Source organism: Phasianus colchicus, chromosome 14, assembly GCF_987193195.1.
Source record: "Phasianus colchicus chromosome 14, bPhaCol1.hap1.1, whole genome shotgun sequence".
NCBI lineage: Eukaryota > Metazoa > Chordata > Aves > Galliformes > Phasianidae > Phasianus > Phasianus colchicus.
In genome coordinates this window covers 16562271-16682723 of record NC_143449.1, presented here as the reverse complement: position 1 = coordinate 16682723, position 120453 = coordinate 16562271, and the positions used below count along the sequence as shown (strand labels likewise).

At 46.9% G+C, this 120453-nt stretch overlaps 1 protein-coding gene across 1 annotated transcript; it reads right to left on the bottom strand.

The window, feature by feature from the left end:
• Window positions 1–2313: 2313 nt before the first annotated feature.
• HS6ST2 (heparan sulfate 6-O-sulfotransferase 2) lies at window positions 2314–104765 on the bottom strand. Its single transcript, XM_031594224.2, has 2 exons — window positions 104157–104765; window positions 2314–4964 (listed from the first exon to the last, which is right to left on the bottom strand). Exons 1-2 carry the CDS (start codon window positions 104666–104668, stop codon window positions 4265–4267), a joined length of 1212 nt encoding a protein of 403 aa, XP_031450084.1. The 5' UTR covers window positions 104669–104765; the 3' UTR covers window positions 2314–4264.
• Between the last annotated feature and the right edge of the window lie 15688 nt (window positions 104766–120453).

Below are 120453 nucleotides of genomic sequence, written 5' to 3'. Positions count from 1 at the left end.
GGAAAAGGCAAAAAAAAACACCGATGATGTAGGTCTGTACCTGCCCCATTATGGGATGTGACCTGGTGGTTGCATAGCAGGCAGGGCACACAGTGTAGTGCTCAGCACTGCGGGGTTGTTGCCTCCTCCTGCAGCAGAGCAACCCCTGCTGCCATGATGTGTGCTGGCACAGCCCTGCGACAGCAAAGCTGTGTTGACTTTGTGTTTGTACAAGAGGATGGCTATGCAGGAGGTCGGGATGAGCTGAGATGAGCCTGGAGCCCCATGCTGAGCCTCAGCACAACACATGCATAGCACAACACATAGCTGCACCTCCCCAGGGTGCAGGATCTGGCCTCCACTCTGTCCCGCTTCAAAGAGGTTTGGCTTCAGAGGGCACAAGGAGCTGAGGGTGCTGCGGCCATTCTGGCTGCTTTATCCATTAGTAATTAGGCAGGCATTGTCTGGCTTTGAGATTAATCCCACTTTTAATTATTTTGAAACTGTGTGAGATTTCCCAGGCATTAAAGATTATGTACACGCTTGCTGATTCCACAGCAATTATTCTAATGTAATGATGTCTATTAATACGCTTCCCAGCTTGCCATGCCCAGAGGGGAAATTCCCAGTTTTTCCCTACAGAGCACACATCTCCTGCATGGTTTAGGACCATCCACCTACCTGTTCAGAGGTCCTGGATGCTGGACTCCAAGGTCCCAATTCAGATATTCTATGTTGCTTTCTGTGCAAATAACAGCACAGGGGTGCAGCTATGGCACAGCACCACATTACAGGATGGAGAGCAAAAGGAAATGAAAAGCTGTTCTGAAATCTCACCTTTTCTTTGCTCTAAACATCCCTTGAACTCTTCCTTACAGCAGCTCTCATCAATCTAAACTTCAGTACCAGAAATCTTGTTACTCACTGACAGAATGGATCTTGTGCCGCTGGTCCCCAAATCTGTGCTGTGGGGTTCATCATCAGAGTCCTCTGCTCACAGACATCTTCACAAGACCTTATTTGCAGTCCTATGAGGGAAATGGGAGTTCAGAGAGCCGAGCTTTTATACTTTGAAAGTGAGCACTCAGCTCTCACCATACATGCTTTGCTTTGCAGCATTTCATTGCTCATTGTACGCACAGGGATCAAACTTCACCTGTCCGTCCCACCGCACCGTGCAGAGCTGTGCTGCAGATGAAGCTCCTGGGCAGAGCCCACAGGTCAAAGCTCTCAAAGCTTTGAGCCAAATTTGATTTCAGAACTCATCACTCGGATCCCTGGAGATGGCTGAGCAGTGGTGTTAGCATTGTGGCAATGCGGTTGATTCTGAACTCAAGAACTGCATTAAAAGAGATGATGCTCTCTCCTGATGAAGCTGCTGGAATGGGGGGAGCTCTTCAGGAAACACAGAGTTGAGTTCCACAGGGCAGTTTGGGTGCTGTGCCATAAGGGAGAAGTGAGGAGCTCACAGCTCAGCAGAGAAGGGGCACTGACTGCAAGGAGGAGGTTGAAGTCCATCATCCACTTGGAAGTGGTCCTTGGGGGTTTGGGTCCATGCATGGCTGAGCCAGGCTCCTGCAGTTCCTGGAGTTGGAGGGATGTATTGCTTTTCTTCTCATTTTCTTGGTGATTTTGTGATATGCTGCACTGCATCCTTCAGCTCCTGTTCACGTCCCATCAGTTTTGGTAACCTGTTTATTTCAGAGGTTACATGAAATAGGAAACCAGTTCACTTTTACTCAAAAAAGACTGGAATCAAGTACATGTCATGCTGTGCTAAAATATATGATGTCATATGAAAAGACTGCAAAGTTCACTGACATACATCAGCAGAGCAGTTCCCTTCCAACAACCCCTGTGTTGAATCACAGAGTCATTAAGGTTGGAGAAGACCTCTAAGATCATCCAGTCCAACCCCAGCCCACCCCACCATGCCCATAACCACGTCCCTCAGGGCCACATGCCCACGGCTTTGGAACACCTGAAGGGACAGTGCACCCACCACTCCCTGTGCAGCTGTGCCAGTGCAGCACCACTTTTCTGCACAGATCATTGGCAGAAGTCTTTAAATCAGCAGAAACCACCGCTTGCTCTCCTGAGAAGCTCAGAAAAGCAGTAAAAACTGCACCAATCACTGATGCAGAGAGAGCTTAGAGCAGCTCTGCCCTCAGAGGCTGCAGTTCAGACACACTTCAGAAAAGCCATGATTATAAATTCACGTATTTGCCTGTCAACAGCTATTGCATTTGTGTCAAAATCAGCATTCACTGTGAACCACACCGTTCCCAGCACATCTTCAGATAAGGAAATAATCACAGGGAAATCAGAAGACTGCAGTTAAGTTTTATTTATCAGTTCTATTGTTAAATTACACAATCAAAGTCAGTGGATTGTAAATCTACACGGTAAGACAGCATCTACAGTGGGAATCAGCAGAATTTGATATGATTATGACAAAACGGTATCCTTATATTGGTACATCCTCTATATACAATTGACAGTATACACAAAGGAAATGCAACTAGTCGCTGTAAACCATGCACACCACAGCAGGATAACAAAATGCACCTTCTGCAATGGGCCCTCAGCTCACCCCCAGTTCAGCCCTGTTTACAGCAGCGCCTTTCATTTTAAAGAGCGACTTATTTCCCCCCTGCCAAAACCAAAATCCAGCCGAGACTTCATATTGGCAACTGTGGTTCTCATCAAAATAATAAGAATTAAAAATCAAACACAAAGAACTGCTGTACGTGACGCGATGCTCTTTTCCCCGCTGCTGCTGCAGGGTTGGGTTGTGCCCAGGTTGTGGCGCGGCACGGAGCACAGAGCTGGGCCACATTCCTACAGCCTCTGTCCTCACTCTGTGCCCCTCTTTGCTTACCTACTGTTACAGGAGATAGTGCAAGAGAGCCGAGAAGCACCGCGCACACCGGCACTGAGATGGTGCGAAGCTCGAGAGCGCTGCAGCCCACGCGCAGAGCCTGCGACCGCGCTGACTCGAGAACCAAAGTCTTACAGAGGTGGGTTTCTTTTTTTGTTTTGTTGGCTTGTTTTTTTTGCATAGAGATTACAGGAGCCCCTCACCTCCTGCTCCAGCAGCGCCCGCGTCCCGCCTCGCCATCCCGTGCAGCTATGGCTATGGAATACTTCTCCCCATTGTTCCAGTCATCGCTAACCTGTCGGCACTAAGAAGGGCTCGAGAGCGTAGAAAAAAAAGCCCTATTTTTACACTGTGTAGCAAAGATTTACTGGAAGTAAATCCTAATTCAAGTTTAAATCTACTTCTTCAGTCGAGCGATTCTCTTTATAATATTGCTGGGATTAGAGAGCTTTATGACTTCTTATAGACGCCATACAAAGAGCCGCAATACGACCTCATCTAGTTTATATCACCAATTATTAAAGAATGATAAGCTCAGCATTATGTACTCTAATGGGTAAGAAGGACTTACAGTCAGATACTGTCACAAGATTGTAATTTGGAAAAGGCTTTATGAAACACGAGGATGTAACTCCTCCGGAATGGCTAAAATCACAGCGCCCTGCAGGCTCTGGAAGCTGTGTTTTCAATGTTGGCATTGAGCTCAGAACAGCGTGTTTTGTGTTTTAAGTATGAGACAGACAGAGCTGAAAACTCTGAACAGTGGCAGGTAGAAAAAGTTTAAAATTTTTAATATTTATATAATGAGAGAAATTACTTCTATACCTTTTTGAAAGCCAATATTGTACATAAAACCGGTTGGTGTTTTTTCCCAGACCTTTAATGTTCCCTTCGTTGTCCATTCATTAACTCAGTAAATACCATGATCAGTCGGTGCCCTTCGAAAGCCCATTATTAAATAAAATTAAGATAAAATCAAAAGGAAAAGGTTTTGCTCGTATACTGCATTGTGAGAGTATGCAAAATGCTCACCGTTAGGAAATGAGATTGCTTCCCAGATGGATTTCAGCAGAGCATCATAAACATATGCCAGCATCCCGTTTTGTATTCATAACTAATTTAAGGATTTTTTTTTTGTTTTAAATGAACGTCCAAGCAACCATTTCCGATGAGCTTACTTGGCTCCCGTATCCCATAAATAATCCAACAAACCTAAAAAGGACAATTTAATTACACACTAGGATTAAGTGTTCCACGTACAGTACGACATTTACTGCAAAGGCAACTGCAAAGGCAACATTTTAACCTCTTTTTGCTTCCAGAAGCATCTTCCATCTGAACCACTGCCGGCTCCCACGTGGGCGCTGGGTTCCGCTTTGCTTTCGGTGTCCTGAGAGCGTTCCCCTACCGCCACCGCTCCACGTTCCCCAGATAGTCAGTGCTGGAGCTGTTCTCTCCCTGCTCCCGCAGGTGCGCCTGCTTTGCCCGCAGGATCTTGCGCTGCTCCTGGCGTTTCCGCCGCGCCTCCTGGTGCTCCTTCTGCCTCATGTACTGATAGCGCTGCAAAAACAGGTCTTTTGCATAATCGTACAATTCCATGTCTAAAAAATTGAGGGCCTCGATGCGCTGCTGAGTCTGCTCGTCTATCTCCACGCTGGAGGCCCTTGTGCTATTGTACTGCGTGAACGGCGAGATGAAGTTCATGTTAAAAGTCTTCTCAAAGAGATACTGAGTCTTCCTTTGAAATTCGGTAAGGCCGAAGAAGGCCATGCGTTTCAGGTTCTCCTTGGCACTGTCCAGCAGAACCTTGTTTCTCTGCTCCTCCGGCATGACCGACAGGTTGTAGCATCCCACCAGGCTGAGGTCGGACAGCATGCGGACCTGGCGGTTGTTGGCGAGGTTATAGGGGCAATCCATGAACTCCTGCAGGGAGCAGCCCGACCAGTCGTCCCCCGTGTAGCAGCTGGGCAGCTCCTCGGTGGTGGGCGAGCGCCCGTCACAGACGTGCAGGGATGCCTTCCACGTGGCTCCTCGCTGCACGTGCCGCCATTCGCTCAGGTACCGCGAGACGGGGTCACGCAGGATGGTGATGTAGTAGAAATTCCTGCAGAGGAGAGAGAGGCAGAGCGGTGAGTTCTGTGCTTCTCGAGCACGAGGCACACGAACACCCAAAATCAACAGAAACTTGGGGCAATCTGCCCAGGGGAGTCACTGTTCCTGGAGGTGGTCAAGAACAGTGGAAATGTGGCACTGAGGGATGTGGTTACGGGGATGGTCAGGGTGGGGTTGGACTTGGGGATCTTGGAGGATCTTTTCCAACCTTACCACTACAGAGATAAAAGGAACCCCAGATTTCCCCCTGTGGAGCTGCCCACGTGGCAACAAGCCCATGTTGGGTGCTTCAGGAGATGACCTCTTGATAGGAGAAGGGGAAATGGTTTCAAACTAAAAGTTAGGAGATTTAGACTGGATATAAGGAAGAAGTTTTTTACAATACGGGAGATGAGGCAGTGGCACAGGTTGCCCAGAGAACTGGTGGGAGCCCCGTCCCTGTAGACACCCAAGTCCAGGTTGGATGGGCTCTGAGCACTGATGGAGCTGTGTGTGTCCCTGCTCAGTGCAGGGAGTTGGATCAGACGGCCTTTAAGGGTGCCTTCAAACAATTCTATGATACAACGACCTCAGAAGCACTGCCAATATAGCTCCTGTGGTGGAAGCCTCAGCCCATGCAGGGCACTGGTTCTGGTTGTTCCATGGCCACTCCACACCACTCACATCTCCAGGAGAGCAAGTTCAGGCTGCTCCCCACTTACATGGGAGCTTCACGTGACAACAAGGTGTCATTTCAAGAACAATTTGTATTGTCTGCAAAATGATGCTTGTTTGATGTTTGTGCTGAGCAGCTGCACAAGCCAGTGCCAGCAAGGAGGGCATTTCCTACAGGACATTTCTTCTCAAGCCAGATAAAAGATGTGTCTGCAGATGCCCCAACCTCCTCACACTGACATGCAGAAAAACCCAGGCAAATCCCATTGCACCCACCTGCTTTCATCTGATACAGAGACAAGAGAGGAGAGATAAGTGAATAACAGGAAATTAAACATGTTGCAGCATTTTGTAACAGAAATGCCCAAGGGAAGTGGTGGCTTTTGTTTGGTGCACGGGGGCACATGGGGAACTTGTATGCATTGCTGTGACATGGCAGCCAGGAGATATGGGACACCTCACCAAGATAAAAGCAATTTGCTTAATTAAACTGAATTAAAGTGGCTCAAAAAGCAACCGCCCTGCTCGGGAAGCCCACTCCTCCAGGACAGGGATGCCATACACAGTGTCCTCGGTGCTGCGGAAACATGAAATGGGATGTTGGTTTGCTCTCCGAGTGACATCACAAGCAGCCACCCTGCAGCTCAGCCTCTGATCCGCGTTTCCTTCAGCATAAAAGCCACTAGATGTCAATGTTTTACAGAAAATTGTCTCTGGATGGACTCGAAAGTGAATCACAGGCGTATCCAATAGCACGAGGGAGAAAGAAAAGCAGAGAGTCACCGTTCCTCTTCTCATCTAGGGCACTTGAGCTTATAAATAAAGGAGGAAGCACAATAAACTCACCAAACCAAATAAAGCTGAGGAGCCCAGGAAGGCATCAGCAGCTGGACATGGTGGCACCTGCTGTCTGGAGGGCGAGGACACAGCCATCAGCACAGCCATGTGCCTGTGGGCTCACCTGGCTCCCAGAGCTTTGACTGGGGATGTAAACACACCAGCTGAGTCAAAGCCTCAGCCCATGGCCCAGAGGAAAGGTACTTTTGGCCCAAAAGTGTCATTGCAAAGTGTGGGAACACAGGAGCAAGGCAAACCCCTTCTTCAACACCTGCCAGGACTTCTCACCCTTGGACCCACTTTTTTGGACCTCACACTAAAATAATGACTTGATTTTTAAGCAAGGATAAATTGGTGCCATAGCTGAGGCATGCCCTTTGTGTAACACACAGCAACAAACTGCAAATGACTGGAGAGGCCACAGCAAAGCTCTGCTCACTTCTCTGTACAAAGATCATGCTTCTGGATGGGGCCATGGGGTGCTGCTGGCAGAGTGAGGTGGCCACAAACCCATGCTCTGAGGTCATCACAGCAATCAATGGGGGGTTCACACACGAAGGGATACAAATCCTGAGCCAAGATTGATGTACTGAGCATCTTATCATAGCTCCTATTTCTCAGCTTCTCTCCTTTTGTGCGCTTTGGTCACAGGCAGTGACAAAGTGCCCCACTTGGCTGCTGTTGTAAAAATAAGATGTGTATGTTGGTGGAAAAAACCATGCTGTAATGGAGCACCGTCACTGCGGGGGGCTGATGGCCTCAGCCAGGCAAGTCTCTCCATTAGGAGCTGTCAGAGAAGTCAAAGGAGAGCAGCTGAAGGTGGCTGCACAGTGCTGCTCACTTGGCTCTGCAGAGAGGTGCAGTGGCTGGGCTCCCTGCAACACCATTTGCTTATGGATTGCCCCACATAGGGCTCGTGCTTTGCCTGGCCTGAGCACAGCATCCTCAATAAGCTCAGGGCTGTACTTGTGCCAGGCTGCACGTCCCCAGCTGAATCCCACTTTCGAGACACGGGGTCAATCTCAGATGTTTTGAGCATTTGTACTCTTCTTCAGTTTTGCTGTTAAAGTTCTACTGGAAAAGGCACCATCCCTTTTGCGAACTCCAGTTTTTGGGTCAGCCCCAAGCTACGCTCATCCAAGTTTGAAATCACAGCAGATCTCAAAAGAAACCACACCACTGTGAGTTTATCTGAACTGAGCTTCAAAAAGTCCTGAAAGCTTTAATGTGTCACCAAGCCAGGGCTGGATTCGGCCATCAGCACCCAGAGCATCCTCCTGCTGCAGCTGGGAGGCAGATTCAAAGCCTGGCAATTATTTTTAGCTCTGTGCGTAACGGCTTGTTCCCTCTGCCGCCTTAACGAGGGGGTGTGGAGTTCCTGCCCATTCCTTGAAGCTCTTGCTTCAGAGCCTGAGACAGCATGTCTGCAGGTAGAGCTCAGCCTTCGCTGCGCATCGCTCCTCTGCCTTACAGAGTTGTGCTCATTGCAAGTACAGCTTTCTAACAGAGTTGAGCTGGGTGCCCACACAGCACAGAACAAAAGCTTGCAGGCAACTCAGAAAGCAGGCTGGCCATGAGGAATCCGAGGTGTGCGATAGCCCTTTGCTCCTGGTACCTCCCTGCACACAGCTGTTTCCCAGCCCCACGGCTCCCTGTGCATTCAGCTGTCTGTTCCCTCGGGAAGATGGCTTTGTGCTCACAACAGTGCATCTGTGCCACCCCTCCCACACCTCTGCTCAGCACAGGGGCTGAATAACAATTTTTTTTTCCCCCCAGTCTAATGATTTTTTAAAAAAAGCTTCTTAAAACAACATAAAAAACAAAACAACAACAACAAACTGAAGCCAAACAGAGGAGGTGTGACAGCCTAGGGGGATGATGGCACTGACAAAGCCAGAGATCCTGGGGAACTCACAGCTCCCTCGTTGCTGCATTGCTGTGCCACAAAAGCCCTGGCAAACCCACCAGGGGCTGAGCACAGCAGGTCTACCTATTATACTTGTTCTTGGAAAAAGGAAAAGGATGACTTAACTCCAACAGAAAAGCTTGATCCCAGCAGACAGCACTTTTACAAGGACTACACCAGCTTCAGCTCCGCTGGTGCCAAGCAGAGGGGTATTGATCCCCACTGGAGGACTGAGGCTGTTTAATTGCTGGTGGAGGCAGAGGAAGAGTGGAGGTCAGTGCTGGCAGCTGCCATGTCTTCAGCCTGGAAACCTGAGCCTGGCCCGATAGAGCTCTGAGCTGGGGGACTTGCAATGCAAGCTGAAAGCCAAGCACTCACTCAACATTACATCCATTAGCAGATGGGTCACGGGGGGAGGGACTGAGCAACCTTTTCCCATTTCCCTTAAGAAATGAGGCTGAAGCAAAAGGGGCTACAGAGAGGGAGAAACCTGCAGCCTACGCACAGGGAGCCCACAACCTGGGGACACCCCAATCTCCTGCTGTGGTGGAAGATTTTGGCACAAAGCTGAGAACAGAGCTGTGACTTCCAGGGGACATGCCGGGACAACCCCCACTCTCCCAACAAATCTAAGGCTACCCTAGAAATTTGCTCAAGCACATCAGTTTGCATCTAGGTCAGGCTCGGCCAGGTGGCAAGGGCAGCTGGACACACAGATGGGCTTGTGCAATGAACGGGAGGCAATTGCACACGGGTGACTCCAACACGTTGGCTGGAGATGGGGGAGGAGGGGAAACTTGAGAACATTCCTCTTCTGGAAGATTACTTCCCCAAAGGGGCCCATGTGGGGACTCTGGTCTAACAGCAGAGTGTGCAACCCATTTACACTGCAGGTGAGGATGGACACTGTGAAAGACATTCAGACGTGGCACTGAGGGACGTGGTTATTGGGCAGGGATGGGCTGATGGTCGGACTCGGTGATCTCAGTGGTGTTTTCCAACCTTAACGACTCTATCGAAGTTCCCTTTGAATTGGGCAGGGGGACAGATGAGATTTGCATTGTGTCCAGTGAGAAAGCAAATTAAATGAAAATTAAACCCTGCAGCAGGAATGCTGCATATGGTACTAACAGTTAAGGACTGAGATATTCAAAAAGGAGAAGCACTCGCGTAGTTGGTGACCCGGCCCCAGAAGCACACAATCAGAAGTGACCAACAGCACATAGATGGCCAGCGTCCTCCCCACCCTTCCCATATGCTGCTCATACTCTTCAATTAAAGAACAGAGCTCATTGATCAGAGCATGTTATTTTTGTCTTTTGAAGCAGAAGACTTTGGGTTTCTTTTTCCTCTCCTGCAGCACACGGGATGAGAGGCATACAGCTCCCTTCCTCTGCACAGCTTCACAGCAGCTCCAAAGCCACCTGACCCCTGCATCGGTGGGTTTTAATTTGCAGTAGATGGGGCACGAGGCCGGCGTGGGTCTCCCTCACCCATCCATCATCCCCAGCACGTCTCCCAGAGAAGACAAAGTCAATTACACCAGGCCGGGTGCCCAGTGCTCCCGGCTCCTGCTAGTTGAGGTTAATTCCCATAAAGAGCTGCCCACAGAGAATTTGATTTGCTAATACCTCAAACTGTTCCTCAAAGAGAAGGACTGCTAATTTGAGAGAGGCAGGCATCTGTTCAGAGGTCGCCCAGAGAGAAGCAAAACGTTGATATATAACACTGCAAGTCGCACAGAGGCTTTATCACCTATGGACACAACTGCAAGGTAGGGGGAGAGCTGCAGCTGAGTGTGCTTGGGAAGCCCCACCATTGGTAAGCTGCCAAAGGGAGCAGCTCTTCAGGCTGGGAGGTGCCCAGGCAGGATGCTCTGCAGCAGTGAGCCCAAAATATTTGCTAAGCTCACTCTCAATGCACTGGAAACAGCGTCAGCTCCAGACTGGCCCCAGATGCTTCACATCAGCAAGCTGGATAACAGCAGTAACCAAAAAGCATCCCACGGTGCTTCCCTTTGCTCTCAGAGAAGAGAGGGAAGGAGGAACAAACCCCACTTCTCCCTGCAGCAGCAAACCTGTACACACTGGGATTTCTATCCCTTTGCTCTGGTGTCAGCATGGTGTTGGAGAATCATAGCATGCATTAGCTCAGAACAAGGGCCTATGAGGAAAAGAGTTAAGTATTTCAGAGCCGTGAATTAAAGCCTTTAGCAAATGTAAATTTACATTTCCTCTAAGTAATCATTATGTTTTCACTTCTATCAGCACCCAATGACTCACAGAGATGTTTTGTCTAGAAACACTAATGGTGGGGGTAGGAAGCCAGCAGCCTGCCCACGGTAACTGCCGCAGGAGGAAAGTGCCAAAGGAACCCATAAAAACGAGCTGGAAATTGCAAGAGTGGCAATTACACCAGCTCACCCATCGCCTGTGAAATTATCAAATGGGAAAGGCTCGCAGCATTCATCAAATGGGGAAGATTTGCAGCATTTTAGAGGCAGAGGAAGGCTGCGTCTTAATATTTTTCAGCTGAAGATGCCTGTTCATGTATGTGCGGGCATGGGACCTGAATGCTAATGTGCTGAAAATCAGGTTTTAAATAAGTGAGAAATATGCAGCCTCACACAGGCCCATGCCCCCAGGCACCCTCACGCACCAACCCAACGCCCGCAGCACCGCCTGCGCAGGGGAGAGCTGCCCTGCAGATCTGCCAGAGTGCTATTAATTTCCTAATTGCCTATATTATTAAGATCTCTGCAGGACACCCGTGCACGCAACTGATTCAGCAAGAACAGCAGCCCTCCTGTTTATGTTTATAGATATATATTTTAGTGGTTGTTTTTAGACTTGGCCAACAGAAGGGTGACTTGGTGGTGTGCTGGCCCCAAACCCACTGCTCCACCCCATAGAAAAGGGGATGATGTGCCCACGGAAACACCCACCTCCCACCACAACCAGCACTCCCTGTTCTCTCTTTGGGCTTGTCGCTGCAAAGCATGGCAGCCCTCCCAAAAGGAGCTGGTGAACAACCACAGTATTTACTATACTACTCACCCTGTCTAAATGCTGTTGCAGGAATTGGTTTCTGCTTGTAACTGATATTCCTGTGGCGTGGCAGGCAGAGGTTTGCAAAGCCGACACTCCATAAGCGGTGGTTTACAGAGATGGAATAGTGGCAGTTTTTCATTTTCCAGAGTCCACTCACCCTTCCAAAAATCTTAATGCCTCATTGATTCATAATGCAGTACATAAAGATTTCATTTTTTCCTGCACACAGTGATATATTATGGAGGCAATCTATTTTGCTACTGAAAAGTTTGCTTAGCAGAAAAATTTGGAGTTTTGACATTCAGGAAATTACAGCCATCTGTAAAGCACGACTGATGTGCCAAGGCCAACATTTTCATTGCACCTACGGAGCCAGGATAATGATGCTAAATATTTATCGTATTCTAAAAAAAAAAGTTTAATCCAGATTCTTGCTTATAAAAAGCGTGCACTTTGTATTAATGAAAAAGGCTTTATCCTTGTATTTGTATGAATCTTTGCTACACCTTAAGCGTGCTATGCCATGTTGTGACTTCCTAATGGCATTAACACTCCTCCCAGCTCCTCCAGGTACAAATCCAGGCGCCATGGGAGCGGTGATGGGTTGCACTGTGTGAGCTCACTGTCTTTTCCAACCTCAGTGGTTCCGTCAGTCTCTGCTTTACCACACCACTCCCCCCACGCTGGAGGGATCCCAGAGCTTCTGAGATCACCCATGTTAACTTCCAGAACTGCACACATCCCACAGCAGGGAATTAACTCCAGAGAGGTTTTCATCATCTACCTAAACCAATTCTCTTCAATAATCCATACAGGAATGAGGTTTGGCTCCTGTGAGGAAACACACGGCTGCTAACCCCATTTGCAGATACCTTCCAGCTAACACAGGTTACACCAGAGTGCTTTTAACAGCTGAACCAAGGACATGCACAGCGCAGTTAAGGCACGCGGATGCAACTCACACAGTGCTTGTTGTAACTGTCAGACAGATGGAACCCAAGGAAAATCTCTCTCGGCCTTTCTAAAATATAGTCCAAGAAAGGCATCTACTGAAAATGCATCTGAAATGTAATTAACGAGCTAGCACTAATATATTCTCATTCCCGCTGCTGAAAGGGATGAGGACGGACAACGTGCCTGCAGCTGCAGCTTGCTGTGGTTTTCATTTTGGCTTTCATTGATTTCATTTGGCGCCCTGAGACCAAATAATGAAGAAATCTGTATCAATGGAAAGCACCAAGTGTGCTCCTGCCCCACCAGGGCACTCCAGCAATATCATGGAGTGGAAGGGGATTCTCCTTTAATTGAATTGGAAATGAGACACACATTAGCTAAGAAAACTTAATCAGCGCAATAATATTAAAATGGGCCACTCAGACAAACTATTCTGATTAAGTCACTTGCAAACATTTCCATACTCATCAGCGAGACTTGTGGCGTTAATGATTTAAACTCACTTTCCTACTCCAGGGAACAAAACTGTAATTTCGTAGGAGATGATTAGAACGCTTGGAGCCTTCCCTCACACATTACAGTGCAGTCTCCTGGCAAAAGCACAGAACCCAACCCTGCAAGGACACGTGCAGAGGCACAGGAAGCCTGCACGGATGCCGGCACGTCATCAGATCCTTTGATTTAAGCCAGGAGACAGCCCAGAAGGCACCTCCCTTGCTCTCTTGCTGCTGAAGCAGTCCCAGCAGCTCCTCTGCTGCCTTCATCTCTAATCTTGACTCGCTGCACCGTAAAGCTGTGAGCTCTGTGTACCTCCCAGCACACCCGGATTTTAACAATCTCACTCACCCACAGTTCACATAACTGGATTTAAAATGTTCGTGAGATAGCAGAATGCATTTCTATTAAAGCTCTGCCAATGCATTTGTTGTGCCAGAGCTCAGCTGGGAGGGGTTTTATTTCAGCTCAGCAATCAAGGCTTTGCGGGTATTACAAGAAGAGCAGAGTACCCCGTTTCCCACATCCACTCGTTGCACCACATACATTCAGGGGAAGAGCACATTACTCAGCCTGAGCACTGCCCTCAGGAAGGCACACTCCTGCCTCTCCCACAGCCCTGACCCAACACTGGGATGTGTCCATCGTGCTCACAGGAGACCAGCATGCCAAGACTGAGCTGGCAGCCCTTCATCCCAGCTTTCCTGGCAGCTAGTGAGAGCACATTCAGCACAGCTATCAGCTAAGACACACTGTGCACCTATGGATCTCAGCAGCCTCCTATATTGTTAATTAATCTATAGCATTAAGATGTTCAAAATCCTATTTCAGGACAGACAAAACCAAATCCCATTTTTGCATCTTTTCAGTGCCATGAAGCAAGCTTCAGCCAAATGTCAGCTGCTCTGAGGTCACTGCAGAGAGGAGATGCAGCCACCAAGCCAGGCAAGACCAGGAGCCCCGCTCCATTCTGTGCCAGCTGAAGGGCAACGAGCAGCATCACCATGCAAAAAGCACAGAGATGCACTGCCCACAGACAGCACTGCTTGCTTCACCTTTTGCTCAGCCTTACAAACAAACTGATCACAACTGAAGCCCAAGGTAACCTACAGGCCTGCACCTGTGTATGAAAAAGACTGGAAGCCTTCACTTGGGTGTCTCTCTCCAGGCTGCACGCACCCCTGCTGGTGCTAAAGAATGGAAAGACAGATAAAGAATGAAAAGAACAAAGCTAAGGAACTCCAGTTCTCCTCTCCGACTAGCGAACCCAAGCACTGAATGAACACACTGAAACCACAACAAACCACAAACATTCAGGGTTATTGGAGGAGATTGATGAGCTTTCAAAAGGAGCTGCCAATGGTCCCATCCCTCTGCCTCACTTCTCAAAATAAGGAACAAAAAAAGGCAAAATCCTCTCCTTAAGCAGCAGGAAATGGCTCAAAACAGCACTGCTCTACCTGTTAGCATCTTCCAAATGATTTTCATAAGACACAGCTCTACTCCTGCATGGATTATGCTGGCTAAAAATGTGTGTGACATTTTAATTATCAAGTACAAATGTTACTGCGAGCAAGCAACGAAACAGATGGTGTCCTGAATTTTACAGTACAGCCACATTTTCCAGCTCAAATTTCCAGTTCACCAATCAGTGAGCTTCAAGTCCTGCCTTTGCTGTGTTTCCCCCAAACATCTGAAGCGTTGTAACCAAAGACACTGGGAGCCCAGCTCTGGGAGCAGAAACACAACGTGAGTCATCCTCCTCCAGGCCAATACACAACGCGTTTCCAACAAGAACCAACACTGAGCACAATTCTATACACCCCAAAAACATGGGGTGTGTGAAGTGAGAGAGCATCATTGCCCTGGGAAAGAAGTACAGGGATAAAGGAATGACTGTCCTACTCAAGAGGGAAAAGAGGTGACCTCGCTACCTCCATCTCAGTGAAGGGCTTCACCTGTCTAAGTCGATGAATCCTACCTGTGTCTCTGATAGCCCCCCATACTGCCTTCTCTTCCCCTCTGTGTGTTCTGCCCGAAGGGGAAGGGATGGGAATGGATGTGTGTTCCCTTGGTTCCGGCCAATGGAGAGTCTCACAGCACCGGGGGATCAGCAGGGAGCAAAGCCAGAAGCTTTTCCAATCCTCCTTGCTGTTCTACCATCCTGCCAAAAAATGGAACCTATGAGCAAAGCTGCCCTTTCGTGTGTTTCATTCTCCCTTTGTCATAAAAAAATAAAATACAAACGGAGAAACAGAAGCCACAGAGGAGCACAGCCACGAGTGCTACGCAGCATGGGAAGGGACAAGGACCTGGAGCCCCCCCAGCTGACCACAGCTCCACAGACATGTCCAGCTGTGCCTGTGCACATAATGGACACAGCTGCAGACTATGGGAGACCCAGCTCAAGCTGGATCTGTCCCGTGGCTTGCACATGTCTTCTGCAAAGCCCCAAAGTGTTTACAGCCCCCCAGCAAACAGGAGGAGCTCGCAGTCCAGCTCAAGCACTGCACGAGGAGAGGCAGGACATGGGGAGGGAGCTGTGGTGGAAACACGAGTCACAAATAGGCTGTGTTTTTGGCTGTCATCGTGCTGTGTGGGCTATTTCCCCTGTCAGCCTGAGCTGCCCTCTCCAAAGAGGCTCTTGATTTAATAAGCTGTGGCAAAACTTAATCTCAGATAGCTTTCCTGATTCTCTGCACCATTCATCTTCACTACTGCAAGCCTAAAACGCTGAGGGGAGATGCTGTCCTGGCTTATGGCATCATTGCTGTAATTACCACAAAGAAACATCTCTGGGAAGATGTCCCAAAAAATAAACGCTGGATATTTCCTTACTTTGGAGCACAGGTGCCCTCCTGAGCACTTCTCCCCTGCAGAACAGGGAAGCCCACCTGGGTGTTTAGTTACCAGGGTGGAAGGCAAAGCACCAGCCTTACTGCAGACCCTGGGAGCAGCTCGGTTTGCAGCAGCTCGAGATGTCTGCAGCAGGATGGAGACGTGCATGGCAGCAGCATGGGTTCTGCTCTCAGCCACGCCGGCAGCTGGAGTGCTCAGATAAATAAACCTGGAAATTGACTGCTTCTGAGTGACAAAGGCCTCCCTGCTAGGTGTTCATCCCTGGAGGGGTTAATATAAAACAATCTGATTTCTTCCCCAAATTGCACAAAATCCAATAAGCGCCAGGCAGCGGTGTCTTCTCCCATTTAGAAGATTAAGAAACTCTGTTCTACCGACTTTATCGGAACAATTCATTCCCACAAAATTACGCTGGGTTTTGAACCTGAGGTTGATACACTCCATTCTAGCTGCAGGCTGAGCCATCCGCTGCGGTGCTGCATCACAGCACTGCCAAGTGCCACCTGAGCTGGGTTTGCTGCCAAAGCACCTGAGCAGGCACAAGGATGAGAGCAGTGGGGAGCAAGAGGTTCCCCCCACCCCCAGCTGCCATGATGTGGTCCAGCAGCAGCACCTTCAGCCCCATCCCAGCCATCCTGTTGTTAAACCAGCAGCAGCCACGTAACTCATTCTGACACACCGAGACGAGGCTTCTCTTTGCTTTATTTGAAACAAAACGACACTTTCTCTAGACACCGAAATGCATCCTCGTCTCATCGTATCAGCGGAGGAAGCATATTTTTCCTCTTTATGTGAAAGGTGATATTGGGTGCATCATGCATTGAAATCGTTTGCTGGCTCCCTCCCTCAACATAAATAAGGGAAAAGTAAGTCAGGGAAGATTGATTTTAAAGATGTATACATATGCATGCCGTTCTCTAACCCAGAACATTATTAAATTCTTTCATATATTCACGCCAAAGATTGTGCAAGTAGAGATGCTATCACTAGTACTTTCCCAGAGTGAGGATTAGGGAGCCTTCCTTCTACTGAAAGCGATGTGTTTAAACCACCTGTGCTCAGCCAAGCCCTCCTGAGCAGCAGTGTACCCCGACCAGAATCCCTCTAGGCTGCCCAGCAATGCCTGCAGGGAGCCACAGCAGCAACACAAGGCCTGGCTGAGCGTGAGCTCTCTTGCACCCATCAAAGCACTGACCTTTTGATGTCTACTAAAGGCCTTCTAACTTCTTCTGCCTCCCCAGTACGCTTAGCAGCAGCCCCATCCAGCAGAGCACAGCTGAACCCCACTGGGGCAGTGCTGCCCAACGGCAGACATCTGGATTGCAAGCCATGCTACATCCAGCCAAACACCTTTATTTATGAGCAGTGTGACATCCTGCTCCCCAGGCAGGCACATCTGCCACCAGCACTGCCTTCCTGCCTGCACAAACTGCAAGTCTGCAGCAACGCTGCACAATTACCTTAAAGATGTCATGTAGGTAACTCTGTGGTAATGGACACAAACACAAACCCCAGTCCTGCAGGATTTGCATAGCGGAATTTTTATCGCGCTTCTTAAAGATTAATAATTTAAGGCAAGTTGTAACTGTGCTAAGATTTAGTCTTATGTTTTCATCACGGCTTTATATTCTCATAAATATCCAACATTCCCAAGTATATAGAAACGTGAAATGGTATTCAAGAGGAAAAACTGCAACCAATATATCTCCCATTTATGGAATCGAATGTAAGATCATATTCAAAGCGCTGCATTTACTGTCTGATTTTGAATACATAAAACACATAGCCATTACAAATTCACCTTTCCTTGCAAAGCTTTGTTCTTGCACTGACATAACTTATGGTCGGATTAGAGCCCTAAGAGCAGCTCGGACATTTTTCTTCTCCTCCGCTCCCACAAACACGACTCAGGGAGACAGGTCGTGCTCTCTATCAAAGTTGCACTTGCCACACAGCAATATTGCAACACGTCCCATTATAGTTATGTCTGCAGAGACCGTGAGCACAGACTTGGCTGCAGGCACCTCCTAATGGAATTACATAATTGGAGGCATGTCATCTAAATCTGAACAAATTGGATTCTCTTGTCATGCACTATTGAATCAAAACGGAAAGAACACTCCATGCTGTTATCTACGGTAAACCAAAGGCGGCAAATCCGGCGTCACTAATATTTTGGTAATGTGATGTGTATTAAAAACAGGGCGGGGGGAGGAGAAGAGAGAGGGTTCACGTAGGGCACGCCAAAACCACGCTGTGTGCGAAAACAACTCATCCCTGTTTGGTCGGGGAGTCACATTAATGGCTCGTAACGCTGGAGAGGAGAGAAGCAGCAGCAGGACTTTGCAGGGCTGGTCTCCTGGCAGAGCTTGGGAATGGAGATGGGGACCTCAAGGCTCTTCCACCACCTCTGTTCTGGGAGAAGCGACAGTCACTAAGGCATCTCCCCAACCCTGGCCCTGCCGCTCCTTCCCCGCCCCCGTACCCAGTGCTCAAATTAACATTCACATCCCCTGTGAGTTCTCCAGCCCTCGTAATTCGTAAGCGTGCCCTGCTTTACATTTACAAGTACATCGACTTTCATTTGGAATTACTGAAGGAATCATAACTGGGGAGCGAGAGCTGGGCTTACCCAACTGTGCATTCAGGGCAGATTTTCACTGAGCACTCAGCTCGACCTCCAGCTCTGCACGTATGAGAGAACAGAAGCATTAATTACATTACCAGAATCGCTAATCAGCTCACTGCATCTTTATATTTCATCAGCGAACCGCCGGTGCAAAATCAGAGCCTTTCTTTTCCTTTAATTTGTCTCTTCAAGCCTCACCACAGTATTTCCATGCATGCACACAGAAGAAAAAGCACAAACACATGTTTAAAGAACACCGAAGCAGCACAGAAAAAGGCATTCTGATGCCATGTGGAATTCACAGCTGCCCCAGCCGGAGGAATCACACTGCTGTGCACCACTGGGGAGCCCTGAGGACAGAGCAGGGCACGGCACACGGAGAAGCACAGGGCAGCATCCCACCAGCGGCCATCCCCACGGTAAGCAGGTCACTGCTCTGACAGCAGCAGGGGGTACCTGCAGTACAGCTTGCATGCTGCAGAAAGCCAATTTTTAGAATGACATCAACACGCTGCACTTTAACTACAGAGGTATCAGCTGCTCTGCCCCCCACCTCCAGCACCGCCGCGCTGATGCAGCAGGTGTGCAAAACGCCTGTTTCTATTTGGTGTGAGGGAGAAATGCTGTCACATCAGCCAATTACCACAAGTTGTGAGATCACACAACAGGGGGGATGCGATAACTGTCCTGCCCTCTGCCTGCAGTGCACCCCCAGAGGAGCTGGCTCAGCACTCACGTCGTGCTGGCAGGGGCTCTGGCAGCACTGCAGGTTGCCACATGCAGAGTCCTGGTCTGCAGATCTAGCAGTGAGTGCAACTGCTTGCTGCTGGAAGGAGCCGCTGATCCAAGTACATCAAGGAAGCACATGAAGAGCATTATGGAACGGAAGGAGCGGTGAGGTGCTGGAACAGGCTGGTGCTGTGGTCATCAGCCCTGGAGGAGCTCCAGAACCATGGGGATGTGGCTCTGAGGGATGTGGTGTGGGAATGGTGGGATGGGTTTGGAGACCTCAGTAGTCTACTCCAACATGAATGACTCTATGAAAGCAATGCATACTGTGGAAATGGGTACTGATTTGAATGGTGGTCTCCCAGGGCAGGCAGAGGAGCAGTGACAGGAGGGCTGAGGATCCATCTGGGACTGTCCCACCACTGCTTCACAACGGCCACAGCACTGCACTCAGATTTAGTGACCTTTCTAAATCTAAGTGAGGGAGAAGGGAAAGGAACTACCCCCCACTAGCCCAGTACTAGATCAGTACCTTGTGACTGCTGCAGAATATTCCACCGACTCCTTGTTCTCTATTGCATCTTTTTCTCACTAAAACGGTTAGCCTGGATATTTGTGTGGAGCCAGGAGTTGGACTCGGTGACCTTTATACATCCCTTCCAACTCAGGATATCCTATGAGATGGTCTGATTTTGGGTGGCCCTGTATGGAGTCAGGAGTTGGACTCGATGATCCCCTCCAATCCAGGGTATTTATTCTATGTTTCTATGGTTGCTTATTCAATTCAGCTTGAACAGAGCCAGGGCAAACACACAGGTTACGAAACTCCTTCATGCACTCAGCCTCCTTAATGTTAGCAATATCCGTTCATAATTAATATATTACAACTAATTAATATCACTAATTAATGAATCAGAACAAGGGCAGGGAGATAGGAGAACATTCCTTCTGATAGCTGTGAAATGCACTAATGGGAGCCAGTCGGGAGTCAGCTCCTCTCTTTGGGGAGTTTTAAACAGTTTGATTTTCAATCAGAAAAGCTCTGGTGAATATTCTAAGAATGAATTATAAGAATGGGATGAAGAAAAGCTATCAAGCAGTTCGCATCTCTGCCTCTAAGAATAATGATGGGGGGACCTGCACCATCCTGTCCGGGTGGGCAACCCAGCAGTGAGGTCACTGCAGGGGACCACAGCCTGGGGAGGGCTATGGGCAGTGCTGGGGTATGCATCCTTAACAGCCAGAGGGAATAATAAATTAGCACCTAATTAACGGGAATGCTGGAGGCATCTGGGAAGTTGGACATGAAAGGCCAAGGTAAGCATTTGGGATGCAGAAAATACATTCAGGACAAATATTTATTGGGTCAGTAGTTGCTTGCGAGGAACAGAAGCAATAAAGTGGAGATAACAAGGAATAATGCTGCCACAATGGGAAATTGCACTAATGACTTAACAGCTCTTTGCACCTCTCTCTAAAAAGCTCCTAAGGGAAATCTCTCATTCAGCACCGAAGTAGCAGTGGTGTAAATCTGCTCGTCATTACATCTGACCCCCTGCACTCACAGCAGCTGCTGAGCCCAGCGCTGCACGGCCCTGCTGCTCACCCACTGCCCGCTGCCACCTCCCTGCCAGAGCAGGGCAGAGCAGGACAGGCATCCCTGGGATGGGGAACTGCCCAGGCAAGGCTAAGGGACCATCAGCAAAAGCTGTGCCCCCCAGCAGCCCAGCCATTGCCTGCCATGGGATCGCACACTGAAGGGCATCGCAGAGCGAGCAGCAGGCACGAGAGACTGCAAACACAATTTTAAGAAACACAGCTTAACTGTCTCGTTAATTAATATTCCAAACTACGTGTGAGCCTTTAACACACAGCAGGATTGCGGTGAAAGATTTATGAGATTGGTTCACCTTTCTCGAGCACTGCCTTGGGTCATCAAGAGAAACTTATCAGCCCGTGTACCAGCGGAGAGCGAGTGTGAGGGGAAGGGTAACATCTGCAGAAGACGATGTGACCTACTTTTACAGTAATTTGAATGCATATCTGGGAGAAAAAAAAAAGCCTCTAAAATTTTAAGGGAGAATTATAAATCAAGGCATGACAGTAAACAAGTAATTTGTGAAGTCGCACTGTCTACTCCGTGCAAACAAGGGATTCATCAAATAATAAAATACTACTTTAGAAGAAAACAAGCACAATTATTTTATAATTACAGCTGCTCTCGCCTTCTGAGGGCAGGAAACCTTCCTACCTCCATAGAATCATAATCAAGACTCATCAAAGTCCTGTAAAAGCAAATCAATATCCGCTCTTGGCAGGATGAGTTAATTAATAGCAGAGCGCTCTGCTGCTGTCGTTCTGACCGCAGTGAACACTCCATGCAAAGCACCCAATGCTGCTGCAGTGGCTCTGCTGCTCTGCCCCATCTGGGCATGCAGATCCCCCATCCCACACGGGCTGTGCACGGTTTGAAGGGCTCCATGCTCACCTGGTCACTGTCTGTGCCCAATGCAGAGCTGGGGGGAAGGTGGCTCAGGCAGCACCAGGCAGCACATCTGCTGGTAGATATACCAGCATGCATGCATGGAAATCAAAGCCACATCCTTTTCATCACTGCTGCACTGGTGGAGCTGGCTGGCTCTGTGGCACCCACACTGAGCAGAGCTCCATGCTGTCCAGCCAGCGGTGTGCACTCTGTCCCTGGGAGGGCTCACGCTGTGCAGATGCCTCTTCAAACATTGGCAATCAGAGCACAGGCTTCCATCTTCCCCAGGTGAACCCTGTGCTATTTACAGGATGCCTGCTTCATTTTATTTTCTTTTTCCCTTCTTAGGAGACCTTTAAAGCAGAGGTCTGGTCAGCCTTCTGTGATTAGCAAAAATCTCACGGCCCTTCTGAAAGAGCAGGGGCTCTTATGAGCTGGGAAATTACAGCCAAGAACATGACAGCAGTTGGATGCACAGAGCAGGGAGGAGTGAGACACACTCAGCAGACTGCTTTGAAGCAAAAACTCAGTAAAACATTATTAAACTTATTTTTAGCCTCGTTTGCTAAAGAAATCAGGCTCTCCTGAGCACCCTGTCTGTCCATCTCCCTCCCCGCCGCCAGCCTCCTCATAATTATTTAATCAGCCTCTTCATTTGAGCATCCCCTGCTCTGCTAGAGTGGGGCACAAACAGCCACAGAAGGGGCACAGGGACCCCCCTGGCAGTGAGATGCCTCTGTGCTCACATGCTGGTCGTTCCCACATGAAAGCAGAAGGGGAAAGAGTGGGGAATAACACAGCAGAAAAGGAGACAAACTGCAGAAATCCAAAGGAAAGCAGGGGTTTATGTATTGCTTTGAAATTAAACACGTGTACCCCACAGAGAGTGTCTCCAGCCATGTATTTCATCTTCCCTGCCTATGTTACATTTCTCACTCTCCACCTGATCTGCAGCTCTTGGAAAACTCTCTGCGACCCAAATCTGAGCTGTACAGCAAAACAACACAGACTTGGGGAAGTCACAGCATTGCTGGCACCCACTGTATGAAGGGTAGCAGGCAGGAGGCACGCTGCACACTTCTCAGTTGGAGGCGATCCCTCCCTCTCCCCACACTGTCTGCCCTTTGGCTGTTTACTTTAATGGAGCTGCAGTCATTTTTAGCACAGAACTGTCAGCTGCAGCTCCCACTCGATGGCTCTGCAGAGCAGCAGTGCTTACCATGTCCCAGGAGCAGCAGTGATGTTCCAGAGACCCCACAAGGACTGTGCCCTTGCCAACAGGAGCTGATGCGCTGCCTCAAACCAGGCGTAAAAATGGAACAAGACCAGGAAAAGCCATTTCTGCAGAGCAACACTATTTAACTGCATTATTGTTTAATGCCTGGCAACACAAACCAAGCAGGTTACGAGAGCAGAAGGCGAGAAAGAGGTGAGGAAAGGCCCCCAGGGTACGGTGGTGCAGAGGACAAGCACCTCCTTGTGCTCCGCTGCCCCACAACACCACCATCACACTGGAAGAATGCCCTGCTACTGTAACGAAGATGCAGGTCCTCGGTGCTCTCATACACAGACTTTGCATCCTTGCAATGCCAGGCATGTTCTGTTCCCAGCAGGCAGAATGCTCACCATGCACTCAGTGCCCCTGGACCCAACGCCCTGACCGCTGCCTGAGGCGGGCTGTGGGGATGGGAAACGCTGCAGGTATCCATCTTCTGCAGGGCTCGTCTTTCCTGGGGATTTGGCAATTACTGCAAACAACGCAGGACGAGCTCAATAGTAGGTGAGTGAAAAATTGGATCTGACAGCACTAATTGAGCCTGAAGTCCCATTTACTGAAAATGATCTGGCATAATTAAAAATTCACAACTGAAGACCAGTTGCGGCGAACACGATACATTATGGTTACTCCGAGCGACTCCAGGAAACACACCCTCCCCAGCTTTGGACTTGCAGCCAAACCAGCTGGTGCCACACCAATGGAGTCACTGGGAGGAGCGGCTCCAGATTTTGGGGAATGATGCCCTGCTCACACCAAGCACAGGTCTCCAAATACCCCTTTCCTTCCAACACTCCTCTCGATGCACTTTGTTGCCGTCCCTACACTGGAGATACCCTACTACCAGTTCAGGCAGTAACAGGACAGCTGCTGCTCTTCTGTTTTATTTCAAGTTTTTTGTTCTCCGAGTATACAGTAAAGAGAAAAACCGGCAAGCATCAAAGAGAGCTGCTCTGCATGCACAAAAGGGCTCTCAAACCTTTGCCCCATGCTAACCATGGTTAACAACAACTTCCCTGTAGCCCTAGCACAGACACACACGTACTTTTGCAATTGCTTTTTCCTTGTTAGCCTAATTGGGATTTAATTCCAGCATATAACTTGCAAGCTTCGCTTAGCCTGTGACAATTGAAGGGAATGCAACTGGAAACACCTTCACTTCTACTTTTAACAAGTCACTTTGGTAAACAGTGTCTTTGCATAAACTCATGCCAGTCTTCAGCAGGGCAGGATGCGCTCGTAGGGATATAAAGCCTCGATAAACAATGCACATTCTGCTCTGCACACAAACATACCCATCACGGCTAAATAACAGGCCTTGGATCATTTATAATAACCCATAACTTTCCATTTGTAAGTGTTTTTAAGAGCTGCCCTCAACCAGGAGATTTAGCGGGGCGCTGAAGGTATAATCAAATGCTCTGTTGCTGTGCCGCACTCAATAGGTAGGATGCTCACAGGAGAAAAGGAGTAATTACTTAATCATTAGCATTTTTGAAAGCCGACATACCCACAGTGGTTAACATTGTTATATTTTTATCTAGACAAGGCTGCTGATCCTCCCATCCAATACCTAAGGCTGAAATGGAGAGCTTGCCACATGGTCCTCCTCCTCCGATGGGTTTTGTTGTGTTTTTCCTCCCCTCTGGCCCTGTCAGTTGCTCAGAACCAGCACAGCAGCCCACAGTCTGCACCGAACCACCCGGGCAGTGACTTGTGCAGAGTCCTCACTTCAGAGGAACAGTGAGCCATCATCTCAGCAGCACTGCAGCGTTCATTAGCGATGAGATGCTGCGATCCTAAAATAGGCCATCCCAAAATAGGCCCTGCAGGTAGGAGAGGAGCAGAGCTGCACACAAAACTGGCCCTGGCTAGTGCTGCAGGGCAGCTGGATCCCCGTGTGATGCTCACCTGAGCACCGAGGTGTGAGAGGAGCAGCACTTTGCCCATCGGATGCCAGCGGACAGCAGAGCATCCCCAGGGCTGACCCTTAGGGCTCTGCCCAGCTGTGACACTCTGGGAACCCCCCCTTAAACACAGCCAACTTCCCCAAAGGTGCTGATGGATCAAATGCCTCCTGAGCAAGGAAACCCTGCGCTCTCCAAACTCATGCTCCCTGTGCAAAGGATGGTGAAGGGGAGAAACAACTGTGAGCTTTGCTGCCAAACAAATGCCCTCTCACACTTCCTCTGGGGTGTTCTGATATCACCATCTAAGGGCACCTCGTGACACACAGGCAAGGTGAAGTGATGGGAGTGGGGCTCACACCGCCCAAGGATCTGTGAAAGGATTTTGGAAAACACAATCTGTTAAGAACATGGAGTTTTCAGGTATTCTGCCCCTTCCCAGGGCTTGCTGGGGGCTCTGCAGAGACAACAGCCAGAAGCAGCTCTGCCTTCTGTAAAGGACCATTCAAGTGTGGAAATGCCTGACTTAGTACATTCCCAAACCACAGTGAGCAAGGCACACGGGAGTCCAGAAGATCCAAAAAAAAAACCAAAATCAGAGGAAAACCAACCAATCAAATTTGCTCAGCACAAAATACTCTCTCTTGGCATCTTACAACTACAGGTTTTCATTACAGTTGCTGCTGTTCCCTGGCACAACGTTCAGGACAGTGGAAGAGACTGTTCTGCACAGCTTCTGCCGTTATCACATCTGCAGTTCATAAGCTTGAGTATGGTTTATTGCTTATATTCCTTCTTCTGGACAAAATCTCCTCCTGATCGAGGTTACTGCTGCCTCAGCTAAGCTTTCATGTTGTCCTTTAAGGTATCAGCAGATGTTGACAACAGAATACCCTCCAAGAATCACACTGCCTGTCCTCATCACCTGCTGGCAAGGATGCTTCTGAGTTTGCCCAGGAAGCATCTTGCCTCAAACAAATCCATATTTATAGACTCCTGATATATTTTTCAGCTAGAGTTTATTACATCCAAGGCCAATAAAACAAGAAAATTTAGGTCTACATGCACTTTGGATCTGATGAAGAAAGCAAAATTTGCATAGCTTTGAACCATAATCTCCCACAGTAACAACTAATCTGCCAGTGATTATCTTTCTATTTGCTTATCACTGGCTGTATTGACAGGGAGATGAAACGGGACAGCTCTGCATTAGCAGAGGGAGAGCCATGCCAGAGCTCCCATAATCTGGAGTGAAGGCAGCTATCCAGGTGCTTAGTTCCAGTTAGGCTGGAAGCTATTCCATCTCCCAAATACCTGCCCTTCCCCAAGCTGCTGGATCCCAGCGTGCTTTACAGTCTTGGAAGAACCTCCAGGGTACCCGGTTGGCTGCCAAGTGATCAACTTTCTATCTATTAAACATCTGAAAACGAGCTCAAATCTGGCGGGCAGCCACCTCCCAAGCCCACAAAATAACAAGCTCATTGTAAGTCCTTTTAGCATGGATTAATTGATGCACGGTGCCGGCAATGCGAAGAGGGCAAGAAAACAACCCAGCAACTCCCCCTCGGAAAAGGCACAAAGCTCATCAGATTTCCTTTGCTCCGGATACCAGACGGGTAAAGACTTCCGTACGACACACGCAGGCACAGTCTGTCGGTGAGTCTGGCATTGGATTTGCATTGCCCTGCTTCTCCACTGCTATCTTAACATTTCCTGCCATTCCAGCAGTTGTTTGGGAGAGGAAAGAAATGAAAAAGCATCTGGAAACGCTGCAGCTACCATCGAGGTAAATAAAAGGAAAACAGCCCGAGGTGCATCCGTGAAGACAGGGAAGCAGAAAGCCAGGCTCCGGGGGTGCTGGCCAAGCCCTGAGGCTCTGTGTTCCCCATCTGATCCATGTGCTGGAAAGGTGTCAGTGAAAGTACAGTGGGGACACGGGGAAGAGTTTTATGGAGGTACCTGCACAGGGTTCTGGCTCTCACTGCCCTTTTAGGAGTCCCAATTGTGCCACGCCAAACCCAGGGGCTACCAGCTGTTCTGCAACTCACAGAAACAAACCCCAAAGCCATGCGTGCTGCCAACAGTTTCCTATGATAACACCAGCAGGACCATCATCCATTTTCAGTTAAACCCTCGATAAAACCTTGACCATCCCTTCCTCAGAGCCAGTCTGAGCTGAATACACCCACTACACCCCTCCAAGATGCTATTTTTGTGGCCTGAATATGGCCAGATGAATACCTTCAGCTCAGCAGGTCGTATCTGTTAGGAATGGCAGATCCATTCAACACACCGCCTGGGGCACAGGATTGGACCACCAGAGCAGGACCCGTTCTTTTTGGATATGCAAAAGCCCCCAGTGCGCTCACATGGGCACTGCACAACTTGATGTGCAATCCCAGTGAGCACTGGAGAGGAGAAAGCACCGTGATGAGAAACGGGGCGAACATTTTGACATCCTGAGATGCATTTTTCCTGACAGTTCACTGGGCAAAGGACAGTCAAAGGATTGTGTTGTCTAATGAATCAATACTTTTTGGGAGAATTTCATTAGCTGTGACACCTCTTCCCGATACAGGGGGAACTGGAAGTCATTCAAGTCACCAGACCCCGTGATAGTATCTGCATACTGATGGAGAGCTAATTGTATTTGGGACATTAAAAGGTCATAAATCAAACCGCCTTCCTCCTGGGAACACAATAACTTGATTCATATACGAAGGACTTTTTAAATTTAAACTCATGATCAAACAGGGAACTACATTTATTAACACTTCTTCCACACTGCTTCAACCTCTCAGTCAAGTGGCTGAATTGTCCAAATGGGCTTAAAACTACAGTTAATCAATACTGAATGTGTTATTAAGCAGCATGCGGCCAGCAAACTGCCTGCTGCTCCATGTCAGCCCATTCTTCTCCCAGAGAACAAATGATGAGAGCCGTCACTTCATTCCATGTAGACAACTGTGAAAACCCAGCACCAAACTTTAGTTGGTTTCATGCCTCCGCCTGCCTTCTCGTTCCCATCCTGAAGCCTTTGGCAGAGGTTGGCCCTGCTGTACCCCATAGGCTGGAGGGGAGAGGAGAAAGTTCTGCTCTACCAAGTTTTTAAGAGGTTTCACAGCACGCCAAGGATGCTGAAGATACAGCAGAGCCTGCCTTGGGAATAGATGGGAATTAACTCAGGAGTGTGGCAGGTGAAGTTTTAACATCAAGAACAACCCGGGTGTAAGGCAGCCCTCGAGCTTGCACATCCCCTTGCCCACGTGCTTTGGGAAGACCCTCCTGCTGTAAAGCCAGCCCCGCTAATTGGCTTCTGTGCAACACCAGCTCTGCAGCTGCTGCCTTCCCCCTGCAGGGTGCTTGCACTGTCAGCAAGCAGCGCTCACCCAGGGATGCTAGGAACAGTGAGCACACAGATACACAAGGTGCTGTGCTCTGCATGCTCCGCTGCCTGGTTTAGGGCTGAATCAGCTGTCATATGCTGTCTGTATCACAGATAAGTGCCCTCCCCCCTCTCTTGCAGTAATCTCCTTTTCACTATGCTGAGCAACAAATATGGCCCTAAACACAGCCTCATAAAGGCACCGATCCTCTTCTCTGCTCACAAACCCAAAGGAAAATTCCCACACTATAATGACAGCTCATTCAGTTCACCCTCCTGCAGACAGCTGAGCAGAGTGAATTGACTCTTCTGGGGTTACAGCTTTGCACACCCAGCATGCCCAGGGCAGCTCCAGCATCACCTTGCTTCGGGGCACAGCATGGGAGCACTCCACAGAGCAGCAGCTTCTGCCCTGCAACACTGGGCAGGATCCTTCCCTCCCATCCAATGCATCACTGCTAGCAGCCCAAGCACAGGGCAGGATGCTGGGCTTGATCCTGGAAGATCAGGGTGAAAGAGTAAGGAATTAGCCTATAGAAACGTACACTCCCTTTCTGCAAAGGAAGCCCCACTGGATAGGCTTTAAATTCCAGGCAACGTCTTGACACCTATCAGGTGATGGGGATGAGCTCCTCCCACTCACCTGAGACTGCCTGTGGAGCAGCATGTTTGTCTGAAGCGCTGCAGAGTGAACTTGCATGCAGAGACTGTGACACCTGTGCAAAGTGTGAGAGCTGAGACAGCTGCGTTCCTGCAGCACAGCCTCATTCTGCAAGCAGTGGGAGCACAAGGCGATAGATGCGGTCTGTGCTGGCAAGTCAGGTGAGGAGCTGTGTCCGGAAAGGTGAATGCCCAGAGCTGCTGAGCCCAGCAAGTCCCTGAGCCTTCCAAAGCTCTTCCGTGCACTCTCAGGGCACGCTTTCAGAGCAGAAATGTTGCGGCCACAACACAAGCAATAAAGTGCACGGAAAGCAATGCTCCAGCCCTGTCACCCGCTCACCCATCAGGGACCCCATCCCTCAGTGCAGATGGCAGTGCAGAGACAAAGCACAGCCCATGAGCTGCCCTCACTTCCCCCCTTCCCTTGGATCCACATTGCAATCACAGCACCAGTCTTGTACAGCTTCCACGAGAGGCTCTGAGAAACACTTTCTGTTAGCTGCTTTTTTGCAGACTGGGTAATTTATCTTCTCCCTCTTCATTTTTTAATTAAATCAAACTCATACAATCTAAATAACAGACTTTTTTTTTCTTTTAGGCAAACCATTGCTTCTTGATGTCAATCTATGCAATGACAACTCCCCCCCTCCAAGACAACACTATCTGGGTATTCCCAGACCATCCCTCCGTATTTTTTTTTTTTAACAGCCAGGGTAGTCAGCAGAACATGAAATTATTATTTTAATGGTTTCTAAATGGGCAGGTGCTAATTTGAAAATCACAATCAGACAGACAGCAGAGAAGCTGCAGGTGCATTTACTTCAGTGGCTCACTTCCAAGCTCACACAGCTTGGGAAACCTCATCCTGCTAAGGGCAGGGAGGAGCGAGCACAGCTCTGTGCAGCGTGCACCTTTGGTGCTGCATGCAAGCTGCAGGCTGGGTTGGTTTGCAGAGGGACTGACACACGAGGGATCACTTCCAGCGTGCTCATTTGCTGTGCACTGTGCTTACTGCTGGCAACACAGCCCGCTTATTCCACTGCCTTATTCCTCGTGTTACCCCCAAGTTCTCTAAGATCAAAGCAACATCTGACATCGATAAGCTGCAAGACTCTAAGCTCACACGATGCCTTCAGCATCTGCAGATTGATAACGTTAAAGAATAAATGGTTGGGGTTTTTTCGGGCAATCTGTGGAGAGCCCTGCAGAGATGAGAAACTGGCTTATGAGGCTCATTACGATCATACTGCAGCAGTGACCTTCAGCATGCAGCAAAGGAAAGCAGGATTTAGTGTTCATGTCAACAGCATAATGAAACAACTCTGGGGAAGGCCAGACTCAGCCACAACTTTCATCCTGCTAAAGAACTCGCAAAGCCGTGGCGGCGTGCAGGCAAAAATAAGAGGAAGCTTTCAGCCTTTTTATCCCAGGCTCCCACATTACGGAAGAAGTCATAAATAAGGCAACAAAACGTTTTGCAGGATAAAAAGGCATGAGAGGAAACGATTCACAGCTTTCTGGGGGCCTGTGCTGCCCTGCAGGGTGAGTCTGGTCCCACAGCACCTGCACTGAGCCAGTCCCAACCTCTGCCTGCCAAAGAGGAGCACTTCTATTTGGAAATTTTGTGCACAATGCCTACTTCAAAATTATCATCTGAGTATTAACACTCGTCCAAACTTACACAGCTACAAAATGCCAGCCTCCCTCTAATGCCAGTTACTGTCACCGGGCAATGAATAAGCCACCACAGGGCCAGTGACAATCCCTTCTAGGCTGTGAATTAGCATCCAAATTAATCAATCCTAACACAAGTGGTTTCGATAATTTGACAGAATAGAGTCAAATCTGCATTGCTGATTTGCTCTGGCTCTGAGAAGTGCATTGCAGAACGAGGACAGCAAGGAACCATCTGCAGAGAAGCAATGGTATCCTCTTCATTTCCTTACTCATGTGGGTCCACTAATGGCCAGATCAGTCAGAACTATGAAGGAGAACAACAGGAGACATTTGATGACAGCTTTTGTTCTTCTGTCAGTCTATGGATGAAAATAAGAAGATGGAAACTGCAAGCTTGTCATGAAGGATAGGATGAGCAGAGATACTGCCAAGTCTGGCTGCAACTGTAAGATTTCCTTTCCCTGCCAATGCTGAAGACAAGAAGCATGTTTCATCAAACGCACTCATTTTCCTTTATGTATCTTCCACCTTTGGAAACACAAATCCCAATTATCACAGGAATTTAACAGCCAGTTTCGATTTAAGACCAGCTCACTGGGGTGGATGACTGGCAGCACTGGGGACACCAAGCTGCTGCTCAGCTGCAGCTCCAAGGGAAGTGGGTCCTCTTACACACCACAGCTGAATCCCTGCGCTGGGTTTAGTGGTCAGAAACCAGCTCTGAGCGCCTGCCAAAGCAACAGTGGCAAAGCTGCAACAAAACAATGACCCAAGCAGTGTTTTTTAATTATACAGATGACACATCCAAGTCTTAAGTAGTTTTAAATGCTTGCCTTGGCCGTCTTCCCTCCTGTATAATGAGAATCTGCCATCGAAATGGCAAATCATTTATTGGGTGAGGGGGAACAAAGAACCTGCCGTGTCTGAGCGGCTGGCAACAGCTTTGCAGCCAACAGGCTGCCCAGAGAAGAGAGAGATGTGCAAAAGAAGACTAATAGGCAAAGGAATATCTTTATTATCTCATCTACGGTTCTTTATAAGCAATCCTTAGAAAAAATATCACAAAAAAACAGAGAACTTTTAACATCAGGCTGGACTGAGCTCCGAGCACCTGACGGAGCTGTAGGTGTCCCTGTTCACTGCATGGGAGTTGGAACAGATGGCCTTTCAAGGCCCTTTCCGACTCAAAACAATGCTATGATCTTTATCTCTACCTACACGGACTTCATGCCCACCAGAGCTGTTTCATAAACCCACAGTGCTAAGAGGCAACGATTCCCACTGCCACAACACCACACGAGCATCCCACAGCTCCTTCCAAGAAAACACTAGTTTCACCCACACGTTCCCATACACCATTCTCATCTTTACAGGACTGCACTTGTTTGGCAGACACAAAAATCCAGCTGATGCTCCCTTTCAATTTGATTCAGGTGCTTTAACGCAATCCAATTAACAAAGCATTGTGACTTCCAGCATCACAGCTCTCACATCCTTTCCGAACTAGGAAACATCTATGCCATATGATACGGCCATTAGAAAGAAGCTGATAGCTTTCACTCCAAATGCTCCCCAACACCTGACCCAGAGCCAGACAGGGTCACTGCAAAGACATGCACTGACTCCAGCAGTCATGGTTCAGGCATCAGAGAGGAAACCTGCATGTGCCCTTCCTCTGGGAAGTCACTGAGCATTACTGCCTCCAGTGCATCAGAGGGGAAAAATATCCTGGATAAGAGCTGCAGTGTTTACACGTGTAAATGAACGATTCCACAGCTCCATCTCAGATATAAAAAAATTTCTTGGGAATTGAAGGTGGGGGGAACAAGGACTGCAAATGACTTAGTGAGAACTACAATAAGATGGACTAGCTGAGCAGCAATAGGCCAAAGCTGCACAGGAACATTAGACAAGGAGCACTTGAAAGCGAGCACAAAGTCTTCCCTGGATTAAGTCCTTCCACTGTTCTTCCTTTCAGCATCAGTAAAAACAAGGTAAGATGAATTCCTTGTCAAGCTTGAGAAGAACAGACTCCAGCACAGAAATAAACACAAATTGAATTTACTTTTGTGGCTTCAGATAGGTCACATCGAGACCAAACTAATGCGGTATTGACCCAGCCTTACTTTAGACTACATAACAAAGCAGCAAACAAGATTGCAGGCGCTGCGAATTCGTTTCATTTAATATCGTCTGGGCAGCCAAGTCTGTGCTACAGGCTGCATTCAATAGACACCTATCTGCCAGCAGGAAGCAGGATGAATGCTAAAGTTGGATGCTGAAGCACTGCCTGGCAGCCAGCACTGCTCACCGCAGCCCAACGAGCTCTCAAACAACTCTGCAGACCTCAGTGGGAACCAACCACAGCTGCCAGCGCTGTGCTGGGAGCCCATTCACTCCTTTGTGCCCTGGGAAGGAGGTGGCCTTTGGGTCTGGGGGGCCTGTTTATTGATTTTCCTATGAGGCAAGGAAACATGCATGGAAAGATGTGAGAAAGCAAAGCACTGAGTGGTGTTGAGTTGACAGCTGGAGGCAGTTCTGAGCAGCCTCTCCTCCTCCGTGCCCTTGTACCGAAGGTGACATGGCACCAATTACACAAGGGATCTCTCATATTTTTCCTCCTCCACTCGTAAAGCACCATAAAATATTCATCATATTCCTTACCTCCTTTAATGGAGCCATGAGCTGTTAGTGTAAACGCCACAAAACACCCGAGGTGCCCTTTGGTACCAGACACAGCTCCGTGGGCATGCACCTTCTTGTTCTTATCACAGAATCATAGAATGGCCTGGATTGAAAAGGACCACAACGATCATCTAGTTCCAACCCCCGTGCTATCTGCGGGGTCACCAACCACCAGACCAGGCTGCCCAGAGCCAGAGCATTGGCCTTATCTTAGCCATGGGATGGAAACTACCAATGAGCACAGTTACCACCACACCTATAACGTGTCTGCGTTGGTGCTGTTGTTAGATTGATGCTTTCCAACTCATTTCTGCCAGCTGTGACTCCACCGGCCAGTCCTCACACCGTGGGCTGCTCCACTCCTTAATGCAATGGTGGGTGCCACCAAAGAGTCATTCCCACGGGTACCACCAAAAAGTCACTTCCACAACTCATTCACAACTGCAGTGGCTTCCAGTGGGAATCAATCAGACCATACATCAAAAGGCAAAATAAATCACACCTGTGTGTGCAAAAAAGGGAGAAGACAGACCAAGGATGCATGTCACTATGAAGTTTCCATCACAGCGCTTTTGAAGGAAAATTGGGTTTTTGACAAAACTATTTGTCACCAAGAGCTCCCTTTCCTCAGGGAGCTTTGGAGCATTGGTAAGGTAAACACTGGAGACAAAACAGCTTGGGAGCTTCCAGCCAAGGTAGCTTCCAGCCAAGAGGAGCTCTACATGGCACCATCCCACTGCCAGCCCTTGAGCTGCCTCCTGCATTTCCCTCTGCATGAGCCTCCCCAGTTCAAGCTGCATCCCTCACAATCTGCAGCAGCAGGTGGGGATGTCTCTAATTCTCCTCAATAAAAGCTAGATTTCCAGCAGGAAAACCACAAGTTTTCCCTGCCCTGGTTATTGCTATACTAATATGCTAGGGGTGCTCATTTCTCCCCTTTGCTAAAACCAGGGCACACCCCTTTGTTTTGTCCTTATTCAATCCACCACCCCTAGGAAGTCCATCTGTTTGGGGATTCAACCTTATAGGAGAAAAGGCTCCAGAAAAGGAAAGAAAAAAAGAACTGACAGAAAAAAAACCGACTTCATAATACCCACTTCAACCCACGTGGTCAGAGTAAGTCGTGCTTGCAGAGGAAATGCAGTGCCAAGCTGCCAGAAAAGCACCTCAAAGCCATGCAGAAAACCTGCCTGACGAATCACCTGAGTGCCCTGCTGAGCTGGCTCTGATCAGCATTGCAAATACATGCTGTTTTGCACAGCCTGGCTGCAGGACTGGACGGCAGCCCCACACACAGCTCTGCACCTCGTGCCTCTGAAGAGAGCGTTATTTATAGCCTCACACTCAACCTGTAATAAATGGGAATCAGATTAAAAACCCGTTAATAGTTCATATTTATTAGCAGTGCATAAAAATAAGTAAATTACGTTGGTGCCAGCCTGCACATTCACTTCTTTAAATGAGATTTTGGGTTGATTGCATATTAAATCATTCAGCTCTTAGATTACACAGTATTATCGTGTTTCAAGCTCTGCCCTTTCAGTGAGCATGTGTTCAGGCTCCTGGGTAGGAGCAACCTCGACCTTCACAGAATCACAGCATTGCATGGGTTGGAAGGGACCTCTACAGATTGAGTCCAACCCCTATAGCAGGCTCCCTGCTGCAGGTCGCACAGATTACCTCCAGAGGAGACTCTACAACCTCTCTGGGTTGTGAAGAGGTTCTTCTTCATGTTTGTATGGAACTTTCCTTAATGGAAATGTCTGGAGTCTAGACATGTTAAATATCTGCAATAACATGCAACATGTATTCCACAGGGTCCACAACAAACACAGCTGGGCTGTAGGCAAGGAATCAATTTAGGAGACATTCAGAAACAGGAAAATTCCCACAGGTAGGGCCCACTCCAATGTATCCGCAGTTCCACCTTACCAACACAGCCCTACATCGTGGAACTTAGCAGTGTGGCACAAAGCAGGACTTGCCTAAGAAGGCCATTTCAACAGCTTCCAAGTGCTACCTAACAAGCACAACCCCTCAGACTGCTCCGAAGGGCACATCTCCCAAGTGCAAGCACAGCACTTGTTTTGTGCAACACCAGTCTAGTGCTTCACACGTGACAAAAACCACATTTGCAAAGTTCCTCTACCAAAGTACACTTTATCTGCTGGAAATTGTGGCAGACACAGAAAGCAGAGGCAGATCCCACCAGGAGCAGCTACCTGCAGCGCTGCCTGGTCCCTCAGCTGAGCCTTCACTTGGTGTGACAACAAGAGATACAAGGGGCCATTGTTTGGGAGCTGAAACACAGCCCTGACTACATACATTTACATACATTTCACTGCTCAGACAGAAGCCTGGGAAAAAGGAAGACTATGGCTAACGATACATTGCAAACACAACAAACATAATCTGGTTACAACCAACTGCAGACCTTATGATACTGCTGGCTGTGGGGAAAAAGAAAGAGAGGCACTCTGAGAATTAATGTTCTTCCCATCTATAGAGAAACAAATGAGTTTCTGGTGCTGAACAATTAGTACTCCTGTTAATTATGCGTGCGGGTTAGAAATAACACCAAGCTTTTGGGACTGCTTCCATTTTGATTGTTTTCTTTCTGCACCGGATAACAAAAATACATTCAGACAGCTAAATAAATCCTTCATAACACTGATGGGACTTCTTGTTCACAGCAAGCAGTTATGCAAATTGCTAATTATGAGGCAGAGATAATCATAATCTAGCACATTTATGCAACTGCATGTACAAGAGGGGAAGCTAAAGCAATAGTTGCCTCCTTGTCCTCGCTGCATTTTTTTAATTTTGATGGTTTTTAAGCCATGCTGACGAGCCGACTTGCTGCACGCCATCCCAGTTCAATGCAGCTCCCACTTGCACTGAGCCAGCAGACGCTCACCTCGCTTCTTCTGTCCTGTTTCCCAGCCCAGTCATTCTAGCTGAGAAAAAACAACCTCGTGCCACTGTGATTTTACTTCAAGCTTTCGATTCAGAAGCTTCCACGCTTATCACAGAGAAATAAAGATAGGAAGACAAACTGCTGTAATACTGGGGAAAGCATGACAACATCCCCCAAAAATTCCTGCAAGGCAAGAGCCCAGACTATGGCCAGCTTCTGCCCCAGTTCACTACTGCTTTGGCAAGAGGAAGGGAGATGCAGCAAAAACAACCCTGTGACTTCATGCACCCAAAACTCGGAGAGAAGCTCCGGATGGGCTCTGAACTGGAAATGATGGATGTAGCTCACTTGCGCTGTAATTACATCTCCTTCCACGGAATAAGAACAGCAATCTGTGTCCTGACGAAAAAACCTGCTGCATCATGGAAATGGGAAAAGAACGATCAGGCAGACCTGGAAGAACTGCCAAGGAACTGAGGTGAGATATTAAATGCAAAGAAAGAGAGAAAAGCAGCTCCTGAGGCCATCACAGTGCCCAAGGGACCATCTCAATGACTTGCAGAGGATGCAGGGCAGCAGCAGGGAAAGGCTGCAGGGCAGCAGCAGGGAAAGGCTGCAGAATCACAGAATGGCTCGGGTTGGAAGGGACCACAAGGATCATGAATCTCCAACCCCCCCCTGCTACAGGCAGGGCCACCAACCTCCTCATTTAATACCAGACCAGGTTGCCCAGGGCCCCATCCAATCTGGCCTTGAACACTTCAAGGGACGGGGCATCCACAACCTCTCTAGACAGCCTGTTCCAGCACCTCACCACTCTCTCTGTAAAGAATTTCCCCCTGACATCCAACCTAAATCTTCCCTCCCTCAACTTAAACCCATTTCCCCTTTTCCTGCTGTTATCTACCCTTTCTAAGAGTTACGCTGCACCTAAACACAAGCCCTGGTAGACCAAAACCAGTAACGTTACAAAAGTAAATGCTGTGTAGGAGAACAACTGGAGAATGGCATCCAAAGGGAAGCCAAAATCAAGCCTTCAATAGCTAAGAAAAGCCCCAAGAATCCTCAGATCTTAAAAACAATCATTCATATTTCACTTCTGCTCTCAGAGGACTTAGACACTTATCTTAAAGTTGTCCTTAGGAGCTAGAGAATTAAAAACCTTGCTTGTTCCTGGAGGAAGAATGATGCGAGCAGAACCTTCATTTATAGAAAGGAACATCAAGAAATACCCACACCAATTTCAAGACATGATGGAATCCCGAGAACTGGAGATGTATGGCAGACCCTGTTATGCTGTGTTTAACTCTTTAACGTGGCACTCTAAGCTGAATTTTAGCCTGCAGCATCACCACTAATCCAGGGAACTGAACAGAGTACGTCACACACTGATCAGTTCCTACTGCTGGCAGTTTCCTTCCCAAGCTGTAATGTAAACTCTAGGCTAGACCAAAGGCACGGGTCCAAATGCTTCCAATAACAATGGCCTTACCTTGGAGCAGGAATTTCCATAAGAAGAGTTAAGATGAAGAATGCAAAATGCCCAATATCCAGCGATTTCAAGCATTTCCGATCATTGCAGGTGAAAGACATTAGGAGAGAAACAAAAAGAGACTGATTAGCATCACAAGGATAGCGTTTGCAGAACAGATTTTTATCACTCTTAATTGTAGCCATAATTCCACTACAAACCGAGAGTTCTCATTCCAGTTTTGTGTATCTTTTTTTAAAGGCTTGATTGTATTAACATTGGTTTACACACTGCTCAGAAGGCTGGGCTCTATCTTACAGCTCTTACTCAGACAAAGCTCCCATAACAGCCATGACAATGCACAGAAAGCTTTGCCTGAAGGCCGAGGTCTCCCGGCCAAGAACATCCCCCCCCCAATAACCAGTAAGGGGGCAGCTGTAATTTATACCCTGTGGCAAGCAGAACTTCCAATTCAGAGTCTGCTCTGCTTCTAATAAGATTTCTATCTGCAGCTGGAAGGTGCATTTCAAATTCATTCTTTTTTCCTTGTGGAAATCAAAACAAAGCCATAAGAACCTCATTTCAGCACCAGTCTGTTGGCTGCCTATATAACTTTATGCGATCAAGCCTCACATAGCCGTAATAAAATGAACTCTGTAAAACATAGTTTTATAATACTTGAGCACGCTATTAAACAGCTGAGGGGTTCCTCCAGCATGGTGGAGCGTTCTGCTTCCCATCTCTTCCTAGGGACAGCAGTGTGGGATGGCTTTCATGGCTTCTCCTCTAAGGAGAAGATAGAGACAGCCATTACAAAGGATCCAGGACAAACAGGTAGCTCCTTGCAGGGTTGTTATCTCTATGCGTTGTATTAAGTGCCAGGCAGCTCTGCTCTGCAGTTGGCTGAAATGAGAATATGAACTGCCATAAAAAATTAGTAATTTCCACTCCCTGATAACTGGGAAAAGCTTGAAAACACGATCCGTGAGCGCTCAGTGTAAGCAACTAAAGCAAACCCAAGTTTGGCTCTGATCCTACAAAGCACTTAAGCACACGCTTAGTTTTGTGAAAATCAATGGGACTTGGTGAGCTTCTGGAGGACTCCAAGCACAAGAGAGATTTGTGGGATCAAACTGGGGAAAAAAAAATGACAGTCTTAAGCCTTCACTTAATGGTATTTCAGATACTCCAAAGCCTGGCTCATGATTTTTAATTTAAATGCGGAGGGCTGAGCTTTATGTGCTTGCATAAAAACATTTACTCAGAAGGCTTTAGAAAGGTGAGAGGTCTTTGCAGACCTTAAGAAGGTGAGGGAATCTTAGCAGACACTCCCCAAACCCGCACTGCCCCTCTTTGTAATCACTGCCATGCATTCCGTGCGCTGCCAGGCTTAAAATGGGAAAAAAACAGACAGAATTGTTAACGTACTTCATCCCAAGGCACCACAGCCTCAGTTACAGCCCTGAAAAACAACAGCAACTCTCTACGTTATGAAACTTGAGGAAGTAAAGAACGTGTAAGATTCCATTCAAGTGTCTGACCGGCGCAGTGAGCCTGCAGTCAAGGTTGCATTCATACCAGCTAACGAGGAGTGATTATTAACATGACCTCGGAATTAGCTTCAACACTTAAAAAACAAAACCAACAAACAAACCACACTTCTCTCAGAACTGACACGCTTCTGATGCCAACTCTATGTTTTATTGTCTCCCCAAGGGTCGTTCCAGCCAGGTACTGACAACTGAAGGCTCAATGACACTCAACGCCTTCTCCCATTACTTCTCATTTTTAATGAGTTCTTCCAAAGGACTCAAAGGGTTCTTTAGTAGATCAAATGGAAGTTGATACAGTGCAAAGAGAGGGAAAACAAAACAAAACAGATTGCACTGAAGCAGAGGAGAGACGAAGAACAAGCAAACAAGAAAAAGTTATATTGTACGTGCTGAAGTACTTTCCAGCCACAATGAAGTAGACTAAACCTCTGCTGTACCCTTTTTTTTTTTAAACCTATCTGCAATCAAAACCACGAGAGAGCAGACAGTTAAAAGCCATTAACAAACTGCATTTTGAATTACTGCTTTATCATAGCTGCTAAACTATAAAAATGCATTCTACTAACGCTCATTTCTCACTTCTCCCCCAAATGTTATTTTTACTGCCGGATTGCTGCGATAAACACCAGCGACTTTGATATTCCTTCTACTTACTCGGAGAAGGAAAGGAGCATTCCCCCAGCAATGTATTCACCGAGGCACCAATCACATCTTTTAAAATAAGTGGATTTGATGATGAGAACTGCTGAACAAATCTTCAGCAAATGGTGTTTATTGCCTATGCGAATGTTAAGCACGCCACGCTCGCTGATATACAGGTCCTTAAAGCACTCTGCTCCCTGTATTTATAGGTACAGCTCTGCCGCTCTGGACTGCGAATTAGCTGAGCAAAGCCCAGTGTTCCCATGCCATCTCTCGCAGCCTGGGGCCAGCACAATTTGCACTGCAGGTTGCATGCTCAGCCGAGCACCTTTGCTGTGAAATTTCCTCCCGCCTGGAGCTTTGCAAAGATTAAAGTCTTACATGCAGAAGTTGGCTTACCTCAAGTGCTTCCACACTACCTTAGGAAGATACCTGCCTAAGCAGACAACTTCAGATGCCTTTTCCGATGGCAGACTGTGTGACTTGCCCAAGTGTAGACACTTGTCTGCACACGCGTGCATTTTCCCCAAGAAATGCAAACCACCTTGCATTTTCTTCAGGCCAACTCATTTAATTTTGAAGCCAGCCCTGCTATGAGCAAACGGTCAGAAAAGAGACAGCAGACATCCCTTCCAATCTAACCCAGCCAACATCCCAACCTCAACCAAGACCCACCCAAAAGGCAGCCTTCAAAGTACTCTGCTATGGCAGGAACCACTCTGTTCCCATGTCAGAGGCAGCTCCCATACACGGAGTGCTTATTTTACCATCCACCAGCACAGAAACGGAGCCGTAGTATGGTCTGATTGCCATTGGATTTGATGATCTTGAAGGTCTTTTCCAACCTGAGCAATTCTATGATCCTATGAGCACCCTCTGCTTTGGGCATGGGACAGAGCATGCACTTTCCTCATTTCCTCCGCAAAACCAGTTTCTCCAGAAGCACAATCTTTGCACACTGCAAGTTAGGAGGAAAAAAAATACTGAAAGGATATCTGAATATTAAGAATTTTGAAATTATTAGCTGAATGCTGTCATCTAAAAGGTTGTTTTTTTTAAAAACTGGATCATGGAACCATTAAGGTTGGAAAAAACTTCTAAGACCACAAAGTCCAACCCTCAGCCCCTCCCCCCTGTGCCCATAACCCATGTCCCTCAAAAAACCTCTTTTCCAGCCAACTGCTTTTCTCCAACAAGAGCCTGTGCTTGCAGCAATCCAAGAAAACGCAGAAATCTCACACAGTAAAAATAAAACAAGCCAAGGACGAAGCTACAGACCTCACCTCTGATGCGGATTTCGCAAGAATTTGGGAGATTTTTTGTTTAGTCAAGCTGATGAATGCTATTTTAATGCGCAATAGCTTGCGTTCAATAACCCTGGCCCCTTCCTTCTGAAAGGAGGAAAGCATTTCACAGTTCAGCTTTTTACAGTCGGTTTTGCGAAGGGCCACCACTAGATTGCAGCCATAATTTTTTATGCTGACAATTCAGACAGCCGATGGCAAGCTGCCATGACAGAATGCAACCACTTCCCTGAAACTGTAATGTTTTTGGGTAAGAGGGGACAAAATACAGCTGCAAAAAGAAGAAATGCGAGAAAAGCAAAGAACCTTAACTTGGCCAGGGCTGCCAATGGGAATTACCCCAGTACAGAGTTACTTCAGAGCTCCCCATCCCTCCAGAGCTCCTTGGTCCTCTCGCTTCTGCTTCCTTGGAAGCTGTTCACAATGCATCAGCAATTGAAACCAATCTCCGAGCAGATATGCTGAATTTTCACATCAATCTAAAAATGGCTGGCTTTACTTAACACATCTCTGGTTCTGAAAGGAGCAAAGCAAAAAAGCAAGGGTTTTCTTAGGATAAATTCCTTCCATAGTGAGGGCTTCTCTTTTAATTACATCACTTTAAGGTTACAAATTGTTTTCCGGCTCTTATACATTATTAAATATAGATGTTCTCTGAGCTTAATGTCCGTTTGAATTCAAGGCCAGAGAAAGTAATTTGTTTGCATGTTCAGTGAACAAACCACTTCTTACAGGTTTCAAAGAACGATGCTCATGCATCATGTATAAAGGTTGCCTTTCTCCAAGCTGAAAGGTCAAGCAAAGCAGACCTGCAATTACACTCGGTCCTCTAAGGAGGAACAGAAGGCCGCTGAAAAACAGAAGTTTAAACTTTTTATCTAACTATCTCAAAAACAGAGCAGTTCCAAATTTCCCAGGCCAGCTAACGCCAGAGTTGATAGCACGATCCCAAATTCTCCTATCCAGGCTTGTGCTAACATGAGCTGCAGACAGCAGGATAACTAAGTTTGTAGTGCATCTATCAGGGCAACTGTGTAATAGCTTAGCAGGGCCCTCCCCAGCCTCACAAGCACCCTACACCAAAAGATGCTGCCTAAAAGCTTCAGAGGGAACCTGCCTGCTCCCCAGTGAGCGTCCCTTCTCCAGCACAGGGCTGCCAGATCATCCCCAGCCAGTCCTGGTTCTCAGCATGCAAAAAGGCACAAGAAATGCTTCTCCTGCTGAGTTACTAATCCCAGGTTTCACCCATCCACTGCACACACATCCTTTCCTAAAAGCATTGTTCGATCCCCTAAAAAGAGCATTGGAAGGACACCAAAATCGCTTGCTTCTCACTAATCGCTACTGCTTTTGCATAGCTTACAAAAAAGATTATTCTTTTTATTTCAATACCACAGCAAAAGTTAGCTGGCATTTGACAGCTTGGCTCATTTCTTCATTATTTTGCATCATTGTTGGAAACAAATGTTTTATCTCTCCAGCCCTCCATCAGGGCAACACAGGCAGCTTGTCTGCACTGTTTCCAGCACGTGGATTACAATGCCCCTTGAGATCAGCCCCTTTTGCCACCCAACCCCTAACAAACCAGGTCTGAAAACCCTGAGCTGCAGCAAACCCTGACCTGCCTTCCACCTGCAATGCTGCTGCCATTCATTACCTGCTGCCTGCTGGCAGCTTCCCACGCGTACCAGCCTGACGGTGAGCCCACAGTTTTTGCCCTTTGCACAGCACAGGATGCATCACTCTTTCTCCCTGTGCCTGCAGCTCACCTTTCCCTGCTACCCAGCAGATTTTTGACCACCTCGCATCGCCTGCTGATTCACACTGCTAACACCATCCGCCCCGGCTCACAGCTCCCTCCCCTCACTGCCCTGAACCTTTGCATTTTATCTATTTCAAAGCTGAAATCCTGCAGCTGGAAGCACCCTGACAGCTGTGATGCTACGTCAGCATTTCTTCCAAACATCCAACGAGAGACACCAGAGCCCTCCGAGCCAGCAGGAGTTTGACAAAGAGAGAGGGGCTTTTGTCCTGTGCAAAAACCAGCAGCATTTCTCTGGTACTGTTATTTATTTATCAAGTATTTCCTAGCTGGCTGCACAGCAAAGTATATGCCACGTCATTCCTGATGTAATACTGGCAACATACATTAACTTAGGCTGATGATGGCAATATTTCACTGTTCTGAAGGTGCTAGACACTGAGCCGTCACCACATCAACGCCAACATTTAGTCTGAACAATTGGCTTCACTCACAGCAAAGACTTCAGCATTTTGGATACTAACTTTAAGGAGAAGCACCTAAAACATCCCAGTAAAACCACTCACTGCTGAGGCATTTCAGAACCTGTTTTTTCGTAAGGGCTCTAGGGTTTGCCACAATTGAACCATCTGGGGTTAGAAGGGAGATGGAGGAAGCACTATATCTTGCTATCAATAGTTAATCTACTGTGTCACATTTCTTAGAGAACTAAATGAAATGCAGCAAGCACTGTGTAAAATCGGAGCTAGGGAGCAAAATGATTTTGTAGAGCAAATAACTATCTCATACTGGCTGTTTTATGCCCTATTGAACAACCAGCAGTTTATGAAAACAAAGTTCCATAAATATCATAGCAGGTTTCTGGTGGAGGCTTCCTTCTCATGCAGGAAGGACTCCCTGGGCTTGCAGGGCCGGACACCACCAATACTGCATCCACAGCTCAATCTCAAGGCTCTACCCCATCCCTTCAGAGCTGTGTTTGTGTCAGACAGCATCACCTTAGCGTGGTGGCTCAGGAACACGGGCACACGGTGCCTTCATCTCAGACAGAAGCCCACCACCTCCAGCAGCAGTCAGCCTGCCTCTGCTCACCAAACCAGGAGTTCTGCCAGATGCTAGCAAAATTAGGCGTTCTATTTTAAACATCACAAGTGCGGCCAATTTATTTTGTGAACCTAAATTAACATCTCTTAAAGGTGTTGGGAACAAACACCCAATGCAGCAATCAAACGTTTCCTCCGCTCCTCTCTCCTACTCCTCAGCATTGCACACACACACACACACACACACACACACACACACCACTGTCACACAACAACTTCCATGTGGATCTGCAAACGATAAGAGAGCTAAAGAAAAAACAAACAATTACTGTGAACAACTTTGGAAATGCTACAGATAACCCACTGCCAAATTAGGATTGAAGAATCATTCACTCCAAAAGCCATTTCATTGCAGGAAAAACACAATCTGAACATCAGCCGATCTGAAGGAGAAATGCTAACTACCAAAGTAGCAAGAGCCCTAAAAGCAACCCTACAATACGCAGCTTTTGTGAAGTTTCCTTGCAAAAAGTCTTTACTAATCACAGGCCCCGTGGGCAGCGGCAGATGGCCAACGGGAAGGGCCAGGTTCTTGCCATGCTGTGCTGATGCCAGCTATGTTTTATAGTCTCTGGACGACACCATGCAATCCCAGCTCTCTGCCTTGCAGGACGTAAGGCTGGCATTAAACATAACGCCATTTTCAAGTTTCTTCTTGCCCAATAGAGCTGCAGAATTAACTCTGTTGAATCCTTTCCATCAGCATTATTAGAAGACCCCTGGCCCACCTGTTGCAGCCTGACCCCGGCATGGGGCTGCTGGTCCGGGTGCCAGAACAGAACATACTCCAATGTGTATAATTTGGAGTGTGCATCTTGAGGGTTTTGTGCCCCAGGGTCTCTGCAAACACTCTTTGCACTGCAGCAATGAGCAGTAAGCCCAGCGCAGCCCTGGGCACTGAAATCCAGCCCCATTTCCCAAGAGCTACAGCCAAGCAGCCCACAACTCTCAAATGTGTGCCTGCATTGGAGAGGGGACCTTTGTTCAGCCCTATTCCCAAAAGAGTGGGACTTTTGAATATGGGCAGCAGTCCCCCCTGCAGTCTGTGGGCTGCTGTGCTGCCTGCAGGATGCTCGTTGCTGGCACATTTGGAATGGAGGAGGGCGAGTGAAGGAAAGGTAACTGTCAGCAGCTGACTTTCTTCAGTTGACCCTTTGACAGCTTTTTTTGCTTGTTTGTTTTATTTAAACAATGTGATAAAAATCAGCAATGAATTATGCAGTACCGCTCACTAAGTCCAGCTCCAGCAGCTCTTGAGAATCCCATTTTAAAGTTAAATTTAAGTTCAACCCTTTATCTCGAAGCTTTAAGAAACTCAGCCAGCTGCCTTCTAAACAGGTACTGCTCTCCTTGCCATGATTCACCCTTTGAGTGCCCAATTCCTCCTTTCTCAAGCACACATGGGAGCCCCATAGGAAGCTCACAACCATAACTCTGCCCATCAGCAGCATTATCATGGAACGCCTCCAGGACCATCAATTTTGCTTGGCCTTTGCCCACTTTCATTGCCTTTTCCAAGATATCTTTGCTGTGTCCAGGTCAGCAAACCTCACACCTGATTCGTGGCTCAGCTTCGTGCAGGTCATGCTGGCCCTGAAGATCTCCTGCCCCAGTGCTGCCACATGTGAGGGAGACAGCTGCCTAATTGATCCCAGGGCAACTGGCCACCCTCTGCTAGGTGGCACCATCAGCAAGAAAACAGCTGTAGCCATTAGCAGGACAAGTATTTTGATGGATGAACTGTCATGACACTGCAACCAGCTCGTTTCTTGCCAAATGATGGAAGACCAAATCAGCAGAAGTGTTTTTTTTTTTTTTTTTTTTTTTTTTATGTTTGTCCATCTGCTTTACCCACTATGGGCAGCACTTTAGAAGTCTCCAGCCTTGAATGCTTTAAGAGTTCAGTTTCCAGTCCTCTGGGCTTGCTGTGCAAGCACCTTTCAGACACAGGAATGCAGTGATTCAGGCAGGATTGCTGGGCCAAGAGGTGAGCTGCACTGCTATAGCAATGATGCTGCCTTCTGGTTTCATATCAACCAGTACAACAGCACAGGTGGGGGCCTGAGGGACAATGCACACATAAGATATTCTCTTCCCAAAAGAAGCCAGCCTTGTGCATAGGGTTAAGTGCAAGAACGGCGTGACCACAGAGCTCAGCAATGCAGCACAGGGCCCAGAAAGCTCAAATGTTGTATTCTGAAAGCTGAGCAGAACCTTGCTGCGGAATGACTTCCTATCTGGGAGCTGGAAACAAGGACACCACATAGCATGAGCCTTACTTGCAGAATGGAAATGCATAACCCCCCATTGCTGCAGACCAGCAGACTTAACGGAGCCACTCCAGAGGGGAAAACAACAATCCATACCTCTAACAAAAGCCTTTTCCAGATGCTAAAAGGCTGCATGCTGCAAGCAAGCCAGGCCGCTCTGCTGCGGGTCCTGGCTTCCTGTGCCCTGCCACTGATGCAACCCAAATGGACAATTTAATTAATGAAATTAAAATGCATTAAGCAATCCAGCAGGAAGGCAGGGCCGTCTATTCCTGTTCTTCTGAAGCATCAATTATTATAGGAGGGGGAAAGAAAGCAGCCATCATCATAGCCCTGGTGGCATTAAAAATAATATTCAGGGAAAAAAGTGAGAGCAGCATGGGGACAGGGGCAATGCAGGTGGAGCTGCTCTGGGACAGCACCAAAGCACAGTGGTGAGAGGCACCTTGCACATGCCCCAAAACCAAAAATGACCCAATTCCACCTCAATTTGAAGCCAACAAATTGTTCTGACAAAATCAAGGAGACAACCTGGCATGGGGAAGGGATCAGCCTCTTCATTGAGAAAAATCTGTCTCTATGTCAAGAGCATTTTTAAGGACAAAAATACATTTGGAATTGCCAAGCGAGGGCACTCTCACACATCCCAGTGTGAGAACTCAAACAACACCCTCCACCAACCTGCTGTCTGATCAGGCAACAGATGTGAAAATAAAACACATCCTTGTCAGCTGATGCTGAATGTAGAAAGAGATTCACTGGGTGCAAAGAAAACAGCCCTCAAGTTGAAGGTGGTGCCTTGCAATAGAGCTATTTGATCTCTCATCTAAGCTGCCTTCAGTGCAGGAGCTAGGAGCAGTGAAACTCAACAGGAACCTGAATGAAGATGGTCTCCAAAGCAGAAAGTCTCCTCCCGAGCAGATCAGTGCAATTCTATTGAGCTCACTGACTCGTCAGTGCAATCCTGTGCTCCCCCTCCTGCCCGATCCCCACGTTTCCCCTTCACTCTACAGGACTCCAGCAGGGCACGGTGAGGCAGAAGAGCACACTGCTTTTATTGCACTCAGAGCTTCCCTGCTGCGCCTGGAGATCTAGATGCACAGCATCCATTATTAGAACATTTATCTTCTGGTACAAGGTGTGTCATACGTATCTCCATGAGAGCCACAGGCAACAGATGCAGGCACGGGGATGGAATACATTGCTGATATTTTACTTTTTGCAAATAAAACAAGAAAAGAGACTGCAAATGCAGGATGCCAAGCAGGAGCTGAAAGGATGGATGTCGACTGACAGCTATGGGCTCCTGCAGCCACCAGAGAGAAGTCAGGGCACAAAAAAGCTCTGTAAGATGTCATTTTATAATAGGCACCTGTACTATTATTTTGTATTTAAGACACCTGCACTGTCCCATCGCCCCTACCTTTTTACAATAGTAATAATAATAAATGGTTTCTCCATTATTTGCCCATTTCCCATCCAGCACGGAGCAACACCACCACCAAGATCAAAAAGCAGCTGCAACAGATCGCAGAACTGATTCTTCCCCTGTGTCCTGCAGACTTCTGATGGAACCTGCAGAGCCATTATCAGGGCAGGCTCCCATCAATGAGCCTTTCATCTGCTAAAGCCTCCTATTGACACTCACTTATTTATAGCAACTGCACTGCACCATTCATTTAAACACATCAGCGTTTCGAATAAAAGATAAAGTGGACTTTGAAGGATCAGTCTCAAAACACACCACCCTGAAATGGGATACCGAGCTCTCTATAGGTAAAGCTGCCACCACCTCTTGTCCCCCAGCTCTCCCATGACCTGACCTGTATCTGCAGAGGGTGGATCTCCATCATGCAAGCTTCCATCTTCCCAGACAATTGGTACAGCAGCGAAGGGCTGCAATGACTCCAGTATTTCTTGGCTTCAGCTTGTTCACCTTTACATGACAACTGCTTTTAATTACTTTGTTTGATTTAGTATATCCCAGATATAAAATGCTTGCCACAGACTCCTCTGCCATTGTGTTCAGCACTGCCTGTCAACTGGTGTGGGAAAACAACTCTACTCCCCAGAGCAAAGCAGCCAAAGAGAGAAGGAAGAGCTCTAATCCCCTCCAGCTGCAGCAAACATAACTGTAAGCTATGAGAGCACAAGAATAGAACAAAAACATTGAGAAAATCCAGGGACAACATGGAAGCAAGATTTAGAGACCATGGCCTGAAGGGCCTCTGCTTTCCATCACAGTTCATGCATTGGGGAGGTCAGTTTTTAACCAAGCAGAAAGCAGTGCTGGAGCTCTATAACAAATGTCCGAGTGGCAGGAGGGCAGAATTGATGCTGAGGACATGGGGGATGAACAGCACTCAGATGGGAGCATCCAAGAGTGTGGGGTTTTTTCAAAATCCCATTCTGCAAACATGAGAACCTTCTCAATGCCACAGTCAAGGCTTCCAGCAGCTGAACTGGGGTTAATGTGGATTTAAGTGAGTGCAAAGGAAAAGAAAATCAAGTCTCATTGACTTTCATGTGACCTCATGACACACCTTACAACATTTTATATTCCTACAGCCTCAGCTTTTGGCATCTGAGTTTTCACTTAGAAAAACATTTGGGTCTTTGTCATTCTAGAAGTAAGTAAGAGGAAAACTACCAAAAACTCAGTTAACCCAAGTGCATCCACAAAGTTCACAATACGAAAGGAAAAAAGTCAGAGCAGCATGATTTCTATGTTTCAGTCAAATATAGGCAGAAGCTGCCACGTGTTATTTTGCTGCTGTAAAAACTTCAGGAGAGCAAGCAGAGGGGGAAAAGAGAGACCATGTGCATGAAACATGGGAGATGTCCCATCTCTGGGGTACAAAGACCTCAATCTCACACTCTGTCAGGCCGTATTACGGAATCTGGTGGGTGTCACTGATGCACCACACGAGGAACAGTCCATCAGGATCAGTTCTCACACATCCATCAGCAAAATGGCCATGCTCACAGGCACTGCATTTGAGCAGAGCTGCCTGGCTCACACCACAGCAGGCTGGGAAGCGCTTTAGGATCCCTTTAGGATCTTGTTCTTCTATGACTGGTACCTTGCCATAGCTGGGTACTTGACCCACTTTTACAAATCCATTCCTGCATGTAGTTGACTAGTTGTAAGTGCTCTTTTTTTTATTCTTTTCCTGCAGCACCACAATACGTAATGTAATGCTATGCTTTAAAAAGAAAGACTTCATTGGAGGCAGCTGTCAGCACGAAGACCACTGGTAAGCACTGCCTTTCACTGGGGAGGGCTTTGTGCAGGAGCAGAGCAGGTCCAAGTTCTCCTGCTTGGCTCTGTTCAGCAGCACTCCGGTAGCTAACATAAGGGGCATCAATGCTGTGAGCTGCCTACCTGGCACAGAAGAACTGAAATCTCCCCTTTAATTCACTGTCAGAAAATGCTTAACAGTCTGCAGTCAATGCCCTCGTTCACTGAGCAGTAAGTGCACTACTTTGTGCTAATGTACAACCCTGGGTCCACAGGAGAGCCGCGATCCTGCGGCCAAGCATAGCAAGCAACTGCTGCCGAGATCGATATTGCTTATCAATGAAGGGGAAAATACATCCAAGCCTTTGAAGACATCTAAGCCTATCGTAATGAAGCTTCCTGCTCTAATCTAGCCTGTGCACACAACAAAACCAGCCAGGCTTCTGTTTGCAATTCCTGCATTTTAAATAATTCACAAAGAAATCAAGAGAGCTTATCACAGCGTGCCGGGAATCGCAGCGGGTGCAGTTTTGCTGCAGCATTCCTCCCCGGGATGCTTGTTGCTCATGGTTCCTACGTGCCACTCAGCAGCCCCTACCAGACCACAGGCTTTGGGGCTGACAGCTCTCCTGCAGGGGCTGGCTGCTGCTTGAGAGTCCTGCAGCACACTGCCACCGCCGCCTGATGCACGAGGACACAATGCTGGCGGATGGGCCCCCACATGGGGAGACGCGTGCAGGAATGGGAGGCAACACCAGAACCCCCCCCCAAGGAGATACAGTCCAACCACACACTGAAAACACATCTTTAGCTCAATGTTTTCCCTTGTTCTCCTGCGTGTTAGCATTGCCACTCAACCATGTCCAGCCAAGCTGTCATTACTGGCCACGGCGCTGCTGCCCCAGGGCTGAATTAGTGCATCCACTGCAGCCAGCTCGCTCTTGCCTGCAGGGCTGCCAAGAGGGGGTGGAAGAAGGCTCCTTCCAGCAGCCACCCTCCTGATGTGGACGTGCAATGCTTGCATAATTCACTTTGAAGTTCCCAGCCTCCGGGCACGAAGAAGCAACCAACATACAGTCACGTTCTACAAACAGTCAACAGAAAGCATTTCTCAGCACAGCCATCCTCCCCAGGTTAGCAAACCCCAGAACTGCTTTGCCTTTCTCAAGGAGTGGCTTTTGGGGAAGTAAGGAGGCAGCAAATCTTTCTTGCTAGTATTCCCACATGCTACAGAGGTGGGTTTGTAGCTGCAGGAGGCCTGGCCCACATCTGCATCTCTTGCACCTTTATGTTTTGCCTTCCCATGGCATGCTCATGCAGCCAGCAGCTATTTTTTAAATGTAAAAACTGGAAGAAGAAAAACAGGGAAAAGTGTGCTTGCTTTCCCGATAACAATCAGAAAGCCTCAGAAGCAATTCAGCCTGAAGGATCTGCTTTTTTTTTTTTCAAATGATGAAGAACTGGAAGAAATTGTTCCCACCAGAACAGCTCGCCTAGCTTGGAAACAACTTTCTGGTTCCTCTTTCCCCAGAACCCCTGAATATGCTCATCACACACACTGCAGCAGCTGAGTGGGGCAGGAACAAGGCACGAAGCCCATGGCCTCCCCTCCCAAACTGCTGGAGGGGCAGCAAGTCCCAGAGCAAGCTGCTGACGTTGTGCAGCCCATGTGCGTAAATCTCACACATTATTCCTTCCCTTGAGAGCCACAGCACCTCTCGGCCCCAGCCTTTTAATCTGCTGTTTGCATTTAAGCATTCTGCTAATTAACCAATTCATTGTGAAGCTGGGTTGTGAAGCCTCTCCCTCATGGCCCAAAGCAGGGCAGCACCATTAAGTGACAGGAGCAAGCTGGCAGTGCTAATAGCTTTGGGAATAGGATGGCATCAGCCCCCAGAGCACCAGTCCCCCACAGCTCAGGGATTATGTTACACTTCAGCTTGTCATCCATCAAACCCCAGAAACCGATCTCACTCGGTGGAACTAAAATCAATAGCTTTCTCTCCCAGCGCCAGGGGATGTATTTTGTCTCTTCTCCCAGGGTCTTAATCAAGGGACATGATCCCAGATAATGCATCAGGGTGGCTGTGCAGCAGCTATGGACATCTGGCATATCGCAGTAGGTTTAACCAAGGGCTGCTTCTCTGGGCCAAAATCCCCTCCTGCTGAGAGGCTGAGGTCCAGCCATCAGAGCACAGAGCAGCGCAGGTAAAGCCACGCAAGGGCAAAAGAGCTGACAGACCAGCTCAGTGCAGACAGCACCACTGACACCTTTAGTTCTGAAGATGCAGAGTATTCCTTAGCAGGAAGGAAGCACTCGTAACCTACCACTGAACACCCCGCCGAGGCTAATTGCTACATTAGACATCTGAACAAACAACACTAATCACCGCATTAAACAACTGCAATTAATGCTGTGCTGACAAGCAAAGTGCCATGCTGCATGTGATGCCTCCATCCCCAGCACCCTGAGCAGCAACCCCTTCTGCAGGTCACTTCCCCTATTACTGCCCATAGCCTGCACAGCTCTTGTCCTGCTGCTGGTCCTGGCACTGCTGCACTGAAGGCAATGGACTCACAGCTCTGTCAGAGCACCACAGAGCAGCTAAGCCTCCCATTGATGGGGTGATTCCAGGGCTGCTCTCAGGGCCTGAGCCTCAGCCATCGGTTTCACTTGGTTTGTTAACAAAACCAGCATTTTTATGGCAAGGCCAGGTGAAAAGCATAAATAAAACATTTTATGTCATGTTGGATTTTCACACAAGGAATCAATAGAGTTTTGATTTAGTAATAACAAGGAGGAGAGCCCTGTTTATTACCTGTCAGCAAGGCAACAAAAAAGCACCAAAGGGTCTTGCTCACTCTTTCAGGCACTCATTTCACACCGGCAGTGTGCTTGCTATCCCTCCGCATGGCAAGGAAAACACCCCACACTAGGCAAACAGACATGTAACTTTCTTATCCTTTCTCCTCCCTTAACTTTCCCCCATGTGCTCAATGGTTTGAGGTCTCCAGCCTTTTTATATCATGTTCTACTCACACACAGATTGGAGATGAGCAAAGATGCTCAGCACACAGCCACCCCCATCACAGAATGCCACAGACACAGTCTGTGCACACTGCCTTCTCCTGCACTCCCCAGTGCCTGCAGAACCCCATGTCTGAGATTGGAAGCTGTGCTTCCAACTAGAAGATGCCCAGATATGGACAGGTAGGCCAGAGAGATGTTAACTTGCTCCGCTTTTTCACTCCCCAAAAACACATCTGTGAGTTGACCACTGAACCCAACAGAGAACCATAGCAGCAGACCTGCAGAAAAGGAACCACAGGACTGTAAGGCCATATGGCAAGGCATCAGCAGGCCCCCTGGCTCTGAGCACCCATGTTCCCCCTAGTGCTGCTACTGCTGGATAAGGCAGAAACACAGGGAAAAGGAAAAAAAAAATCCACGATGCAATCCTAGAGCCATGGCTGTGCAGAGAGAGGGACCTGCAGGGACCGAGGGCTGGCTGCAGCCAGAACCAGAAGCCTCACTGCTAATTAGACACAAATCACAGCTCTGCTGCGCTTCATGCTCTCATGCTGGCAGACATCACCCAGCAAGTTCTAGGTGCAAGGAAGGATGCAGAGATGGCACCATTGTATGAGTTGCATGAGCAAGTCCGAGCTCTGCACATCCTCTTCCCTGGATGCACCTCATCCCATCCCTGCAGGCATTCAAGGCCAAGCTGGATGTGGCTCTGAGCAGCCTGGTCTGCTAGTTGGTGACCCTGCACATAGCAGGGGGGTTGAAACTAGATGAGCATTGTGGTCCTTTTCAACCCAGGCCATACTATGATTCTCTACATATCCCTCACCAGGGAGCGAAAACATGGAAGCTCTCACACATGGATAATTTATTTCCTCTCCTGAATGTTTCTAGGTGAGGCTGACAAGGTGGAACCAGCAGATGCAGGAAAAGCACCAGTACCCTGCTCAGGGATGCTCCAGCTCCAGGCAAAAGCAGGTATCTAAAAGACAACACCCCAAATCCCTCCACCACCCCCAGAGCGACCTGCAAGTCAAGTTTGCTCACACAGTTATCATCAGGTAGGTACATGGCACTTCCAGTTAATTAGTTTCTAATGTTTTTAATTACCTGTCTAGCAAGTGTTTTACATCAGACGTACAATGTTTAATTTCATCCATAAGAACCCAGAGCACTCAACTTCCACTATTAACTGGGAGGACTTTTTTTTTAATGCCTGTCTCATTTTCACAGCACAATGCCAGTACTCACGGAAGAAAAGCTCTGCTACACCCTATCATCTGGCACGCTCTTATCATCCAGCAGCACAAGAACCACATGCTGTTGCTTAATTAAGTCCCAGTAGCACAGGGGGACGTGGGGGGGTTGTTTTGTTTTTTGTTAAGAGAGAGACCCCTGGGGGTTGGGCTCCCTGCAGCGCTGCTCCTGCAGTGCCCTGAGCCCCTCTGCAGAGCACAGCCCTCAGCACTCAACAGGCAGCCCTTTCTTTCCCCCTCCCCTTCTTATTTTTCTCAGCCTGGAGTCAGGTTTGCACTCACTGCCTGCCCTGAGCGAGCTGCTTTACAGTTTATTTTGCAAGTCAGAACACTGCGTATGGAGAGCACCTCACAAAACGCTTGCATTCCACTTCCTTATGGACTTTGGTGCCCTGTCCTTCATTAACTGCTCGCTCAAAGCCTGAAAGGAGAAGGAGGGGGTGAGGCTGTGGGACAACAACGCATCTCAGCGCTGTCAGTAAAGCAAAAAGCACAGCTCTCCATGGGTGCAATGCAACCAGATTTGGGGCTCAGCCCTCACCAGGACTGCACAGCACAGGCTCTCCTATGCTTGATGCTCACTCCAGATCAGTTTCATCCTTGCCAACTTCAGTGGAGAATCCCCACAATACTCAAGCCAAGGGCTCTCCACTGCTTACAACAGCTCTACAATGGGGTAAGTTATGAGAGCACTGGCACAACTTTGACTATGAAGGGCTGTAGAAACTATGTTTCTATAGCAACATCATATCACAAAGCTATCTGGATGTTCATTAGGGTTTTCTAATTCTGCTCAATCTGCTTAGTCTGTAATTCCTATTTTTTTCCAAGACAATCTGCATGATCTGTGCAAGCTGTGCAGCAGCCACTTGCTATGAAAGGCATCTCTCCCTCCCACTGGGGAGAGAACCTTCACTCCACCTGAGGCAGGGCCCACAACCCAAAATTTTGCTCAGTATCCCAGCAAAGGCAGTGAAGAAAACAACGGCATCCTGCAGTGCTCTATGAAACTTTGAACGCTATGAAACTACAGCACACAAAACAACTTAGCCTTCAAACAGACTGAGAACAAAAGGCTAAGATCATTAACAACAACAACAAAAAAGGACAGTAAAAGCATGAATCAGGAGGACAGAAGAAATGCTCAGCAAATCTACACCACATTTAGACAGTTATCAGAAGACAGAGCTCAGCCAGTTGCTGGGTGGATCCCGCTGGGCACAGTGGGGATGGGTTGATGGTTGGACTGGATGGTCTTAGTGGTCTCTTCCAAGCTTAATGATTCTGTGATCCTACTGAGTTTCCAGAATGGGAGCTGGCACTTGGCTGGCTTCTGTCAGATTCCTGCCTTGGGGGGACGGAATTCATTCAGAAATTCATGTTGCCATCTAAAACCCTCCTAATTTCATGTCGTAAGTAACACTTAGTGTGCATAAGTATAAAGAGTGAGGTCTATAGAAGCAAAAAGGGATGCAGATGTAAACAGTAGGATTGACAAGGCATAGTCAGAATTCTCCATGCCAGGAGACAGACACCATGCCAACACCTGTGACCTGGCCGCCCAGGTAGGCCTCACCTGCAGAAGAGAAGCCAGCTGTGATCCCAAGAAGCTTACTTCCTCCCACATCAGGGCCCTGGGAACAACCTCAGAGCTGAATTTCGGAGCACACAATGCACTGGAGATGCTGAGAGCCAGGCCTCCACAGGGCCGCGCTCCGCCAGAACAGCTTGCGTTGATGTGCAGCCGTATCAACAAGAGAAAACACCATCTGACTGTGAGGAAGCAACAGATATTAACAGGGAAACAAGATCCACAGATTCTATTTCTCTGGTCTACATGCACAAAAATATCAGATATTTGCTTTTAAAATGCTAAGGAAAAAACCTTTCCCTTGCAACACATGATGCAACTGTGGAATGCAATGCTGTAGGGCAGAGGTCTGCCATCCATGGTCAGGACGACCAGACTTGCAACAAAACCCATGATTTTCTGGAACAAAGACCATGGCTTTAAACCTTGTATATAACTTCTCCTCCTCCATTTGGATTACGGTCTATCAGAGTTCTTCTGAAATGTCTGGACCTGAAAGACCATGAGACCAATTCCACTACTGGTGGATGGCAAGCTGGACATGAGTCAACATGTAAACAAAATGCAGCTGTGTATTCCATCCAGGAACATCTCCAGTGCTGTAACAGAAGTCACTTGAAGTTAAATCTAATGCAACGTACACATAAATACGCATGTACAAAAAGAAGAAAAAATATCAATGTAGCATCTTAAGCACAAGTATTACTGAATCCATACATCTGCTACTTGCTCAAGGCATTGGTTTAAGAACAGATACAAAAACAACCTCTGCAAACAAACTGCCCACTGCTAATGTTCTCACCAACAGTGAAAACTTTACAGCACGTACTGTAGCCAGATGTCCTAAGTTAGAGGAATTGCCATGAGCTCACGAGATACCATGGAAATGTGTCACCACAGGAGCACATTTCTGCAGGAGCAGGGAATGATGGAAAGATGTTTGCTTATTTTTAGCCTCTAGAGGTCACAGCCTCACAGCTAAATCCCTGAAGTCAGACAAGCAGTCTCTATTTTTGTTCCAAGACAGCACTTATATATAAGACATTGCAATCTTTTAAACAACCCGATTTAAGGTCTCAATTTTGTGGATATCAGAAGAAACTATGTTTGGCCTTTACAGCTTTGCATCACCTGCTGGGCTGAGCACGCGAAGGGTGTGAGCTGTAATGCTTCAGCTTCTGCAAGTTGCATGGGTCCTATTCGCGACCCGCAGTGCTGAGATGACAGAACTAGGCAGAACTGCCCAAGCATGAAATTGGTTTAAAATGATGAAGCGAAGATCTGTTTTGCTTTGAGATCAAATCACATCTGAGAACACCGACAGCAGTCTATTTAGGTCCCTTGAAATCTGATCCGTAGCCTTGTTTTTTCATCTCTCTGTTTCCCGTTCAGAAGCCACTGCTGACCTACAAAATACTATTACCTTGGAGTTTCTCACTTCACCAAATGTCACCAGGCAGTTTGGCAATACGTCCTTGAAATGGGGAAGAAGAAACACCTCCCCTCACATTCCTGTAGACTGCAAGAAATGAAGCTCAGTGACCTACGCTGTGTCACCTTGGAGATGCTCCCAAAGCCACTGAAACACAGGGCCACCCAGCACAGCAGCAGAACCAGCTTGGAGAGCAATGTTTCTACCAGCACTGACTCACAGGTACACAAACTCAATCCAGCCACTCCTGGCAGCTGGTTCAGCCCAAACACAGCTCCTGCTTGGAAGCACCTTGACAAGCAGCATTTGAACATGGCAGAAAATGGCCAAAGGCTGCAGAGAGGAGGATGCTCAGCAGAGGAGGAATGCTGGGTTCCACTGGTTCCAGGTTGTTTTTCACTCTTCAGGCACTAGATCCATGGTGCCATTCCAGCTAGGCATCACGTAGTCAAAATACATGCTGCAAGACCTTACAAGGGCCTTCTTCCAGAGACAAACAAGCTTCACACTGCTCCTTGTATATATATAGTTCAAACTCATTAATTACTTAAGAGCAGGTGATGCTTGGTGCGGTTCAATTACAGCTGGAGCATTTAGTGTATTACCACTCTTTAGCATGCCTCAGCCATGTATTATCTTGTAACCAGATAACAGGCATTCCCATGGGGACTGAAACCTTTCCTTCTAAGCAGGCACACTGCTTTTTGTCTAAAATAGAAGTATTAACATGAAAGCACTGTTGCAGTTTCTTTTTCTGGACACAGAAAAAGCAGAAGCCCAACCCAGACCAAATCAAACATACAAAATGAAGTCTCTATTTCACAGATAACACCAGCTGGGCTTCCTCCTTTCTGCCTCAGTGACTCTGCCCAAATTAAAACCCCTCATTACAGAAGTCAGACTTTGAATTGCACTTTAAAGGATCTCTCCAAGCACTCACGCACACGTCTCGCTACACCTTACTGCAATGCTTCCTTCCATCCTCAATCCTACAGCAGGTAGAGCTCTTATAGGCAACAGCCAAGAACAAATCCTGAAGGAGTAAAACTCAGCCCCTTCATTCCTACCCTCACCAACAGTTTTACAGTTAGGCTCTTAAAAGCAAACACCAAATACATGCATCCTTACCCTAATCAGCAACACCATGACTGAGCAAGACACACATAGATGTGGTACGTAGGGACACAGTGGGCAATACTGGTGGTAGATGGACGAATGGATTAGATTATTTTAGAGGTCTTCCCCAACCTTAATGATTCTGTAAGTACTTGGCTCTGGCAGGAGGCAGGCATATGAACACCCACAGCTGCCAGTCATTAATAAATCCTGGCTAGCACCAGCAGTTTTCTTTCTCTAACAAACTCAATCTGCAGCAAGAGGAGGCATTGCTTGCAATTAGCCAGTAACCATGCTCCTAGCCACAATGTGACCACAGGCCAAAAATAAAAATATTAAAAAAACACCATAGATTAACTCAGCCTGCGTCACCGCACAGAACCCCCAGAGGCTTGAAGTGGGGAAATATTAACACCAGGGGACAGATTCTGGATCTTTAAGGCAGCTTAAGCAGGTAAAAGCCAAATGGCACTGTTTAAACAACATATTGGTACTTCAAGCTACTATAATGAAAAGTGAATAAATGCATGTAAAGCAAAACTGGTATGTTTGTCTCCAGTCACAAGAGGCCAGATTCCCAAGATTTATTCAGTGTATCTAACACTCAGGAATGCTTCCTAGTGAGATCAACTGCAGTTCAGTGTATGATTTGATTAGGTGCTCACTGCAACTGCTCCAGAAGTCCTCGTGCCTTCTCATGTCAGAGGGGGAACCTCCTCCTTCCGTGCCTTACAGTGGGACCACTCCTGCTGCTGCTGGCTTTCACTGCCCCAAAGCTTTCAGAAGGGGCTGGCAGAGGATTATACATTACCACTACTTATTCTCTCTTTTTTTCCAGCTCTCAGTCAATTTCTCAACTTCAAACAAAAATCCAAACTAGAAAATATCCTCTCTGTCCCTATTAGCTAAGTTGACGAAGGTAATTAAAGCAATTGGCTTTCTGGTATGAAAAGAACACAACACATTCTCTATAACCACAGAGATGCAAAACACTTCTATCATATTAGCATGGAGATGCTAAACAGAGCAAGGCTTGATCAACCCACAAATGCTGCTGGTACCCAGCCACCAACTCAAAACACAACCTTTAACAGCAGCCCTTTGTACCTGCTGCTCTCACCAGCTTCTCACCCAGCTTACAGCCCACCCATACAGTGCAAACCTCCCCCCGTTTGGCTACAAGGATACTGCAGAAAATGGCAGTCTTGCAGGTATCAGAGTGGTCAAATTCATCAGCAAGAGCACAGACTGCAACTAGGAGGCTCCCTGGTACTGGAGTAAGCTTCATTCACCTCCTCCCCATCATCCTCTGCCTACTGCAGGCATCCTCCTTGTTGGCCCAACTCATGATCCTGACTCATCAGCTCTTAGCATGCATATATGCTTTTATAATCCACAGTGGAAACTGAAAATAACAGATCCATCTGCATGTGACATCCACTTTTTTTTTTTTTTTTGAGCCTGCCCACAGATATTCACCTATTTTCCCCTGGAATTGGTGTTTAATTAAGAAGTAGTACCCCTTATCTCAGTTCCATAAAAAGGGCGCGCTGTCAGCTTCAATCATTATGAAATATTACAGTCAGTTCAAGATTGCCAACTCCACACCGAGCTGGGCTGTGCTGGTGCTTTTGGGGGATGTTGTCGGTGTGGGTTTTTTGTTGTTAAAAAAATACACAAAGTCTCTAGTAATATCCATCAACAAAAACCTATATATCCTGGCAGAAGGGAAAAAAAACCAAAAAACTTGAAAGAGATGAAAATCATCCGCCTGCTGTCATTTTAAACCAAACTGCTGTTATTTTTAAGCATGCACGTGAATCAGCACTCGTGTGCGTGCTTATGAAGGAAGAGCTGCACCCGGATGGATTCCTGGGGAGACCCAGTGCTCATTCACTGCACTGTGCCTCCAAACCAAAGCAGCCCTCTGCTCAAAACTCCTCAGCTGAGCTCTTCTGTTCCCACAGAAAGACGATGCTATTGTTAGGAAAACGCACTAATTAGGATTCCTGTGCTAGTTTAAGGCTGTTTCTTCTCTTCAAAATCTGCCTCTAGCAAATGCTGAATGCATTGCTTTTGTTTAAGTAAAACAGGCTTTTTTTTTTTTCTTCTTTCAGGATACTTTAAGGCTCAGATTTTAGTAACAATTCCAGTTTAGAAACGAAAGAGTTCTTGCCAAGAATACATCCCTGTAACATTGCAATTTGATGGTAACGCTTCACTATTTTTCCCCACTTGGATGTTTATTTGGAAATGATTAACCATGCTGTATACTGCACACAATGCAAGCTATCAGTTTTCACCTACCCTTTGTCTGCAAGGGCTTCACAACTCTGAGCCAACCTGCATATTTAATGTACTTTAAACCAGTTGTATTTGCTGCATTACTGCTGCTGAGCTTTGGATGACATCCAAGCCTACTAAGTTTAGCTCCAAAATTGGCTCTTTTAAAACAATTCCCCTGTTAAGGAGCTGAATGCAGAGCCTCTGGCTACGATTGGCAATGCAAGAATCCAGCCTGAGCAGCACTCATGGGTGTTCAGAGAGGAGCTGGACGCCTTTGGGGGACAGTCAGGTCATTGGAGAAGCTCATTTTCCAGCAAGCCATAAGCCAGCCCTACTAGAAGGCTAAGTGTGAACAGAGCTGACACTTCCCTTTGGTAGACTCCCATCCATCAGGTTGAGATGCTGCAGGAAGCACACCCACACCATATGGGCACCCCAGCACATCCCCTAAGATACAACTGGACTCAGAGGAGCCAATAACTCACAAGGCAGCGTGCAGCCGCATAAATACGAATATAGATTTTCTTTAATGAATTACAGTCAGCATTGTCTTTATTAAATACGTCTTTTGATGCTTCTGATTTAAAGTACTGATGTTTCAAAAATACCCCCCTTCTACCCATCCTCAGATGTGATTCTGACAAAAACTAAAGAGTTTCCAAGACTCACCCATGGCCCACAGTGGGGGTCTTGTGCAGAGACCCCAGTAACGTGGTACCAGCCCAAAGCTGTAACACAGCTCCACATTCAATCCTTTGTACCCAGCACAGCACAGCCTCACATCCCTGGCTTCTGCACTGACTTGAATCGGCATTTACAAACACATTTATAACTACATTTGACTTTTACACAGATCACACACTAAAAGGAGAACTGAACATTGTACTAATCCCAATTAGATTTGAGTCTATCTATCTCTTTATAATTATTATGAGAATATATTCAATTTGTACTTTCATCTAACAGCAATTACAACTGTTTACTGGTTCTAAGGCACATCCTTTAGGAAGCCATGAGTCGTATTTCATGCTAATCACTGTTTGTTTGGTATTCTCTTCTAAAAATAAAGGGATCGGTTCACAAACCCTTCAATGGGAACAATAAGAAAGAAAAAAAAAAATCAAATGAAGTGGTACATCAGAAAGAGATAAAAAAAAATTAAGATCTTCCACACACTGGATAGTTTTACAAAGCACCCATTGTAAGAAATCTATCCCTAGGACAAATGCTGACTGTAAATAAGAATGTTCAAGGCAGTTCTTTGAAGCAACTTAGCAAAAATTAGCAGCCACTCGTGCAACATAAACCTCCCTCCAAGGAGATTTAAGCTGAGTTTTACAAGATGAACAATTCCAACAAAGAGACATCCCACTACTGGACCACTCAGAGCCCACTGCATCCTCCTTGGGCTCCCAGCACAGCCCCTGCTGGCACCATGCATGGCTTGGGGACAACATGCCAGCAAAGCCCCCTCCTGCTCCCCGCCCCCTGCATTCCTCCTGTTCTCCAAAGCATCAGGCAATATCCCTCATGCCATATAAGCACTTCTTTGTTACTGAACTTGCAATTTACGTTTGCAGGCATGAGAATACCACAGAACCTCAGCCTGAGAAGAGAAACATTCGTTATCACCCAGGAGTGGTACAAGGAGGAGAACCCCTCGAGGCTGCGAGTCCTGCAGTACGGCAGTCATCCAGCCCCCTATGGATTATGTGTACAAATGAGAAGCTGATAGTTTATCTTCTCTTACAGCACTGCTCCCCTGCACAGCAGGGCACAGAGCCCTGAAACACAGCACCACACAGCACCCTGCGTACACACAGCAGCACAGAGCCAGCCCCTGTCTATTCCTATTGGTGCATCCAAAACTAACGGGAAGCAAACGCAAGCTTAATCCAATTATTTGCGCTAAATTAAAATCCCTCACTAATCCTTTATCGATGCTCGGTTATTTTACCAAGGAGAGAAGCTTGGTGCTTCTGCAACTGATGGAGAATTGCACAAGGTAACGGGAGCAGGAGGGGAATCAACTCTTTGAAAGGGTGAGTGACAGCAGGACAAGGGGAAATGGGTTTAAGTTGAGGGATGAGAGATTTAGGTTGGACATCAGGGGGAAATTCATTACAGAGAGAGTGGTGAGGTGCTGGAACAGCTGCCCAGAGAGGTTGTGGATGCCCCATCCCTGGAGGTGTTCAAGGCCAGGTTGGATGGGGCCCTGGGCAGCCTGGTCTAGCATTAGGTGGGAAGGTTGGTGGCCCTGCATGTGGCAGGGGGATTGGAGATTCATCATCCTTGACGTCCCTTCCAACCCTGGCAATTGTGTGATTCTGTGAGCAGGCTGTGAGCCCTGAGAACCTGCAGCACACCACACAGGAAAGCTTGCAAGCACTCAGGTACTTTTCACCTGCTCCTGCAGTGCAGCCTGGCACAAGGGCATGGGACAGCACTTGCACAGCCAGCACCCACAGTGCCCTACTGTCTGAGCACAGCCCTGCAGTCCTGTGCTGCCATCTCTATCACCTTTGATAGAATGAGAGGTAAGGGCCTTAAGTTGCACCAGGGGAGGGTCAGGTTGGTTATTAGGAAAAATTTCTTCTCAGAGAGCGTGGTCACTGTTCCTGGAGGTGCTCAAGGAACGTGGAGATGTGGCACTGAGGGATGTGGGTATGGGTGTGGTGGGCTTGGACCAAATGATCTCAGAGCAGAAACCTCGCAGTCCACCCCAGTTCCCCCACCAACCCACAGTGCTGAACAGCGAAAGGCCAGCAAACCACCACAGCACCCCAGGGGTGCTTTTGCTGGAATAAAGCAGAGAACAAGCTTTGCTAAATTGCACCCTATGGACAGAGAAGGAAAAAAGGGTCAGTAAAATCCTTCAGCCCCTATTAAAGTGTAATGTGAGTTCTATTTACTACACCATCCCAAAAAGTGCTTTTCTGCTTTAGGAGGCATCAGCAAAGACACGACCTCTCATGCTGTGTGCTGGAGCAAGGTAAGTTTGGTGTCAGAGGTCCATCTCCTATGGAAGGAAGCAGCTACAGCTCTCATCCACCTCGTGGAGATTCTTCACCATGAAAATAAATGAACAGTTGACTATAAACTCATATGAAACATCTTGAGATTTTGTTCTGACCACCATGGACGTGTGAAGAATTAAGTAGTAGTCTTATCATCATTAAAAAAACAGCCACCAAAAACATCAGGCTGCAGTACAACAGCTCATTAAACTTTTTAATCTAGCTGGGGAGGAGAAAAAATGCTTCTTTCCTACTTACAGTAAAGGAAGGTTTGGAAAGGTCATGGGGTAAAATCCTGAAATTAAAATGAGATCTCACACAAAACCACCAAGGAAGACCATTAGCAGAAATGTATGCATTCATCTCTGAAAACATGGGGGCCTTTTTTTGCATACTTACAAACATCTGCAGTCAAAGCATCGGCTCCAACAGCTCCTCTTCTCCTCCCCACACATCTCAGGGCGGAAAGGAAAATATTTGGGATCTTCACAATTCAAGCTCCTTAAATTTTTAATATTAAATCAAGTTTTCTTAATAAGCCACACATCGTGCACTTCCTCTAAAGGGCAGGTTGTTCTTTCTGGCTTTCTTTTTGGTTTGTTTTTTTTTGAAAGGCTTAACAAACCCCCGATAAATAAATAAATAAAACATTGCACATCAAGAAGTCATAAAGTTCAAATAAGATAACCTTGAATTTTGCTTCCTGCACATGGTAATGAAGCTCCAGAGTATTGGAAATTCCTGCTGCTGTGGAGAAAAATAAATTGGGCCGACGCAGTGAGTGCTTCCCTTAGTACAAATGAACATAAACAAGATGCAAGAATGCAAAGCCAGCATGTGCGGCCAGCTATAATTTTCTGTGATTAGAGACTAAAACGAAATGTAAAACAACATCCCTGAGTGTCAAATTAGTGAAAAAAATAGTCACAAACAACATAAAAAGGGTTTTTTTTAAAAAAAAGTTTTGCAACTCCCTGTAAAAATGAAGAAAATCAAAAGCAAATCCATCTTGGCATTAAATGAGTTTCCTGCTTCGCTCCCTCTTGCACCCATCATAAGAGGCAATGTGCCATTAGCCCAGCACATATTAAATATGTGTTTTCCAACAAGGACAAAGCACATCTAAGGGCAAAAGGACCCAATGGATTCAGCAGAGGAACCAGGTGTACCCACAGCGTGGGAGCAATTCAGAAGAAACTGTCCTTTGGGAAAAGGGCAATCAAAAAATCCATCAATTGTACATGGATTTGTATGTGTAGTGTTGGCTCTGTGCACACTACGCACATGCACAAGGAAACAGGTGACATCAGATGCTGGCTTTTCATCGAGGCCATGCCAATATCAAAACATCACCTGGCAGACAATTCTATTCCATTTGAAGAAAAGCCTGACACCAAGGAGGAACGTCCTACCGTTGGGATGAGCAATTCCTTCCCTGTCCTTTAAGAACCACTGGGTTCTGGATCTCATTCTGCCCCAGGACACTGCAGCAAGGCCAAGACACCAGCCTGGAAGCAGCAGCACCACTTCATCCCACTCTTAAAAGCTAGCACGCTCCTGGAAATGATCAGGATTTGTCTTCCCCAAGAGGCTGCAACAACCTCTGGCTCTAATAAACATTTCAGCCTCAGTTTTCAGCCAAAAATGCATTTCAGGCCAGCTCATTTCCACAGCAACACGCTGCCCGTAAGCATCCAACTTCAGGTTTCAAGCCTTGCTAGCCTCTGAAGATGCATCTGCTTCCCCACAGATAAACAACTCTGCTGAGAAAGCTCCAGACAACACATTAATCCTTCTAAAGTCAGTTGTAATTTCAGGTCATTAAGGAAGCTTAAATTTAACAAACTCCAAGAGGAAAGCTGGTGTGGGGGTGTTCCTACGCACTGTCACATCCATCAGTACAGGGCCGCTTCCCAGCCCAGCTTTTCATTAGTCCAAGACCAGGAGAAAGGAACACCAAGCTCTGGAACGAGGGCCAAAGAGAAGTGGTACAAAGAGGAGTGCTCTCACACTCTGCCCTTCCATCCCTCTCACTTGCTGGCATCCCTGGATTTGCCCACAGAGCTGCGCATCGAAGTCAGTTTGCTCATACTGAAGGAGGATCCAGGAAAAGAGCAAGGCTGGCTTAAAACATAAGGGCTGGGATGCTTCCTCCGGACAAAGATCTTTCCAGCCTCACATCCTAAGGTGAATTTGTCCAGCCTTTGAGCTCGCACTTATCTGTGTGAACCCCCTCCTACAGGACACTTGAAGTCGCTGCCTGCAGGTCCTGGTGCTGCAAGAGACAGCAAGCAGCCAGCCCTGCCTGGCCCTCAAAGCCACACGTGCTGTCACAGGATTTGCTCACCCTCTCACCCCATCACCTGTTTTCCTGGCAGCATTTGCCTACTGCTCAGCAAGCAGCTCAGTGCTCAAAGCATCCCACGGACAGGCAAGACCTGGGAGGGACAGCAGATAGAGGTGGCAAGAGAAGTCTCATTAACTAAATGAGGCTCAGGCTGACAATAGTTAGATGCAACCAAAAATAATTAACCTAGGAGTAAGTCTGTTTATCTTAGCTGTACAGTGGAAGCTCAAATACATGGTTTTATGAGATGCTCAACAACGTTATCTGGGAAAAGTGGAAGCAGCACAGTTGTTACCCTGTCTTTCAGATTATTTACTATGAAAAGAATTTCCTCTCCCCTCAGATATGAAAACCACAGATCATAATCAGAAAAAAGAGAGGAAGTTAAGTCTGAGCTCCACCAGGATGGAGGTAGGCAGCGGATGGTCTGACTCCTTGTCAGGAAAGGAAGCACTTTGCACACTGATGCTCCGGCATCAAACCTCAGTCTGCACAAAACCGATGCCCCTAGGGTCTCACCAGCCTTATCACTGACAGTGCAGGCAGCAAAGCTGGACTCCAGCTGGACTTCCTGAGGATACCTTACTGTGGCCTTCCAATACTTGAAGGGAGCATATCAACAGGAGGGGGAATGGCTGTTTATGAGGATGATAGGACAAGGGGCAATGGTTTTAAACTGAGACAGGGCAGGTTTAGGTTAGATATTAGGAGGAAGTTTTTCACACAGAGGGTGGTGAGGCACTGGAACAGGTTGCCCAAGGAGGCTGTGGATGCCCCATCCCTGCAGGCATTCAAGGCCAGGCTGGACGTGGCTCTGGGCAGCCTGGTCTGCTGGTTGGCGACCCTGCACATAGCAGGGGGTTGGAACTAGATGGTCACTGTGGTCCCTTTCAACCCAGGCCATTCTATGAAAAGTTGCTCACAGTTCATTTTCTTCAAAGGAAAACAGAAGGCTGTTCTTTGCTCAGATAGGAGTTCGTGATTCATACAGAGTGTTGGGAACAAAAATTTTAAATAGGATTTTCCATTTGCAATCTTGGTCCCTTTCATTTCCACTTTCCACCTCTGTAGGAACACCATCCCAAAGCCAGAGGGGGCAAAGCAGCCTGCAGACCCTCCCAGGAACATCCTGTGATGGTACCCACACAGCGCGCACCGGGCACAACCGAGCTCACAGCACGTTATTCTTTGACAAACTCAGTCTGGAACTATAAATATCCTTATCTAAAAAATACTGTTTTAAAAAAATCTTGAAAGGCTTTTGCTCTTCTTTTTTTTTTTTTTTTTTTTTTTTTCCCCAGCTATTTGAAGGTCTTCACAGTTGGTTATTCTTTCCTCCTTTACAATAGAAAGTTTTCCTCAGCCCCCAGGAAATCCCTCTATATAGGATGGCAAGAATAAAGGAAAATGCTTCTTGGGCAAAAAAGCAGAACGCAACAGAAGCGTTTTTATCTTCTCTTAATCAAGAAGGATTTAAGTATTACAAAGCTACAAATGTTTGAGAACTGATTTCACACACTTTTCTGTCCCCCAAATTAGGCTCTGTTTAATCTTTGAAATAAAGAAAGTAGCATTCTGCATTGTAAATTATTCCCACTGCTGTGCCTTCAAGGTTCCATGAGCTCCAATGGAGTTCTCCAGCCAGCCAGACGGCAGAAACATCCTTAACACAAAAACCAATGCTTTGCTATGAGCTGGACCACACTCTTCTTCTTTCAAGCCCAAGTTACATCCCAAGTAATTTGGTGGTACTTTTTATGTGACATTTTCAGGCTAAAAATCCAGCAGCTCATTCCTGGCAGAAGGGCAAGGAAGGAACAGCTGCGTGTGCACCAACTTTCCAAATTAATTGGGGTCCAGGGCCACCTGGAGCAATCAAGGGAAGTGCAACACAGAGCTGTCTGTGCAGCCAATTAGCACTTCCCTCATTCCTGAGCGTGGGGAACATTACCTGCTGCTTTATTAAGTACAGCACCCAGCATGGCGGGGCTTCATGTCCATGGGTAGCATGGGAGAGAACGGAGAGAAGAACCCAGAATGCTGAGTTGTTTCAGAATCAATTTTGCTGCAGCCTGTATAAAACATGTCCCTAGTGGGGCTAGTTATATAAATATGTGTGTGCGTGGGGGGGGGGGGGGGTTATATATATATTTATATATATATATATATGAAAAATCTATGTAGAGCAGCTACAATAAAGGCAAATAGGGCTAAATTCAGGTACCCCCTACCCCCCCCAAGCTATCTAGATAGAAACAAGCAGCAGTCTCTGCAAGGAATACCTCCAGACGTACTCTCCTATATGGGGTGAGATGCTCACAGCAGCCTAAAAGTGAAGACAAGAGCACTTAAGGAGAGAAATACATTCTTACATTTTATATGAAAGCATCGCATTTTCTACAGCATGCCCATTTCCTTGCAACAAGGCACCCCAAGATCACCCAATTTAGGACACCTTGCTGGGACAGTCTAGTCTACTGGACTCCATGTGCACATCCAAGCAATAACTCTCATTTTAAGACCATTTTATTTCAGCACTGAAGACGTACCTTTAAAAACAGAGAACTCCAACAGCAGCACTGTGCATTGCCAGTGGAAATCGGTGTTGACATCTGTACTTTTAAGTTTAAAAAGAAAATGCAATTTACAACTAATGCACTTCCAGATGAAAGAAATCTAGTTATCTTTTATGAAAGCAATTATTTAAGCTATCAGAAATAAGACAAAGCAACAACGTGTCTGACAAGCAACGTGCCCCCAGAACTGATGGAACACAACGCAGAGAATGCCTTTCCCACCAGCCTACGCTAAACAGGAGCGAGAGAGAAAGCACCCATCTCTTCAGGTATAAATTAAATTGACGTGTTCAATATCATCTGCATTAGGAGTACAACACTTCCACTGACAAACAATTGGAGCTGCTGAGCATCTCTTCCCACTGCTCAGAGGAGAGCAAACACTGGGACCGCAGCAAATGTAGTGCTGTTCCCAGTCACACAGCTCAACCTGCAGCCAGCACAGCAGCCTGGAGATAGGCACAGTACCACCAAAACACTTCACCTGAGCAAAATACGAGGGGATATTAACTAAGCTGTACAAACCCATAAAAAAAATCTGCTTTACAAGAGATATTTACCTATGAATCAGCAGTTGGGTTAATTCATTATTCAGCAGGCTTGTTATTTACAGTGTATTACAGCTTTGTAAATTATTTATGCGTGCTTGTCTCTGTCTGTGCATGATTTTCCCTTAAGAGAAGAGCAATATTTATAATCTCCCACACAGGGAGGTTGTTTCAGTCAGAGGTAGGACATAAAAGCAGCTGATGCTTTCTTCTAGCTATGTCCTGGTGTGTCTCTGTGTTCAGAACCCAGTGCTGAGCCCTACCCTGACGTGGGACCCAGGGATCCATACAGCAGCCATCAACCTGAGGAAGGCTGCTTTGCATCACGCAGCACCAACCCACACAACAGACACCCCAGGGCCACCTCCAGCAACAGCTCCAGGAGGAAAATAAAGCTTCCATTTTTTAAAATTTGGGTGATAAAAATGCATCGTCAAACCCAACTCCCAACAGGGAGCTTTTGAGCTGCCAATGGCAAATCAAGTTTACAAAATCTTCTGCCTGATCAGCAAACAGACTGCAATAAAACCATCAGAGGGACCAGATCTGTGGTCTTCAGGTGGAGGCTTCAAGGTATGGAGAAGCCACCAAACAGAACAGGAGAATCCTATGATCACAGAATCACAGAATGGCCTGGGTTGAAAAGGAGCACAATGCTCATCCAGTTCCAACCCCCTGCTATGTGCAGGTCACCAACCAGCAGCCCAGGCTGCCCAGAGCCACATCCAGCCTGGCCTTGGATGCCTCCAGGGATGGGGCATCCACGGCCTCCTTGGGCAACCTGTTCCAGTGCATCACCACCCTGTGTGTGAGAGACCCCAAGGATAAGCCACCAAACACAAGAGCTCAGCAGCACCTCCACCCAGTAGAAGCTACAGACACAGGGAACTCAAATACTGTCTCGGATCCAAACAGCACCAACAGGAGTTCAGCGGATTTTTACAAGCATCCTAAAATCTGTCAGCCGCCCTCATCTCCCTGGTGTCAGCTACAGATGAGTACTTTACAGTCCTCACATAGCTATAATAAATAGCTTGACACTCACATTGCTGGAAAAGTGACTCCGGTAACTCATCCAACCCAATCTTTCCTTTGCTTAGTAAATCAACAAATAATGTTTAAATATACTGGGTTTTTTTTTAATGCATCCAGCCCACTTAAGACTTTTCATCAACAACAAAAAAAACAACCGAACTCAGACCATGTTTCTGTGTTAATTAAACTCCAACTCCATGCAAATACAACTGGGCCCGTGTCCAACAGAAGCAGTCTGTAGTAAACACGAGGTGCAGTTGAAATGCTGATTCAAAACACCTCATTCAGTGACTTTGATCTCAGAAAATTGAGTGAATGGGTCAAAAATAAGGGAGCGGATGAGCTTCAGTGCAAGGAAAGGCACTGCAGGGTTCACAGAGGGTTGGAGCTGAGACAATTCCAGCCATCGCCACGATCCTATGGAACAGCTCTAAAGTTGGCAGCCAAAGAGCAAATCTGCTTGCCCACACTGCAGAAGGACCAGGAGGTGAGAGCATGGAGGGGCAGCCCAGACGTGGGACAGCCCATGGCCATGGCAGTGCCCTGGCACACGCTGCTGCCCACAAGTGCCACGGTGGGATGGAAAATTAAGTCATGAAAGAAAATGACGGAGGTTGTGTTTAACTCGATTAAATATTAAGAACGTTTCCATGTAAAGTCAGCATTAAATCACTCTAATCGCATTAACTTTTTTTTTTTTTTTTAATTCTGCTGGCAACGTCAAGCTTAATTTACGTCAATCCATGCCAACAAATAACTGTGGCTCTTTTTATATCCACAAAAACACAAAATACGACCTCAAATAAGTCTGTCATTATTGTTTCTTTCTCACTGTTTACTGATCATGAAAAGTTAATGAAGCTGCTTACAGATAGGATGAAAAAATCATGCATCCCTTTTGAATAAAGCTAATGCATTTCCCTGCTGTATCAGGAAGCAGAGTGGCCCAGAGAGAGCCAATTCCTTGCTCTAATGACCAGAGTGCCTATCTTTAGGTCTTAAAGAACATTGGCTTGTTGTCCTGTAATCTTGTCCTCAGTAAATGCTCAGAATGGGATTTTTATTTCTTTATGCTTGTTCATTTATTTTTTCACATTCAGGCGATGCTATGGTTTCTCCACTCTTAACTGACTTTCATAGATAAAGATTCTCATTAACAGCAGCTTATTTTCTCCTCAGCTGACAGAAAGGTGAATTTATTAGCAATACTTGCAGTGGCTCAAAACCTGCACTTACACCTCTGCCATCAATTTCCCACTGGGATTCCCAGAGAAAGCGATACGGCTGCAAGACAAGAATATGCTGTAATGATTTGTGCTGGAAATCCACAGCACTAGGAGCACAGTACTCTCAAACCACATTTTCTCACTCTTTTATTAATGGCCGAAGACTTCAGGTACATCTATTCATCACTTGTTACCCAGAAACAGGATTTTTTGCCTCTGTTTTAAGGAGAAAAACCTTCTCTCAGGCTTGGAAGACCAACAAGAACGAGGTAAAGGAGGGAACTTCTGGGGCTCTTCTTGTTGGAGAAGACACAACGGGTCCTGCTCAGCCTCCCATATTTAGAGGCATGGCAGGAACAGCCCACCCATCCCATTTCTTCACATTCTGCACTTTCTCATTAGGAGAGCAGTCCCAGTGCAAAGGGCGTTGTGGCATTCTTTGTGTGCATCTCACACGCTTTGGATAATTACGATGCACTGGAGCTTTGCAAGTGCTATTCTTGTGCACACTCAATGAATCCCAGTTTCCTTCTAAAGAGAGTCTGGTACAAAAATCACAACCAAAACAACTGCAATTAAGATATCAAGAACGATACAAATCCTAACACAAACACAAATCCATCCAACTCTCTAAGCACACTTTATGGCTGCCAGCCCATGAGAATCACTTTAATAAACACAAATAGAAAACCAAAACTCAAGTCAGTTATTCAAATGAAGGCTGTTGCTTGTTGATCTAAACTCAGAGGCTTAAATCAAGCCAGTCTCACTGTATTTAACAGTCTGACACAAAGGTGCCCATCCTCACTGTGCTCTCCTTGGACAACCAGAGGGATTATCAAGCACCAGGGCAGAGCTTTTGGGCAACTGCTTTCGTTCTCCTAAACCAACGATGGCACTGAAATAATGCTGTCCTCCTCTCTGCTCTCCTTCCCCCAAAGCCAAACACCTTTCTCCCTGCAGCTCCTATACTGGGACCAGTTTGGGCATCCCAGCCCCAGGCTGGCTTTGGTTTGTCACTGCTCACAACAGTCATTCAGCTGTCCTTAGAGAAAACCTGGCTCCCCAGCTGTGTGCATCGAGCACATATCTGCAGTGCAGAAGACTGTAAGCAAAACGGAGACCGGTGCCAACTCTTCCCTCTACAATCTGGTGCCTATTAATTTAAAATTATTTGAAAACTCCAATGAAATATTGAATTAAAATGTAATTGCAGGGGTTGGGAAAGGTTGTGGCACTAAAGCTCTTCGGAAGCTGCTTCATCTACATGACATTTTGGCAGCATTTACTGCCAGCTTGCAATTTAAGCATGGAAGCTCAACGCCAAAGGGAGGAAGATCCCAAATCCTCACATTCTGGAGCATCACCCCACACTCTAATACAGCCATGCAAAGCACTGTGCTGAGTCAGGACACCTCAAAAGCCAGTCCTAAGCCTCCCTCTTGTCCTAAGACAATTCAGATAACAGCATAAAGCCAGAAAAACTGCTGTGGTTCATTTCTCTCTACCCAACAGCTCGCCATTCAAGACTCAAAGTGTGTTCTTGCTTCACCCATGTGGACACAATTTGGCAAGCACTCCATCCAGAGGTACCACATGCCACAGCCACATTCTCTCAGTTATTTTTACCCTGCACTTCCTCCCCAGCCTGGTTCCCCACATAGCCCCAATGAGGGAAGCAGCAGAGGCAGCTCCAGCTGATGGAGTGAAACACTGCAAGCCGTGCTCTCAAACAGCGTGGGCAGACACTGAGTTACATCCACATTTCCACACTTCTGCTCCTGCTTCCTAAGCATCACAATCCAGCAGCACTCACCCACGCTCTCCCATACGCATGTGTTGCACCCCCCTTGCACATAAGCTCTCCCCAACCCACCCCATGCACCCACTTGGGGCTGTCCCAGCCACAGGCTCGGTGGCTTTATGGTGCCAGCACTCAGGGACATGTCCTACAGCCGCTCCATCACGCTAGAGATGGGTTGGCCACAACTCATCTTTCCAGCAAGCTGGCCAGAAACACTGCGGCTTTTGTTTCGTTCTGCCTTAAGGAATGCAAAGACGTCTGTGCTGCTGGGACGCTGCAAACACACTGCTTGTCTGGCTGAATATATGAGGTCCTGTCTCCTTTCAGGAAAAAAAACAGATCCAGAATCCAAATTAATCAAGCCCAGCAAGCCCCTCAACAACTCGGGCTCCTCCTCTCAGCCCCCAAAGAAGGAGGCAGCAGTCTGCAGCCAAGCTGGATCGTTATTTATAGGTGCAGATTAGCATAGAGGACTCACTGTACAGTAAGTCCCCGCGAGACAGCGCCCGAGCCGACACCAGCACAGACAGTTATTGATTACCAGTCACAATGAAGAACGGTGTGTTTGGAACTGAACAATTTTATTACAGCCTTTTCTACCAAGACACAGTGGCTCCTGAAGACAGGCTTCAGTAAGCAAATCTCCAGGCGATCTGTCAATGGCAATGCCAACCTGATCCTCGATGGGGTTATTCAAGTGACCTTAAAGGAACTGTATGGACCTCTGATATTTGCACAGGTCAAAGACTGTCCTCATACATTCCAAAGACATATAGTAGATATATGGCATTGTGTCAAAAGATGAAGTTTGGTTTTTTACTTCTTTTTCTAAGTTTTTTTAATATCATTTAACCACGGGAAACCTCTCGCAGAGAAGTAGAGACCCCACGAACTCCATATCAACATACGCGTTTAAGTCACGCAACTTCCCAGCAAGCACCTTGCAAAGCTCAGCTCTCTCTCAGCCTCCAAAGCAGGTCATTTCACCTGGCTGGGTTCTAATACCAGTGTCAAACTCCTATCACCTTGCAAAGCTAAGCTTAATTCCCAACACGACATGGAAAGAAACACAACGAAGCAATGCCATACATAACACTTCTGCTGATGCGTAACTGCAGTTTTAATAACGTGCTCCTGTGCAGGACCAGTATGACAATAGCTCAGCTTCAGCTCTTCACTGTCCTGTCTAGAGCACTTGCTTAATGACTTTCTTATCAGTTTAGCTTGGTCCATACCCACAAACACAACAGCTCCACACACAACACAAAGCAGTGGGTTTTGCTAACTTGTCAGCCTTCCAAGCAGCAGTTACACCCAGGTAAGCAATAAAGCAATGAGTCTGCTCACCAAGAACTCTTCCCACCTGTCAACAGATGCTTACAGCAACATGATGAATATCAAACAGCCAACTTGTGCAGCACCATTCAGCTCAGCAGCTGCTTCTCATCTTGCCGATAAAAGCGCCAACAAAAAAAGCAGTTTACAGCTTCCTGGATCCCATAGCAAAGAGCAGCACGTGCTCCAAATGCACACCTTTCCACATATCACACCCACTCTGTTGTCATAATACTTCAGCAGGAAAACAATCACATTCACTGCAAGTCTTGCAATTAGTCCTAAGCAGCTGTCCTACATGGGGTGGGGAATGCATGTATATGTCACAGCTGGGGTCACAGCCAGTGTTTCCCCTGCTGGAATAGCTAACACCCCAGTGGCACTTCTTACAGCAGAGATCATAGAATCATAGAATGGCCTGGGTTGAAAAGGACCACAATGATCATCTATTTCCAACCCCCTGCTATGTGCAGGGTTGCCATCCAGCAGACCAGGCTGCCCAGAGCCACATCCAGCCTGGCCTTGAATGCCTCCAGAGATGGGGCATCCACAGCTTCCTTGGGCAACCTGTTCCATGAGATACAGGTGAGCAGCCTTCAGCCTCTCAAGGGACAAAGAAAGGTGAGCAACTGATCCATTCTGCAAAAGCACACAAACATCCACCTCCTTGCAAATATGTGGCCACTTGGTTCTGAGAGGAAAACATCGCCGCAATTAGAGCTCAGAGCTCTCCAGGGCACTGAACAGACCCTGCACAGAGGATGCAAAGGGATGCACAGCTCTCATTTAGCCAGCATACCTGCCTTTCAAGTTCTTCGCTTGTGAACCTTAGCCAAACCAATTTGATAATTCCATTTTTCTTCTGTTTCCTTTGTTTCTCCCTAACATTGATTTTTGCTTTCTCACTCATGACTGAACCTGCATAAAAAAAAAAGGGGGGGGAGGAATAAAATCCATCAGCAGTAAGAAATATACTGTTGTTTTGCTTCTGCTGTTCCCAACTGGTACATTCCCTTTCTCCAACTACCTGCCATATTCAGAAAAGCAGATGGCATCATTCAAACAAAATTAAAATAGATGAGTGCATGCTAACTTCTTTATGCCTTATGACGATCATCTTTACGATTTTCATCTGAAAGCGCAAAAACTAAGGCAGATCCAAGGCAGTGTAACGTATGTCATGGGAAATGGATTAACAAATGCCCTCCACTCCTACAGTGAATGCAGACCCCACTGAGATTTTGCATACGTACAGCGTTAATATTAACGGAACTGAGGTTGGCCACTGGTTGGGAAAAAAGATTTTCCTTTTGCAGCAAGCAGTGACTTATGTGATTATGCACACAACACAGGGAAAAGCATCTATGAACACCACTCTGTCACAAAAGCCCGGATCTGAGGTGCCCTGCAGGCACCTGGGGGTGAAGTGATGCTGGATGTGCAGGCAAGGAAAGTATTTAGCTAGAGCTGTTTTGCTGTTTTGTTGTGTTTCTTCATCAGTCAACACTGCACAACAAATGGATGGGCAGACTGTGGCACTTCGCCCCTGCAACACCATGGAAAAAAGAAAAAAAAGAAGACAAAATGGAGAAGAAATGAGAAGCAAGCGTGGGCAGTGAGGTGTCAGGAGACAAATCTTTCCAGTGCAGACAAATCCATCTTCCCCAAAGCTTCATCACCTCTAACACCAATGTCACCAGGGGTGTATTTACATGGCTGGGTACGCCCAGCCCCAAAGCAGGAGCGCCCACTGCAAATCAGCAGCACTGCTCCTGTCCCACTCACATCTCGCTCCGCAAGCAGCTGTGGCCAGGGGAGGAGATGCTGAGCCTTGCTGCTCCTCCAGCAACTTCACAAAGTCATTGCAAAGACACCCCTGAGAATGCTGCTTTGCCCGGAGATGCTGCGATACACAGAAAGCAGCCGAAAGGATTTTCTGAAAGCATTTTTCCTCCTTCTAAAGGCTCCGCTGCCATTCTGGCAAAGTGTATCCTTGTCAGTCAGCGGCTAACCTTGTCAAGGGGAAGAAAAGGCTGGGAAGTGACAGGTTTGACAACCTGTCGGATGCCTGGTGCTCTGCTCTCCTCCCGATCTGATCGCTATCAAACATTAAACCACTGTTCCTCCACACAGGAGTGCAACTCGATGCCTGCGAGCCTCAGCCAAGGCTGATAGCAAGCTGGGAAGCTGCCAGCAGCCCTGCTTCTCCCCTGCCTCGCGTGTCCTCTGATGAGCTGATCTCTGAACATGTCACACCACGAACGGTCCCTTAGGACTCCCAGATAGGTCACCGGAACCGCGATAGGCTTTCAGGAAAATGAGAACTAGAGATGGGTGGTGGAGCTGTAACTCTGCAAGGAGAGATGGGGGTGACAGCTGCCTGGTTGTCAGCCTGCAGAGCCTCGCCTGCAAACTGAACTCCGAGCTCAGAAACCCCGGATGGACCACAGTTTCCCTCTCCCCGCCAGCAAAGCAAGCAGCCCCTCCCATGCCACATGCAGCAAACCCCAGCACATTGCACATCATTCACTCAGTTCTTAGACACCCACTCAATGAGATCATCTCAACATAAGGAATCTCTTTCCGTGTGTTCAGAAGGGACAGAATATTTTAATTCATCTCTTTCTCCCACACATACACAAAACCTCTGCTTTCCGGAGCAGTTTGCCTTCAAGATTCATGGGCAGAAGCAGCAGCACTGGCTGCACAACCCTGCTCTTGATGCTCCTTAATTCCACTGACGCTGCAGGAGACAACGGCTGAACAGTCAGGAGGAAAAAGCATCTTGCAATCAGGAGCTTAGCTGCACTAAGTGAAGCAGGAGATGCAGCACGTACTGGAAGAAGCCATTTAGCCAACAGATGCCAAGGACAGACTACAAGTAGCAATTACGTTGTTCTTTCAGAGTGCTAATATTAAGCTTATGGAAAGATGCCTCACTCTCCTCCCTGCGGGCTTAAGTCAAAACTTGCATTTGTTTAACATCAATTTGTTTTCCAAAGACCTCAGCAGCAAAAGCAAGGTGCCTGCTGCGCAGCCCAGCTGCTTCAGCCTGACACCCAACAAGCAGCCGGGCTTCAGCAACAGGCAGCTTGGTGCTTCGAGTCCCAGCAGGCTTCTGAGCTCCTCACAACACTCTCCGTTCAAATGCAACTGCAAATGGAAAGCAGGAAGGTGAGCAACACCCCCTCCAAAGAATCCTTAAGTAGCAGCACATCAGTAAGATGGGATGTGCACAGTGCTTTACCCATTGCATTGCCCACCAGCCCACCACTTCACAGTTCTGAACAAAGACAAAAACAAGCTTGTGCCAAGCTTAAAATTCAGCTAGGGACATGGGGTGGGAGAAAATGAAGCAGTGAGAACATTCTTCTCCCTAAAAAGCAAAATTTCACACCCCCTGCATACTTCCAGGCTCATTCCCTTGCAGCAGGCAGCTCGCCACTCACTGTAAGGATCCTCCTTCTCTTTTTACACTCCAAGATAAGGTTTCCTTTTAAACAAACAGAAACCAGACTTTTTAAGAACGATTTCCTTTTTCAAAGCAGTAAGGAAATAGATTCCTTTTAGCATGCTTCATGCTTGAAAAGGTTACGGTGGCCTTTCAAAATACCACACGCTGTGCATTCCGTATAGCATTAATGACTTGGAGGATGCACGGATACTTTCTAGTACATCTTAACCTTTTAAAATTGGGCCTTCATTGTCTTACCTTAATAAGCAGTTTGTTCACCTTATGTCATTTATGTCTCACAAAGGCCACCCTGGCTGAAAATACACATTAGATGTAAAACCACATGTTTTGCGTCCGCAGTTCAGCACGTGCAGCAGCGAAGCATCATCAAGCACAGCATCGCTCCTCTCCTCCCATTATCACTCTCTGCTGTGACTAAAGCTCCTCGTTCCCAGGTGAGCAGCTCTAACTGTGCTCCCTGAACCTCAGGGCCAGAGGGCACCGTCAGAGGCAAAGGGATTTATTCACTGCACACAAGTCGGGCATTGCGAGCACGTGGCTCCCCGGGAGAAGGGGAGGGCAGGAATCAATGAGAAATCAACAGTGATTAATGCTGTTTGACAATCTTTTGCATTAATCATGTTTCCACGCTCTTGAGAATGTGAAGTGGAAAATCTATAGTCGTAAAAAGCGTAATTGGGAACGCTCTTCCTACTCGCGCCGAGACGAGGGAAGGGAGATCTTAAAAAATAATAATTATGAAATGCTGAATTTAAATGATACACACAGTAGCATCTGCTTGTTGATAGCAAACGGAGCCAGGTATCCTCCTGCATGCTGCAAAGCACCGTTTTGACAACGATCTCTTCATCTGCTCCCTCAGCTCCACCATTAACAACCTGATAAAGAATTCATAAACACACACCTCGCACAAGTTAAAATACAGCCATAACCAAAGAGTCAATCACTCTTTCTGGAGAACAAGCTACGAGATGCCACAGAAAGCAATGATGTCTTCATTAGCTTTTACAGTAAACATCCCTCTCGGAAAGCAGCCTTTATGACCCACCAAGGGCAATAAAGATGTCTTTGCAAATTGATGAGACAAATACTTCTGAGGCATAGTTTCCTCCATAGCTAGTGTGAAACGGAGGGTAATGCCATTCTCTACAGTCATAGAGCAGAATAAAGACCTTCATCCTTCTTGAGACGTGCCCACACGAGGGTCAAGCACAATAAGGGTGTTAAGCACACTGCCAGTACAGCTGTGTGCTGAAGCTTCACATGGAACAGTGAGGGCCATTCGCTGTGACAGCTTTTCACCATGAATTGCAGGGAGTTCCAGAGCTGTACAACAAATAGCAGGAATGGAAAACAGAAAGAAAACAAGGAGCATCTGATACACAACAGAGCTGATCTGAGATTCTCCTTGTGCTAACAAGGTATGATGCTGACCAACCACATTATACAGAAAAGCCATTTTTCAGCAAGGGATGAATTACCAGAAGTTGAAGAAATTAAATTTCCAGGTCTAAACTTGTAGTCTTAGAATTGAGTTTTATCCAAGCTCTTCTGCTAGCATCAAAACAAGACACCTCTGAAGAAAACATACGTAGGCATAAGCACCAGTGCACTATAGAAGGACACCTATAGTGTGAAAAACACAGCTTCAAAAAAAAAAAAAAAGGAAAAAGAAAAAGAAAGGAAAAAAGAAAATCCCTCCCAGGAAAAACAAAACAAAAACCCTACCAGAAATAATGGGAAACAAACAGCATTCCCATTCCTTCTGTGCCCTTCCTTGCCAACAGTGGCTGCTATGGCTGTTTCCAACCAGCATTTTGGTGCAGCTGGACTGAGCCCCAGGGCCGGGGAGCCCTCATGGCAGCAATGCCACCCCCAAATTCTTGCAGTGAACCCAAGAGGTCACTGTTTCTGTCACAGCTTTGTTGCCAAAACAAGTAGGCTGGACCCCAACCCACCACATCTCTCATTACATCAACTCCTTGGAATCCAACCCCTATAGAGAGGAATAGATTCACCTCAGCAGCTCTCTTGCTGAGATCCAGAAGGCTCACACTCTCACTCCAAAAGCACGGGATGAGTCAATCCAGTTTTACAAGATTTATTGCTTAATTAATAACTTCGATGTTGGCAATTAAGGTGTGTTTGAGAGAAGATAATGAATATTTTTTTCCACGTGAAAGCACCACCTTTTGCGTCTCTCAAACCTCTCCGCAAACTATAATTGATAGTTTGGTTTAACATGGAATATTCCTGCAGCAATTACGGGGCTTTATTGCTCTATGTTACTGCACTTTGCACAAAAAATATTTTTGTTATCATAAATTCCTTTCCTAGCAGACTGCTTAGGATGGGAGAAAAACGAGCACCAGCATCTCCAGCATCACAAATCTTGGCTTATCCCTTACAGCACCGCAGGAGCGCTGATACAAAACCACTTGTGCCTGGTTCACTACAAACCCATGAAGGGCCTGGGACACCTGCAGGAGCCCCACACACCTCCCAGCTTGCTGTGAGGCACTGCAGCTTATGCAAAGAGAGCAAGTAGGAAAACATACCAATCATCACCTAACTCCTACGGGGAAGACGACAAGCTGAGGCAGGGGGAGTGCACATGATTTAACAGGCGCTGTTTCACCGAGGAAATGAGGTCCAAATCCTCCCCAAAATGCCACCCACTTTTTTCATCAGGGACCTCAGGGAGCAGCACAGAGATGGGTGGTGGTGTTCTGAACGCAGAGCAGGAACGTGGGGAGCAAAAGGCATCAGCTCAGTGTGAAAGTACACAAACACGAGGCTCGGAAAGTGCTGAGCAATTCAAACAGACTTGCGCTAAAATAAGTCCTGGAGGAAATGCTAAATTTCACTTTATAAGCACTTAAATAAATTTAATGCTATCTATAGCTGCAGCTCTAACTATAGCTACAGCCCTGCAGAGTTGCAAATTGTTTCTAGTTAAGGAATGCCTTGCAATGCATCAAGCTGTGTAAGGTGCTGCTTCTTACCAAGAACTGAAAGGCAATTTGTGCTCTTCCCATCCTTGCACTGTTTAATTTCCTGGAGCTCAGAAGGCCCACCTGGCCCTTAATGCACCAATCACACAAGTGCCACAGCATCACAGCAGTGCCAGAAGAACAACTTTCTACAGCTCTACCCCAAACCTCTGGCTGTTGCTCAGCACAAGTAAAAAAGGTGCATACCCTCATCTTATGGCAAACACTGAGGCATCATTCACAGGTTGGAGAAACCCACACAATGACTATGACCTGAAGCCTTCTACCTGCACTGGAGGGAGATGATATTAGAGAAAAGCAATGGGTCCATGCACCTACTGCTCATCATAGGAATCATAGAAGGATTACAGATGGAAAAGACTGCTAAGATCACCTCATCCACCAGGGAAGGCCACCTCCTTCCCCAGCACGCTTGCTGCTACCCACATCATGCTTGCTGCTGCAGCACAACTGCAATTCTACCACAGCGAATTGGGCCCTAATTACTGAACAGTTTGTGAACAACTGCCCTTAAAATGTTAACAGCTGAAATGATGATAACAATAATTCTGTTTGCAGTTATAATGGCCTCTCATTAGAGCTGCTTAATTAAATATTTTCCAAAACCATCCCAGGAAAAAAAAAAAAAAAAAGTGTGCTCTCTCAACTGTAGAAGCAGAACCCAGAGCAGCCGCGAGGAAATGGTGGCTTTTTGCAGCTGAAATATTTCCTACAGCCAACCACGAGAAATGACCTCACACACGTCCCCAGCGTGCCTGAATTTGCCATCATTAATCCGCTCATTCAATAGGAAAAGATGCTGCAGGTCTTGGTGAGCGCGTTCCCCTGTGAGCGCTGCACCATGAATTAGAAATGCTTAAATCTTTTACACTTATTTAGCCTTTACACTCACCCAGCGCTCTCACTGGACAGAACGATGATTTAACATCCTTCCAGCACACGCACGGAAGGGCAGAGGGGCAGTTCTCTCGTACAGAAATGCTCCCAGCACGTTGTCCCTCCTCCCCTCCACCCAGGCACATCCATTCCTCTCAGCCACACACAGCTATCTCCCACTCCACATAAATGAGACTGAGCAGAGATCATGTAAATACATTACCATTTGTTAACTAATTAAGATTTAATGGCAAGCCCCGATTGGTTTACTGCAACACAGACAGCTGCTTATAAACAACTGCAGAGCTGGCCTAGGAAGGCATGTGCATACAGTTCGTTGCTAAAACATCTTGAGTCCCAGTGATGAAAATCGGGCAGTTCTGGCCATTGTAAGCATTGCCAAATACATATAAAGAGACACTAGCAGCGCCTGAGAGTTTACATTGGGTTGTCAGCTTCAATAAAGTCTACGAGGGAATAGATTTGGATTCTTTTTCATACTTCTCCCCAAGCATCTGCTGCTGGGGACGGGCCAGGGGCTGGACAGGTCTTCGTTCTGACCTGGCAGATGTGAAGATGATATCACATGGCTCTAACATCGCTGTACCAATGCGCCTGGCAATTTAATGGGGCCACAAGACAACAGCTGTGCCTCCCAGCCCAGAGCATCCCTGGCACACACTGCCTGCACAAGGCAACAGGGCAGGCACTGCCATCCGATCCGCGCTCCTATGGCGAGCAGTGCATTTGGGGAGCTGATGAAAGATGACACAAACGCACCTTTTTGTTTTTTTTTTTGGTGCACCTACTCATGCTGGGGCTCGCAGTGAGCTGGGGACATGGTTTAACAGAAGGACACAGCAGTAGGCTATGGAGAACCAGCACTGCTCAAGCCACTGAGAAGAGGGCTGCAAAGGATGATAGGAGGAAACTACCTCACTCCTTCATAGGATGCTAATCTTGGGCATTTCTATTCTAAACTCATCCTGCTCCCAAATGTGTACAATATCAGGGGGAAACTCAAGCGAGAACCACCTGAGTTGGCTCTGGAAGCAGTGCATCTTCAGTAGCCCACACAGATGGATTAATTCATCCTGCTCTTCCTTTTTGGGGTGAACTCAATCCATACAAGTTACAGGACTCCTAACCCAAGAGGCAGCATGTTTTTGTCACCGTGCTTACTAGAAGCATGTCTTTCTGGGCAATGAGTGGTGTTCCTTGTTCTCCCAGGCTTGCACCCCGCTTTCCTCCCTGCTATTGCAAAGACATTGCTAAAATTCTCCTTTCATGAGCCTTTCCTATGGTGCTTCAGATACCAGCAAGGCTGAAGCACCCACTGAATCACTGAATCCTCAGAGGGGCACTATGCAAAGCACACCATAATCCCAGTAGGGGATTATGCCTTTGCAGTCAGAACACCAGTTTGCAACTTGATTATGCATCACTAAAAGGCCCATCCTGTTCTACTAATCTGAGGGGGAAAAGTGGGGAGGGGCAGCTTGCTTGGACAGGTCTGAATTCATTTTTTTATTTCTCCTCCAAATAAAACATCAAAATATTTAAGGCCTTTCTTCCACCTACAGAAGAATAAGAAATAATCAACTGTGACTTTTCAAAAGCCACAGCTGTACTATGTTGAATTCAGACTTCAAATCGAAGCCCATTTAATACTTGAAGGTTGTCAAAGCCCCAGTATAAACTGCCTCTAAAGCACAAACACAGTGGGCTGGGAATTTAAATGGAAGGACATTGAGGTAGGCCAGGAGTAGCACCGCTGCTTTGGTTTTATTTGCTAAGATCTACATTAAAAGCCTCCCCTGAAAGCAGCAATAACTTGCTGAAATCCACATAGCTAAGAGCCAAAAGAGATGCTGAGGAAGCCAAAGGAAGGTGGGAGAAGACAGAAAGCTGCGTGTGGCTATGGGGAAGGCTCAGCAGGGATCCCAGCACCCAGACCAGCAGTCTGAGCACACTACAAACCTGCCTGCTACCCCTACGTCCCTCCCAGCTTGGGACACCAGCACATCCTTGAGCATCCCAACAACGCTTCTCCTCCTGTGAACTCTGTCAGGCAAACATCTGTCAGCACATCTCAGTTGTTTAATCACATCAATGTTTCCCTTTTTTTTTTTTCCTTTGGCACCTCATACCAAAATAGACTATTGCAAGATGTCTCTGTATCGCGCTCCGTCAGTGTAACGCAAAAGAAAAGCTGTTTATAAATAAAAGAGGCACAGTCTGAGCCAGATATTAGATTTCATGTGCTTGCCACCAGCCAAACATACACAATATCAGAGTAATTGCAAATAAAGCACAAACATATGCACGGGCCAGGGACAGAACCCCAAGCGCTTTTGCACTGCGCTTTAATTTCCTCAAACATTATCTTTCTAACGAATTGGGAGAGTGATGAATGATCACCTTCCTCCGTACGGCCGCACTGGGGCCATTCCCACTGCTGCCTGTTGCTTACTGTCCTCGTCCACCTGAGTGCTTTTGGGTTTTGTCTTTCCTCTCCTCAAAGTGGCGTTTATTTAACATTGTTCTTAACACCAGCAAAAGAGATGCAGTGAAAAAGGGAAATGCATCCCCCCCAATTACTACAGCAGCTCTTTATTTCAACTAAAGAGCATTTATTTGATGGATCGTATGACTGAAGATTTTGCCAAATACCAACTGAATGGATGTGTTACAGGGTAAATTAATAGGAAAGCAGCGAATAAACTCAACTGCTCCTATATTTAGTGGGCACAGTGGGGATGGGCTGATGGATGGACTAGATTATCTCCATAGGCTTTTCCAACCTTAATGATTCTGCGATTCTGCAATTCCTATCTGGAGTCTGAGACAGGAAATCACAGCGAAGTTCCATCTCAGTAAAAGAAACACCAGAAACACCCAATACAAGTGGTTCTACTAACACAAGTTCTTCCAGGAGGCATCTCCTCTTTGAAGTGAGCAGAGTGTAATTAGGGGTGGAAGGCAGGATGGAGGAAGATGAGCCGTCTTCCCTCTCCCAGGCTCAGGTGTGCTCCCCTCCCCAGCCGCCTCTTCCCACCTTCTCTTCATCCCTATGCTCATCCAACACGCTTTTAACAAACCACCTGAGATCCTCCCAGCCAGGCTGTACCTCAGGCGTGCAGATCCTTTCTGCATAACATTTATCGAACAACCTTTCCTCCTCAGCAGCTCCCTCCTGGGGCCCTCTCATCTCACAGCTCAATTACAGCAAATTCTCCTCCCCATCCCTGACAAACAGACCTTGCTCTGCTGAGATCCGCTCAGAACACTGAGGGCAACAGCCCATCTCCCAGCCAGCAACTTCTGTGCCACCACCCACACATCCCTCCATTCCTGCTTCTCCCCCAGATCGGCTGGACTTGTGGATGTTTCCCACTGCAGCACTGAAGAAGGCAGGAAGACGACCCAAACCACCCAAATCTCTGCTGTTCTACTCCAGCAGAACTACCTTTAAGCGACTGACAGCCATAGAGTCTCTTCCATCCTGAGATTCTCCAGTAATTTGCACACCTAATGCAACACGTGGATTACTTGCACATATTACTAGACACGGACACATCTCAGCAGATGACACTACAGGAGGGCTCCTTCTCCCAGGTACCTCCCACCCAAACCACTCTATTTCTTCCTCTCACTCAGGTCCAGCTGTCACATCCATGCACTGACAGAGTCCCTGTCAGTCTCTGTCCTGGCAGCTTGCTCAGGATGCAGCCAGTTAACCCTATCCAACAGCAGTGATTGGACACGACCAGGTGTACATTGAGCAGCAGTGCCTGAATCAGCCCGCTGTCTGTTTAATCAGCCTGCTTAATTACAGCAGAAAGGCTCATTCATTATTCCCTTCTCAGGTTTAAGTTTTCTACTTTTTTTTTTTCTTTCTTCCTTTAAACCTTAAAACATGAGCATAATCGGGTTAACACCCATGAAGAATAGGCAGTTGGTTTTATGGATAAAATTAACCAAGAAACTCAAACAGGCTTTATGTTTAACTTTCAGCTGATCTGGACTTGTTAAGTCATCTCCCCAGTCCCTGCTACAAGATATTCACTACCTAACTGCATACAATTGGAAATTCTTTTAAACTCATAAAGTACCCCTTAATTATTTGTGGTCTGGCAGAAGCTGTAATGCTAACCTATTAATGTTAATGAGAGAAATATAGCACACAATAATTACCTGCTGCTTTATGTGCGCTGAAATGAAAGCGAGCAGGTTAACTTGAGCCTAAAAGACTGTTTAAACTCTACATTTGAAAATAGAATTTGGTGGTGCCTGATTAAACCTCAAATCTGCAATCAGGCAGGCGTTACTGGAGCAAGATCACATTAACTTTACAACAGGAGGAAGTTTTATGAAATCTTCCCTGCAAAAAAAAAAAAAAAAAAAAAAAGGAAAAAAAAATTAAGCTTAAAAAAGCACTCCTTGTAAAACACTGTTTTGCTCTCCTTCTACAAATCTTTATGATTTACTTTTGACTCAGGAGCTCACTAAAATTAACAAGCTGAAATTATGTTTTGACAAGTTCCAGTGCTGATGAACAGATTTTCAAATCACGAATCCAGCTTCACCTCATTCCTGCACCACAGCTGACAGTTGAGAAGTGAATCATTCCTTCCTTCTGGTCTTTGTGTATTTTATAGAATGCTACACTGGGAACAACCAGCTTCAATTCCCCCAAGTAATTCCGCAAAATGCCAGGCTTAATGTTCTTTCACACTTTAATAAAATTAAGTTCCATAGGAAGGAAAACATCCTTCTTGCCAAGCTCAACCATTTTGACCATATGTTGCCATCAGATGAACCTAACCAAAGCTGAGCAAAAGAGATCTACTGTATGAAATCCTGTCACTCTGAATGCACACAAAATCTACCACCGCTCCTTGGCAGCAGGCAAGGTTGTCTTCTGCATACGCTTTGGGTTCCACCTCAATGAACAGATGGGTACGATGGTTACACTTCATTTAGGATAAATAAAGGAGATTATTTGTCCCTAGAGCCAAGAAGCTGAACTCACAGCATCCTCTGCCCAGAGGACAGGCACATGCAAGCAGCACGTGTCCAATATCAAATGGAATAGCTTCAAAGCTTCACAGAGAAGGTCCAGAACAACCTGAAAAGCAGCCAGAGCAGTCCCAGAAGCTGAAGACTTGAGACAGCGAGGGGAAAAGGCCAAGGAACATTTCTAGGTTGAACACCTGTTATTAAAAGCACAGCGAGGAGACTGCTGCCTGTTCAAATCTCTCCTATATTGAAAGAAATAAGATCCAAACACTACTTATTTAAAAGGACACACAGATATCTAGCTTTCCTGATAGCAATATCTGACTTCCCATTTCAGTCAAGGGCGTCACAGAGGTCAGGTAGCATGCTGGCTGCAAAGGCACCTCTTCCTCATCCTCCCTGAAAGCACAAAGGTGGAACCCCTCCTTCTGGGGCAGCACCAACTGGAGACAGCAGAGTTAACGGGGCTGCTGCTCCTGTCTGCAGCTGCCAATGTTTTATGCAGTCTGAAAAATTCAAACAACACAGCTGTGTGATCTGAAATATGACTCAGTGGAGTTTGCGTCTTACTGCAGGCAATCACATTTATTATAATAAATAACTATAAATAAATAATGAGGTTGCTTAACAGGGACACGGGTAACCTGTCTAGACAATCACGGAGGTGACGTACTCTGCACTGGAATGTCCTCAACATTTCAACAATAAGTCTTGATTAAAATTAGGGTTTTCTTTCAGTTTTGCTTAAAAAAAAAAAATAGGAAAACAAAAACTAAGCAATGATTGCTTACGTAAAGATGTTGAAAGCTGCTTCTCAGCATCACCAGCACGCACCTAGCAAATTCAGCTGGTAATATTCTGCTCTCCTGCAGGCCTCCCAGGTCATTTTGCTGCCTCCCTAATGGAGAAATGCAACGGCCAAACTAATAGCTAGAACATGTGACCTTAATTAATTAGCAGACCTAGTGGAAAATGCCAACTCTGCATTGTCACTGCCTGCTCTCAAGGACCCTCTGCCTGCGTCAGCAGGACGGATGCTGGGTCTATTAGCATTTGCTCCGGGATAAGGACAGATGATGTGAGACCAGCCCAGGAGACAGACAAGGTCTGAAATAAAGAAGCAAGCCCTGAGGAAGCAGATTGTGGTTGGTCTTCCCTCTCCATGAATGCTTCTCCAACAGACTGCAGGAGAAAGCCCTGATGAACAAACCGAAGGTGAAGTGGGAGAGATCAGGAGGGGAGCAGATGGCCACCTGCCACCTCCCCACTCAGCAGCATCCTTCACTCCAGCTGCATCCCAAAACATGACCTCACTTTCTCCTCTCTCCCTTTAGCTGCCTTCCTTCATCCATGCACTGTTCTCATTTAGGTTCCAGGACCTTTTCAGCATGTAGTGGGGAACACCTGGGAAAGCAAACAAAAGATATCAATACCGTCCACTGAAATTCTACCAACAGCTGCAACAAGCAGTGCTGTTCCAGGACAAACACAGATGGGGAAAAAAAAAGACATTTTTTATTCTATAAAAACATCCCTTTAACTTCAAACAGAACTGCAGTCACAATCAATTTCAATAACAAATTTTATCAATACCAGGCAGCAGCCTTCAGGAAAAGATCTCCCTTTCTCCCCTAAGCAATGCATCTTCCTTTGGAGAGGGGAAAAAATAAAATAAACAGCACTCAGAACTTTTAAGAAGCAAACTGCACACACAGCCATTCTGCCACTGTTTGCAGAAGGGCCACTGGGAGCTCAGTCAGGCTCAGGCACAGATCTGACTTCCACGACAGATGCATGCTCACATGGGTGCTCTTTTGGCAGTCAGGTCCTAACATTTGCCGCAGATCTCGTGCATCACAGAGATGAAAACTGCAATCACAGCTGCTCAGTGGAATTTCCATTATTATTTTCAAGGGTCATATTAAGGAATGAAATATCTTGTATTTTAGAATGAAGTATCTTGTTATTGCTAGAACCTCTAAACATGCAGATGCTGTGTCAAGAATGTTTTGAATGCCAGTAATAAATATCCCATATGGGCTAGGTTCTTTTTCCAGGGGACATGAACTTAAGAACCAATCTTGCAATTTAGCCCAGAATTCTCCCTCAAATTTCCCAGCTTTTTTTTTTTTTTGTAAGTTTCTTCAACATCTACTGCATGACTTATAACGCTAATCAAACTTCTCCAGGTAGAGCCAGGGTCTATAAATCAATCCCAGCAAAGTAAATACATCACCCCATTTTGGTGCAAACATTTCTGCCTCTCATTAAGCTGCATTCCAAGAGCCTGCAGCATGCATTTCAAAAGGGTAAAGGAAAGATGCATGCAGACAGCACAGCACATTTCCATCAGTGTGACCTCAACATAACTCCTGGGCAGGTGGGGGGATGTGGTAAGCTGCTATACTGAAGCACATCTTGCTTTGCTTTCCTTCATGCCTCCTTGCCCAGGCTGGCATCCCCACCTAGGGCTGGTGGTAGTGCCCACCATCCCTGCAAGGCTGCAGCTTCATCCCACCACTTTGTCCCCAAGTGCTGGGATGACACAGGATGAGGGCTCCCAGGGTCCTCAGAAGCTCTGAGATATTTATAAGCGTCCACAAGACAAGTTGTGCTTCCTGTTTTATGCTAACTACAGGCACCTGTAAGGAGCAATCAATAGCAGTCTGTGCCATACCCTAAGAACCCTAAAATACTAAGTGCAGGAACCATCACAGACAAGACATTACATTTATATGGGCTGGACTCCTATATCAAAAGCTATTTATACACTAACTCAGCAGAGCCTCGGTGTTCATCCGCTAACAGAAAAGCGTGAGTGGTTTAAATGGATGAGAACTGAGCAGAAGCACAAACAGTGCCATCTGGTTTCAGGTGCAACCACTGCTAAAACCTCACCCAGGGAAGGTGGATCTGAGTACTCATGCAAGGGCAGGAAGTGCACCTCCACCCACTGGGAAGAGGCAATTTCTACCTCAAAATCATCTTGATACACCCACATTGCTCCAGCTAAGGCAGGCCCTTCTCACCCATTGTCCTCATGAAATAAAACCCCAGCGGTCCAAATCTCTGACTACAATTCTCTCTTTTCCACCATGGACACGATACGATTGCCAATTAAAAAGTGAAAGCAGAATGGAATGCAATACTGAAGCAATTAAACTGGAAAAATGTCATGAGAGCAAAATGAACACAGTCTACTGGAAAAAAAAAAAAAAGAAATTACTCCTTTAAAATCGACAGTAAAAAAAACTGTGTGTACCAGATTTGATTTTAAGAAAATGTTAGCAGTGATACATCTGCTCAGTTGAGTTGCCAAAAGGAATCAGCTTAAAAGCAAATAAAAAAAAAAGTTTAAAAACACACTTAGAAAGCAATACAGCTCTATTTTATGTCCTGCCACTCCTGTATGCTGCCACATTACGGAATGCTTCACAGATCACAAAACGGCCTCCCATCACCGAGATGAAACCCAGCTAACTGCTAATTTAAAGCAAGATGTGGAAAACCAGTGCTAAAAATGAAGGATGTCAGAAGCTGTGTGCTTGTTTAAGTGACCCGGGCAGCTGCTGGAGAGCTGTCCTCCCCACACAGCACCCTGCAGGGCCAGGACAAGCAGGAATGGCTAATTACAGCGTTTTAAGGAGGATGCAGCAGCACTTCTTTGTCAGGCTGGAGCACTCGGTGCCGTATCACACTGGTTTTTAATCTCTCATCCCATCACACAACTCTTAATAGAGTTCTGTGGTCCCAGCATTAACTGCGTGAAAAAGAGCTGACAGGGCAAGAAAGCAGCTCTCATCATTGCAGCAAGCCAGATCCTGCTCTTCAGGAGGATGCAGGGCATGAATTATCTGCTTCCCAGGGATGAGCACCATTGTGCAGATGGAGACCTGCTCTGCTCAGGCTGACGGCAATGAGGGATTGTGAGTCAGCACCTGGTGCAGAGCAAAGCCCCAGGATTTGTGCCCACCCCACAGCTTCCCTTAGGCCTTCCCATGCACTTGGATGCCCGCAGGAGCAAGCTGAGGAAGTGCTGCTGAAAGCACAACAGCCAGCACAAACTCCTTCCCCAGCTAGTTCAGACTCCTGGCAACCCTGTTGCCATGCTACAGCTCCCAGAAAACTCAAATTTCAACACAAAACTGAGGGCCTCTGATGTTACCTCCTTCTAAGAGCTCACCTTGTGCTCATGAATGAAAAGGGCCCTCAAAGTCACTTTCTAAAGCAAAGAAAATGAAAGGGTTGGACAACGTGTGTTACACAGTTTTCTTTTTGAACTCTTCAGATTTCTAAGCAGCTGGTAAGAAGAAAGAGGAATCTGACCTGAATTAGGTAAGAAAAAAAAAAAAACTAAATATTTTACAAAGCTTTATATTAAATTCAGCTATTGATCAGAGCGCTGACCCTTGCGAGTCTGCACAAACCTTCAGTACCTCCTCCAGATACTGAGGAGGAATTCCAAACCGAGGCCAAGTCTTAACAATCCCAACTCGTGTCCTTTTTAAAGCATGTTATTAAATCATCGCCATTAAAATACTGACAGGGAAATACATTCAGATGTCCTCCGGGCATCTCCAGCACCAACTGCTGCAGAAACAGATATACACTGAAAACAAAGGTGACAGAGGAGCTCCGAGATGCCCAACTGCATGAGCTTGCACGTTAATCCCAACGTTGTTCAGAGATGCCAAGGCACACAAATTTGACGTCTTTCTTAGACAAAAGTTGCTCCATATTCCATTTCATTTATTTTAAGCCAATGCAAGGGCTTTCAGATTGCAGGCCATCACCTTGAAATCCTGTGGATTTTAATCAAGCAGAAAGAAAAAGGCAAAAAACTCTACTGGAAAAACTGCCTGCTGTTGGCTTGCCCTTGACAGAGCTGTTTCTCCAGTATCTCCCTGTCCCCTCCAAATTGCTTTTGTATTATGCTATACGAAACACTGAGCAGCAGATGGTCTTTATCTCCTGTAGGATGCTGGAGGAGCATCTTGCAGAAAGGATGACCACAACACATGGTTTTGAAGGTTGGTGTTGAATTGGACACTGTAGCTCCCAAGTAATTGTGACTAACCACTAAATCACCGTGTGTAATGGATTCCTCTGAACATTTATAGCTAACAGTTCCATTATGCTCTAATCTGGAAAACATCTAAATGACTCTCCACAAAAATTAGAGGGGAACATAAACGTCTTGATAAGAACAAGATTCTAGAGGTACTCCACTTAACCACAGTGACTTCTGTAATATAATGTCTAGTACAACAGCATCCATTATACTGCAGTCATTTGCTATTTGATTGTTAAACTCATGCTTCAAGACAGCAATTCAGAGAGCATCAAGCCTATATGAAAGGTGAAAAGATGAAGAACATTTGCTGGGAACCACAACTGGCAGCCAGGTGATGGCCCCAGAAACCATTCATTGCACAGCCCACAGCTCAACTGCTTCCATTTACTTCCTAAAGCACTGATCTCCCAGCTCTGAAGTTTTAGGGTAATATACTCATGGAGGAAGGTTTGGAGAAGGTGCCTTGCATCTCCAAGCAGTCCTGGCTGTCCTTTGCTGTCAGGGAAAGATGCCACGTTGGTGGGGACAGAAGAGCTTTATGCAATCAAAACCCACAGACAGTGCTATTAGCTAAACACAGAAGAAGAAAAGAGGGAAGTGTTACTCATTCATTTCATTTTCCAGGAGAAGCCTGAGCCGTGGTTAAGTGGAGGACAAGCTGAAATTTTCCATTAGGGAAAAAAAAAAAAAAAAACACAACACAAAAACAACTTGTTTACAAAGAGAAGGGAAGAAATCCCTCAGGTTAGTGTTCAAGTACAGCAGCAACAGAATTTACCACAAAAATCTCTGCGAGGCAGATACTCACCCTGCTCCCAGCCCAAGGAGCAGCAGAGCTTGCAAACAGGCTGCACTCGTTTAACAGAAAAAGCAAGCAGAAAATAAACACCACTAAGAGAATCTTCAAAAAAGGAAGGGAACAGCCTGCCTTTAAACATTCCTTCCAGCAATTCTGCCCATCTCCCTGCCTGTGGGGCATGCCTGTAGGGAAAGCTGCACCCAGCAGGGGATGGGGCTGCTGTCAGTGACCCCAGCAGCTCAAGGAGCACTCACAGGCAGCAGTCTAGACCGGGGACTTGAAAGCACTTCGCCACCACACCTTCCTGAGCTGTGCTGTGCACTCCTACGCCGCAGCCGAGGATCAAAGCCAAGCGATGCAATAAGTGGCTGCAGCACTCCCAGCCCTGGTACCTGCATTAAAGTGAAGGCTTTTGCTTTTGTTCTTAACAGAAAGGCATGTTTCATCTCAACGGCCCAAAGATGAAAAGCAGCTTGTAAAATAAATGGATGCTGTCCACACGAGCTAAGAAGCCCAGGTTTTTCTGCTTCTCCTCTCCAAACATCCCAAACTGACTCTAACACTCTGCAGAGCTCAGGACCACTGACATTAGTACAGGTCATGCCCTTGGACCACAGCATGTTATTCAGCATCCACAGCCTTACTGAAATCCACTTCCAGAAGAAAGTGCAACTCTTAAGTCCTGTAACACAGCCCAAAACAAATTCCCACTAATACCAAAAGGCAGTGACTTATAGCAGCCCAAAACAACAACTGCTGCCTTTAAATCACATCCCAGATGCCCACTTTTCATAGTAAATTAAGTCCGTTCTCTGCCGTAACAGAAGCGATTAGCTGCGTTCTAAAAGATGCAGCCCTGGTTAGGCAAGCCATCTGCAAACACTCGTGTGAGCAATGACTTCTACCTGACCTGTGTTTGCAGGGACATCCCTTACTTGATGCCTAACCTAGCATGGCTTGCTATGAACAGAGAGCAACTGGAAAAACACCTGATGAAATACAAAGCCTGTTTTATTTGTGTTTTGTTTTTAATAGAAACGGTCACACCAAGAGCTCACACACAAAGACCCAAATCCATTGTCTCACACACTGCAAAAAGGCTCCGATCACAGGCAGTGCCTCTGCACTGCTCACCATCACCTCCGGACCTTCCACAGCACTGCAGCCAGGCAGTGACATCAGGTGTCCACCTCTCAGTTGCCCTCTATAAGGAAACAAGCTAAGCAAGCTGGACGTACGGAGGAGAAAGTCACAGCAGTAACGCCTAATGTTCAGTGTTCGTTCTTGCTTTATTTTTGCTTAATGATCAGATTTCAGCTGGAGTATTGATCATCATGAGGTGTCAGAGCCCAGGTGTAAGCAACCTGGCTTCCATCATAAGCAGTAAGTAGAAATACCAGGATTCCACCGTGTACCATGAGACATATAAGCAACCTTAAAAAGATCTTTTAATCACAGGAGTAAAGAGACCTGAATTTCACTTAGCTTGATATAACTTTATATATAGGACATTAAATATTTTTACTGTACGGGGGAAAAAATAAAGTATGATCCTGTACTTCACACCCATAACTCTTCCCTGAATACACAGGTTTATCGCAGGAATCAATTCACCCTAGGGAGACTGTGGCTTCAGGTGATGGATGAGCAAAGGAGAAGCAAAACCGTCCTGCGTTTTCCAGGAAAATAACAAAATGTGGTGGGAAAGGTAAAAATAAACCTTCAGACAAGAAACAAGAAAACCTCAGATTCCTTAAAAAAGAATATAGTGGCAGCCTCCAAAGCAAGTTAATTTGCAGCTCAGTACGCAAGTAGTCAGCCTGAAAAAGCACAGTGCTACAGAGAAGCAGCAGCAGCAGGGCCAGGCGGCTGCTGCCCGCAAATCCCCCAGCACCACAACCAAGGCAGAATCTGCTTTTATCTTACAAATAGCCAGATCCTTCCATAATCCAGGCTCTGAGAAATTTTTATCTCTCTGTGAGCTCAGCTATTCTCAAGTCCTTTCTATGTCGTTTTACCTCTGTGCTGCAGGATACGCTGACTGATTTTATAGCAAAGATTGGCTGACCGAGGGCTGGATTTGGGTGAGATGGAGTTTGCCTTTTGGCCCCACTCCCCCACAGGCTGGTGGAAAAGATGTCCAAACTCACATCCTCCTGAAACTCCGAACCAAACCTGCCCCAGCAAAGGTATCTACTGATACAGCAGCTTCGCTGCTATGAGAAGCCTGGTACTGCTGCTGCTCCTGGATCTTCCGGTCTCCATCCCAAAGCCCACGTACCAGCAGGACAGACACTGCCACATGGATGCATCAACTTACTTACCCAAACTGCTCTCTGGGCCCTGGAATGGGGAATCTCAGTTTTCACTTGTCTCAGCAATCTCCACCCCTACATGCTCTGCTCCTCGTGGTACACTCACAGCTGCAGCTCTGAGCAGTTGAAGTCGTAGGAAAAGGAGAATTACAGCAAGGAGAACCAGAGCAAAGACATCCCCAACGTGTGAAACCTTAACTCCACAAAGCAGGAACCTGCAGCACTGTTCTCAGTTGCGTGCCTTGGGTTAAATGTCCCAATAAACAAATAAAAAGATGGAGAGCAGGTTTTTCCAAGTGCTCTACTGTACCAACCTCAGGTCCAACACACTTCGCCCAGCTCACAGACAAGGACAGCTACTCACACACTTTTGTCCCTGAAAGTAACAAAGGAGCTCAATAATTCAAACATAGGGCAATGCACAAAAGCATTTCCTAGATCAATAATTCAAACATAGGGCAATGCACAAAAGCATTTCCTAGACATTTTCTGGTGACTCTATTTCCAGAAAAACTGCAATAATTTCTTCTTGCATGCGGTAGCACGTTGGATGTCCTGCAAAATACTGGGTACTAAGACAGCTTGCCAAACTATTCCTCAGTTAAAATTCATTCCCAGCCACAACCCTGTTCTACACCGCTGCCAGCAAGCTGCAGCCTCCAAAATCCAGCAGGTATTACTGCTATATCTCAGCTCCACCCCATAAATCTAACTCTATCCATAACATTCTGGGAGTGATCATATTCCAGTCCAGAGTGCTGCTGACATCCAAAATTCAACTAGCAGAAGGAAAAGCAAGCCAGCAACTTCTCAGGGGAAGCAGCTGCAGGTGCAGCTCCTCTGGTTTCATTTGTGCCTTCCCTCCCTTGTAAATGGGGTTAAGAAAAAAGGCATTTATAACCACAGTCTGCAAAATGCATCAGTTATACTCAAGAAGATGGACTCACCTGGGCTCTGCCTCACCCATTTCAGAAGGAGTGGTTTAAGTGATTCTATAGGGTACGTTTGGAAATGAACACTATTCAAGAGACAGGGATAATAGATTATCTGCCCTGAGTGGTTGCAGCAGCCCGTTGAGAGCAGACAATGCACAAGCATGAAGCAGAAAAGCAATTCTGCAGTCCTGATGGCTTTGGCCAGGATATCTGGTGTTACATACCCAAACTTTCTTATTTAGCAGGAGAAAGAGCAGACCCCAGCTCTTCTCACCACTCTTTTCCATGAGCCAGCCCCACAGACGCATCGTTAGGACATGCTTAGACTATATTTCAGGACAACTCTACGTGCTTCTGACTCCTCCAAGCTGTTCTGTCCAAGGAGTGAAGTCTGAGACAGCTTCACCCATGGAAGTGGGGGGAAACCAACAGCTGATGTAAGAGCTGTGGTGTGAAGGCAGTGAGCAGCGTGACCACATGCAGCAGCTGCACAGTCAGCAAGCTTCCCTCTTCCCTTCATGGGAAGGGAACCAACAGGACAGCTTCCCACAGGGCAGAAAAACAGCAAATGTAATGGAGGGGGGGGCATGCCAACACAGATGCTTCTTGTCTTACCAGTGACCAGCTGGCAGCATAGTAGAACTGAAAGAGTTAAAAGGCTAATTTATGCCATTTATGTTTTTGCAAATCACTCAGCAGTCATCAGGAAGACACATCCTGTTGCGTCTGACATTTCCTTGAGCTCTTTTGTCTTACTTCTCTGTGCTCCCACTGCACTGATGAGATCCAACACCCCCACGGAAACAAAAAAAAAAAAGCTCTGCAAAACACAGAAACCATGCAGCCCCTTCCTCCCTCCCTCTCCACAGGCAGTGGCATGGGCTGGAGGTGGAAGGCTGCCTGAGGGACAGACAGACAGACAGCTGCCTCTGCCCACAGTGACCCTACTGCAGTCCTCAGCGGGCAGCGAGCACTGAGACAGGGACCCAGCAGCATCTTCCCATAAAAATACAGCCCCAGAAGAGCTGAGGATTGCTCCTGGGAATAGCTTTCCCACGGGCGAACGGACAGCAAACAGAAGGCAACACATTAAGCACTTGCACCTAAGTCTCAGTTTCTTCAGCAGCAGTGTTTTGAGTATCACGTAAATTGGATTAACCTCACCTACACCTGCTTAAGGATGCTCTCTCCTCAGTTAACCTGAAAAAGCAACCAGAGAAACTTCTGACAGGTGAAACTTTGCTTTTCTTAACAGAGGGTTAAAACAGCAGCCATACAACGAAGAATACAGACATTTCCAGTGAGTGCTTTACCAATTTGATTCAGCTGTTTGCTGAAGGACCCTACAGTTCAAACTGCAGTTTCAAAGGGCAGATTCCTGCTGCTGGGAGCCTTGCAATGTTTTAATTTACCCAATGCAAAAATGGAATAAAGGAAGAACTGATCTGCCAGCTACTCGGACCTCTAAGAGCATAAAAACTTCACAGTCCTTTTGATTATGGAAAATTAGGAGCATTTGCTACAAGGATCTCATGAAAGGCATCGTCATCTTCATGCTTTTATGTAAATGCACAAAATCGTTTAATGCTACAAGATCCTCTCTCTCATAGCTGCATATATTTAGTGCTCTCACATCAAAAGTTTGGCTCCTCCAGAGTTGCATAAGCCGTCAAGAACCAAGAAGTAATATGATTTGAGTCTCATCACTAATGGATCTTATGACTCGTAGGTCCTCTAAGCACTAATGATTTTTTTTCAAGGCTAAATAAACAGAGATTCCACTCAAAGCTGTAAAAAAGCAATACCTCAAATGGATCCTGCCTTTAAAAGCATGAATGGATGATGGGGAAGACTTCCTTGACTGGGGTCAAGGAAGAAGGAAAAAGCTAATCCTAATTGTCACTCATTCAAAAACTTTACCTTGCTATATGAGTATATACACTGTCCAGCCAGAGATACCCAAGCATATGGGAAGAACAAGTGTGTTAAGTGTTTACCAACTCCTTATTTCAACCAAAACAACAACAACAAAAACCAACAACCAAAACCCACCAAACCACTGGATGTTAAAAACAGGTCACACCCAGGTGCAAATGTGCTGAAGGAATTCTACATTTACTACTCACATCAGCAATATGAACTTACATGCAAATAGATACATATATATATATATATATATATATATATATATATATATATATATATATATATATATAGCTTTGGCTTCTTAGTCTCACATTAGAAAATGCAATTATCTTTCATTAATTTTACAGAGCGTTCACAGTACAAATTAAATCATTTTTTCATGTCTGTTTAAGAAAAACTTTACTGTGTTAATTATTCATAAATACGAAAGTCTGCTACTTATTACTCATCTCAAATGTGATTCATTTCAATAATGCCTGAATAATTCGGCGCTACCCTATTAATCCAGGAACACACTGTACAATTGCCAGCATCAGCAAATCAATCATGAGCAGTAAACCATGCTGGCTTGCTGAAGGAGGAAGGCAGGAGATTGCTGCTCCCATACCAAACCCTTCTCGTCCATAAACCCCATCCTACACCTCCATTCTCGCCAGCTGTGCCCAGGCAGGCTTCCAGCTGCAGACAGGGAGCAAGGAAGGGAACCAGGCAGCAGCCCAGCAATGAAGAACAGCGGCTGGAGAAGTGGGAGGAAATAAATTCCCTCCAGTACGTACGGAGCGTGCACGGATAATTCCAAAAAAGGCTGAGAGTCAGGAGGGCTGCTCAGCCCCTGCAAGCCCACAGCATGAGACAAAGCAGAGAGCCATGCCTGCAGCTAAGAGGTTAAATAAGGCACTGCCCAGAGTCGTGCATCCTCACCCCCAGCTGCTCAGGGAGCAGAGCCCAAGGCTGCAGCTGCACAGATTGGACGTTACAGGGAGCGGGACAGAAAACTTACTACTGCAGTCACAGATTCTCTATCATTACAACAGTTATTTTATAAAATAACTGGCGCCACACACAAAATCTATTACAATTGCACAGATTACGTCTACGCTTCTTTCCCCACAATAAGGTCAGTGCCTTGGAAAGTCTTCTCACATCCTTACGCTTGATGAGTGCTTGCAGAAAGGTCCAGTCCCACACTCAGTGGTCAGCCACGTATTATTATTTTGCTTTCTAGTGAGTTAATTTGAGCTGATACCACACAGAAACACTGCCTTTATTATTATGGTCATGGAGAAAGTAAATTAATGCAAAGGATTGCACACAGAGGCCTAATCCATTTGAGGTAAATCAATGCATCGCACATTTAAATTGCTCCACTTTCCTTCAGAAAAGTACATTGAAGTGATTCATTAGGCACTGAACTGTTCGCAAGAAACAGACCAATTCTCTTAGGCATGCCAGTGCATCTCTGCTAGTTAAATTTAAAAAGCAATCAGATCTACTAATAAGTGCTTTTTTCTGACATTTACATCAGTAGAGAACACTATTCCTGACAATTCAAATTAAATAAACGAGGGACAAATTAATCTCAGTTAATACATAAAACCAATGTAAAACTTAAAAATCTGTCTTTTAATAAAAATAAATAACGTATCGGTGATGCTCAACTTCAAAGTGCCTTCAATAACCTTTAACAAAGGTTATCAAGTTATGAAGAAGAATCACATGGCACAATCAGAGTCTATTTTAATATAGTTGAAGTACATATTTATAGTTTCCTTTTAATATTTATACATTCCCAGAAAAAAAAACAAACACAAACCACACTATTTGCAGAAAGGCACCTTTTCAGTACAAAGTAATGGTGTGTCTCAGTACAACAGCACTGTGCTACGGTGCTCCCATCCCCACTCTGCTCTTCAGGGAGGGCTGACCTGGATAACAAATGGAACAAGCAGCACAGGGAACCCTCACTGCCTCGCCTCTTGTTCTGCTGCCATCCCTGCTTGTTATTTATTGCAGAAGTATATTCATCCCTCACCCCCACAGATAAATTTTCTGAATTTAAAATAAAAGGCAACAGGAAACGCGCACTAAATCGCCGCATTTAAATCACCAAAAGTCACTTCGCGCTTTATTAAACATTTAGAGCAGAACTGAAAAGGCCTAATAGGGAAAATGAATTTTTTTAATCCCTTTAAGATGGTCTTTAAGAAGTCCAGCGCTATCTGCAAACAGGCATTATCAATTTAGGGAGCTATCGTGCAAGCTTTAAAAACGTGAATTTAAGTTCACGACCAAGGCCTCCGAGGTCAGGCCTTGTAAGGCCAAGCACCCTGCAGCACGGCAGTGCTCCCACCATCCCCTCAGGGCCCCCCGTCTGCAGGCTGCACCGCTGCCCCATCACACCGCACCAGGCCCAGCTCAGCCCCGTGACAGAATGGGAACCCCATGGCCACAGCAGGCCGCTCCCTGCCCTTCTCCTTTTGCTCACTTCCAGCCTTTTGGTCACCAACACTGTGGTTAAGCGATAACCCTGCCTATTTCAGGCAGTATCCAGATGCAGGAGCGCTACCGGCCTCACAGCATGAGCAGCAACAAGAAGCCAGCCCTGACATTGCACAGGGTATCACTGCTCCCCAGATGGAAGGCACCTCTGCAGAAAGGGTTTCTGCTCCATCAGCATCCAGTGGTTTTTAATTGTCCACCTCCTGCCAAAGCTGGGCAGAATCTTGTCATTATCAGACCCGTGCATCAGAGCACCTTGGGACTTGTAGACAGGGGAAACACTGCACTGATGCAAAACCTCTGCAGTGAATTCTGCTACACGGATTTTCCCCTCTAAAGCAGAAGCTGCAAAAAGCCAAACACGGGGCACACCCCAGGAGCAGCTGAGAGCCAGAGCTGATGGCCGCAGTGCCTGCAATGAGCCTCCTTCTCCCAGGGGCTCTATCAGCAAGGAGCCCCACATGCGGCCTCCAAACAAAGATTTGCAAACGTAACTCCCACCATATTGTTCAAAAGTGAGGCAATTAATCTGTTCAATCGAAGGAGCCAAACATCATAAATGCTTCCAGCACGCTGGCAAATGTTTGAATGCATCTCTTATTTAGATTTTTGTAAGATGTCCCTTGATGTTAATTAAACTCTTCCAAGTTACATGGCAAGGACACCCATGCAGTGCCAGGGCTTTTTTGCCACAGAATACAAGGACATGGTGCCAGCATCAGATTCTCCCAAAGCCAGCAACTTCCAGCCCTGCTGCCAGCCCAGCAGGCTTGCATGAGCTGCCTAACACTGCCTCCAGACTTGCTGGCTCCAGACTTCGGAGAGCTCGTTAAGGACATCTCCTTCTTTCAGTAGCAGCCAGAAGGGACACCAAGTACAGCCTGACCCCTACCCACTGCCACAACTCACCCAGTGAGGGTACAAAGTCATGACACCACTTAAAAACACAGGTAACTGTATTTGCTCCCATGTCTCATTACATTTTCCAGCCTAACCCCAAGCCCTTTTGTTTCTTGCAGCGGTGCCACTGGATTTATTGCTATAGACAAGTTCAGTAGATACTTCCCATAATAATTAGCCAGAGCCGAGTGGAATCTCAGTCGTGGGATGCTCTCATGCACAGTTGCTTTGAATGCTGCTTCAGTTCAGTGTGCCAAAAGCTTTGAGGCTTCCACAATCAATCAAGTGACCCAAGTCAGTCACTCATGACTAGGAAAAGGCACATTTCTCCTTTCTCACCATCGATGCCAAGTGGTTGAGACAGCCCCTTCCTTTCCACCACTGCCATCAGCCCACTCCACCAGTCTCCCAAGCAGCAAATCCAGAGCTCCCAAAGCACCAGCTCTGCCTGTGCTTTCCCCCTTTGCTTTCCTGAGCTTTCAGGATGTTGTTGCAGTGCCGTTGCTCCCTTCTATGCCCATTTGCTAAGGCCAACTGAAGGCAAAGCCAGCTGCAGGGACAGGCAGTCAGTCAGGAGAACGAAGCAGCAGCTCTATTTATATACTTAATTCATATTAAGGAGCACAGGCCGCCACTACAAAGCAGAGCAAGTTTTGGTAACTGACACGCTGAGAGGCAGGAAAGTACTGCTGTGATAAATTCAAAGTAAAAAAAATATACCTATCACTAAGAGCCATCCTGAGTATTTATTTCTACAGCTCCAGTGCAGGAACTTCAACTCTGTGATTCCCACAGAGAACACAGACAGATTACTGATGGGATTAAGAGCACTGGCTGAAGAAGAAATGATCCAGGCAACTAGATTCTCCACAGGCAAAGCCCCAGGGCTGATCCCATCAGGTCACATCATGGATGTTGAACTTTAGAGATCCAGGACAGAGGATCTTCTGGACTTCCTAAACAAAGGCTCAACTTTTATTTAAAAGCAGAGGCTCCTGGGGAATGGTCCAGCTAATTGCTAATCTAACCAGCCTCAAGCAGGCAACCCATGCTCCTCAGCATAAACCTCCGTGCAAACTAATGACACACAGGTGCAAACCAGAAAGTTTGCTAGAACAACTGTTTCTCATCTGGCTATTCCCAGACAAGGCCAGGCAGCCAGGATACAATAACTACAGAGCACCAAATGCAGCTGCTTAGCCATTCAAAATACCCTTACAGCAGGTTCACTTTTAATCACTCTCATCATAAGCAGGAATTCCCACCCTCACCGAGCTTCACTCGAGGATGTCTGCTGCCCAGCTCCTGACTGGATCCTGCTCCCTGCCCTGATGCACCCACCCTGGCCTTGCACCTTTCCATCCCCCTCCAAGCTGCTCCTCCAAAGACCACAGCACAGGGACAGCCAGGCTGGCCCTGCTCAGAGCCGCAGCCAGCACGGCTCCTCCGCTCAGCCACCTCATCCCACACCTCCATCGCTCTGAAAGGAGCTATTATCTGTCCAGGACGAGTGTCCATTACTGGCACTCCAAATAGGTGCTAATTAACTGGTTGTCAGCTGAACGTTGCTAAATCGAGAATGCAAAATAAAATTAAAGACTGGACGTTACAATGTGCAGAAAGAGACCTGAAGGGATTATTGTTCATTTAAGAATGTCTCCCTCTGTATTTTTAAACATTTAGAAGTTGCAGTCCAAATAATTGCTTGTCGAGACATTATTTGGGAGAATAACTGCAGCTACTAAGCAAGCTGTGTAATTAGGTTATTAAAAATGTAACATAATTTCAAAGGCTTTTAGAGAGCAGACCTCTACCTAACACAAAATCATCACAGCTTTATCATCTTCCCCCTCCTCTGCGTTTCCATCTCAAGTCAAGAGGCCTCACAAAGCCAGTTCTGATGGTACACGTGGCTTTGCTGGACAAGAAACCATCGCCCTGTGTTGCTGGGAAGGTACATGCAACACTTGTGCTTTGACTCAGAAAAGCACGTTCAGTAATGCAAAAAGGGAAAAATCATAATTAAAAAATATATATATTAAAGAAAATCCATCAAAGCCAAAAGCCACCGACAAAAACTCCAAGCCCAGCATTCCCTTCTGCCTCACACAGCCCAAGGGCTGTCCCATCTTTCTGACTAACCCTGAGCACCAAGGGGACCCAGTGCCTCCGGGGAGGGAATGGAATCAGTGCCCCAAAGATTTGCAGGGCAGAGCCATCTCTGGGGTGGGGAAGGAATGCTCACTTGAAGGTGTTCTGCAAAAGAGACAGCGGTTACGCATTTCCATTTCTACTGATAAACAACACGCTCATAGGACAGGTAAAATAAAGTACATAGCCTGGAAAACTGGGAAGATAATATGCCCAGAGGGCAAAGAATTCGCTCCTGGTGCTTGCAAATGGAGTGCCACAAAAACAAAACAACTGAGTTTTGAAGCAAGGAGGAAAACAAAAGAGCAAGAATCACAATAGCTGAGTCTCAGGAAGAGCTTCATCCTGGCTACAGAAAGATAACGATGCTAACCATTTTTCTACTAGATGGCAGTGTGGTGTCACACTATATAAAAGGAATTCTAGAAAGAAATCACACTCTATTTCAAGCAGATCTGTGCTCAGACTTGACTTCAGACAGCATGATGTATACCAGCACCCTCACTGTGAGGGGACCTGCCATTAATCTCCCAGCACAATAGGACCGACACCCTTAGCTCCTCATTTCCCAGTGAAGCAATGGGAAGGGACACCCAAACCCCAACCGCAGTGCTGCACAGCGCTCAGCCGCGGACGGGCTGTATGTGGAGACCATCGCAGTGCTGTGGAACGAGCTTTGGGAACGCAGGGGGAACCTTTGGCCGGGCAGCCAGCTGCACTCCGGTCCGGTTGGCAACTTCTATGGAAAGCGCAGGGGTAAAGAGAGCAGCGCTGTTAAAATCCAAAACGCAAACCTAAGATAAACAGGGTTAGGGCTGGAGGGCAGTACAAATATTTACAGCTAACACTCAGACGCAGAACAACCTCCGCTTTGCCAACATTCGCACAACCTAAACTTCAGCCCTTCCCAGCAGCGCTCATCCCTGGGGCACACGGAGCTGCAGCACGGTCAGGGGATGCGCCAGAGCCCCGGGGCAGCCCGAGGAGCCCCACTGCAACCCGGGCCTGACCCACACTCGCCGTCGGCAGCTCGCTAAGCTCCTTCTAATTGCGGCAGCCTGCGGGTTATTATCATTTAAACGCTCAGAGCACAGCGCGGAGGAACGGCTTTGTTCGCCCCGAGCCCGCTCCCATCCGCCGCAGCTCTCACCTGGAGGGCCGGAGCCGCACCTCCTTCTTGCTGTCCACCACCGAGGGCACGCAGTTGGTCAGCTCGGTCCAGTCGGCGTGCAGCCCGCAGCTCCAGCCGGTGGAGAAGCGCGAGAAGAGCCACGTCTCCCGCTTGCCGGGCCGGTGGCAGGTGCACTTCTTCTGCCCGGCGCGGCACTCGCAGGGCTGCTCCAGCTGGATGTTGCGGACCAGGTGGCGGCCGAAGGTGGTGCCGCCCGTCTTCTGGATGTGCAGGAAGACGATCAGGTCGTCCCCTTTGATGTTGAAGTCCACCCTCCGCAGCAAATCTCCGGCGGAGAAATTGAAACGAGGCACGAAGCGGGCCGGCGTCTCGTCCTCCGCCCGGTACGGGTCGGCGGCTGCGGCGGGGCTGAGGGCGCGGAGCCGCAGCAGCTGGCACTCGGTGCCGGGGCAGACGTACTGCAGCACGATCACCGCGAAGAGGAAGAGCATCACCAGCGCCAGCAGCACCTTGTGCGACCGGTCCTCCATCGTCGCCGGGAGCGCCGCGCATCGCCGCCGACCGCCCTCGCCGCTCACAGCCGCCGCCACCGCCGCCGGGGGCCGCCCCGGCCGCGCTCCGCCGCCATCGCCCCTCCGCCGCCGCCGCCGGCCCTTCCCGGCAGCCCCCGCGCCGCCGCCCGCCCCCCCCCCGGCCCCTGCTCGGCACGGCCCCGCCCCGCGCTCCGCCCCGCCCCGCCGCGGCCCCGGCGCCGCCGAAACGGGAGTGCCGCGCTGCTCCACGTGCGCGCCGCCGCGCCGCGCTGGGGCCGTAACGGTACCGGAGCGAATGGGTCCGGAGGCGGCCCGCACCCCTCGGCTCGTCCCGCGCGGTCACCCCGCACGTACGGGCCTGACCCTACGGATCGCCTTTCTGCTGAAGGGAGTCCCGTCCGCCCGCAGCCCTCCCCGTGCCCGCGTGCTGTGCTCACCCCCAGCCCCGCTCCCGCTGCGCTTTTTTCCCCACCCGACTCCCAGACTTTGATGCCGGGCTCATCGTGGTGCTCCACACGCCGAGTGGAGGATTCCTTGTGTTCAGGTGGCAAACGCGCTGTCTCTGTCGGCGTGTTTTGAAACCCCTCTGCGCCGTGCGAGCGCTCTGAATGCAACGATCACAAGGACTCTGGGCTCAGCACTGATCCAGCGTTTCGTGTATTCATGCCATGCCAATGATGCTCAGCCGTCGACTCCTGGCGTATACGCTGCGCTCACCCTGGCACAAGTGCTGCCTCCTTTCCTCTGCTCACCCGATCAGCTAAGAGCTGGATTTTCCAACGCTCACAGCAGCCAGCAAAGAAAATGATTCAAAACCACCCTCCCAGACCTTTATTCATCATAAAAAGAACAAAATAAAATAAAATAAAATAAAAAATCCCAACCAGCTTCCATTCTGCTTCTCTCACAGAACTCCCACAACCCACCTGAAGTCCTTTCACCAAAGACGTGAGGTGTTTGGAGGGGATGTCCTCATGGTTTCTATCCCTGAGCAGCCTATTCCTGCCCTTCCTGCTTTTTTTCCTGATGCCTCAACTATTTGAAAAACATTTACACTCACAGTAATAGGCAATTTCATCACAAAGATTCCAGGCATGAGAACTACTGAGTTAATTTGCTTGTGTTTATATCTGTCTCTCCAAAATGAATGGATTGCAGCGTTTAATGAAAACGCTGTGTTCTGAAATTCAAGCTTTAAAATTATAAAGACATTTCCATGCTTTATATCCATCACTTCCTCACAATCGTTTGTATTAAAAAAAATGTATTTGCCTCCAGCTTTATTTATTTTACACTATGAAATAACAAAGACGTGTGCTGGGTTAAAACTGATCCCGAATGCTAAGACATGAGAATTAAAAGGAGGGAATAATGATGGCCTAATGTCTACGCTAAATTAATATATACTATAAAAGATATGATGCATACTGGGTTGGTGTTCCCAGCAGAGCCATTATTCTGGAATGAGCTAAACAAACAATGATCATCCTTTCAGCGATGAGTGATGGCCTCCAGCCTGCTGCCTTCTCACCCGCTGTATGCAAACGATGCTCCCAGCTTTCATCCGGGGCCACTGGCAAAATGAAGATTGCCTCAAATGAGATGAAGGTCTGCTGGTTCCCCATGGGAGCAGAGCTCCTGGTCAGCATGCACAAGGCAAGGAGCTGCTGGAACAAAAGGAGCTAAAGTGACAAAACGGATATGAAAGCAGGATCAAGCTGAGCTGGTGCAGGAACTCCTCTTGGGCTGACCCCGTTCACCTGCAAACCTTTCTGAAAGCAGTGGTTTGTGTATAAAGGCACCAGGTATTTGCCCAGAGATGGATCAATGCAAAGCCTTGTGCCTCAAGCACAAAATTGATCTTTGCAGCTTTAGGAAACTCTTGTTAGCTCTTTGTGCGGTACAGATTATCACACCCCTGTCTCTTTCATAAAGACCTTCACAGCATCTGAATTTCACCACTGTGTTTGGCTGACAAATGGTGACTGCTTTGAAAAGACACGGCAGCTCCAAAGTAAGCAGGCTGTCAGCGTGCAAACTGAGCTTTGCTGGGCATTAACACCTCTGCCTCATAGGGAGGATCGTGGTTTCACGTCAGCAGGAGCTGTGAGCCCCATGGCAGGGATGCACCAACTGCTGGAACCACAGCGGGCCAAGGTAGGATTATTCTGAAATCAGAGGAGAAACCATATTTGTACAATTGCACAATTAGAAGAACCTGGTTAAATGAATCATAAGCAAGCCCTTTACTTTGTTAAATCCTCTTGTAACATAATGATTCTTATTGAATATCTGTGCAGGAAGGTGGAGAAGACAACTGGAGTGACTATAGAAGAGCCTCCTATGTTACAAAAATAGCAAATTTCTTAAAACAATCATCATAACTGTCACCAGCCTAGCTTCTGCAGCTTGCTTTTATGGAATGATTTCTCTTGGCTGGAGACAGCCAGTGATTAAACGCATTTGTGGTGAGGGCATTCAAAACCACTCTTTCCCCAGCACATCCCCAAAGTGATGGAGCTCATGCTCCAGCCTTGCCCTCCAGTGCCCAGCAGCACCCCTCCTGCTCCCACGAGCTTTGTACAAACCCAGTGCTTTGATAGTCTTTCTTCTCTGCCCACTCTGGGTGAAATTGGATCCTGGAGTCAAAACACGTCAGCCAGGTCACCCAAGCAATGTGAGCACACCAACCTGTTGCTGGAGGAAATGAGGTTTAAGAAAAGCACAGAGCAGAAAGACCTTCTGCAGCCAGGGCACTACATGGGAAGAAGAGAACAGCTGGGAGCAAGGAAACATCCAGCAAAGAGCTGGAGAAATGGGATCGTGGGACAGGAGCTTCCCCGGTGCCTCACAGCATAAGGCCCTTATCTGGAAAAAGGATATGCAAATGAGCAAAGGCATGGAGCAGCAGGGTGATGAGTAAAACTAATTAGAAAATGAAGCTTGATTATTCATGGACTTGACATATCAGAGAGCAGCTAATCAAATGAATAATACAAGTTTGCATATTCTTTGTAATATGGGCATCAAAGCCCTCAAAGCCTCACTTCTAGTCACTACGGCATCACCACTGCTCATTCCTAACACCAAGCACACTTGACGAGAGCATAATGTCTCTCTCTGGATCATGCAATGCTTCGAGGAGAGCCTGGAGTCTCCAAAAGCTCCTCTTTCTTCCAGCTATTGAGCTCATCTAGGAGTTACCCCTCCCTGTAGATCTTCACAAATACAAACATTGCTCAAAGCTCTGTGGTGCATGGGGAACTGGGCAACCCTTCCTTTAAGGTTGGAGCCAAAGAGCAGGAAACTGGACAACCTTTAAAGGCTGGAACTAATGACCTGGGAATGGAAAGGACCTACCTGAGATTGGAAGATTATCCTTGATGATTTCATTCCCCTGCTGACTATTAAATAAGCTTTGCAGAAATCATGTGTGGGGTGATGGGCTCAGTGGGAGGTACGTGTATAGTATCTGCTGAGTACATGAGGCTTTCTAAAGTGCCTCCTGTACACATGGCCTCAGATGCCATCCATCCAGGCTGCTCTTTGCAACGAACCTTGGATTTCCACCATCCATTGGAGCTGGCCAAAAGGCAGGCTAGCTTTCAACTTACGAGCTGTCAGCAGAATTCCCATTTCACACATAGATCTGTGAAAGGTTTTAGAGGACCCTAGGAGGGGCTGGACATATACCAAGCTTCTGGGCAACAGTCAGTATCATTCATTCACTCTCTATCTCATCACCACTGATTCTTATCCCAGCATGAAATTGGCTGAGAAACTGCTGAAACATCAAGTTCCCTTTTGGTGAGGACAGTCTGGGACAACTCCAGGGAACAGGATCCATGGGGATGAAAGGACTCTTTCAAGTATGCCACTGAATCAGTGGGAAAAGTGAGACGTTGGGACGGCCGTACTGCTGCCACCGTTTGCTTGTCTGAATAATTACAGTGATGGGTATATTAATTCCATCTGGCATTGGAGCCAAAGAGCAACCAAGCCCTGAAAGAGATTATGGGTGAGGTGTGCAAAGTACGAAGCACCTCTTTGGAGGGACTTACCAGCAGATTAGCTGGCATTAGAAAGGGGGTGAGCACAGAGGCCATATGGCCTGAGAGACATTTTCTGCCTAGTCCTGAGATCAAACTGGGACCAGTCTGCAACTGCAGCCTGGCAAAACACTTGTCCTCCCAAATCCCTCCATTTCTTTTTATTTTCTTGTACACCAACTTGTGTACATCAGCCTCGTGGCTCTCACTTTTAGAACAAAACCTGCAGCATTCTCCCTATTAAGGTAGCCAAAAGCCTAACTCAGGTAATGCAAAGTGGGCTTCAGAAGCAGTTTCACACCTTAGGGAAGACTATAAAGCACTCACAATATTTGTTGCATCTTTCTAAAGCCAAGAGGGAAATCATTTTGTGCAGCTCTGGAAGGATCAGTGGGAAAAGTCGCAATATTACCTAATGTTATTACAATAGATAGCCATGTATGGAGTAAATACAGAGGGATTTGGTCCAAAGGCACTCAGAAATCTGAGCAGCCTATGAAATCTGCCCTACGTAGCAAAGGATAGAGCAATTAATTTCACTGACTTTGAAAAGGATGTAGGTAAAATGGTATCGCCCTTTTGCCTGGACACTCTTCACTCCAAGAGTAGTTAATAATCACTTAATTTGGAGTCATTCTGCATACAGATTGCACCTCAGATGCAATATTTGCTTCTTGAAACTGATGCTGAATTCAGGAACCACAGATTTGAGGAATTAACCCTGTGTGAGAGGGAAATCACATGGAGGAACAACAAAATCACAGGAAGAGGTCTTAAATTTCCACGGATGGGTTCCTGTGGCTACCTCATTTGCAAAATGAACTGAAGAATAAATGAATGCGAAGTCAAAAGAACCCCGAGCATAATCAAATAAGGAAAGGAAGCTCTGAGGCTGGTTTCCTACGCGGAGCCTCCGAGCAGCAGCTGATGGATCTGCGGGGAGCGATCTCATAGCCCAGCGAAACAAAGAGCTGCTCTTGTTTCACAGTGAGATTCTGCAACAGCAGATTTACCAGAGACAGCGGATGAATAATTCACCCTTTACGTAGATGCGGTGATAAATTTTCAGTCCTTTATTTCAAATCTAGTCTCGTAAAAGAGCATCCAGCAAACGTTCCCTTCCAAATAAAAAAAAAACAAGAGGGATAAAGCAAGACTTCCACTTTCCTGATGTGTGAAAGATTTCTCACAAAAGAAAATGAAAAAGAAGAAAGAAAAAGGTCACCTTTCTCTCTATCTTCCTCCTCTGCCATCGCAAATCCATGAGGAAATGGAATATGCATGTTATATTGCAGTGAAACTTCTGGATTTAGGCAAGAATCAAACATACAACTCAGCAGACAAACCCCAGCTGGGCCACGTGCAAATAAAGGACAGCAGCACAGCAGCCTTGTTGCTTCCTGAGAATGCCCTGTGTTCAGTGTTAACACACTTTGCAATAGCTAAAAGGAAGAAAACAGGAAGCACAAATCCTTACCTCCTGATCCCAAATTGGAGCCACGGGGGCCAGATGGCCTGGGGCCACATTTTGCCCTGCTCTGCATTTGCATTCCCGGAGGCACAGCTGCTCTTTGAATCCCAGCTTTGTGGCAGAGCACTGAGTGCCAGTCCTGCATGTGCAGTGCTGCCACTTCTCCAGATTAAAGTAGGAGCAGCTATTTTCATCTGCTGCTGGAATCCAGCTGCAGAAATTCCTTGCAATGCTTTTCTTCTCTTCCCAGCTGACCCAGAAGCGTGGTGGGGTGCTAACACATCCCATGTGGGTCTGTCTTACAGGACAGCAGGGTTTGGAAGCTGCTGGTGGTGCTCATGCAGAGAGGCTGCATGGTCAAGCACTTGCCTTTTGCTTTGTAAAATCTAACCCAAGAAGGCTTTTAAATTATAGGAGCTAACAGAAAACCTCTTTTATTTTGTCTTGCACCTTTGCTAACTGCTGATTGATCAAATCGGGAAATAACTGGGCAAAGGAGAATGGTAATGCTTTTGTTCCTGCTCAGCCAGGGGTGGCATGGTCTGCTGGTGCTGTGCACACTCTATGCACTGTGCTGTGTTTGCACTAGATTACAGTAAGCAAAATTACCCGTGCAAGGAAATGATAAAGCAGCTATTACTTTACTGCACAGCACTGATTCTATTCCTTCTGCCTACCTTCCCCTATTAAGGATGAGCAATAGCATGGCACTGTTATAAGGGGTGTATGACAGCACCTCTCAGCATCAACATTCAGCACATCTCCCACAAGGAAATGCATCCTCCAGCTTCACACAACTTTTACAGACCTGCCTGGGTCCCAGACTATATTTTTATATAGCAGTGGTAAATTCTTGCAGTTGGTTGTGCCTGAAAATACTCAGGAACAAATTGATACGTTTCTGTGTGCTCTCCCAGCCTGCCTGATTGATGCCTGTTGGTATTCTCAGCACACTGATGCTGGGCAGCATTAGACTCAGGGTCTCAGCTCCTACCCAGCACAAACCTCTTGCCCAAGGAATGCTGCCCCTGGCTCTGGGATCAACGCTGTGATGTACCATGAGCTGAGGAGTTCCAGAACTTCCTCAGGTTCTGAATTTTCAAGAGCTGTGAGTCTGACCCTGGATAAAATCATCTGCCAAAGAACTGGGACTGCCAATTGGAGGCTGTGACTCTGTGCAGAACACTATCTACCAAAAGAAAAAAAAAAAACCACAAACTTATCAGAAATATTATTTTCTTTCATGCAGAGAATCAAACTTTAAATGATTCCATCTGTCACTTTCATCTGCACCCTGTTCCATTGGCTGGATTTTGCTCATTAAGATAAATTTCAAGCCGACAGATCATTTTTACCTTCAGGGCTTTGCTGAAATGTGGTGTGTGGGACTTCTTCCCCTCCTCCATTTCTGACTGTGATGAGAGAGGAGAAAGGGTATTTCTGCTATGCTGCTTTGCCGTTGTGTGCAACAGCTTTGACCTTCCAGAAGAGAAAACAGTACATTCAGATTCCTCCGCCTTTCTCCCATGGGACAGAAGCTGGCCAAGCCCTTCCAATAAAAGTTTCCCATTCAACCTTGCATCGTAAAACCTTCTGTTCTTTATGACTCTCCTCCTCAAAACTTCCCCAGCAAGCCTCCAGCCCTTTAAGGACTCATGCTGAAGAGCTTCTGTGTTGTGCAAATGGTTCAGATGTCTTTGTTTCTCCCCTGAAAAGGCATAAAAGAGATTTGTTGGATTCCTTACCTCACAGCCAAACACAACTACACACCGTGCACTTCGCATGTTACAGCTCCCCGTGCTATCAGCCCCAGTGACTTATTTTACTGTAAATGTAATTAGGCATTGGAATGGTTTCGGGAGGAATGGGATTAATCATCCATCACTTAAAGCCTTTAAATCAAGGCTGGGTGTTTGCAGCGGGGTCCTGCTCCGTGCCCAGGCACACAGAGGCTCTCATAGAGCATTTTCCTGACTGTATATAATCACACGGTCATGGTCAGGCCTGGTATTGAGGAATTAGGGGATGGGCGGGATGGCCTTTGTCAAGCAGGATGTAGGATTAGCTGGACTTAATGGTCTGTTTTGGCCTTTAAATCTATGAATAGAGCAAAGGAAAGAGAAAAACAACAACAACAAAAAAACCTAACAGAACAAAAGTGCCTGTTATAACCAGCGTGTTTCTCCCTTCTGAAAGCAGAGCTAGAGGGACTGCAGGCAGCTGGTGTTAGAAAGGAGTGCTGGAGAAGACCAAGGACACTGCAGTGCCCAGGCACCCACATCCAGAGCCCCTCACTCCCAGGCAGTTGCTGCAGCCAACCTGGCCACCCAAACCCAGTGGGATCTTCTGAGCTCTCACAGCAAACACCAGGCACGAGGATGTGCTCAAAACCCAACCCATTTTCACTTTCTTTCCCCTTCCCCTTGATATCATTTATGTGTTTCAGAGCTATAAGTCTAATGCCTTTTCCGTTCCTAAATTAAGCTAATTAAAATTTTAATCTGGTAGACATTATCTTATTGCATAATTAGAAGAGCTTATATTTCAGTGGTTTGGTTGGTACCAATCCTTTTTGCTTTAAGTCGTGTTTCATTAATTGAACAGAGCTTAGATAGGTGCTTATAAGGTAATAAGCTAACTATCTGTTCTTAGCAAAATTCTCCATTTTCCCCAGCGATGTACCCTCTCTGACCCCACATGCTTTACACTGGAATAGTTCACCCTCAATGTTGATGACATCCTGTGCTCATGTGGGCATCTGGGGGACTGCGGGCACCCTTTGTGGGCACCAGCAAAGCAAACACTAATGGTCCTCTTTGGCAAATGGCAAACACAAATTCTGCCCACTGACTGGATGATAATATCTGCTTAACCATGGGTTATTGCATAATTAATTACTCTCAGAGCTTTATTAAGTCCCTAAGAATCTTTCTATAGACGAGGCTGGTATTACTCTGCCATACATTTTAAAGAGATTACTGTTAATTAATTTAACTTGTCTGCGTACCTAAAACTCAACTAAACCCTCTATTGTGCCATCTGCTGTCATTTCAGACATGCAGGATTTCCAAACTCCCATTGAACTATAAACAGATTAATGCTCTCTACTCAGATATAAAATTTCCGAAAAAAGACACTTTCCAGCACCTCCTGCTACGCACTGCATGGTGCCAGGGAGCAGCCCACAGCACTGGGATCACCCTTCCCGTGAGTGATCCATCCCACCAAGAGAGAATTTCCCTCTGGGACTATCGACCCAGAGCTTTCCAAAGGCACTAAATTCCCTGAAAGTGTGAAATAAAACATTAAGCCACAATTTATCTACTCCTGGGGCTAAGGCGCCCAAACCAGTGAACATAAATCGCTCAGAACATTTATGATCTTCTGACAGATTTCTCTCCTGAAGTAGGAGCCTGACACACGTAAATCCTCACGAACGCTCCTCCAGAGCAGAGCTGAGCAGAGGCAGAACTGACACATGGAGGTGGGCTGCACCGCTTCCCATTGCTCACACCGTGGGGCACGAGTGTTGTTTGCTGAATGCAAAGTGCAGCCCCCTCCCCTTCACTGTGTGTGCCTCCATCCCCAGACGTGGCCTCCTAATCAACTCAGTGCCCAAGACCAATGCAACCCATGGGCTGGGGGCTCCTTGGCTACCAAAAACCAAACAGTAAGTAATGATGTTCATAACAAGCCAGATTTTCCAGCTGGCCAGGCCACACGGGCTGGAGAAGTTATTGTCAGAAAACAATTTCAAGTGGGGAAAAAAAAAAAAAAAGTAAGAATAACCGACTAACCCAAGCATAAAAATTCTTGGTTTGCTGCTAAAACACAGGAACTCACAGGATTTTTTGAAGGCTCTGTTTGTTCATTTCTCAGGTAGAAGCCGTTTCTGAAAAGAGGAGTATTTTTAGCATAAGGTTGTAACTAAGGTTAAAAAAAGAACTGTTTCCACCCAGCACTCTTTCACAAACTCGTTTGGGATGAGCAGTGTGACAGCAGCTGGCTCCCACCACACACGTTTCCGGCAGCATCATCTCCCAGCACCAACCTCCCACACAGGGATGCTCGGCTGCAAGGAGCACACAGCCCTCCCTGGGGCCAGACCCTCCTGCTGGCAGAACCACGGTGTCTGCAGGGACGCTGAGCTCACCCCGCATCTGTGAGCTGTAAGGCATGGCATGACCAGAGCAAGCTTGCAGCATGGCTGGAAATCGGGCAAGTCCAAGGGGCTGCTCACCATCTAAGCTCAGATGCTCACCTGCTTGTTCAGATCTTGTTTGGAAATCGGCACAAAATTGCTCCACAGCTCCAAGCAGAGTCCGTTTCCTAACCAATAACTCATTTCCAGAGCAGTCAGTAGCTCTGCACTAGGTGACTCCAGCAGCCCTGTTTCACCTGCACGCTGCTTTGGCTCAGGATGAGCTCCCTGCATGTCACCTCTCCAACAGCAGCGTTTTCCAGACTGGCAGTAAAGGGATGCTTAGGCAGACATTCATGCAGACAGAAAGCTAAATCTGCTTTGCATTTTGCTTGCTCCAAGAGGGGCTGGATGGAGAGCAGCAGCTTGCAGCTAGGCAATGGGTATGAGCCAGCACCTCATCTAGACAGTTCGTTTGCACTTCCCAACAAATGCTGTTTATTTGCAGCAAGCATACCACGAGGCTTATGGCAGGGAATGGTCTCAGCTGACACACTCTCCACCTGTCTGCCAGGGTGAGGTGCATCCCTCAGTGAGGTGCTGATGGATCAGTCCAAACATCATTGCCAGCCAAAACACGGGTGAGGCAGGCATAAAAGAGACACACTTGGTTCTGATGGAGCCCATTCACTGAGCTTGGGTAGGCATTAAAGCAGCTGCAGTGGCTGTAGCTCAGCAGATGCTACACAGTGGCATCCCACTATGTCCTAAAGCATTCACAGCCTCCAGCCTGAGTCAAGTCCTCCCTTCCCACTTAACTGCTTCGTTTACGCAGCAAAACAGCTCTTCCAAATATTCTTGCACCACACCCAAGGAGCTTGCAGTTGGGCCCCAGATTTCACTGTGATTTGTAATCAGTGCATCAGCCATCAGGAATGGGTGATTAAAATATCTGTCATGAACAACAGTGTAAAATAAACACAGATAAATTGTATTATTGTGGGTCATTTAGAACTAAGTGCAACAGCCTCTGCATTTTTTTGCCACTTAGGCGATATGCAGCATGAAACAGCACAAATAAATAAAGATGTAGAGAACATTAGATACACTTTGTAAGAGCAAATTACACACGTTCACATTTCATTCTAGTTAGATCAAAATTAGATGGTTTTCCTCCATTATCTCAGTAGATACGCTAAAAACCAGTGATTTATGAAAGAAACCGGTGTGAATGCCACTATAATTGATTAACCTAAGAGACTGGTGACCTACTTATAGGTATACAAATATGATTATAATTGTGCAGTAAGTAGTTGAACGTTCCGCAGGACTTCTTTATAATGTGACTGCAATGCATAAAAGCAAGAGGGAAACTAAAGGTTTCCATTTGAGAATAGGTGCTGAGAGCTTTCTGCCCCTCTCAAGGTGGATAGGGGCAGAACCAACCCCTCCCGACCAGCAGTGCATCCCATCAGTAGATTGTCACAACAGCTGGGGACAATCCCCAGGTGCTCACAGCCTGAAGACCCCCTGCACTGGAAACCCTGGAGATGATGCGGGAGGCAGGAGTTGTTAGGGTGGGATTGAGTTAATTAGCACTGTGTCTGATGAGCGCCATAACGGCACAATAAAATAAATGAATAAAAGCAGGCTGAACTGACTTCAGCAGACTGATGGGTGCTTGCTGCTGGGTCAGGGCTGGAGCAGCACGTGCAGGGTGATGCATTGCTCACAGTGAAGGAAATGGGTGGGGAAGGGGTACTGGAAGGGACCCTGCAGGATCTGTGTGACATATGGGGGGCAGAAAGAGGAGAAGCATTACAGGACACTCATAATTAAGCTCCCCCACAAATCCACAGATGAGTACCAGAGAAGAATTTGCACCCACTTCCCTAGGAGTTACCTCTGACTCAGGCACACAGGTGACTGGATGAAGATGGCTGCTCTTAAGTTCTGCATTCATCCATCCAGATGCTGACAACCACCCAGGGGTGACTGACTAGGTCTGCTTTTGTATTCTTTTCCATATTCAGTTGTCTGGAAGAAGGATATGTTGGCCACAGCAATGCTGCATTTGAGAGAGGAACTGGCTTCCTGAGAGTGAATAGTTCAGGAGATTGTTACAGCCAGCCTGGAGATACTGACAGCTCTGTTATCATGCCTCAGGCCAGTAAGGAAAGTGTAAGGAAGAAATAGAAAACCACAAGTTAAATCTGTGCTTTACAGCAATCAGGCTCTGCCTTTTCACTTTTAACCTTCTCAACTTCCAACTTCCACCTAAATGAATTAGTGAAGACTAAACACTGTTTAAGTTGTGGTATTTTGAAGCAGAGAGATGACTCCTAGCTCAACCAGCTATCCTGGCCATCCAGCATAACATGCATTAAAGTGACAGAGGATGACAAAGCAGAGGACCACATACTGTGTTTAGCCCATGTGCAATCCCACATCCACATCTGCTATGGGAAACTGAAGCTGTGCTCTGCATCCAGTCCTGTGCAGCACCTGTCTACCAAAATCAGCTGGGGACAGATAGTTGCAATTTACTAAGCTAGTGGAATAGTACCTTTAATTCTCCTTAACAGAGATTCTCCTTAACAGAGAAAGGCCAGCACACCAAGCCCACCTCTCTTCACCTTCTTCATTTCAGACCTCCAGTACTTCCAGTTACAGCTCTGCAAACACAAGTGTAGAGACCAGCCTACTAATATGGACTGTGGGACCAAATGAATCTCTATGGGGAGCACCTGTGCCCCCCTCATTCCCTCAACAGACAGCAGCTGTTCTTCCTTCCAGAGTGTTACTTTAAGTAAAAATCCCGCAATGCAATAATCCCAGCTTCAAGCCTATTGCAGAAATTAAAAATGACTTGCTTCTGGTTGGATGCAAAGCTTACTAATTACCTACCAGCATTCGAGTGGCAAGTTTGCCACATGAATAATTGTGTATCCACAAAAGTGTTTCACTGGAAGGGTTATTAGCAGGAAAACAGGAATTCAGTTGGAAGGCATTAATAAACCTTGAAGACAACAGCTATTATGGTGATTGATCCTCAATCCAAGTGCACACAGCTCCTGCAGGATGGAGGAGCAGAAGATGCTGTGCAGGAGGGGTGTTCTGAGAGCAGGGAAGGAAGGCAGGGCTGTTGCAGAAGTCAAGGGTAAAAATCGGTACTGTCACATCCAGAAGGGTTGAGAAAGAAAAACACACTTCCAAGGCAAACCCAAAATTAGATCACTTCAGCAGTCTGCAGGACTCGAATCCCACTCCCAGCCCTCAGGTTTCCCCCAAGTCTCTGCCTGTTGCAGGTGGGGGCTCACAGGGCTCGCTGCCCCATACCAGGACCACCACTGGATTGGGTGCAGCCCATGATCCGAATGGAGCTGCTCACATCACAGCATTCCAGCGCATGCCAAGATGCAGGGTGTTGAGCTCATTGCAGTATTTTTCCTTCCGAACAGAAACAAAAACAAACTCTTGCCAGTTTATTATTTCAGCTAATTATATGAACCAACAGTATTTCATCCAAACCATTTTAGAAAAATAATTGGAGAATGTTCACAAAACCCCAGCAACCATTTTTCTCCTGCCAGCGTGGCAGATGCAAACATAAAGAGTAACATGTCCATACATCTCCAATCTCAACTTCTTATGAAACAAAATAAAAACAATCTGGTTGTGAACTGATCCAAAGCAAATACAATATTTCAGAACACTTGCATTCCATAGGTGGGGCTGATTTATATAATGCAATCAAGGGACCAGTGTGCAAATATGAGGGGAAGACTATGTCCCCTTCACACTTTCTGAACTCACAGGCATTGTTTTTGATCTCCATGCAAGTGAGGGGCCCTTGGCTTGCACAGTAACATCTTCTGAAGGAAGAACACTTGACAGATTTCCATGGCACTCCCAAAACCAGCTGTGTTATAAGCCAGAGGATCCCTTTGCCATATATAACACTTTGCACATTTATTGTGTGATCTCTGAGCTCACACACAGTGGTCTTCCAAATGGGTGCTGCCAAACGCATCCCCTGCCTGACTTCCCTTTGCAAGTGCTATCTCTATTCCCATTTGACAGATGGAAAGAGAAGGAAGGAGAGGATGGCGTCTTCCTAAGGCAGCTCCAGCCACAGTCTGGACCTTAGACAGCAGCCACCAAAGCCCAGGGCAGGAGGACACCTGTTGCACACATCACTTTATGCTCAAAGACCTCATTTGTGTTGGAGTTTTCTGCCACTCCTTTTCCAAGGAGGTGTTGCTCCAGCTGCTGTCCCTTTCTCATGCTGAATTTCTGTGATTAGTTTCCAAGATTCAGCAGCTTTTCGATAGGCAGAAGAACACCTTGGGTTCGTGGCACTGCAGTCTGACTTAGAGTTAATGGCCAAAGTAAATCAGAAACAAAGGGGAACCTAATAAGAACTGGAAATTGTATGCACTGAAAGTGAAGTAAGAGAAAAAGGAAAGGGGAAAGAAACACCAAAGGGATAACTGTCACTTTCAGAAAGGAAGCCACTCGTGGATTGCCAAAACCAGTCCCAGTTCTCAGTTTGCTCTGCCATACCTTGGTCTATCATTTTGCCAAGAGTGTTGCACCCAGTTCCCCAGAGACTCTGAATGCAGTCCTCCAAGCTACCACCAGGCTGGGCTGGCTCTGACTGATACCTCCCAAGAGTGAGGGAGGCCAGCAGCAAACATGAGCTCATAAATTTCATGCCCAACAGTTGCATTTGGCTGTGTCTGCACACCGGGAGTGTGAGGAGTGCATTGAGGGGCTGCATCCCAGAGCACACATTTCATAAGCAAGGCAAACCAGTCGCTCCGTGAATTAGTGGCAAATCTTATGGCAATGCCAATAAGCAGAGACACTAATTAATACCCTCTCATAATTCAATTCATTTAGTGCTCGGCTTGCTAACCAAAGCTCTTCTTCCCCCGCATCCGGCTGCTGCAGACCTTCAAGGAGGGCTGCACGCTTCCTGGCTGCTCCTTGGGAGCTGATTTACTGCTGCTGTGTCGGGATTCACACAACATTCAGGGCCTTTTCTGCAATGAAATATGCTCAGCATGGAGGTCAGGCAAACTGTGCCACGCTGCATTCATAAGCATTCTTCAATTAGCACTGCAGTCCGTCTGCAGTCTCACAGTTGAAATGGTGGGAGTCTGGGAGTCGTTCAGGGTTGAGCAGGGGTTCAGCTGGGGCCAAGCCCTCCATTTATTTCCCAAATGCTGACTTTTCTGCCATTTTTATTTACCATGATTAGTACTCCCTTAATGCAGACTCTCCCTGGTCTTGCTCTGGGATGTGCTGTACTCCCCACCACAACATGGCCATGGCTTGGATTTGCAAAGGCACTTTGTTTCTCACGGGATTCATATTATCAGTGCAAAATATCTCCTTCTTTTTCATGGCACAATGGCTCGCTCTGATCCAGATGAAAATGTGGATGTTTCCATAATTGCACGCTGACCTGTGCTGAACAAGCCTGCTCAAATGCTATTTCAGTTCTGCATGGCCAGACTTTATCAGATTTGTTCTGTCTGGAGGAAGTCACATCACAAATAAATAACTTCAACAGTACATTGGCGTATTTTAAAAGCAAATTATTTGGCAGGTATTCCCCCTTTCTTCTCCTCCTTATTCACCCAGTTTATAGCACCATTAACAAGTACGCCCTGAGCTGGAAGAGCAGCCTCCCCAATGACAACCTCAGCTCTTGCACTTTGTGAAGTTTTATTCTGAGTTTCCTCTTCCTCTTGCCCCCCAAAGTCTTCATATGCTGCAACATTTTGTGAGTCGCCGCTGCCAGCCCAGCATCTCCATGCTTGGTGCTTGCTCCTCGCACACTGCTGACCTGTCCCCTCCTCACACCATGCTCCTGCCACCTGTCCTTGTGCCCTGCGATTCCCTGTAGCAAATCCATCCAGCCCTGGGCCTGGCCATGCATTAAGGACCAGGTGTAATCCCAGCCAGGTCAGCAATTTGTTTTTCCATCCCCAGCGACACCAAATGTGCACCACCACTGCCACCAACTCTTCACTCAAGGTTGCTCCTTCCATTGCCCCTGGTCCCTTTCCTCTGTAATTTTGACAAATGACAGAACTCCTCAGTCATTTTC

Coding starts and splice junctions, on each gene's coding strand:
- HS6ST2 (XM_031594224.2), bottom strand. CDS start 104,668: ATGGAGGACCGGTCGCACAAGGTGCTGCTGGCGCTGGTGATGCTCTTC. Junction 4,965..104,156: donor GTGCGGCTCCGGCCCTCCAG/GTGAGAGCTGCG, acceptor TCTCCTCTGCAG/GAATTTCTACTACATCACCA.